We start from the raw sequence: 144,179 nt of genomic DNA on the forward strand, positions 1-144,179 counted from the left end.
TCAATCTCTACGTGCACCTAATACTTTGTTCGCCCCTACATAATCGTATAAGCGCCTAAAATGTCCCACCGAATTTGCCAGTGACCCGAAAAGCAGTGAATTTTTCAGTAATTTGTCCCGCGAGGCTTATTTGCAACAATTATAAAACAACTAACTGGTAGTGTATTGAAAATAGCAACAACAAGTATTTATGCGTTCGGAGCACCCACACATATGCTCTCATACACACATACGCACACACACACACATGCAGAAAGAGAACTAATATGTGAAACGAATCTAAACGTGTGACTCGGTTGCGTGACGCGCAGAATTCCAACTCAACGGATGAGGTGGCGTATACGTAACATTGGCACACGGACTATATGTACAATGTAGGTGTGTGTGAATATGTATATTAGCACAAGTAGATATACATATGTATATTCACCGCAATGCGGATGGCGAATTTTGTGGCCTACAAACCGGCAACGGGTAAGATAGAAATCACTTAATTTAGTGGCAATTTTTGTGCAAATTTCGGAATTTCGTTGTTATGTGACGCTCCTCGCCGCTGGTGTTTATTTTGCCAATGGTTGTAGGTGATTTTGTTTGCCTACAAATTAATGGTTGATTAGATATTTGCGTATATGTATGCACGTAAAAGTGCTGAGGATACATGAACTATTCTATTCCACAACAAAGATATACGTACGGGGCACTCAAATGGAAATGTGGTTGAATGAAATCCGGAAATATGTTGTGGCGATTTGCCATAGCAACGCAGCCACACATGCTTAGGCACTTACATAAAGTGACAAACTTCTACATATTCACAGTGAACTCACGAAAGCGTGAAAGAGCCGCTAATGTGAACTATAAAAAAATTTACTATTGACTGGTGTAGAATTTTTATAGCAACTCATAGGTGACTAATAGGTGGGTGTAGCTCTGAAACTGAAACGCAGTTTATGATAATGCAATTTTTTCATAAGTAGAGACGAAATAGTCTTTTTTGTTTTAATAAAAAAGCGTAAACATTTATGAAGTTTTTTTTTTGAATAAGTGAACAATTTTTAGATTTATCCATTTAGGAACATACATAGATTTTTTTTGCTGGTGATCTTGCGCATTTTGGAGCATTCGTTGTATAAAAGAAAATACATATCACCGTTAGAAAAATCATTGCGTATTTTGGACCACTCTGAAATGGCACAATCTTATTTCTAAATCAATGAACCACAAAGCTGCATGCACAGAATTTTTCTAAAAAATTTGAATTTTTTATGACAATTTTCTAAATTTTTTATAATTTGCACAAAGTTTTAAACTTCAAATTATATGGGTTTTATTGTAGTATAAACTATATTTTTGTACAAAACTAAATAAATAGAACAAAAGTGCGTGTAGTGTAGTTCACATAACAGAAGTGAAACTTTCAAAGGCACCCCAAGAAAGAGGGAGAGATCCGAGAGAGAAAGAGAGAGAGAGAATGAGAGCGAAAGAGAGAGAGACCCAAGAGAGAATGAGAGAGAGAGACCCAAGAGAGAATGAGAAAGAGAGAGAGAGAAAGAATACATATTTAAAGAAATTCACAACATTTGCAGAGAATACAAATAGACAAAATTTACAAAAAAACGGAGAAGGACGGATCGACCGGTGTAGGTAAACGCCGGACACAAACCGTGGCAACAACGCACACTACTCCGAGCGTTTATCACCCGAACAAACGCAACGATTCCAGGAACGCAGCAACGGCACAAATTACCGCAAGACAATACCAATAAATCCGACGCCGGAATGGATATCACTTTATAGCACGCACAAGCACTAGTCAGGAAACGGAAATAAGCGCCAAAAAGTAGGCACCAAAAAAAAAAACAACGCCAAAAAAATTGTGTATCTAAGATATATATAAGGTATAGTTCTCTCTCTCTCTCCTTTTCCTCTACGTTATATCTCTTATATCTCTGGCGGAACAAAAATTTTATAAAATATTAATCGGCGACGATATAGAAGCTGGTTGAATAGAAGTCTCTATTTATATCTGCGCTGACAATGCAAGAACAACAAAAAAGTGTTATGTAAGGTGGCGCAAAATTAACCACCCTATCGGAAAAAGTATAGTTTTTGCAAATAGCGTCGTACGTCAATCATATTTGAAACTTGTGAACAACAAACAGACGAGCAAAGCAGGGCATAAAGGTCGAAATCTTTTTATTTATTTAATAAAGAGGTTATTCAAAAAAAAAGTTGCAGGATTAATTTCGTGCCATTTTGTATTATTGTTATTTATGAGAAGATTTAGCACAGCGACCTCAAATATCATGGATTCACATTATTTCTCAGAAACTTGAGGGTGTAAGGGTAGTCAGAGGCCCGAAAAAATGATGATTTTCAATCATTTTTTTGCCAGTCAATTGACTTATTATACAATACAAAAATAAAAACATAACATTTATAAATCATGTTTCGACTTGACTTTAGCAAAATTAAAAAAAAAATAATAATAATTGTAAAAGTTGTCGATGTTTGTGTGTAGCCTGTTTCTCAAGAAGTCCTTTACGGTGATCATCACAAGTCCTTGGAGATTCATCTAAAATCAATCGGACAAGAGAAATTAGTTTTATTAATAGATAATCTTGTGCCTGACATCATCGGCCTTAATAACCGCGCTGTTACTTCTGCCTTCTCCAAACTGGATAAAGAGGAAAAGCGAATGGGTCTGGTGGTGAACGAGGACAAAACAAAGTACCTCCTGCCTTCAAACAGACAGTCGGCGCACGTATCGGCACCCACGTCACTGCTAACAGTTATAATTTCGAGGTTGTAAAAGACTTCGTTTATTTAGGAACCAGCATTAACACCGATAAGAATGTCAGCCTTCAATGCAGAATCTCTCTTGCCAACAAGTGCTACTTTGGACTAAATAGGCAACTTAGCAGTAAAGTCCTCTCTCGACAAACAAAACTAACACTCTACAAGACTCTCATCATGCCCGTCCTAACGTATGGCGCAGAAGTGTGGACGATGACAATATCCGAACAGATTTCCCTTGGAGTGTTTGAGAGAAAGATTCTGGGCAGGATTTTTGGACCTTTGCACGTTGGCAGCGGCGAATATCGCAGGCGATGGAACGATGAGCTGTATGAGCTTTACGACGACATAGACATGGCGCAGCGACTAAAGATCCAGCGGCTACGCTTGCTGGGTCATATCGCCCGAATGGTTACAAACGCTCCGAAAGTATTCAATGCGATACCAGCTGGTGGCAGCAGAGGAAGGGAAAGACCATTGGACAGATCAGCTGGAGAAGGACTTAGTTTCACTTGGTGTGTCCAACTGTCACCGGTTAGCACGAGAAAGAAACTACTGAAGAAGAAGAATCTTATCCCTGATCGAAGCTGTTTTTTGTGAAAATTAACAATATGGCGGCCTAATGAAATATTTTTCAGATTTTCGAGAAAAATACCGAAAATTAATTCTTAAAAAAAATCGAAATTTTCGAAAAAAATCCTTCCATTAGGCACGAGTTTTTTATGTTTTTAAAAAGCAGTATACATTTTATTGAAATTTATCAAGCGTTTTCAAGTTACAGTGATCAAGAGTTCAAAAAACATAGTTTTCAGAAAAACGCATTTAAAAATTTCCTATAGATTACCGGAGCCCCCCGATATACCAGGAAGCTGTACGGCTGACCAACTTCCAAGAGAAGGTACCTGTATGTCAAACATAAATAATTTTAAGGAGATACCTCTCGCAACTTGTAAGCTTCTCATTAAGAACGCACTAATCAGTTCTGTAAATCAAAGATGGATTAGCGTCAATACCTATAAAATTGCTAGGCAAATATGGCCAAGGATAAATCTGCGTCTGTACAAGAGTATTATAAAATTGAGTAGGCGCACATGACATTGTCTCATAGGAAGTCATGCAACGAGATTAGGCGTTTACACGCATGATTTCTATCATAGCTCTAGGAATGGGGAGGAGGCAATTCAACACCATTTTTGCACATCCCGGCGCTATCCAGAACCAATTTCTAAAATCCTACTTCTTAACGAATGTAGATAATCTATACACTTTAGGTAGCAACAACCTTTTACGCTTTGTCAAAAGCTCAGTATGGTTCAATGTGGAAAGGGTTATGTAGCCCAGTCCCCGCGGCTCACAACGGACCAATTTCGTGGTCTATGTGGCATCGTTGTCTGTATGTGCGATGCGGCTGCCAAACCTAACCTAACCTACCGGAGGGCCCAAGCGCTCTTTGTTAATTGTTGTATAACTCGAAAAGTGTTTGTCGGATTCACTTCAAATTTTCACACAATATATTTAAGAGCGTATACTTTAAGAAAATGTAAAAAAAATCCAATTTTTTGAAAATTATGACCGCCGCTAACTCCTTAAACAATTTTGTGTCCAAATAGTTCAAGTTATTTGGCGCTCGCTGTATTGGTGATAACACAAATTTTACACTGCAATTACTTTTGCAATTATTATTTTCGACGAACACTTTGCATGCGATACAACAACAACAACTGCGAGCTAGAGACCGCAGCTGTTTGTTTATAAAATATTCATTTCTTTGTGCAATTTTGCAGTTGGCCACATATTTAACCAATGTATTGGCCACAAAAACACAAAAACAAAATGCATATCCACTTCATCTGCCTATCTATTTAACTATCTAACTATTTATGTGTATGTGTGTGTGAGTTTAATCTATTTTGTTTCCATACTTTTAAATATGCACACAAATTTGTTGTTGTGCAAAGTTTTGATGTTTTTCTGTGGTTGTACTCGGAAAATTTTGCTGGGCTTAAAAACACACAGAGGCAGTGGAAGTGGAAGTGGCGGCAGGCATCACAAAGCAGTTGCAATACATGCAGATGCGCGTGTGTGTGTACGTTTAAATAATTTTAGATTTACTATTGTTTACCTTTAATTTTGCCTACTGCCGCTTTTTACATAATATTTTGCAGATAATACAATTTTTGTATTAATATCAATTTAAATGAAATCAACGTCAATTTGAACCTTGTGAATAATTATTTACAGGAAATTTGATGAATCCAGCGGAATGTGAAAATGTGAAATGCGAAAGTGCGCAATGAAAAAATTTCGCATATCGCCATTTGTGAAATATGTAAATATGTGGCTGCATTTATTTAAGCGGATAGTAGCAAAATTTTTTGGTATTATTTATTTGCGCTGAATTGATTAGCATCGGCTAACAAATGCAAACAAATGTTTTTGCCCGATTCATTGATACATTTTTTGTTGCTCCAAATTTCTTGTTAATTAGGAATGCCAAAGGCTGTGCAAGCCGTGATTGCGTTTGAAATTTATGAGTTTGCGATAAATGAAATGTTAACTGAAAAAAAAAAAAACATATTAATAAATGCACAAATACACAGGATGTTTTCTTGTGAACTACAGAAATCTATCAAATAAATTTTTTTGTTTTTTTTCCTAAATAATGCTCGTTACCTTAACCAAAATCATATCAAACAAATTATTAGCCCTACCACAAAATTCAGAAAAATTCAATAAATCTTCATACAAATTTTAAATTCTTAAATCTGGATTTATATAGAGTGGTTAAATTTTAAAGGCCGATGTTTAATGTAAACCACACCTAAACGTCAAGCTTTCTTCTGCATTTCATTTAACAATTTTCAATTTCAAACCAATTCAATTTGAAGTATGGAAAGATACATAATCCAACAACGCGTTAAAGTTATTCAGGCTTATTATGAAAACGGGTGTTCGAATTTCGAAGAAAATCATCTTCAGTGCTGAGACACATTTTCACCTCAGTGGATTCGTCAATAAGCAGAATTGCCTCATTTGGGCGAATGATAATCCAAGAGTGATTGCCGAAAAACCAATACACCCACATAGATTGACTGTTTGGTGCGATTTATGGGCCGGCGGCATCATTGGGCCGTATTTTTTCCAAAATGAGGCCGGTCAGGCAGTTACTGTGAATAGTGTTCGTTATCGTGAGATGATAACGAACTTTTTATGACCCGAATTGGAAGATATGAATGTGGACAATATGTGGTTTCAACAGGACGGTGCCATTTGCCACACAGCTAACGAAACAATGGCTCGTTGGCGCGAAAAATTTGGTGGCCGAATAAGTTCACGTCGCGGCGATGTCAATTGGCCGCCAAGATCATGTGATTTGACACCGTTGGACTTCTTTCTTTGAGGTTAATTAAAAGAAAAGGCATACGTCGATAAGCCAGCAACAATTCAAGACCTACGGGAGAAGATAATTCGGCACATCAACGGGATAGAACCTCAATTATGGCTCAGCGTTATCGAAAATTTGGACCATCGGATGGAGGTGTGCCGCCGAGGCCATTTGGCCAATATTTGGTTCTATGCGTAATTGAGCCATACCAATGTTATCATAATAAAGAGAAATGACAATAATTAAAAAAAAATGTATTTTATTCAAAATCAACACCGGCCCTTGAAACTTAACAACCCTTTACAGATCAACCAGCACTGCCTCATTCATTTCCAGCCTGAGGCAGGGAGCGTCTAGGCTAAATAGAACCTGATGAGTATTAAGGCGTGAGGGGTAGTCAGAGGCTCCAAAGGATGATGATTTGCAATAATTTTTTTTGTTCGTCAATTGTTTTATTTTACAAAAATAAAAAAAACATAGCGTTAATACATCATGTTTCGACTTGACTGTAGCAACAAAAAAAAAAAAAAAAATAATAATTTTAAAAGTTATCGCTGTTTGTGTAGAGCCCGTTTCTCCAGAAGTATCTTGCGGTGATCATCATAAGTCCTTGGAGATTCATCTTAAATCCATCGGACAAGAGAAATTAGTTTCACTAATAGATAATCTTCTGTCTGATCGAATCTTTTTTTTCAAAATTAACAATATGGAAAAAATTAACTCAGGAACTATTTTTCAGATTTTCGAGAAAAAACCGACAAATCGAAATTTTTGAAAAAAAAATTCTTCGTTCAGGCACAAGCTTTTTATGCTTTTGAAAAGCAATATAAATATTATTGAAATCTGCCAAGCGGTATTTAAGTTACAGTGATCATCAGTTCAAAAAACATATATTAGTTTTGAGGAGAACGCATTTAAGGTCTTGCGAACGCTCCGGAGCGCCCGAGCACCCTGTGTTAATTACCGAATAACTTGAAAAGTATTTATCGGATTCACTTCAAATTTTTACACATTATTTGTAAGGTAAAATACTTTGAGAAAATGCAAAAAAATAAATCCAGTTTTTTGAAAATTCTGACTACCCCTAACCACTCAACTATTTCTGAAAGTTGTAGTAGGACATAAAAGACCTTTTCGGTCGAAGTGTCGGCCAATGGGCACACTACAGTTACTAAAATTATTATTATAATCGCCATACATCTCGTGGATGCTCTAAAAATTGTCCAGTACAAATTATTCGCCTATGGTTGTGAATAACTTCTGGTGCCTCATTAAAAATGGTTGCTATGTTGACAAGCGCAGTTGTCAACAAATATTCGCAATTGGCTTTTCCTGCAAGCTGAAGTGTGCCGCTGGCGTGTAACTGCGCCGCAATCACCCTTTTTTATTTAATCGCTGTAGTGTAACACAGAATTTCAGAATGTAGAAAAAGCCTTTTTGATATTGCGAACTTTTACAAAGAAAAATAGCGAATGCAGATATTCACCATGGAATATTTGCAAATGTGTCAAATTACACATTTATACATACTTACATATACACTTACTTGTGTCCATAAGTATGTATATTCGTTTGTATAAAATACAGTTTAAACTACAGGTGCGAACCCTTCACAATTGCCGTTTGCATTGAATCGATGACGTCAACTGCCAATCGAGAGAAAATCTGTTGAAGTCGGTAACATGATTGATGACATATGTCAAACTTGTCAAACAGCAAACACAATCGATGTGTACTCGAACTATGTGCACTGCAAGTGCAAGCATATGCCTACAGATGTATGCTCGTCTGTATGTATGTGTATATGTATGTATATATGTATGTATGTATGTATGTGTGTATGTATGTATATATGTATGCATTTATGTATGTATGTATGTATATACTCGGATGTGTCTCCTCGTGCAAATAAAATCGATTAGCGTCGTTCGAGAAGTGCTAACAGGTCAAATAGCTACAACAAATGTAAAAATACTCGGACAGGCGGGCAGGCATACATTTTTACTTAACCCATTAAAAGTCAATGAAATTCCGTAAGTTTATTGGCGTATCGGGTTTAACTGACAAACTAGAAGTAGCGAGATATGGTTCCTTATTTCTGCCTTGCCAACAAAATGTTTGATTTGTTGTTTATATCAAAGGGAGATTCAGATGAGAAATTTTATGCATTTTTGTGCCTTTTTGAAACATAAGTAAGTTTCATAGTATGAAAAGTTCAAATTGGAAGTGGCCTTAAATTCTCGTTGATTTTTGATAATTTTTTCCGCTGAAGATGTTGCGCATTTTCTTTATAAAACAAATGAGATATGTACCTATGTGAACTATTTTCTTTGAAAGCGCTGAAAGTGCATTTTGATTTACAGGGAGATATTTAAGATTTGCATTTGAATAATGTGAATATTTGCCAATACTTGTGCATTAGTTTAGTATTTTTTCCACATTAAATTCATTTGAATTTATAATTATAATAATATAATATAGTAATAATTCTTTTAACGTGATTAACAAAAATTTATAAAGGGGTTTTCAATTGGCGCGGGTCGATTTAGGCGCCCTGTGGCAGCCATTTTGTTTTGGTAACATCTGTCAAATCTTTTGTTTATTATTCAGTTGCTTATGCCAAATCAACATGGCAAGTTACACAATTGAACAGCACGTTCAAATGATAAAACTTTATTTTCAAAATGAGTGTTCATTAACGCAAACGTTGCGCGCATTGCGCCCATTTTTCGGTAGACGTGGTGGCCCTTCCAATTTCTTATGGCCCATATTGAACCATATGGACCTAGACGACATGTGGTTCCAGCAGGACGGCGCTACGTGCCACACAGCTGACGCCATTTTATTCCATTTCAACATCTACCCGCCCTTATTGAAAAACCCTTTACTTTTCACATACATACATACACATGCAAAATTGGTGCGTACAGCTTTTTTCGGGTGTTTGGCCGAGCTTTCCTTATGTGTGGCGTGCGTCTTGATGTTGTGCCAGAAAATGGAGGGACCTACAGTTTCAAGTCGGCTCCGAACGGCAGATATTTTTATGAGCAGTTTTTTTATGACAAAAATATCCTCGGAGGTTTGCCATTGCCTGCCGATGAGCGACCGCTATTAATATAGAAAAATGTTTTTCTTAATTTTGGTGTTTCACCGAGATTCGAACCGATGTTCGGCGGCCGCCAATTTATACTTTTCCACGATTTCAAAAAACTTACACAACTTTCAAGGTCAGGAAAAAGTAAAATTCTTACATTTACAGAATATTAACTACGGCATCTTAATTGAAACAAGCCAATAACAAAATTAAAGTCCATTTTGTCTAAACTCTGCTTAGATAACATTCCGCTCAGAAAGAAAAAGCCCTATGAATTGCCCTGGTATTCTAAGTCTCTGAAAAAGCTTAAAAATCTTAAAAATAATTATTTCAAGAAGTTTAAATCTACGAAGAATCATTTGTACTTCGTTAAATATAAGCAAGCGTTAAAGGATTTCAACGATTTAAATAAATCTCTCTATAACAGCTATATTACCAATATAGAGTTAAACATTAAAGCGAATCCCAAAATCTTCTGGAAATACATAAATTCTAGAAGGAGTAGTGCCAGTGTTCCGACTGGTATGTTTTTCGATAATAGCCAAGCGCGAACCCCAACTGAAACGGCAAACTTGTTTGCTGAATTTTTTAAATCTAATTTTGCTGACGACGAACTTGATCGCCCATCCGACTTTTCTTCTGACTTAGATTATGCCCTGAACTTTGGAGGTCTTTGCCTCTCTTCTGAGGATATTAGTAATGCTTTAACTAAATTGAAATCAACCTCTCAAACTGATGCTGATGGACTTTCAGCAGTTTTGATAAAAAACTGTCCGGCCTTCGTCTATCCCCTGAAAATTATTTTCAACAAATCTTTATCGTCGGGGTGTTTCATTGACGCATGGAAACTCTCTTTCATTACGCCCTTCTTTAAGAGTGGCAATAAAAATGACGTTAGAAATTATAGACCTATCTCTAAGCCGTCGACTATCTCCAAAATTTTTGAGCATGCGGTCTATGCAAAGCTGAGTTTTGCCGTTAAATCTTTAATTTGCCCTAATCAGCATGGGTTTATTGCTAACAGACCTACAGTATCTAATATGACCGTTTTTAGTGAATACTGCATTGATTCTTTCTCCGCTGGCTTCCAGGTCGACTGTATTTACACCGACTTTTCGAAAGCCTTCGACAAAGTTTCTCATAGAATCTTAGTTAAAAAATTAGCTAGTCTTGGCTTTCATTCTACATTTCTGCAATGGATAAACTCTTATTTGAGCAATAGACGCTGTGTTGTAACAATCGATGGTATTTCATCTACCTCCTTTGCTGCCATCTCAGGTGTTCCGCAAGGAAGTATCTTGGGACCGCTTTTATTTGTGTTATTTATTAATGACATCAAAAGTTGTTTCACATTTGCTAAATTTTTGCTTTATGCTGATGACCTTAAGATCTGCTCAGCGATCAAGACGCAAGAGGATGCCATTAAACTTCAAGCCGATATGAATAGGCTTTACTTCTGGTGCCAGAATTCACGACTTTCGCTGAACTTATCTAAGTGCTTCCAAATATCTTACTCTAAAACATCTAATATTTTGTGCACTAAGTACAGGATCTCGGCATGTGTCCTGCAGTGTGCTAGTGAGTTTAAGGACCTTGGCGTCATCTTCGATAACAAATTCTCTTTTAATAACCATATAAATTATATTACTTCTAAATCTTTTTCGATGTTGGGCTTCGTCAGACGGAACGCCACTAAGTTCTCTGATCCCTATACCATTAAGTTACTGTATACATCTTATGTTAGATCTCATTTAGAATATGCTGCTTTTATTTGGAGACCTTGTAGTCAGCAAGCTATTAATAGAATCGAACGTGTGCAAAAAATATTTCTCAAATATGCCCTTCGGTCCCTGAATTTTATTGATCCCATGCCATCATATTCTGCTCGTCTCATGCTTATAAGTCTCAAGTCCTTAGAGATTCGTAGGACTATACTGTGTCTGTCTTTTACTCATAATATTATTACTGGAGTAATTGATTGTCCCTACTTGTTGGAAAGGATTCGATTTAATGTTCCCTAGCGATCTCTTAGGAACTTCTACCCTTATTATGGGGGAAACTTTAAAACTACGTATGCCAGCAATGCTCCCATTACTCGTGCTTTACGGGAATTAAATGCCGTTCATAATGATGTTCTTCTTGATTTCTCGCTTGCAAGAACAGCACTTTTAAATCTTTTGAATTCTATATTATAGTTAGTTAGTAGCTAGTACAGTTTTTAAATACATATAGTATATTTGTAGCTTAATCTAAGCAACTTTTGTATCATAGTCTGTAAGGATTGTAATTCATAGACTTAAATAAATAAATAAAAATAAAAATACTTCAACAATAAGAAATAAAAAAAATGAAATTAAAATAAAAAATAAATAAATACAATTTTTTACATTCTTTTTCACACGTGAGTTTTTCTTCTGCTTTTTTTTTTCATAAAAAAATTAATGTTTTTTGTTTTTAAATTTTCGGTGATATTTTTGTTTTTTTTTTTGTCACGTCAGATTTTGTTGGTTTCTGTTTTTTATTATTAACAGCTGAGGCTATAGAAAGTTTTGTGGAAAAAAAAATTATTTTTTATTTTATAAATTTTTTTTGTCAAGCCATATTTTTCCTGTTATTTTAGTTGTTGAAAAAAAAAAATTTTTTTTATTTTAAGTTTTTTGTTTTTTTGAAAATTTTTGTGAACTGTTTTTTTGTTTTTTTTTGCCACACCAGATTTTTTCGAGGTCCTTTGTTTTTATTAATAGCTGAGGCTCAGTTTATGGTAAATAATGCTTTTATTTCAAAAGTTTTGTGGAACAGTTTTTTAGTCATTCTAGATTTTATCATGTATTTATTAATAGCTGAGGCTATTTTCAGTTTGTGGGGAAAAAAATTGTTTGTTTTTAAAATTATTGGTACATTTTTTTTTCAAACCATATTTTTGCTTGGGTTTTTTCATTAATAGCTGAGGCTAAGCTCAGTTTTTGGAAACAAAAATTAAATTTTATTTTATATTATGAGAAATTAAAGGAAAATCTTGAACATTAAATTAATCTCAGAATTATAAATTTTTTTTGAAAACTTTTTCAGTTTACTACTTATTACCAATTAATATACTCAATTTTTAACTATTAATTAAATTTATGCCCACAAAAATAAAAAAAAAATAAAAAGGTTAAAAAAAAGTAAAAAAAAAAATTTATGAAAATTTTCAAAATTAAATTTATCACAAAATTACACCTTTTTTTCCAAATTTTTTAAGCTTACAACTTTTTATACTCAAGCGCACAAGTAAGCAATTTTTAGAATAATTTACGACGCTGACCAAGAAACAAAGATCACTTGACATTACAATTGTGAATACATATAAACATATACGAGTGTGTACATAAATATTTATTTTGTTGTTTCTTTAAATTTTTGATTATCTCATTCAATTACTCCTCATTTTGATTGCTTTTATTTTACTACTTAGTTTTTTGAGTGCATTGGTTTTGTATTATTTACTCTTTGCCTCCAGCAAGCCGTAGAGTTCAATCAATGCCTCCAGGGAGTGCCATTAATCATGATCTAAGTTCATCAAGCGATTAAATGTCAAGAATGTAAATTCAAGGGAGACCAGAAGAATAAAATTTTAACGATAGACGGGGATTTGGTGGCTGTAGGGCAGTTGGGGTGTGTGGAAAACTTTAAGGTATATGCACACATATTGACAATGTTTTTCCTTTTGAAGAGTAAAAAAAAACAAAACTATTCAATACTCACTTCCAGCTTGGCCAGCAAATGGGTGCTACTCCGAGGCCAAAATATTCATTTAATTTAACGCAAATTCACGTCAAATAAATGATGTTTTACTGTTCTCTTGGTGACACAAACTTGACAAGGAGATATATTTCATTTTCGCTTTTCTTCCATCTCAATAAACTAAACATTTAATATCAAATAGTCTCCTTCGAAAATACTTGTAGCCATTTCAAGCCGTAAAAACTTGACAGCATAGCTGCTTACGCTGCTCTGCTACTGCTGCAAATTCTTGCCGCATCAATAAAAATGCTATGTTTTTAATACACACATACACATTTACTTGTATATGTATAGGTATATGGAAAAGTTACACCACTTAGTTTTAGTTTCACTTTGTACTCACCTATCGACCGCAATGGCGACTAAATGCAATATGGAAGCTGTACAGCAGAGCACATCGCACGAGGTCCAAATGTCGCAGAGCTCCGGCCCAAGTATCCAGCCTTGCCTTATCTTTTGCGATAGGAAGTGTGTGGCACGTTCGTAAAAGTTTTGAGTTTTTTTATTAATTTTTTTTTTTTTTTTGATTTTCATGTATGCGTGCGTTAGTTGCCCGTGTGCGTATTTCCACAAAAGTTTTTTGTATTGTTCAGCATTTTTGGTGTGAAGTTGGTTTGTGGCAATTCGATGTCATAATAGGGAATATGTAAAGAGAAAGAGGAAAAGAAAGCGAAAGAAAATAAAATTGGTAGCGTTTAAAAGCGGTGATCATCTGTGGAATACAAATGGCATATAACAGTACATATATATATATATTTGAATGTGTGATAATCTTCCAAACCCTGTATGTGTGGATGCGATGTAATCCAGTGAAAGCTTTCTTGGGATGATAGATGAATCTTGAACATAGCGCGCGGCTAATAGTCGTCATAGTGCAGCCTATTTGTTCATTACTATTCATCGATACGACCCGGGTTCGATGCTCAATAGCAGTATGAAATATCAAAGCATTTGTGCCTGCTAGCCAGTTATTATTTCAGTTAAATGAGTACATGGACGGTGGCCACGTGAGTCGCATGGGTTGGTACGTGGCTACCATTCGGAAGTGCACAGGAAGTCCCTTGGTGGTCAGCAGTCAGTGGCAAACAACCAGGAGTATTTTTGTCATGAAAAAACTCTTCATAAAAACCATTTGCCGTGCGAACTCGGCTCGGTGCAGCTGATTACCATTCGGCTAGGAGTCCAGACCCGCGGTAGGTATTAAAAACCCAAGTGATAAAGAAGGTTTGTGTTAAGCGCTCACTCGGTGGTCTGTCATCAAAAAGCTCTTCATTAAAAAAAGACCTGCTGTGGAGCTCGGTATAACACCCAATGATGTACAAAGTATATATCCACTTAACTTCTTTATATACCGAAAAGCCATCCGAAGAACCGTCACATGGTTATGCTCAGGAGGTTCTCCAAGGCAGACATACCAGATTTTTGGCAAAAGTGTAGTGGTAAGAATCGAGTCAGACGCGGCCTTGCCTGATAAAAATGTGTTTGAGATATTAATAAAGTTCCAGCCAACGCGTACAAAATCCTTTGCAATGGCTTAACTAACAAAATAGATAGCGGGCATGAGAATATGATCCATAATGCGGTGTTAGATTATTACAGACTGCATCTCGCCATTTGTTCGCCAGACAGACCTGTAACATAAAGAAGGGCAAACAGATTTTGATGACCATGGTCAAGGAGCAACATGGGCCAGTGTGGCAAGTACCTTGGGCACATCCCAAATTTGGAAATTTGTTGGCTTCTTATTCACACAGTAAAAAGATAGGTTGCTGAATTTAAACAGAGTCGTACAAGCCTTGAAAACGATCGCCGTCAAAGACGATCAAAAACAGCAACAACACCAGAAATCGAAGAACATTTTCAAGATTTCGCATTGGAAAATCGTCGAGTGACTGAAAGTGATTTAGTAGAAGCTCTCATCAACTTATTTGGCAGCGTAAGCAATATTATGACTGAAGTATTGGGTTTCAGAAAAAAAACCAAAACCCAACCCCAAAAACCTTATCCTTCCCATCCTTACTTCCGCACAAAAGTCAACGCATTACTTGCATTGTGGCTGCTAAAACAAGCAAAGAACAATGACAAGACACAGTTGCACATTGCATCAGTGGCGCCAGCAAGCGGAAGCGGGCAATCGCGATAATAGCGCAGACACACCAAATTTAGCGAAGTCTGTGTGATCCTTCTGGCAGAAAAATGCGAAACACAGATGGCGCTCTAAACAGTCAGAAGGCGTTGTTCCTAAGCCACGACAAGTGGGTATTCCCACTATTTAGGACTGGTAGCGGCTGGCTAATCACCTACCCTGTCAGAAATCAAATAGATTAATGAAACTAACGCAAGACTGAGTCTTGTCGTGGCTCTATGCTTCCGAGTGGAGTGAAAAAGGGGGTAAAATTGGGATTCAGAAAGCTGTGTGCTACCTCATTCCCTGAAAATGGAACAAGAACACATTCGAATGTGACCTTTTCAGCACCAGTTTGAGCGTTTTCGAAAGAATAAAGTGGATTTTGTGCACCGATTCACCAGTATGGATGAAACTTGGGTCCATCACCTTAGTTCTATATCAAAACAAGAGGCCAAAGAGTGGTGTGACCCTGATTCTTCCTCTCCTAAACGAGTTCGACTTCAGAAATCAACCAAAAAGGTGTTAGCATCAGTTTTTTGGGATGCCAATGGAATTTTGTTTGTGGATTACTAAAAAACTGGTAAAATAGTAAATTCTGATTATTATTGTAACCTTTTAGGCCAGCTGAAGGAAAAAATTCGTGAAAAAAGACCCATCTTGCAAAAGAACAAAAATGGTTTTTAATCACCGTTTGAGAAGAGTTCGAATTGTTGGATCATCCACTGCATTCATGAGATTTGAACCCTTTTGAATTCCATCTGTTTGTAGACCATAAAGAAATTCATGCGTGAACATCATTTTTTATCAAATGATGAGCTCATAACAGCTCTGGAAGCGTATTTGCAGTCCTTCGAGATTCTCATTTCAGGGACGGAATTCATAAATTGGAATCTCGTTTGAAGAATTAATGTTCAGGGAGATTACTGAATACTAAGGTGTATAAAATTGTTGTTTTTTCGCAAAACTGGTTGAACCGCAAAACATATTGAACAGATTGAAGATTTTTTAAATATCTATTACATTAATATATCTATGTATGCTCTTTTAAGGTGATACAACGTGGCGCAAAATTAATCACCCCTGTGGGAAGATTTATAAAGTTTTTAAGTGACAGTTCCAGTACACAAACAGGCGCAGCTTGAAATAAAAAGTTCTAACACTCAAAATAATTTTTTTTATTTATATTATTCAGAAACAAATTTGGATGATTAATTTTGCGCCACCTTGTATAAGGAAATTTTAAAAATGTAAATATTTAGGTATTCAGGTGTAGTTGAATTCATAAAATTCGAACTTAATATTTTCAGCGTTTTTACTAAGTACTGAGTAGATTTGTAGGCGAACACTTGGCGAAATTAGCAATTCACTTAAGAGGCATTTTTTAAATTTTCTAAAGTGGCCCCTCAAGTGCCAAAGTGGGCGAACATAATAAGTGCTTGTGAAATATTGTGTGTAATAATTTAGTGTAAAACAAAGTAGGTATGGGCAGTTCAAGGGTAGCATCAGAATTATAAATTTATATATTAAATTCAAGGAATTTACCACAAATAAGAGAAATTCATTTAAACTCTGGCAGTAATTTATAAACTCTGGAAAGAAGCTTAAAGAGTCTCGCCAGCGGCCTAAAGAAAACTTTCTTCATGAAATGAATACATCAGTGTACATTTCTTCTATACATATTTCACCTTCATTCAATCCGCATAATTTCATTTGATTCTTCTTTAGTCTTTCATTCCATTCGCTTACCTCGTAGACGGCGCCCAGCGGCATCACCAGACAGGCAACGAACAGATCAGCAACAGCCAATGATGCAACCAAATAATTGGCAACATTCTGCAAGTTACGTTCCAGAATGATGGCAGCAATTACAAAAACGTTTCCTATTGATGAGCAGCAGTGAGCAGAGCAGAGCAGCGCACAAAAGGCACGGGTGAAAGAGCACATCGATGAAGACGCAATCAATCATTGATATTCATTGTTGCCCAAATGGCATTGGCGAGGATGATGAAGTTGAACACATAAAATCACATACAGGCGGTAATTCAATGCGTTAGTTGAAATGGATGAAGTGTGCGTCCATAAGAAATTCATATTGGTTATCATTTGTTGTAATCCATGTTATTGTGGTTACACATTGTTGTTGCGCAGTTGAACATTTGTGGATGGTGCATGTAGATGAATCGCCATGAAAAGAAAAGAAAGACAAGACGTAAATATATAAAGAAATTTTTTTTTCCTGTGAATTGTGTGCTTATTACTTCGTTTATTCACTGTACATGGCTGCAATTCTCAACTGATATTTATAAAATAAGTCATTACTGTCAAATAATTAATTACTGTAAAAAATGGTTGTTTATTATAATCAGATGCTCACTGTAGCACACACGATCTATGAAGTTCATTTCGTTCAAACCTTTTACTAAGCGCAAGCCCACTTAAGCCAAGCTTTCAAGCGACTGTATATACATTTTTGATAGCATAAATTGCAGTTAGTGGTACCTAGCAGTTGTTTTTTTCCTTGTTCACTCCTCTCGGGAGCATAGGGCCTCGACAAGACTCAGTCTTGCGTTGGTTTCGTTAATCTATTTGATTTCTGAAAGGGTAGGCGATTAGCCTGCCGCTACCAGTCCTAAGTAGGAGGAGTGCCCACCTGTCGAACAACTCCTTCTTACTGCTTGGAGCGCCATCTGTGTGCCAAATTTTTCTTGCAGAAGGATCACACAGATGGTTGTGGACTTTGTTGAGTTTGGTGTGTCTGTGCTATTATCGCGATTACCCGCTTCCTCTTGCTGGCGCCACTGATGCATTGTTTAACTATGTATTTTTTTTGTTTTTATTTATTTTGCCTGTTTTAGCAGCCACAATGCAAATAACGCGCAGACTTTTGTGCGAGAGTAAGGTTTGGAAAGATAAGTTTTTTGGAGGTTGAGAAATGAGATTTTTTGTTTTTTTGTTTTTAGAAAGAGGGGAAGTAGGTATATTTGGAAAAGTGCGAGGGCCGTACTTCACCGTGAGACTCGACCCCACAATCTCTAGGATGGCACGCGAGTGCACTTACGCTAGACTACCCAGGTCGCAACCATTGTAACCTTGCATTACCACTTTATTAGCCTGCCCTAAGCTGCACAGCCTTCATCAGCTATATGAAACGAATACGTTTTTGACTTGTACTTACTTACAAACAGAGAATGACGGAAACCAGATTGTGCCTAACAGAGAGTGCGTAACGTCACGCTAGTCAAGTTGTGCAGCGTTGCCAACCTTTGCTCTTCGCAATAAATTTAGTGCATTTTTATACCCAAAATGCGAAAAATTTATAGTTTGGTGTTTGCTTCCTTTTTCAATTTGAAGCCACCTAAACTCTAATTTAAAAAAAAAAAAAATTGTATAGCCAAAAAAAAAAGGCTACAAAAAGTTAGTCTTGTATTTAATGTGTATGCTGAGAAGATTCCAGTGCTATTAAAAATTTATTGTTTCGTATAAAATTTGATGTTTTGCGAGTTCAAATCTCATTTTTTTCTTCTTTTGAGGTAATAAAAGAATATTGGATCTAGTTTTCTCAACCCTTTCCATGAATTTTGAAAAAAACCCTTGGAATTTTCTAAATACGAACTAACCGTTTGAGTCCAGGGAAGCAGTATCGCGCTTCTCTTGTTTCGTATCGAGAATACGAAGACGCTGCTGCTGGTAGTATACTTTACGCAAATATTTAGAGCAGTTGTGGTAATATCAGTGAAATCCACGGTGCCAGTGACTACTACAAAAATGAAAGCATTTGTTGCGGTTCTGTTTGAAATGGGCATTACATTGGAGTAAAGGTTCGAGAAACATCCCACGGTTTGGCAAAATATTTGCTAGTGATAGGTTTCAGTTGATTTTGAAGTTCTTCCACCTGGTCGACAACAACAATTTAGCGCCATCAGGACATCCAAATTACAATTCGTGTGGTTAATTCAACTGCGTAGTGAACTACGCGAATAAAATTTGCCGAGAACAATATTCGCCACACTGTCAGATGAGTATAGACGCAGCTTTAGTTGGTACTCATTGCCACTCTATTATAAAACAGTATCTTCCGAACAAAAAACCCAACAAATAGGGAATCAAGTTTTGTATGATGTGTGATTCAAATTATTGTTTGGGATTTTTTTGTGGTGCAAAGGTGCAAAGGTGCAAAGTCAAACGATGATAAACAGGAAATAAAAAAGAATGGTCTCGGTTATGTAGTGGCGAAAAATCTTCGTAGCTAGTTCCTCCCCGTGGACGCCGACTGGGCAATGGACACCACTGGCTGCATTGCATGAGGTTAGGTTTAACCAGGTCTACCTGATTGCAATGTGGATAGGTGCTGTCTAGCCAAGATCGATGTATGACCTCTCCTTCCTCTCCGTGGTGACTAACTCTATATGTTATCCCAAGGGGTGGTTGGAGGGCTAATACAAAGATCATTGCTAATGAGATTCCTGGCGGCTAGGAATGAAACGCTGTGGGTTTCAGATCCCTGAAATAAAGACTCATATGGCGGTAAACGAAGAAAACACACGGGTTAGGATAGTAACCCAAACGTCGGTGGGAGAAGAGGCTGCTACCACCGGCGGGCACAGTGAAGACGGAAACTGTGTCGCCAGCGGCCACACCTCTACTATAACTATAACGGGAGCAGGTTATATTTAGAAAGAGGGTCTCCAAATACCCAATAATTGTTTTTGTGTGAAATGTCACCTTGACAATGAAAATAAACTTAAAACTTTTGTATCGAGACTTTTCGAGGTATCGATTACTACAGGCATCTACTGAGAAAATAATAGATAGACTTCTTTTTCCTCAAACTATATATTTTTATATGTAAGTAGGTATATAAAAGTATATGTCTATATGTAGCATACATTGAAAATAAAATTGCCGCAAGCGTCGAAAACGAAGATGTGCGCCACGTATCCACTTACATTATCGCAGCTTATCCATTTGAATCTGCATTAGCAACTTGAGTGCTGCAATACCAAACACCAATACCCAATTGTCGTTATCGTTAATGCCAGCCGTTTCATCAATACCGTCGCCCCACTGCCTCGTCACCGCACAGCTCATTACCACTTTGGCAGATTGACAATTGGATGTCATCGTAGTCATTTGTGTTAATTTCTCTAGGCAAACACACTTACGATACACATCTCATTATGTTGCTTTCAGAGATGACTGAGCATATCCTAAGCTATTAATAAAAAACAGTAACAAAAAAATTTTATAGCGAGGGTATACAAAAATGACAAAAATAAAACTTTTTATAAAAATTTTGAAAAAAAAACAAAAATAATTTTTTCCAAAAACAAAAAAAAAAATTTTTTTCAAAAAAAAAATTATTTTCTCAAAACAAAAAAAGAAAAAAAGTATTTTCTCAAAACAAAACTAAAATTTTACCAAAAAAAAATTTTCCAAAAAAACAAAATATTTTTTTTTTCAAAGCGATAGGATCAAACTCGCTTAAATATTAAATAAAAATAATAAAAATGTTCAATAGAACCGAAGAACTGGTTTTTAAAAAACCATAAAACATACCAAATTCTGATTAAAAGGTTTGCAATTTTAATGAATTTTTCTCCAAAAAAACATTTTTTTCCAAAACAAAAAATGTTTTTCACTTTGAGAGTTTGATCCTAAAAATTTAAATAAAAATAATAAAAATGTTCAATAGAACCGAAGAACTGATTTTTAAAAAACGATAAAACATACCAAATTCTAATTAAAAAGTTTGCAATTTTGATGAATTTTTCTAAAAAAAAAATTACTTTCCCAAAAAAAAATGTTTTTTTCAAAGTGAGTTTGATTCTAAAAATTTAAATAAAAGTAATAAAAATGTTCAATAGAACCACAGAACTAGTTTAAAAAAAAAATATAAAATATACCAAATTCCGTTAAAAAGTTCGAAATTATGATAATATAACATTTTGATGATTTTTTCTGAATTGCACAAAAAATTTGGAGCTTTGACTCATTAACTTTCAACAAAAAATGAATAGTATTTTTATTGAAAATTAATTAATATTGAGAATTAAATTAAAACAACGAAATGTCAAAATTTATAACCAGAAGAGGTGCGCAGTTTTGGTGCGACTTTAGAAATGACCGAAAATTATTTCTACTTCTTATCTAATTATTTTAATTTAATTATCTATTTAATTTATTACTTAATTCTTAACTAATTAATTTATAATTAACAACACGAGAAGCCTAATCTTTCTCCACTTTGTGCTTCCTATATGAAAATCTTAATTTCGCGTCTGTGTGGTAAAAAAAAAAATCCTTAAAGTTTTGCGAAATCGCTCTAAGGCTTTCTTTTTTATTACCGGACTTACAGCGACGGTCGTCTACTGCGTAGTTTGGTGTGGCCACTAAAACGATTTCACCTCTCCTTTTGGGGAGACACCCTTCCCAGAACTGCTTTCTATATTACTACGGGAGGGCCCAACTAAAAACGTGAGTTCAGCGTCATCGCTTCGCAGTATAAGCACTTGGAATCGGTTACCTTGCCCATGCGGTATAGGTACCTCCGGAAGTAGCCGCGGCCCGAGAGGAACTGAGTTAAGAAGTAGTTCACTTCCCCGAAGTTCCATTGGACCCATTTGTAAATTGATGGAATAAGTTTCCCCGTCCATCTGCCACTCGGTTCAGTGTCCCATCGGCTTTGCCGCCGCAGCATGGTTTGGCATCTCCGTTCTGAGAAGCTAGTGATGACGTGTTTCTTCTTGGAGTTCCACGCATCCATTCGTTCCCGGACCATGAGGTCGACGGGTATCTGACCGCTGATCACGAAAATTGCAGCGCCTGAGACAGTGCGGTAAGCTGAGGGAACTCTGAGCGCCGCTGTTCGCCTCCAGTGCTTTGCGCTTGGCTTTGCAGTTTAGCACAAGCCCCCATAATTCGCTACCGTACAGGAGAATTGAGTTTGTGGCCGCCACAATTAGCTTTCTTTTTTTTTATGTTGGCCCACCGATGTTTGACATTAATCTACTTAGCATACCCGTGACCTTTGCTGCTTTGGTAGCCGCATGCCGTATCTGGACCCAGAAAGTAAGCCTGCAGTCAAGTTCAATACCTAAGTATTTCACTACTTTTTGGGTCACCCGCTGTCTACACTTATACCAACAAAAAAATGTTAAGACCCTTAATATAACAAATTGTCGTTTGTCTAATTTCGAAATCGGATATCGCATGGCTTATAGATTGCCTATAGTTATGTGGACGCTCCTGTCTTTTAGTTTCATCCTCCGAGCCGTACTCGTTCATCAACATTCTCATCTCCTTTGCTTTTATTTATAATTTAGAGGAACTCCATACAAGTATCGCGGCAAGTACGAATGAGGATATCAGTACGTTCAGTTGCTGGCTGATTCCGTTTTGCAGGTCGAATGATCTTCTTCAATATCAGATTAAGGAAACCACAAAGTCAACCTCTTGTCAGCACCTTTTACTGTCAAACGGCTCAAAGAAGTACTTCACCATTTAGGCGAAACCTCAACTACAAACTTTAGCTTGAGCAGTAGTAGAAACTTTGCGGTGATACCAAATTAGGCCTTCGCCCTGGCATATTCTTATGCGTAAATGGATATGTCGAAGATTTAAACCATTTCATATTTCATTTTATAGATCTCCTTTTAGCTATCTTATCAACTCCTTATCGCCGTATTTCGAGAGCTCAGCCTGCTGCTCGCAGTCTCCCTATTCTGCAGCTGCTTACAGATATTTCTACTTCGTCAGCCACTGAGTCGTCGATTTAAGATTTCTGTTATCTTTACCACTTACCACGAAAGCAAAAAATCCTCCATAGTAAAATCTTAAACAAGAAATCGACGTTGAACTTCAGCTTCATGATTTATTCTCATAGAAAGTCGTCCATCATCGATCTCTAGTCGAATATGTGGAGATTACGACTACGGGAGTTTGAGCAAAAGTTGAGGAAAGCGAAGTAAATAGCGAAGTGAATCTTACAACACACCAAAGATGCAGTGGTAAGCAATCTAAACGTCACTCAGAAGCTTTAATTCAGCTTGAATTGAAATACTGTGAAATGTTGCTACTTGGCTATGTTGGAATGTCTGGTATTCTTAACCCGTATACGCTGAGTATGCATTCTGAGGCCGTCCAAAAATTGCGTTCTTTTTCTTTGTCTAGCTGCTGGATGAAAGATGGTTTTTAGGAGAAGCTTTTTTCTGGCATAAATGGACTCGAAAACCTGTCATTGTCTGTCAAGAAATGAATCAAAAAACGTCTTTCATCAATGGATCTTTCATGTTCACAAACTCAATGCACATTGAGTGGGCATCCCGTCAAGCCACCCGACTTCTGAGCCAACCATTTCTCCATAATTAAGGTAGGAATTTTTTTTCCTCTATTCACTCGCCTCGACAAGACTCAGTCTTGCCTTTATTTCGTTAATCTATTTTGCTTTCTGGCAGGGTGGGTGATTAGTCTGCCGCTACCAGTCCTAAATAGTGGGAATGACCACCTGTCGTTGCTCAAGAACTACTCGTTCTTACTACTTGGAGCGCCATCTGTGTTTCACATTTTTCTGGAAAAAGGGTCGCATAGATGGTTGAGGATTTCGCTAAGTTTCTGGTGTGTTTGCGCTATTATCGCGATTGCCCGATTCCTCTTGCTGGCGCTACTGATGCAATGTGTAAATGTGTCTCTTTTTATGTTCTTTGCTTGTTTCAGCAGGCACGATGCAAGTTATACGCTGACTTTTGTGCGGGAGTAAGGATTGCAAGGATAAGGCTTATTGGGGCTGAGGAATGCATTTTTTAAATTTTTTTTTTATAGAAAGTAGGGAATTAGGTAAGTTTGGAAAAGTGCGAGGACCGTGCTTTACGTGGGATTCGAGCCCACAACCTTTGGGATGACAGGCTAGTGCACTTACGCTAGACTACCGAGGCCGCAAGGTAGGTAAACTGCAATTAAATTACAGACAAAGAAAGTCACTTGTGACAGAAACAGAAGGAACTCTGTTAATATGCGAATAGTTCTATTTTTCTTCTGCCAATACTTTCGAGCTGGTGTTTTAGTCAATTTACCTTGGAGTCACGCTCCTTTAGAACATATCCAACAACTTTTGTAAAATTATTTTTCGCATACTTCAAGTTAAATGTTTTTTTTTTCTCTTTGAACTTTCCGGGGCTTATAATACCATCATATCATAAATTAAGTTTGCTGCGCATTTTTACTGCAATTAGCAGAACTTTAACCCCTTAATGAACGGAACTTAAAAGCGAACTTAGCTTGCGAACTGTTAAATGGTTTTTTCGGAGTTCTTAGCTGCTGAGCGCATTTCACAAATTGACTTCGCAAAGTTTTACGTTTATATCTACATATTAAAGTGCAGTGAGGACATTAAAGTAGCCCAACTACAACGGCAACAAGAAGCGAAAACCTTGAAAAAATGTTGGCGAAAAGAGTAAGTAATCATAATGACGTTGATGATTAAAAACTTTACGCGCATTGCATGCAACAAAATACGCAACATAAAGAAAGATAATGAAAAAAAGAAAAAAACAAAACGGTTCTTCAACATTATAGTTGCGCACTAAGACAACGTGGCAATAAAAATGTGCCATGTAATGATTTTCAAGTGCGCAGTAAGCAGCCGGCAGAGTGAGGAAATTTAACGCTGCAAGAGCTAAGTACCCGGCATCGCATCGCGAGGAGTGTCGAGCCAAGACAGATATGGTGGCAAGAGTATTAAATAACCCTAAACAGTCATGACTTGCGTCATAAAATTCCAAAGAAGTGGAGGGAAATGAGGTGTGAGATGTGAGATGTATAAAAGAAGGTGTAAGGAAGGGGCCGGGAGTCAAAAAGAACTGACGCAAGTACGAGGTTTGTGCAAAAAGTGAGGGAAATTCTCAAAATTCGGGGGCTACGTACGAGGGGTGCCTTTTATTTGGCAGGATTTGGCAACCCTGGTGTTGCAATCTGGCAACTGACAGCTGTATCGCAAAGTTTGACATTTTTTGGCTTTTACGTACTCAGAACGTTTTGAAATACCAGCGCTATTTGTGTTGTTTACAGTAACTTAAAGGATTCATCTCGGTCAAAAAATGGAATTAAATCGTGAACATTTTCGTGCGATTATTTTTTACAACTTTCGACGTAGATTAACTCAGCAACATTGCAAGGATGAACTTAATTCATTTTTTTGCGATGAAGCTCCATCAAGGACCAGTGTTTATCGATGGTATGGTGAATTCAATCGTGGTCGTAGTTCACTCCAAGACGAATTTCGTGAAGGTCGTCCAAAATCAGTTGTTGTTCCGAAAACCATTGATGCTGTGCACGAACTGATATTGCAAGATCGTCATGTGACCTATCGTGAGATTGAGACAATCTTAGGCATTAGCGGCGCCAGCATACATTCAATATTGCATAAATATTTGACTGTCAAAAAAATTTTTTCGCGTTGGATCCCAAACAATTTGTCAATCGCTCAAAAAAAGGCTCGTGTCGATTGGTCGAAGGAAATGCTCAAAAAATACGATCGCGGGGCTTCGAAACACGTCTATGGCATCGTGACAGATGATGAATCATGGATTTACGTGTAGGAGCCCGAAAGTAAACAGCAGTAGACTGTATGGGTGTTTCAAGATGAACCAAATCCAACAAAAGTTGTTCGCGCACGAAGCACTTCCAAGCAAATGGTCGCCTGTTTTTTCGGAAAAACTGAACATGTCGCCATCATACCACTAGAACAACGCAGAACAGTAAATTCTGAGTGGTACACAACCATTTGTTTGCCAGTTGTCTTCCAAGAAATTAGGAATACCAATCGCCAAAGACGGATCACTCTTCACCAGGACAATGCGAGCTCTCACACATCGGCTCTAACAACTGCATTTTTGAGCACCCAAAACATCGAATTAATGCGTTATCCGCCGTATAGTCCTGACTTGGCACCGAATGACTTCTTTTTATTCCCGTACGTAAAAAACAAACTGAGGGGTCAACCTTTTTCGTCACCTGAAGAAGCGGTTGCGGCATTCAGAATGCATGTTTTGGAGGTACCTCATTCAGAGTGGCAAAAGTGCTTCGACAATTGGTTCAAACGCATGCAAAAGTGTATAGATCTTCATGGAGAATATTTTGAAAAACAATAAAGTGGTTTTCGATGATTAAAATTTGTTTTTGTTCTCTAATCTCGAAATATAAAAGGCACCCCTCGTACAATCGACTTTCGGTTATTATTTTGTTTTTGTTTTTGTATGTTGGTACACTCGCCTCGAAGATATTTTCGCGGTTTTCGCAAAACAGCAGGTTTAGTTTGCTTGCGAGAGGCATAAATGAGACAAATGTTTTGCGTGTTCGGCGATTTGCTGCTATCGCAAAAAATGGATCAAGGAAGTTGCATCAAATTTTGTGTAAAAAATGGATCGTTTTGTAGAGCTGAAAGAGTTCTATCGTATTAATACTTACCCTTTGCCGAACAGCAAACAAATCGTTGTGAAATAAAAGAAAATATAAATTTTGTGCACTCGCTAAACAGTCCAAATTTAGACTCAGACAAATTAACCCATTGAAGTCCATAATCTTTTATAGCATCAACCGTATCCTGTAGATCGGCACCGCAGTTTTTCCAATATAATCCAATTCTATACCCACTGAATATTATTAAAAAAAAAGAAATATTTCTACAGCCCATTCACTGCCTTACTGCAGTCATTTTCAATGGCGAATTCTTCACCAATCTACCGAAATTAATTCCCACTTGCTACCTTTTTCTAACCTGCTTTCAAGACATTCTGCTCGGCATGCAAGTAAAAGATCTGTCACAAGTGACCTTCAGATGTCAGTGGTGAATAATTTCTAGACGGTACCTTTTCTATCTCATTTTTGGCTTTTGTCAAGTACCCAGGTACACAATTTGGGGCGACAGAACAACGCCATAAAATTAATAAAATTAAAATTATGAAAATATTCGATGCTTAAAAACAACATGTCAATTTTCTTGGGTGAGAGCCGGTAGCATTTCTCTGGTCTGGCTTCCAGAACATTGGTCTCAGAAATCACCTACGCGGTCATCGACATCTCCTGACTGTTGTTAATCGGGAATTGCACAACTTATTGCTCAGGAAAGCGCCGAAAAGATGGAGCTCCATTTCTTCTTGTGCTATTTCGAAAACCCTTTGTCCCCAGTACAATAGACGAACGACTCAGAAGTCCTGGAGACTCCGCACCATTCAATTTGCGACACACACGGGGAAAACTAGATTAACTATTTAATCTCCATTGCAAAAGCTGAGAAGACCTTTCAGAGAAGGAAACTGATGAGCACTTTCTTAGTAAATGTCCGGGCTTGGCAGCTAGACGATTAAGGTCACTTTCCTCGACAGCCAGAATCCCATCAATGTTCAATTGCATTAACAGCTCTGGTTGTTTGTAGATATCTGCCTGTCTCTAATTGGTAGGAAAATGGTGCTTTAGTGCTACCTGCGAAGTGCCAGACGAGTGCTTCAACCATTTCACCTGCCTACCTACAAGGCGAAGTCCAAATAAAACAAGACTGAGCTATAATAGTAACGAAAGGAGCTTTGCTCTGATAACTTCGGGCTTATTTGTTCAAAATAGTCTCCTCTGGCCTCGATAGACTGGCTTAAGCGATCTAAAAACTTTTCGAGAGAGTCGTTCAGGTCATTGACCGGAATGTCCTTCAAGAAGTCCGTACAAGCCTTTTATATGCCCTTTACGGACGCAAAACGCTTTCTTTTCATGGTGAAATGTAATTTTCCGAATAGGTAAAAATCACAAAGCTTAATATCAAGCGAATACGCTGCGTTATTAATGCTTAAAACGCGATTTCTAGTCCAAAAATCAGTCACAAGAGTGGATTGATGAGATGGTGGATTATCATGCAATAAGCGCCAGCTTCCTCCTTCGCGGTATTCAGGGCGATTCGACGAATGCGATGCAACAAACGCTTCTAAAATCAAGATAGAAAATTGCATTGACGGTTTGGCCCATTTGCACGAGCTCCTTGTGTACAATTCTCTTGGAATCGTTAAAACAAATGAGTATCAACTTGATTTTTGACATCTCCAAACGCGATTTTTTGGATGGTGGCTCATCTGAGACCTTCCATTCGGAACTTTGTCGCTTAGTTGAGGTTCATGTTGGAAGCACCACATTTCGTCACCAGTTACAATGTTGTAAAGGAAGCTCTCGTCTTTTCTCGCCCCTCTAATGAGGTCGTTCGAATGTTGAATTCTGAGCAATTTTTGGTCCTCAGTTAACTTGTGCGGAATAAAACGTGCACATACCTTTCTTGAGCCCAAATTATCAGTTAAAATACCATCAATCGATGTTTTGAAGGTATTCAACTCCGATTCTATGAATTTCAACGATGATTTCGGTTCATTTCTGATACAATTACGAACAATTTCGATGGAGTTTTCGGTGATTACTGATTTTGGGCGGCCTGTAGTTAATTGTCATTTACTCATAAACTCTGGCACGAGATAGACAATCATCGCCATCAATTTTGTCATCAATTCAAATGTTTCAGTGAACGTTTTACCGATTTTAAAACATAATTTGTTATTAGCTTTTTGTTCGAAACTCATCTTTGTACCGATGACCCAAACATACTGATACTTCTGATACAATAACTTTGCTTCCACAGCACCGAATGTCACCAAGCTTTCACTGAAAGTCAGCTAGGGATGTGACTTCCAATGCAGTAACTCATTACAAAGATGACGCCATAAAAAACATTTTTATGACGCCAGTTTTATTTATTTTGGACTTCACCTTGTATTATTTTGGCCATGAGTGTAGAGAATATTGCATGTGTTGTATTTGTTGCATATTCAATTCTTACATATATACACACTCCAATACATACATACATTCTATACAAGTGCATGAGTGCGCTAGAAGTCTTAAAATGAAATTGAAATAGAACGGAATTGTTGCTCTCCCCCACCCTAAATGGATAGGTAAATGATACTTGTGCTGTGTTATCATAAAAAATGTTGCAAATAAAATCAAATCATACATACGCATACACATATACATATGCTTTTATTTTGAATCTAGCTTGGCAAATAAACCAGTGAAAATTCGTCATAGAAATAAAGATAACTGCAAGCTATAAATCCTGCATGAACTACTGAAAAAATACGATTACGGCCACTTGAAAGCAGTGCGTAGATAAGCAAATTTGTTGCAGGGCTGTAGTTGCGATCATGCCACACGTCAGAGTGCATATACAGTGGGCGACATAACTAATACCCCTTGAAGAAATATTTTGCTATGGAAATAAGTCCTCGAATTGTGAGCTAGCAAACTAGCGCCGTTAAAAATGTGCCGTTATTTTTTCACATGGCAGAACAATTTTCACTAATTGCGTCTCAGTTGCTTTTCGAATTCGACAAAAGTGGGCATACCACTAAAATAACCGCGTGTGTTGTTCTTCGTTTTAAATATTTCCCAAATTCGTAGTGAAAAGGTAATGGAAACAATCTTTTGGTGTTTATTTTACCTTGTATTTTACAACAAATATACTTTTAGCACATTGTAATGCCTAAGTCGAACCAAATAAGCATTGATTTAAGAAAACTAATTGTTCAGGACCACAAAATACGCATAAAAATATAATAGATGCAAGTAAAAAATTTAGAGAGTTATAAAAAGTTTCAGAAAAATGGCGGCTTTGCGTGCGCTCCAAGAATAGGTCGGCCAAGGGTAACCAATTTTTGCGATGACACGCAAATAGTAAGGAAAATTAAGAAAGCCCCGACAACTTCGGCAAGGTTTATTAAAGAAAGTCTTCAAATTAATGTAAGCGAGCGAACAATTCAGCGGAGAGTTCGTGAAGAGGGGTTATCTAGTCATTAGAAGACCAGGAATCGTTTCATCAGCAATAAAAACATGAAAGCGCGACTAGGATTTGCCAAAAAGTACTTCAATATGCCATTGAGTTTCTGGGAGCGGGTTATATGGAGCGATGAGAGTAAGTTTGAGTTTAAAAATACAAAAAGAAGAGAAAAAGTATGGCGAAAAAGTAATGAGAGACTCCAATCAAAGCGCGTGCAAAGCATAATTAAGTTTGGCGGGGGAGGTGCGCTTATCTGGGGCTGTTTTTCCTATAGCGGTATACCAGATCTGGTACATATTGAAGGAAAAATGACTGGGGAGTCCTCCGTCAATATGCTAAGCACTTTCCTAGAGCCCTCGACACGAAGAATGGGTCTTGGACACAATTTCATCTATCACCAAAACAACGACTCCAAACATACCAGTCGCGTAGCAAAGGAATACTTTAGACAAAACTCAATAGAGCTTTTAGAATGATCCGCTCAAAGCCCCGACTTAAGCCCTATCGAGCACTTATGGCAATATTTAGACGAAAAAATCGATCGATCAAGTTACCGCTCAAAGGAAGCAGAATTTTTTCAGAAACTGCAAGAGATCTGGAATAAAATACCTGAAGAGCTTCTTAAGAGATTATTTCACAGTATGCCACGCCGCCTTTTGGCTGTAATTAACGCAAAAGGCGGCAACATTACGTATTGAGTCATTTGCATAACGTTATTACTTTTACTATTACTAGTAAGGTGCAAGGGTACGCAAATTTTGTCGCTACAAGTTTCTGGGCTTTTATAAAAAAAATATATGAAAATAATATTTTGTTTTTGCAATTGAAATATTTTGATTTGTGTTTTTATAATGTTACTATATTATAAATAAATTAATAAGTTAATCGAAATTTGAATGATATAATAGAAAAAAATATTTGTGTTTGAATTTTCTCTTAGGTAGGGTATGCATAGCTATGTCGGCCACTGTAAAGCTTCTTTCGAAAGACGCGCCTAGATGTTGTTGTGAAATAATGAATGTAAAAATTTTGATTCTTTTAATAATAATAATAATTGGCGCGTACACTTTTGCTAGGTGTTTGGCCGAGCTCCTCCTCCTATTTGTGGTGTGCGTCTTGATGTTGTTCCACAAATGGAGGGACCTACAGTTTCAAGCCGACTCCGAACGGCAGATATTTTTATGAGGAGCTTTTTCATGGCAGAAATACACTCGGAGGTTTGCCATTGCCTGTCGAGGGGCGACCGCTATTAGAAAAATGTTTTTATTAATTTTGCTTTCACCGAGATTCGAACCAAAGACCTCTCTGGGAATTCCGAATGGTAATCACGCACCAACCCATTCGGCTACGGCGGCCGCCAGATTTGATTCTTTTAGGTTTCACTATTTTTATTCAAAACTGGGCTCTAATAATTATAAGTGAAAAATGATTTCATTTAAATATCCCCCATGCCACGTCTACAGGCAAAATTCGCCTAACAGTGCATTCGTGAAGGCCCAATAGTAGAGAACGTCGAATTGTCGATGTTGAAGGTTGTTCGGCAATACTTTGATCCATAGCCGGAGTATTCTCCATAGAATGGCAAGTTGTTGGTTCGCCAGTAGATTTTCTATTATCAACACTAGCGAAAACCCGCCCGTTCCGCTGGTCGTCTTTAAAAAATCTAGATTAATTAATTAAATTAAGCCGAAAAAAAAAGTGTGTTTTTTATAAAAACTCTCGCGCATGAAAAATAATGAAAGAAGTTTTGAATAGTAGTAGCAATTAAAAAACGTTTGATGTGATTTACTTTATTACTTTTTTTATTGTAATGCTCTATGGTATACAATATTCTTCGTTTTTCCATGCGTTGTTGAATAAATGAACAATACAGATGGCTTACCAACTCTTGAGCATGAAACATAAAGTTGGCCATGAGAAAAACATGGGTATTCTAAATCAATACCACAAATTGATAAAGTTTGGCCTTGTGACTTATGAATAGTAATCGCGAATGCAAGGCGAAGTTGAAGACGTTTGAATTCAAACGGCATATCCGATGGTACCATTGGTATTCGCGGTATTAAAACGTCTTCACCAGAGTATTTTCCATTCAAAATTGTTGCTTCAACGACGTTATTCATCAATCTCTTAACTGTTAATCGAGTGCCATTACATAGTCGTGGTTGATTTATGTTTCGCAACATAATAATCGGTGCTCCTATTTTCAAGTTTAGCATGTGCATAGATGCGCTCCCCTTTACACATAAACAACAACATCAATCGGATGATACATACACTTCGTCGTGTACGAAAAAGCGGAGAAGGAGAAGATAACTGTGCTATTCCCCCCGCTTTAACCCAGCTATGTGTTCAGGTGCAAATGACTTTTTTGCGTGAAGTCTGATATAAAATAAGTTCTATTTACTCTTCTTAAATTTATATAAACTTTTCCAGGCGAAGTAAAAAAACTGACATATATTTGCTTCAACCGTATATTTGTGAGTACACATGTAATACGTAAATGTATGAATGATATAGGTAATATCTCATATTAGCATAACCTTTCTGCAAAAAATTAAGGAAACGATCACCAATCACGCCGGCAATGATAGAATGATATTTCACTATAACTGACTTCAGATTAACGTTTATATAATAAGCGTATATGTAACATTTTAAAATTTTCTAGAATTTTTTTTAAATTTTTAATTATAAGTGATCTTCCTATTCCTCTTTCTCTTCCCCTTCCCCTTCCTCTTCCTCTTACTCGTCCTCTTCCTCTTACTCTTACTCTTACTCTTACTCTTCCTCTTCCTCTTCCTCTTCCTCTTCCTCTTCCTCTTCCTCTTCCTCTTCCTCTTCCTCTTCCTCTTCCTCTTCCTCTTCCTCTTCCTCTTCCTCTTCCTCTTCCTCTTCCTCTTCCTCTTCCTCTTCCTGTAGCTATTCCTTTTCCTCTTCCATCTCTAGCTCCATCTCCTTTCTTTATCCCGGAAACGGGCAGTAAAAATTACTTCACTTAAAAGCTTTCATCAACAGCTTCCATCTGATACCCATATTGTACAAACACATCCTTGGTCCACCTTTTCGACTATATCTCGAGACCCTGGTCACTCAGAGATCTAAAAAATACTGTGTATTAAAGCACTCATCAGTAGCTTTGATTTGATACCCACAATGTAAAAACACATCCTAGGGCTACCCGGGTCCTCGTTTTGGCCTTCGGCAGCGCCACCTGGTGGCGAGTGGAATCAATAAGCATATTATACTAACCTTCACCGTGGAAAAATATATACATATACCAAATTTCATAATAATCGGCTCAGACACACACGACCAAAATGTATTCAATCTAATGAATGCTATGTGCGGTACAAAAAATACGTGCGGCAAATAGCAAAAACACCCTCACTTAACCGACGCCCCGCACACACACGCGTTATCGAATTTCAACCAAACTTCACAGAAACCTTTGCCAAAGCAACACCAACAATGTGTAAAACTTTCATTGTTTTCCTTATACGCGTTGCTGAGATTACCCCGGAGAAATGCACACTTTTTTTCGGCTTAATTTTTATATATATAGATTACCAGTTTGCTAAAATTGTTTTCACCAACCTTTGATTTGTCGACTGATTCACACGATTATGCCCGTCGAAAAAATCACGAATTTTGCGACATGTTGTTCTTAAAAATCGAATATTTTCATAAACATTAACCTTAGTAGGATTCATTTCTGTGAGTTCATAGGTTGAGAAAGATTCTGACCAACGTACCTTCGATAAATTAAAGTCCCACCTAAAACACATAAATGTTTATCTCCTGTCATAAGCAAACGCATATGCAGTGCAGCTGAAATTTGTTCCTTTTGCAGTCAACGCTGTATTCAGTTGAAAATTCTTTGAAATGGAAAAATTTGCATGAAGAAGTTCATTTTCATGGCACACTGAACGCTTCAAGTGCACAGATAAGGTGAGATGTAAAAAATATGTGAGTAAAAGATAATATTATTACAGGAATTAAATATAGCCTAATGAAAAAATGAAGTATTACGAATTTCTTACAGAAAATGGTAACTTTATTTAATAAACATTTATTTACATGTGATATCAAAATTCGATATTAATATCAAGCCACAATTTAAATATTTTCATATGTGACTTCAGTAATAGTTATATTCGATGTTACCTCTGCCGGTATTACTGTGACGATTGGTCGATGATAACTAAAATTCGGATGAAATATTATCAAGATATCTCACAAATACAGCATCTATTGTTGTTCCATATTTGGTAGTAGATTCTCTTGGATTGTTGTTGATTTGTAATTGAAATTCTTTTTGAAGTGTGCTTTGAGTGCTGAAATTTTTTGAATTTTCAGGTGGCGCAAAATTAATCATCCAGTTTTGTATTTGAAAATTATTAAATAAAATTAAAAAAATTAATTAAAAAAATGACTTTGAGTGATGAAATTTTTTGAGTTTACAGGGGGCGCAAAATTAATCATCCAAATTTGTATTTGAAAATTATTAAATAAAATTAAAAAAATAATAAATAAAGAAATTATATTGAGTGATGACTTTTGACCTTTACGCCCGCCATTGTTTGTCTGTTTTTATACAGCAGCTCTAAAAAATATAAATAATCCGATAGCATGATTAATTTTGTGGCCCTTTGTATGATAATCAAAATGTGTCTTTAAAATATGCCTTCCTCCATAGGCTTAAACTTTTTATTCAATTTCAACTTTTGCTCATTACGAGCTGGCATATCTCGAATTTGCTATTAAAAAAGTTTGCACTTTTCATTTCGAATTAATAAAGCAATAAATTTGGCATTGTAAAATAGTTCCACTTGGTTTAAATAATTGAGTAATGAAACTTCTTTCTGCTGTGGCTCTGCTTTCTGTGATCTTTTGATATTTTTCAACTCAAACAGTGACCTTCGTCATTTCTTCGTACAGAGAGCGCGCCTCAAAGGTGCCCACTCTAGCCAGCCTTCCAGTTTCCTATGAATTCTCTGTAATCGAGTTCCTATTATCTACATAGCAAATTACCGAACACATTCAAAAACACATAACGCACCAACATTTACCAAGCACTCACGAGCATCCAACTTGCCGCTCTTTAGCAACTCTACATTTGTCTCTCTAACATGGCACACATACTAACACACTTTAACCCACATCATTTGTGAGTTGTTCCTTTGAAATTGGCTTAGCGCTTCTCATACTACTACACATAAAATATATATATATATACCTTAGTATAGCGTGGCGACCCGTCGCCACGGCAAGCGTCGCCACGCCAACGATTCGGTTTACAAGTGAGCCTATAGATGTTTCACATCAAAAATACTTACAATATTTTAGTGACATACAAATAAGCTTCAACATTTATGCAACCTACGCATTTACTTCACTACCCTCAGTTAAACATATTTATTTCCAAATATATGCAACCAATCATGAAAGTGCGCCACATAGCAGCTATAAATATTTTTTGGTTTTTCAAGTGAACGAAATATTTACACACGTAAATTGACTGGGCCAACTGGCATGCCATGGCGCAGCTGCAACATTTGGGGGTCACAGGTGTCGTACGAGTGAAATAAATCCTATTTATATACATCAAACATCTTACCGTTTGATGTATTGCATCTTTTCGCAACTCTACAAGTTTCATATGGCGAAGCGACTAACGATGCATTTTTCACTTTCATCATCAAAGGTAAGCATTTAATGCCCTTAGGTGCTTGGGTGCACTGACACTCAGATATTTGGAGGCAGGTAAAACATGCATGTATGTTTGCATGCATAGAGAAACACATATAAGTATGTATGATACAAGTAAATGCGTATATTTTCACATGCAAATGCGGCGCACTGAATTCGGTGTGCATTTAGTGTTCATACAACTTGTCTTCCTTTTTGTTTTCTTCCCTTTGAAGTGCCACTTATATGCATGCATGAACCTGTGAAACAAAAAACAAAAAAAAAAAGAACTAAGTAAAAGTGTCAAAAAGTCTTTCATTCTCTTCTTTGCACTGATTTACCGAAAACTCAACTACGGCCACAACTTATGGCAAGCAATTTTCTAAGCACTATTTCCTTTTTTGTTTCCGTTTTGAATGGTTTTTCTGCGGCGGCTGTGCCCACACAGCGTCTGCGATGCCATTTCAGGCGGTCTGGCTGGCAGTGGCGAAGAAGCACATCCACCTGTATGGGATCAGTGTATGCACATACATGCATACATTTATAGCTCGGGTGGGCTCTATATTTCTGACATGTCAGTGAGTATGTAAAAGTGGCAAGTGCTTTTTGCTGACTAGGCAATGGCGCAGTGCCACGTTTACCTTGGCATTTATGGCTGCAAAGATTCCGATAAAAGACGTTTATCTATTTGGCGGTAGCTGCATACTTATACACACACATACACATGTGGTTGCATATGATGATCTATTCTTTTTTTTTTTTGGACGTGGACGCGAATGTCTGTAGTAGGTGAAAATTACCAGGGAAGTCTACACGATTATTACAGATGGATTTGTGGGTATAAGCCACCTTAAACAAAAAGTTCTCAGAATATTAGCACAAAATTTGAAATTCAAGTTTATTCTTTAAAAGCGATATTATTGCCTTCAAAAAATGATGTTATCGCCTCCCCATCAACTGCAAGCACTTACTCCTATTACCAGCCTTTGATGTAGCTCTCGAAACATTTCTGAAACTCTATTTTCGGTATAGCCACCAGAGCCGTTTTCGATGTTTTCATCACAATGAAAGCGTTAGACAATAGTAAATGCATCGGCCTCTTGCTGTATGTTTGTATGAAAGCAGTTTGGCAGACCAGAGTCGTAACAGACTACAGCTCCCACCATAATTATACTGACGGCTTAAAGATGCACAATGGCACTGGGTCAGGAGTATATTCGTAATAATTATCCTTAAATGTTCTGTTAGACTCTCAGACTGGTGTAACATTTTCGAAGCTGAGTTCGAAGCTATAGGCAAAGCAGCAAAAACGATAAGTCTAAGAGGCTTACCTCCAGCAAACATTACCATTTTTGTTCACGAGCAGCGATCAAGGCACTCACTTCAGCGCGCATCAATTCAAGTTGTCTTCAAGAATGTAGGAGGCCGCTCTGGCTTATCCAATAACACAACATCACACTTTGTTGGATCCTTGACCGCGAGTGGAGGGAAATGAAAGAGCGGATGAGTGTGCAAGGAAAGGCCTTGAGTTTGTCTTTAAGTGGGTGAAAAAGAACATAAGCATTCCTCGAAACGAACTGTATACTGCGCTTGACTTGAGCGGAAACCAATAGCAGGTGTTATTTGACTACTAACTGCAGGGCCTCCCAAGCGTTCTGGCCAAAACTGAATATTAAAAGGCAAAGTGTTTGACTGGACTCAACAGATCAACCACCAGCGTCCTTACAGGCGTTATCTCGGGTAACTGCGTTATTGGCTCCTTAGCCAGTAGGATTACTTCTGCAGAAGTTGTAGAGATGATGAAGATATTGAGTCGGTACAACACCTCCTCTGTGAATGCCCTGCACTTCAAAGAAGCCGTGCCAAATATTGTGGCGATTATTTCTTTTAAGACCTGGGAAACTTGCAAAATGTCTCGCTGGCAGGACTAGTTTTCATCTAGATCTACATAAGTGGTTTAAGCAACTTCGTTAGGGGATGGAAACCCAATGCAGATATCTCAATAGGCCTAGGGTCTCGTAGTGTCGTGTCGTAGACAAGCAGTCTGGCTAACATAACTTAGCTTAATCTGGCTGTATGTTCTGAGAAAATTTAAAAAAATTCAGGAAAAAGTGAGAAAAGTCAGAATTACGACTCTCACAATCGAAAATGCCAATAAATTTTACAGAAAACTATTTCTTTTAGAAAGCCAACTGAATTTTTAAGTCACCTGCAGATATAGAAATTCACACAGGCTAAGATGGTGCAGCCAAATCTTGCTGTGAATTCTCTCGCCTATTATCGAAAATTATTAAGAATTGCAGATGGCAAGCAGATGCGCTCTATTAACAAAATTTTACAGGTGACAAATATCCAACACTTGCAGCTACTCGAGGGCAGCGAATATGACTGAAACTCAGTCTCACAAAAGCAAGGCAGTTGAGGAGTAGCGGGTTCAATGGCTCAACCTCATCCGTTGCTCATTCATCTGCCGTAGAATAGATTTAAAGTTTAGTTTCACCACAAGAACTCTGACCGGATAATCTCGGTCAAAATAAAAATATAAAAAAAATTGCAAAAACAATTTTTAGTAAATTTTTTTAACAAAAAAAAGTTACCTTACAATTTTTTAATGCAAGTTTTATTAGAAAAAAGTACTATTTAATTTTATATTATTAATTTTAATTTATTTATTTTCCTAACAATTTTTTTTAAGTAAGTTTTGTAGTAAAAAATATATATATTTTTTTAATATTAAAGAGAATCGAAGATACCTAACTTTCTAACTCTACCCGAAATTTTTGACATTGAATAATTCTCAAAATTTTTCAAATTCATTACAAATCTGATTAATTTTATTATAATCAAATCACAGAACACACGCCATTCATTGACAACCTGCAAATTTGACAATTTGTGCGTGAAGTAATTTATATGTATTAGTAGATAGTTTGATTCCATTAACCCTTAGAAAGCAAATGGGGTAGATGTACATTTTTTAAAATATAATTTTATTTAAAAAATATAATTCTATTTTAAATTTATAATAAAAAAGTCGTTTAATATAAAACTTGATTGTATAGTTTTTTTTACGGTATTTATAGTAATCTTTTGTCTAATCTAATAAGGGTCGCCCAGCGGCAGGCAATGGCAAACCTCCGAGAGTATTGCTGCCAAGAAAAAGCTCCTCGTAAAATTAAAAAAAAAAAAAAATATCTGCCGTTCGGAGTCGGCTTAAAACTGTAGCTCCATTCGCTCAACAACATCAAGACTCACGCCACAAATAGGAGGAGCTCGGCCAAATATCCAAAAAGGGTATACGCGCCACAGGTAATAGTTTAGGCAACTGTAACCGCAGATGGGCACTCTCCAATCATTTTCATAGAGCCTGGAGTCAAGGCAAATACGAAATATTATAGGGAAAGTATTCTGGAGGTTGCTTTGAAGCCGCAGGCAGACAAACAGATAGTCGGTGCCAGATCATGGACGTTTCAACAGTACTCAATATCGTCTCACAAAGTTCGAGTGAATCAAGAATGGATTAAAACAACGTTTCGAACTTCATAACGTCCACATAATCGCTCTTAATGGCTCTCCAATTCAGCAGACGCGAATCCGATGAATTATTCTCTTTGAGCCAATTTGGAAAGCAAAGTCCGAACTAAAAGATTCACCAGTGTCGAGACACTGAAAAAAGCCATTGTCCGCGAGTGGGCCAAAATACCTGCAAGTCACATTCGCGCAGCTTACGCTTCGTTTCTGGACCGTCTCAAGGCCTATCGAGCAAAAGTAAATTGGTTCTTAATTTTATATTATTTCCACACATTTTTTACTTTGAATTGAATAAAAATAATTTTCGAAACTTAATTTTTGGCCTTTTTAATTGATTACACTTCGAGTGCCGGACCCTGTACACACAATATTTCTCTAATTTGATTCGGATTAAAAGTAATGACTGTAAATAAAAGTTTTTAACCAATACATTCAAACGAATTGTCAAATTTCTTGTTTTGACTACTTGGCGCACTGTACACACTGTGACTCAAACCATATTATATCCAGAACAACGTGCAAATGCTTGCATCACTTGACATGGACTATCGCAAATATACTTTATAGGTAATTTTAAATAAGTAGACTAATCGAAGCCGCCGAAAGAAAATATGTTGCCTATAGAGCCACGCTGCGATCGGGCGCAACGCGAGCCATGGAGCTGACAGAAGAAACAAGAGGCCGAAATACGTGAATGCGAGGAGCTTGAGATGCTGGCCAATAGGAACAACGCCCGAATATTCTATATTACCAGAAAACTCGGCGGCTTACAGAAGGTTTTAAGACCGAGGCGTTTTCCTGTAAGAACAAAGACGGCGATCTGGTGACTGACATCCAGGGCATTCTTAAATTATGGAGGGAACACTTCTCGAACCTATTAAATAGTGACAGCTGCGCATGCCACAGAAAATGTGAAGATCCCGATACCCCAGGTGAGAATAGCAATATCACGGCTAAAGAACAACAAAGTCGCGGGCGCCGACGGACTGCTGGCTGAGCTATTCAAACATGGCGACGAGGAGCTGGTAAGGTGCATGCTCTTATGCATCAGCTACTATGCAAAATATGGTCGGATGAAAACATGCCTGCCGATTCGAATTGCTCTGCCCAATCCTTGCAAAACTGATACGGCTATGCAAGATGACTTTGCTCAAAACCAGCAGCGCCATCAGATGTGGAAGCATCTCTCCAAGCCGTTTGATGCCAAACGAGGTTTCAGACAGGGTGATTCACTGGTACTAATTGGTACGTACAATTCTATTGGGTGTTTGACCGATATCTTCCTCCTATCGGTACCGCGCTTCTTGATGCTGTTCCACAAATGGAAGGACCTACGGTTTTAAGCCGATTCCGGCAGACGGTTTTTTATGAGGAGCTTTTTCATGGTAGTACTGTGCTTTGCTAAGCCCCCTCTGGATATTTCACCCATCCATGGGAAGGTGGGCTAATTGAAAACAAGTTCCGTCAATCCCAACTTTTTTATTATGAGGTCTGAAATGTTATCGATCGCGTCGGGAGTATCCTATTATTCTCCCTGTCGTAACTCTTAGGGAAATGCTAGTTTTTTGTAAAACATGAATTCCTCCTAAATCATCACATCATGAGAAATAAAGATTTGTAAATTCTCCACTCATTGATCGCGGATTGCGTCAATTATTCTATCATACCCTGACTTAAGCGATATCGATTTCATGTCATACTACCGTAGTCCTGAACATACCGATGAAAACTCTTTAGCGAGTTGTTGCTCGTAAGCAAACCATTTAGAAAATGAAATGTTTTTCTACAAATTTTACTTTTCCTTCACTTGTACTCAAAATTTCTAGAGATACTGGGTTACTAGTCTTGCTAAGGCAGCCGATTTGTCAATAGAGTACGAGAAAGCTGCTTACTGAGCAAACCTTTTATCATTGGATTATGATACCTGCAAGCTCAAAAATTCTCTGAATTTATATACATATATTTTTTTTGTTCAATAAATTCAGAATTCAGCAAATTTCAGTTATTTCTTTATTTGTTCACAAGTTACTGCAGAACAAACATATGGACATATGCGAGTATTACATAGTTTCTATGTAATCACATATGGTCAAGAATACTGGGAAGTGCACTATTTTCACAGAGTCACATTTATGTATTTGAAATGAGTTTGTTGATTTTTCTTTTCTGAAATTTTATTTATGCCATAGCCACTCGACCAGCTGTCGTTGACGTTGAAATTGAAGGGAGAAAAATCGAAAAAACCCACATCCAAAAATCGAAGGCACAGAATATTTACTCAAGACAGCGAGAGAGAGATGAGTGTTGTGACAGAAATATGCATTTTGGAAATATAATTTTATGCAGTTTCCTAAAATAGAAGCGTTTTTGTTTGTTTTTGTGTTGGTGCACAGTTTGCCGCTTTTGTTGTTTGTGTACCTAACATCTGTGTGGAGCTGCATCACGTGGAAAGTGAATGTGAATATCAAATGGGTGCCACTCAATGGCAGGTGCAAATTGCAGGCGAGAGTGATTCTGATACGCGAACAATGAAAGAAAAATAGAGTTTTTGACATCCAACATCCATCTTACATATAATACATACATACACACATACATATGCATATTTGTATGTCGGTATGAATATGCTTACTCCTTTGCTCCTCTATTTGTCCCAGCTCATGTGTCACTCAAGCTCAATTTCATGTTCAACTGTCAATGTGATTATCCTGGTGTATAGTTACTCGTATCTATTTGGTACTTCCTCTTTCAGCGCGTTTCTTCTTCATGCTACGTTCACATGCTATTTGCATTAAGGGAAATTCGTAACTGACTTGTATGTATGTATGTGCACTCTAACGCTTTATGCTATGTACTATATTTTTTGGAAATTTACGCCAAATGATAGAATGTAATAGAATATCGAGTTTTTCACACAAATTATTGTAAGCTAATACCCGGCAGGCGTTGTTATGTCTCAATAAATAAAATAAAAATAACCAAACAGAAAAATATTTCACAAAATTATGTGTATCAATTCTTTATATCAACCCAGCGGGTAAACAACATGATTGGCCTTCCCATTTAGGGCATAGTGGGAGAACTTTTTCGCAGTACCAAGTTAAGAGTGACTAGCTATAAATAGTAAATTTTATAAAGGTGCAAGGTGGCACAAAATTAATCATCCAATTCCGTTTTCAAATAACTATTTTACTAAATACAAAAAAAGATAATTTTGAGTTATAGAAATGTCTATTTTGACCTTTACGCGCTCCATTGTCTGTTTGTATACTGCAGCTGTCTGATCCACAAATGTAAAATATGATTGACGTACGGCCCCATTCGCAAAAATTTGAAATCTTTCTATAGGGTGATACATTTTGCGCCACCTTGGATAAGAAAAACATAGCAACATTTTATTTCACGCATATATGTATATATTTATATATATTTTTTTTTTGTTTGATTGTTTTTGTAATGCATTACTGCAGAGAATATGACAACGTAATAATTACTCTACATGAAGACACAGTGAGCAGGTAGTAGCAGTAGAACAAAAACAACAAAAGCAATGCATTTCGTTTTTGCTTTGTGTCCTATAAAATCAATAAACAAAGATTGACCCTTAAGAGTAATATAAATATGCAAAATTTGTTAAATAAGTGACCAAATATTTAGTAAAAATTAAATTGCAGCTCTGCTACTGCTATCTGTTTGCTCCATGCACATTATTTTAAAGTCCTTTTTTTATACAAAACACATGGACAACTTTGGGTAGGTCTGGATGCTTCCGAATAGTTTTCAGATGCATGTACATTTTTCTGAATTTACAAAAGGTGGCAACCCTGTTCAAAAATATATTCAAAATTTAAATTTTTCAAAACACTTTCGCTTTGTATACTTGCATTAGTACTATAGTTAACGTATTTATTTATTTGATTGAACAATCTTTTTAAACAGGTGGCAAGGATGTACAAAATTATTTTCTGAAATAAGCATTCTTAATTTTCTTTTATTTAGATAATACCCATATTAAGTCGTTTTAAATATTTCAATAATTTTATTTAATGAATTTGATTTTTAAACAGGTGGCAACCCAGTTTAAAAATTTATTCAAAATTTAAATTTTTCAAATCCCTTTCGCTTTGTATACTTGCATAAGTACTATAGTTAACGTATTTATTAATTTGAATGAACAACTTTTTTAAACAGGTGGCAACTATTTCTAGAATTTTTTTCTAAAACAAGCTTTCTTAAATTTCTCTATTTAATACCAATATTAAGTCATTTTAATTATTTCAATTATTTAATTTATTGAATTTGATTTTTAAACAGGTGGCAACCCTGTTCAAAAATATATTCAAAATTTAAATTTCTCAAATCTCTTTCACTTTGTACACTTGCGTATGCACTACAATTAACGTACACATGTTTGTTATGAATTTGAATGAACAACTTTTTCAAACAGGTGGCAGCGACTTCTACATATAGGTATATTATCTAAATTTAGATTTCTTAAATTTCTTTCATTTACAACTTATGCTATTTCTTTTTTATTTTTTTAATATATTTAATTTATTGAATTTAATTATTAGGCAGGTGGCAACCACATTCAAAAATATGTGGGAAATTAAGATTTTTGATATATCTCTCCTTTGAGACCCATATTGCTATATTTAATTTATTTTATAATTTTTACTCGAATTTAATTTTTCAAACAGGTTACATCCTTCTCCTGAATTTTTTTAAATAGTAAACTGTATTGCAATTTTTGATAGAACATATTAATTTAATCTACTTAAATTTTTTAACTAAGCAGCCACTCTCTTAAAAGAGCAGCCTCTTTTTGAATCCAGGTCATAAACTGTCCATGTGGAAAATTCTATGTAAGTCCGTTCAGTCGTTTTCGCGTGATTGAGTCACAAACCTCCAAACTCACAAATCTACACACAGACCATACAAACTTTCACATTTATAATATTAGCAGGATAGGATTTATTGAATTTTTTTTCCTTGGAAACTAATTATAGTTTAATGCATGAAATACTGCAAACTAAAATATTTTCTTATGTAAGGTACCCACGCTCCAACAATTTGCCCAACATAAGCAAGGCGAATGTCTAATTAGAATATTTGTATCAGAGTTGTGAAATAGACATTAAATCATTTTGATTTTTGGTGGACGCAGTTAGCAATTTGGCAAGTTGGACAGCTGCATTTGTTTCGATTTTTATCACTCGCCATTTCTACTTTCCACGAATATTTGTAACGAAATTTCTGTCATAATGTTCGCTTTGAAGTAGCGAGGATTGGCGAAATTTTATTAAAACTTTTGAAATTTGTAGAAATTGTGGAGTGAACAGTGTGAAAAGTAGAAAAACAAAATGAAAAAATGAATTAGACAAAAAAAAAAAAAACCAGAAGACGAAGTTTTATTGAAAATATATAAAAAGAATAACGCGGATGCAAAAGTAGAGAAATTAAAAAGGGAAGAGAAAACTACAGGAGGTAATTAATGAAGAAAGACACAGCCGAGAGCAAGAAAAGGAAATTTATGGGTAGTTTTTTAATCGGTGGCGACGGATATTTCAAGTTTTTGCAAAACTTTTTGTAACCACTTTTTGCTTTCACTTTTTGCACTACACTCTCTTTTTTTTAAATTGCCTTTACCTTTTTTTGTTCTTCTTCTTCATCACATAAAATTATCAACTATTGTTAAGAAAATAAATTCACCTAATTTTTACATTTCCAACAATTGAAAAATATGAAATTAGTCATTGGGTTATAAAAACGCGTCGGGCGGTTTGTATGTATGTCAAACATTTTGTACAAACTTATGTGCCTTTTACTTACTTTAAATCTAATTCAAAAAACAGACGAATTCTCTTCATTTTTTTTTCATGTAATGAGCGAACCTTGCCATTCAGCACGGAGCTCAACTATTTTCGAATGTCTGCCACGGGTGTCTCTATTTTAGTCTATTCAGTTCTATCCATGTTTTACGCAGAGGAAATTATGACTTAACAAAGGCCACGATCGACTGAAACCCCCAAGGTAGCCGCAGACGTGGAGGACCAGCGGATGACTACTGAATTCAGAAACCGGTGCTAAACAGCTTAGCTGGACTGAAGGTAAGATATTGGCGAAAAAACAGACATGAATGGAGGAAATTCGTTATGGTCCTACGGTCCCCACTGGAAGTCTGGGAATTAATAATGATTCTGTTAACTAAAGTTCAGTAGATTTTTGCTTGCCTCACCAATGGCAGTTTTCATTTCGTCCCTTTAAAAATTATACCATAGAGTTAAATACCAGCGGAATAGGGCAATGAACAAATGGAAGATTTTTGATATTCGGTTTTATCTTTCAACCTTTTTCCAGCGAATAGCGAAACATTTTTTTATAAATCTCTTACCCTAATAAATTTCTTTTTCAACTATATGTATACATATATACATATATATATATATAATTGGCGCATACACCTGTTTTGGGCTCCTCCTCCTATTTGTGGTGTGCGTCTTGATGTTGTTCCACAAATGGAGGGACCTACAGATTCAAGCCGACTCCGAAAGGCAGATCTTGTTATGAGGAGCTTTTTATGGCAGAAATACACTCGGAGGTTTGCCGAGGGGCGACCGCTATTAGAAAAACTTTTTCTTCATTTTCTTCTTTCACCGAGAAACTTGTATGCTTTGAAAATTTGGTGAGCCTTACTCCTAATGATAAAGACATTTTTTATGAGTAGGCTTGGGGAATAGGTTCATAACGTTTTTATAAATATTTTCTTTTATTTTGCCTTTATTTGTTTGCTGTTTGGCAAAGGGTAGGTATTCATTCAATAGAACTCTTTCTTTTCTACAAAACTTTGTAATTGTATTTTTGAACTCTTAAATATAATTTTTTATTAGTTTTGAGGCTTAGAAATGGAATACCCAGGAGACAAAAATTAACATTTCTTCTCTCCTTTCCATTTAGGTCAAAAGGCTGCCGGAGTAGCCCGGGATATATGCGACGTGTCATAGGCGAGTCTACAGCACGGAGATGGTTTGCGTTTGTGATGTCGACGACACGTCTCTCAGCGGAAGGCTGAATTCGTTGAGGAACGTTAAAATCACTTCTGCAGAAACGGAGGACCGGTCGCCAAACCGTCGTGAATTGGCGGCAAAAATGAACTGCAATCTTAAAACGATTCTCAGTCACCTTCATTCAATGGGCTTTATAGAAAAATTGGGAGCCTGGGTGGCTCACGAGCTCAACGAAAAAAAAAGAAGAAAGTAAATCGCCTTAAAATTACTTTTCAGCGTCTCGCCCGCCATCGAGCAACACGCGGTCATAAACAGCGCTTTTTGTACCGAATCGTCACGGAAGCTGACAAGTGGTGCCTATACATCAATGTGAAGCAAAGAAAGGAGTAGGTGGCACCAGGACACACGCTACAGCCGACAGTTAAGCCGGATCTACATCCAAAGAAGATAATAATATGTGTTTAGAGGGACTGGGAGGTCATGGTGCATTGGGATATGCGCGGTAAGAATGACACGGTCTACAAGGAGCTCTACATTGTCCATCTACACCGCGTTAATGAAGCTATTCGACGGAAAATACCTGATCGACATGTTCAAACCAAACTCCTTCAGAACAAATCTAGATGCAATGTTGCACAAGTTGTCAAAGCCGCACTGCGAGAGCTCGAATGGAAGGTCCTTCAGCATCCGGCGTATTCTCCGGATCTTGCACCGATCGGTTACCTTCTTGTCTGCTCTCTCTCAAACTATATAACGATAACAAAGAGGTCCACACGATTAAAAACTGGCTCAACAAGTTTTTTCGCACCAGATCAGGCGATTTTTGGCGGAGCGGCATCAACAAATTGATAGAGAGGTGAGAAGAGGTTATAAACAGCCACGGTGAATATTTAATTGATTAACTTAATGAGTCTGTCTTCGATAAAAACGCTACGAACCTATTCCCTGCCCCAATAATTATCAAAATGTTGTGTATTTTATTTTTATTTGCAACAAATTCTAGTGATAGTATCACTGCTAAAATTTAATGGCTTACTCGTAAAACTGCCTACCCACATTTTTATTTTTTTCATTTCTGTAATTTTGATGAAAATTTGTCGAATTTCGACACATTTCGTTCAGAGCTTGAAGCTTTGATATTTATTGTAAATGAGTGAATGAGTTACAGTTTTAAAAAAAATGAACGAAAATAAGAAAAACAAAACCAAATTCAAAACTGTTAGAAATTTTATGTTACTACAATTTTTTGTTTTTTGGCTGCTGTATCAACAGAGTTTGATCCCAGCTGTCATCAGTCACGTGTCTACATTTTCTTCTTTATTCGAACAAAGGCAACTTAAATTAATTAGTATTTTTCCACAGAAATTAAATGGAGATTTTCTTCTTCCGTTTGGTTTTTATCCTCTTCTTCTACAATAGCTCTGCTTGATTTTTTTGTTTTTGTTTTTTTTTTGTTTCTGTTTTTTGTATTTTTTTCCTTTTTTTTGTGTTTTCTTGATGCCACAAATTCCTTCAACACCTTCATTGAAAAATGGACCGACATCATTGCGCTCATTGTTGCTTAATGTGCCTTTGTTGTTGGTGCAACTATTATCAATACTGTTGCCTTTTTCAATTTTCCATTTCTTCTTTATCACTTAGAATCTGTACTACATTTTGTGTCCGTTTTCAATGCCTCTAATTTTCCTCTTTTTTCCGCCCAGTTTTTTTCCAACTTGTCCATACGAATATTGGCTGTAACGAAGAAATGTTTAAGAGAACAAAAAAAGGTAACTATTGCGACTTTTCCAGCAACCATTTCCCGGCTGCTGTGTTTTTCTTTTTGTCTTTTCTCTGCTGAACAATCTTCTCGTTGTTGTCCTTTTCGATTGGATTTATTTTTTTTTTTACTTTTCGTTTGTTGTGTCTAGTTTACCGTTTTTGCTTTCATGTTGCGGGACTTTGTACTACTTTTTTTTAGTTCATTTTTGTGTTGCGTTTTTTTGTTTTTTTCTTTTCTCTTTTATCTTTCTTGTTTTGTAGTAAAACATGCCTAGTTGCGCGCTTCTTGTGTTTTTTTACTTCTTCTTGAGTGGCTTCTGCCATTTGTTGCATTCTTTGCTCATCATTTATTGTTGTTGTTACTTGTTACTCGCCATTGAGCTACCACAAAGCTACTTGTTTTCTCTCTCTCTACCCACATTCTTCCACGCGAACGCTGCTAGCTACATTTTTGTGCGATAGTTAATTCCTGTTCGGTATAAAAAATTTATAAAAAGTATTCTGTGTTTTGAATTAAAGTGAAGGTGTGATTGAAATTGTATTTTAAAACGATAAATCTGTCTAAGAACAAATCGCTGATTAACTCAAATTGTGTTACATGTGATTTATTAAGAAATATAAAAGTAGTTGCCCCAATTACTGTTAATTCGTACCCCTAAAATTTCCTCCAAATACACTTGATTGCAAAATTATATATGCATCAAAATTTTTTTCTATAAAAATACATTTCATATTACAATAAAATCCATATAAGGCAAAGTTTCAAACTTTTTACAAAAGATCTCACAATTTCATAAGGACTTTTGGCTTCTTAACGAGAAATTTTAGATTTTTTTTTCAATTTTCCTCGGCAGCAATTTTATAGCCCATTGAATTTTAGCAAAATATCGTTGATTTTGATTTTTTTTTCGCTGGAGTGTCACGTCATTTCTTCCATACAAAGTAAGTATTTCTTCGAATTTTTTTACTTGGAAAAATCCTATCACTGTCAACTAAAACAGAACAAAAGAATTTGAAGACAACAAACATAAAAAAATTTGCCATATTTAGTTTCAAGAAGCTTGCGATAAATGCTTGCTACCGTAGCTGACAGGAGACACGAAACCCCAACAACGCTAACCGCTCGAAAGTGAATTAGTTATCTCTATGAAAAAGCTGCTCGCAAAAGTCTTCTTCTATGCAGAGCCCCTGTACGTCTCTTCAGCGAGCGAATATTGCAATCAGCCGCATCCGCTTTTAGTTTCCCATAGAATATTTAAGAATAAAACCCTCTGCCGTGAAAAATGAAAAATGAAAAATTTTCACTCATTGCACCCTGTGAATTGACAGGTAAACAAACAAACTTTAGCTTAACTATTTATTTCTTTAGCGTTAATTTGGAATTATATTCTTTGTTGCGAATAAAACTAATTTTACTGAGAGCGCAGTAATAATATTTTTGAATGAAGGAAGACAGTAAAATCTAAGAGTACCTCAAATGTGTCGACAACATTGGGAGACATCTTTAATTCCTTGGGAAGGTGTGACATCCAGGAATGGCGGAGAATTCTCGGTTGAAAAAATATATACCAGGATTGCATTTTTTATTTTGCGCCTTTGCAAGACTACGTCTGATGAGCTATTTTTCAATATTTTGATTGAGTATTTTGGTTTTTTTTGGCATACATTTCATATAATTGGCGCGCACGCCCTTTTATGGGTGTTTAGACGAGCTCCTAGTCCTTTTTGTAGTTATCGTATTGATGTTGTTCCACAAATAGAGGGACCCACAGTTTTTAGCCGACTCCGAAAGGCAGATATTTTTATGAGGAGTTTTTTCATGGCAGAAATAGACTCGGAGGTTTGTCTACCAAGGGTCGACCGCTATTAGAAAAAACTTTTTCTTATTTTGATCATTCACTGGTATTCAAACCTTCGTTCTCTATGAACCAACCCAATTGGCTACGGTAGCCACGACGTTTTCACTTACGAGCTTTATTTTTTCCGTTTCCAGTGAGTTGAAAAATTCAGCTCGCCCAAAAGATGGCATTAACTCGTGAACAGTTTTGTGCGATGATTTATTATGAGCTTCGATGTGGATTATAGAGTGTATGAGTGCATTGAACGACCTACTACGACTTTTGTAGTTGAAAAACCAGACTTAGTCACTGTGAGACGCTGGTAACCCGAATTCGAATGTAGTCGTCGCTCCTTGTAGGATGAATTTCGTGCAGGCCCTCCGCAAGCGGTCGTTGTGCCAGAAAAAATCGATGCTGTGCGTCAATTGATGGTCTTCACTGGATGGCGTGGGGAAGACCATGCCTTCGATGGAAGAACCAAGTTGAGGGAACTCTATCACCGATTGATGTAACAAAATGGAGAAGGCGCGCGCAAAGCAGAGACGCCTGGCGAGACATGTTACAGTCGTCCATAATCCGGTAACGGGTTGTGATCCTTGATCAGGCCGTATGAATAAGTAAGTAAATGCATCAGTTGATAACGCAAGATCATGTAACAAGTAGCTAGTCAGAGGCATTTTTGGACACTTGTGGGATCAACAAACATTCAATATTGCATAATCATTTGGTCATCAAGAACATTTGTTCTCCATCCGCATAATTTAACGATTGCCCAAAAAAGGACTCTTTTCGAGTAGTGTAAAGAAATGTTGAAGAAATTTGGCTGCGTTGGTTGGAAAGCACGTCTTTGATATCGTAATAAGTAATGAATCTTGGATCCGGAAACAAAGCAGCAATCGACAGTATGGATGTTCCAAGTTGAGTCAAATTCAACAAAAGTTCTTCACGGAAGAAGCACTTCAAAGCAATTGATCACCTGTTTTTTTGTATCGTGTGATATATCATATCGTGCAAAAACATATTAAACAAAGCTTTAATGATTTATAGAACAACAACATGGTAAACATTTTTCTAAAAATTTTGTGTAAAAAGTAAATTTTGATGAATTTTTACAAATCACAAAAAAACTTTGTTTTATATGGCTACTGTTGTAGTTTGAACCATGTTTTTGTACAAAAATAATTAAAATTACAAAATAATTCAACAAATCGTCAAAACTTATGTGGTGGACATTTTAATTTGACGCTGAAGGTATGTACGGCTTACTATATCACAATCACACTATGATCTCAAAATGAGCCCAACAGCCCAGATAACTCGTTAAAACTTAAGTGTCTTGCAATGCCTCACCAAATCATTGCTGCAAATGAACTGCCTCATTTAAAGAGCAGAATGCATTACAGTCGCTCAGCTAAATTACGCCAATTTCCGCACACAAATACACACACTTACGATATCTGAACGTCAGTTTTTCGCCGTTGTAGTTCGTCTTTAGAAATGACTTGACGTCAAGACACAAAATATTCAAAACCTTTTGCATTTCGTATCAGCTCCGAAATAAGTAACGTTTGATGTTCATATGGACAGGCAGCTGACATGGAAAGGGCACATTGAGGTCAAAAGTAGACAGATGAGTCTAAAAACAAAAGATCTTCATTGGCTAATCAATTCCCGTTCCGAGCTTAGCCTGGATCACAGAAATCTTCTCTACAATAGAATCATCAAGCCAATCTAGACGTATGCTGGGGTAATGCAAGTGCGAAGACAATCTAAAATATTAAGAATGGTTACTGGAGCGCCGTGGTACATAACTAATGAAAATATCCATCGAGACCTAAATGTTCCATTAGGGGCAGCAGAAAAAGCAGTAATCCAGCAACACTATTACCAGAGGCTGAGACACCACCCAAATCCATTGGTGCGTCAATTTGTCACGTCTCAGAAGAATTTACCTGCCAACCCTGTGACGTATATTTGAGCGTCCTATAAGAACCTTAACCTTCTTCAAGAAGCTGTAGGTACTATAATTTAGGTTAAGAGTCGAAAACTTATTGTTAGTATTAAGATTAATAAATAGATTCAATAAATGATAATAATGATATTGAATACTTTAAAACTCTATTTATTGCCTTTTTTATTCTGCCTACTATTTTATATTTTCTACTGTACTTTATACTAAACTCTCAACTTTGAACTTGCCGAACTCGTATCTGCTTAGAATTGTTCCAAATAAATATTTTTTTTAAATCCATTTTTTTTAGATATTTCGAAAGTATAGGCTTGTAAGAATATACTGTCAAATTTTTGGAAAGATATTCCCAGTATTTTCGATTCTACAGTCGTTTTAGTAGCCGTATCTCACAAATAACTTTTTTCGACCTGGTGTTGTCAAACAAAAAACAAAAAAAACCGAAAACACTCTAAGTCAAATTCAAACCGCGCCATTTTATCAAAATTTTTTGGTTTTTTTATTTAGTAAGGGACATAGCTACAGTCATACTTTTTACAGTCAATTTTTGTTTGGGTTTTGTGTTTCATGAAAAATAGAAGAGCCAAAATGGTCAACTCCGTCCAGGTCCAATTGTTCGGGAGTGTCAACTTCAGCGCCATTCTTTAAATTATTAAGATTAAATCTCTTTTCATTTTTATATGTAAAAGAAGTTCAATAAAAAGCCTAAAAAATTTAAATATCGTTTTTCATTTTTTTATTTAAAAAAAATTCTGAAAATACCCAAAATTTTCGAGCTCTATACCACCGGGACCCCTAGATTTAAAGCCTTAGAGTATCGCCGCCACCAGTCGTTGCTGCTGTTGTTGCCCATTGCGTTTTGTGCTATATCAAAGTATTGGCAGAAACTGATAGCTGCTGATCGCTGTAAGCATTGCTATGAGTGAATGTTATGCAGGCGATACTAACGAGGCGATTTACTGGCTGGTATTTTGAGCTAACTTATATTGTATAAAATTGGGAATGGCCGCCTACAAGTAATAAATAATAATGCCTTACAAAGTCAGCTGCTACTCCATGACCACAAAAGTTGGCATGCAGCCGTTGTCAACGACAGCAACAGGCAGCTTTTATGACTTCATTGCTAGCAAAACAGAAACGAGTAAAGAGACATTTGTAATCGAAAAAAGAAAATAAATATAAATAACAACGAAACGCAACAATTCTCGTTTAGAAAATTGATAGAAGTTTTTCTCTGCGATGGTGGCTTATTAAATTGTACGACATACATACATACATACAAACAAAGCTCTGAATTAAATTGAGTAATAGTAAAAATGTTTGATTTTCTTCACTTTGAATGCTAATATAAAGCAAAAATTGCTCATTCAAAACAAAAAGTGATTTTATTTTACTACAAAAATTTAAATTTTTTTATTCACCAGTATTTATTACGGTCCCTTCGAAATAATTTCCCTGAAATATAACAGCTTGCGCCAAAAGGCAACTTTTTTGGTTATGCAGGGAAAATGTTTTATGTACATAGAGTTTTTATAGGAAAGCAGCTTCACCTTCTATTTTCCATGTTAAAGTTTTCGTACCAAATATTTAACGGTTTTCTGCAGGGAATCCCTAATGTATGAGTTAAATTTTTAAGGCTTTTATTTCTGAGAATGGTAGGAAACTGAATTGCTTAAACCTTCGGGAAACCTTGCTGCCCCGTAGGAACCCTAAAAGAACTGACTGGTCTCTTTTCCATAGGGTTTTCTGCAAGAAGCTGAACAAGAGTGAAGACGCGGACCGACTTGAAAGAGAAGGTTAGGAGAGTCTTCAATAAATGTTATCAAATAAGGAACTTTCAAGATTACCGAGTAATTTGGAAAGAGTATAAGAAAGCCATCAGAGATGCGAAGCGCAACTCTTGGAAAGAGTTCTGCGAATCCAGTGAATTCGTAAAACACTCGGCCAGACTCAGCAAGGTCCTATCCAAGGACCACACTTGTAAAACTCTTGTCAAAAGAGAGAATGGGGAGTGGACTGAATCTGCAGCCAAATCTTTAAAAATCCTTATTGATGCCCATTTCCCGGAAAATTCTATTGCTCCAGTCAGTAACACAGGCGCGAATCGGCAGGAGATCATCAACAGAATAAACTGGGCAATCGAGAGCTTTTCCCCTTTCAAATCTACAGGTATCGATGGTATCATGCCAGTAATGCTTCAGAAGACTAAATCCTTGGTGGTTCCCGTTCTTCAAAAGATCTTTTTGGCGTGTATGTCGCTAAACCACGTTCTTGCTAGCTGGAAGAAAACCAAGGTGGTCTTCATTCCTAAGGCAGGAAAGAGGGGTCACGTCCTGGCCAAGCACTTCAGACCTATAAGTCTTACCTCCTTTATTCTCAAGGTGTTTAAAAGAGTGATCGACTATCACATCCGAGAGCACTTGGAAAACAGACTTTCTCTAGCCCAACACGCTTACCTGAAAGGGAAATCTACGGAGTCAGCCTTACATGAGGTAGTAGGGACCGTAGAGAAATCTCTGGAGGGAAAACAATTCACGGCGGCGTCCTCTCGCCTCTCCTTTGGCTAGTAGCTGTGGATGAAACTTTAACTCGCTTCAACAGGTGTGTGTTAAAGTTGGTAGCAGATGCCGATGACTTGGTCCTAATGTTCTCAGGTCCCTTCCCGTCAGTAATGGCTGAAATTTTGGAAGGTGCACTGGCTACACTCAGTAGATGGACTGCCAGATGCGGTCTCAGAGTCAACTCTGACAAAACTGAGTTGATGCTATTCACCAGAAAATACAAGCCTCCACCTTTTAAGCTTCCAAGACTAAACAAACAGTGTCTTACACTCACATCGAAAGTCAAGTATCTTGACCCCAAGCTCCACTGGAAGCTGCACAAAGAAAATCGTGTTAAGTAGGCCAGTATATCCTTCTACGCCTGCAAGTTAGTGTTCGGCAAAAAATGTGGTCTCAAGCCACGTGTCGTACTTTAGATGTACAACTTAGTGGTTCTGCCAATTTTGACATACGGTTGCCTAGTTTGGTGGGTAGCTCTTCAGAAGGGCTACAACACCACTAAACTAGAAAGGGTGGAGAGAACTGCATGTCTGGGCATCACTGGTGCTTGTAGAACTTGTCCCACTGCTGTGCTCAACGTTATTCTGCACTTACTTCCTATGGATCAGCAGGTTAAATCCATTGCTGCTCAGAGTGCTATTAGGTTTGAAGAGATTGGCCTCTGGAGACAATTTCCTGTAGGACATAGTAACATCTTGAAGCAGATCTCCCCTTCCTTCTCTGTTCTTCGCACTGATCTCTCTATCCGCACACTGGGAGTTGAAGCTTGTGCTAGGGCTATCTTTCCGGACACGCAAGACTGGAAGGAGGGGAGAGTCAGCACAGACATAGGCACCTCTGTTTTCACTGACGGATCCAAAATTGAATCTGGAGTGGGAGTGGGGGTTTTCTCTAAATCAGCCAGCATTTCGGTCTCCTTTAAACTGCCGCAAACGAGCAGCGTTTTTCAAGCAGAGGCCTTCGCGATCCTGCAGGCATGCAAAATGCTTCGGCATCGACAGATGGAGGTCTGTCTCTTCACGTGCTATTTTGAAAACATTATAGCCTCAATACGATAGATACAGAACGCTTAAGGTGTTGGGAATCCCCCGCTATTCAATTTCCAAACTCATTGCGGTGTTCACTGGTCACTGGGTGATCGGTACTCATGCAAAGAAGCTTGGCATTCCGTACAACCCCTATTGCAGAAGCTGTGGGGATCCTGCAGAGAAAGGAACTGTGGAACACTTTCTCTGCAAATGTCCGGCACTCGCGACTAGGCGCTTGAGATTCCTTAGCGTGCCCTTTGGGGATGACTTGAAGAAATTCTCCAGCCTAGATGCCTTTTCTTTCCTCCACTACATCAACAGCACTGGATGGCTGTAGATGGTTTTCTCTTCGCAAAACTTTTCTTTGCACAGGTAGTGGTCCACATTATGGTATCAAAACGGCACGTAAGTGCTACTTGAAGTGTGCCTGTGACACTCTTGCCATTTTACATACCTACTTACCTATAGTTCTCATGCATCTAAAAAAACACTCGGGACTTTTGGGAATGCTCCAAAATTTTTTGAATAATGTCTGTCGGGGTTTATTTGGTTTCTGATAGAAATTCTAATTTAAGCTCTGATTCAGATCTTTTTTGTATTGAATTTGCTATGAATTTTAGTGTTATTTGCTAAAAATTTATTCTCGCATTTAACTTTTAAAGGCGCGTTTTATCTTCTATGTTAAAAGCAATATATTTGTTGATTAATCACATATTTAGTGCACTATGAATAATAAAAAAAGGGCGTGTAGCATAGCACACATAACAGAAGTGATACTTTCAAGGCAGACAAAGAAAGAGGGAGAGATCCGAGAGAGAATGAGAGAGAGAGAGAGAGAGAGAGAGAGAGAGAGAGAGAATATGTATCTAAATAAATCCACAACATTTGCAGAGAATACAAATAGACAAAATTTACAGAAAACGAAGGGTCGGCCGGTATAGGTAAACGCCGGACACAAACCGTGGCTAGAACGCGCACTATTTTACTTTATCACCCGCACAAACGCAGCGAGGCAGTGTTATTTCTGACTAGAAATTTGCAACCACAAGAAAAAACTCAGGAAGAATAGCCTAAAGTGTACTTAAGATACATATATGGTATAGCTCCCTCTCCTCTTTTTCTCTACGTTATATCTTTTTTCTCTCTCGCGGAACGAAAATGCCCAAAACGTTGCAAGGCCATTCTCGCTCGTCCATCGACGACTAAGAACTTTCACTTAGAAAATTATTACACCATTTCTAGAGTATCAGCAGAAAAATGTTGAGTAGCATTGAAAAATAGTATTCAAATATTTCAAAATGTAAATTTATCTTTAAAATCATCGGCATATTATTAAATTATAACTGTTTTTCAATAAAAACAATTTATTTTTATTGTTCATGAATTTATCTGCATACTCCACTTTTATTACCCCATATGAAATTTGAGGTTATGAATTACTTAAGTTTTCCTTGATTTTATTTCCCTTTGCGAAAGCAACAACGGAAGAAAAAATTAAAATTATAATACAAATCAGACTAAATAAAGGAAAACTAAACTGAGTGGTTATAAGAGGGAGACTTCAGTTCGTTGCATATAAACAACAACGTGCATTTATGGGTTAAATTATTTAACTTTTTACCATTTAGATATTTAAAATAAGTCTTCATTGAAGAGCCCTATAATTTATTTTATTTTTTCACCCTAACTTTTTATACCAAAGTTACACTGTGCGGCGTTGAAGGCGACCACAAAGCAAAGAAACGTAAAGTAAAGTTGAATTGCGATATGGCTGATGAATCAATAGAAAAGCGTAGAATCAATATTTCCTAAACAAACATGAAAATACTTGGAGCAAGTGCTTTGGAGAGAAAAGGAGCTAGTGGAAACGCAAGTGGGGTATTGGCCAAGGTCATTAAAGATGGAGGACTGAGTGCCACGCGTTTTATCCAAACAAATAGGCTACGCAGAACTCGAAATTGAGTGCTGCGAGTTTTTATGACAGGGAAGTAATTTGCTGATGGAATTGAATATATGGAAAGCCGGCAAAAAGGGGAAATGGAGGTAATTGCTTCAGAAGAGCAAAACAAGATGGAGAAAAATATATAAATAATTTTACTTGTTTTACGTAGAGGTAAAAATATATGGTACGAGTATATTAAGAAGTTATTTTTCCATGAAGAAAAATGTCTTTTAATATACTCCAATTTCGTTGAGTCTAGGCATATCTGCCGGATTAAAAAAATACTGAAAACTCAGCTCGCATTTTAGTATATTTTTTTTTATTTGTATATGTGACGAAACTAATATTGAAATTAAAAGAAAACTAAGTATACGAGGTGTGTTCAAAAAATAAGGTGAATTTTTAAAATTTCGCGGTCTTTGTACATTCGACTTTCGACTTTTTTATGTTGGTAAACTCGTCTCGAAGATATGTCCGTGGTTTTAACAATATATCCTATTTGGCTTGTTTGGGAACGGCATAAAAAAGCGAAGTATTCTGCGTGTTCAACGATTTTCTGCTATCGAAAAAAATGGATTAAAGAAGTTGCATCAAATTTTGTGTAAAAAGAGAGTATTCTGAGTCAAAAAAAAAAAATGTTTACAAGCGGTATAAGCTTTTCACGGAAGGTCGAGACGATGTGAATGACGACACTCGCTCTGGACGCTCCAGCACATCAATAACCGATGAAAATGTTGAGAAAGTGAAGAAAATTGTTATGGAGAATCGTCCAGTCTCAATTGGAAAAGTTGCTGAGGATGTTGGCATATAGGCTGGCTCATGCCATGCAATCTTTTCGGAAATTCAAGCATGAAGCGTGTGCAGCGAAGTTCGTTCCAAGATTGCTGAATTTTTACCAAAAACAACGTCGCATGAGCATCGCTCAGGAATTGTTGAATGACGTTTACGATGATCCAGATTTGCTTAAAAGGGTCATAACCGGCGACGAATCACGAGTATATGGTTATGACAGCGAAACCAAAGCCCAATCGTGGATGGAAGGGTCCGGCAAAGTCAAGACAAAAAAAAAAAAAATACCAGTCTAACGGTTAGACGCGATAGAAGTGAAATCTTCCGTAAGACAAACTGAGAGAGAATAAGACGAAAGCAGCATTAGGAGCGGGATAATTATAGGTTCATTATAATATTGCTCTAAAGTTCATATTTTATTTTCTTCATTTTATTATTATTCATCCTCAATGTTTTCAATTTCAACAAATGATACGAGTGGCTTATGATAGATAAAATATGATACAAATGCTTTGGTTTCGATGTTGTCAAAAAAAATGCCCAAACGGACCGAAGAAACAGACTTACATTTTTGTTCCATTTTCGTCTACTTGTATTCATATAAAAATGTATGTCCCTTCCCACCAAAGCTAAATGTATTAGTATATTTCTTCTTGTATTTATTCAATAATTTGGGCCGAAATCCCGGCGGTATTGCAATACCGGGCCAACCCGTGGCAGAGGTGGAGCAAGCCCTTAAAACACTCCGCCCATTTCCAAAAATCAGTTTAACATTTGTTGTCCTCCGACGGAGGATCTATCAGATGTTAAGCTGATAAGAACAGATACCACACTACCTAGTCAATAGATTTTCTAATAAACCTTTTGAGAATTACACGCTCACAAAAATTATTTATATCAACATATAATATAACGCTTCGTAACTAAATAACTTTTAGGCCAGCGCTGACAGCATGGCGCGCTAGCCGAGAGACTAGCAATGTGAGCTTCCGATCCAAAATCCTTGGTTCGAATCACAAGAAAAAATAAAATTTATTTTTAGTTCGTCGCTACGTTTATATCAACATATAATATAACGCTTCGTAGCCAAGAGGGTCGCTTTTTCGTTTCACTTTTTCTCAAATCACTCCCAACGATTCTAAAGAAGTTTTCACTTCAAAAAAAAGCACGCCAAGTTTGATCAAATGTCAAGCTTTTGCTCACTGTTTGCTTCGACTACCATAGCGTAGTGTCTTGGTGTCTTCTCATCACAAGGTCGTATGGTAAGTAAGGAGTATTACCTTGACGTTATGCATCGGTTGCGTGAAGAAATGCAAAAAAACGTTCGAAATTGTGGAAAAATGTACATGGTTTTTGCATAATGATAATACACGTACTCACTCATCTTTGCTTGTGAGAGCCAAAGCAACACCGTTATCATACCTCAGCCACTGTATTCACCAGATTTGGCCCCCTGCAACTTTTTTCCGTTCCCAAGATTGAAGAAACCCACGAAAGGACGGCGCTTTGCGACGATTGAGGAGACAAAAGCGAATCGCTGAGGAGCTCAAAGACATACTAAAAAGGGCACATCAGAACTGCTTCGAGAATTGGAAAAAAGCTGGCACAAGTGTATTATATTTGAGGGTGACTACTTTAAAGAAGATAAAATAGAAATTGATTTTTGTTCTTTTTTATTAATGGTAATGGTAAGCTTTTTTCACTACAATAGTCACGAAGAATTGTGGATGTTTGTACTTTCACTGTGAACTGTGTGCAATTCTTGGAGTTAGGACTTGGTGTACTTGCTCGTGAATGGCTGTAAGTTGGACGAAAGAGTTGGCGAAGGAGTATTCTTCGAAGAGCTCAAAATTGGACTCAAACTAAGGTAGATCACTGTAGTCTGTTCCAAGCAGAGGTAGCCGTAATCAAAGAAGCAGCCGATTGGCTACTCCGCTACCGACTTCACCAGATTTGGCCCCCTGAGAAATTTCCACTTTATGTTTTTCGAATATTCGCAATATTTTTTAAACCACATTTTTTTCGACTATTTTTTATAATTTTTTTTTCTTTTTTCTTAATTTTAATTTTATATATTATAATAAAAAAACCTTATAAATCAACGTTACGAACTTTGACCCAAACTTACGAAAATTTAATTTAACAGATTTAGCATCAATATTTTACATTTTTTTGTAAGAATTTTTGGAAAATTTCTGAGTATGTAGTTTTAGTGTTCATTCTTCTTCTTCCTTAAGATGACAGTCCTGTATGGACGCTGATTCCATAACTACCTTCCTCCAGATTTCTCGATCCGCTACTAAGCGCCACCAGTTTTGCACTCTCCTTAAGCTGGTCGGTAACTGCATCTACCCTTATTTTCTTTGGTCTGTCCCAAGTTCGTTTGCGATATGATTGTTTCTTGAAGGCTCGTTCTGGTGCTCTTTGTTCTGGCATTCTTCCTGCGTGTTCAAGTCAGCGTATTCGTTGGTATTTTGTGCATTCTATGATGTTTTGCTCTTAAATGAAGTATTTTCCTTTCGAATGTTGCTATTTAGTTGACGTCTTTTATCTTCATTGTTCAAACTTCACAGCCGGGTGTCATGATTGGGAGTCACAGAGCATTTTTATTTTATTTTTTGGTTTTTTGACAGGAGTTTGGACTTGAAGAGTTTCATATGCCCGGAGTGTGTTTTATTTCCTGCTTGCAGTCTGTCTTTTATGGCAATTGTTGTGTCGTAGTGAGCACTAAGCACCACTCCAAGCTATTAAACTTTTTCTACAGCTTCGAAACGTGCACTGCCAATAACAAGATGGGTTGCTTTTTGATTTGGTCCGTAGCATATACTTGGTTTTGTCGTGGTTGATTTGTAGTCCATCTTGCAAGGCCTTATTTTTTAGACCATTGAATGCCCCTTTTAGTGTTGTAACATCTCTTGTAATTGTGACTACGACATCTGCGTTCGCACATATCCTGCTGTTGGAGACGTCTTTCTGGGGATCCAAATGATAAATTACTTCATTCAGCATTAAGTTGAAAACCAAGGATGACGGCGCGTTGCCTCGTTTAACTGCCGAGATTACTTAAAATGGGCCTTGGTTAACTTCTCCGTGATGCCACTCCTTATAAGTGTCGGTTTAATTTTGGTTCACTAAAAGGCAGTGAAATTATAGTTCACTCAATTTTAATATAAAGACTTACACTGCAGTTTCAAGTCGCTCAAAATCGCATTGATATTTGAAAGTTTTTTTTTTTTGCATTCGATGTTGAGCATTTTTTTCATCAACTTTAAAATTCTGGCACTAGAACTGGAACCATGAAGCGCTTTAATTCTTGGACACAATTCCATAAATCTCCAATTCTCTATGCCCTTTCGTTGCGCAGTCATCTGCTGGTCATATGCCGGAACAACATTTCTGCCGGGCACCAATAAACTCCGTTCAAAAATACAGACAATTTATGTAATTTGTTCTTTTTAAATCTTTTATTTGTTATTTGCTAAGGTCAAACTAGTCATGGTTGTAAAATTTGCCAAAGCAACGTTTTGCTTACACTAAAAATAATGAATAAAATAAAGCATTTCTCTTAATGGCTTTTGGAAGTTTGAACAGTAATTTCAATCAGTTTTACACCTTTGTTTCTCCGAAATTCTTTTCAGATTGGCTCACATATTATATGCATATATTTATATGTATTAGGGTGAGCCAATTTGTATGCCTGTCAGTTGACTCCTGTCAAAATTTGAACGTGCTGCGTCAGTTAGTTTGTGTTCTACAGCTACGTTTATCAGACTACCCAGTAATAGTCGGCCACAAACGCAATCGTGTAACAACTTCACATAAAGGTTTGGCGTTGTTTAATCGAAATATGGAGGAGTTTTTGCGCCGTTTTGTAACCGAGGACGAAACATGGATCCATCACCACACACCAGAGACCAAACAACAGTCGAAACAGTGGGTTTCTAAAAAAACACAAACTAACTGACGCAGCACGTTCAAATTTTGACAGGAGTCAACTGACAGATGCCTGTTGACAGGAGCAGTATTTCTTTTTCAGCAAAGAGGTCAGAAATACAAAAAGTCACGGACTTATTGACCCGCCCTCGTACATCAGTAACTTTTCCTATTTTGTTATTAAACAATTATTATTATTATTTTTTGTTTTTGTTTTTGTTTTTTTTGTATTTCCATTATAAATTACGATCTGTTAATATTAACAATAAGTAATTGGTGTTAGGGCTTGGAATTAAAATGTCCCTTCCCTTTGAAAGAGAACATTATTGTCTTTGGTGGTATTTAGTTACAATTTTACTAATACTTAGTTTTCTATAATTTTATATTATTATATTTTATTTTATATTACAGTACGAGCAAGATCTGTGGGTGTTTTGCGCTTTAGTCTTCTTGGTTTAAGTTCCATTTCCGGTATCAGTCTCATCTCATGGTTTCTGTGCTCTAATAGCCGCAAGATGTGCTTACTGCTGCTTCTTTTTACTGCTTCAGTGACAGCGTCTATGCCAAGGTCGCGGTGAATGTCGCCATTTTTTATGTACCAATTTGCGTTTGTCCTTAGCAACTTAGATTGACTTCTCTGAATGATTTGTAGGTTTGATTTACTGGCAGTCCCCCAAATTTCTAGTCCGTAGGTCCATGTCGGTCTGATTTTTGATTTGTATATCATTTGTTTATTAAGTAAGCTTAGGGTTGATTGATTTCCTAGTAGTCAGTAGAGTTGTCGGAATTTGTTTTTCATCTCGTTTCTCTTGTTCAGTATGTGTTTTTTCCATGTGAGTTTTGAGTCAATCATTATGCCTAAGCATTTTCCACTTAAGTGTATTTTTATGTCTTCCCCGTTAATTTGGATTGGATATCTTGCAGATTTTCTCTTCGCGTATATTACATGTTGTGTTTTGTCTTTATTGACCTCAATGCCCCATTTTTCAAACCATTGTGTTGTAGCTGATAGCGTACCTTGCAGTGTTTTTGTTGCTGCTTCTTCATTGCGGTTAGCTGACATTAAAACTGTGTCGTCTGCAAATGTAGCTATCATTGATCCTCGAGTAGTTGGCGTTGGTATATCTGCTGTGTATACTAAGTATAGTATGGGGCCCAGTACGCTTCCTTGTGGTACTCCAGCAGACGCCGTCAAGATAACAGAGCACTCATCGTCATATTTTGTGAAGAAGTGTCTATCAGTCATGTAGCTTTTAAGGATATTAAATATGTTAAGTGGTAAAATGGTTTTTAGTTTATATAGAAGTCCTTTGTGACATACTCTGTCAAAAGCTTTCGCGATGTCCAAATATACGGCAATGCAATATTTCTTCTTATCGAAGTCGTCTGCAATTTTTTGACTACTCTGTGAATCTGTTGCACAGTTGAATGTTGTTTTCGGAAACCGAACTGGTGTGAGGGGATAGCGTAGTTTTGTTTTAGAATCGGGGCAATTCTGTCAAGCAGTATTTTCTTAAACAATTTAGAGAGGATGGGCAGCAAGCTAATTGGTCTGTACGACCTAGCAACAGTGGCGTTCTTGTTTGGCTTGGGGATCGCTATAACTTGTGCAACTTTCCATGCTTTTGGGAAGTATTGTAACCTAATTATTCCGTTGAAGAGGTCTTGTATGTATTTTATTAAGTATCGGGTAGCTCCTTTAGTATTTTTCCATTTATTTGGTCATATCCCGGTGTCTTTTTGTCTTTAAGTTTCTTTATATAATATTTGATTTCTTCTTTTGTCGTGTTAATAATCAATTATGATTAAATTAATAATAGGAATAATTAAAATGCTTATATGTAATATTGTTGGGACAAAACATAACAAAAAAAGAGTTGTTAAAAGCAATAAATTCGGCGAAGAATAAAAAATCCGAAGGACCGTATGAAATTCCAGCTGAATCATATAAACTTGTAGATGAAGAAAATATAGAAATTATGGTTTAAATATTTAACAAAATCTACAAATATGGTGTGTATCCAAAGGAGTGTCTTCGTGCCGTTGCATAAAAAAATTTTTTGCTTCTTTGCTTCTTCACTTGCTGATCACTACCCCTATGTATTACTTAAAAATGCGGAAGAATATTTAAGGTTTTCTTATGTCCTAGAATGGCATAAACTATATAACACTTGACAAAAAGTAAAAAAAGAAAAAAAATTCCAGCTTAAATAAGAAACACCCTAATATGAGGTACAGATATGAGTATATCTGTGCATTTGATGGCACAATATTTCTGTCAACATTCATTTGCATTATTGAGTTTGGTAAAGTAAATGAAAGTAAATTATACTGCGGAAACTTTTCATTTATGAGCTTTTTACTACAAGAAATATGATATATGTCCATGTGCATGTATGTATGTCTGCATGTGCGTATGTAAGTATGTATGTATGTATTTATGTAAAGTTCAAAACAGATAGGAAGTCTTTCATTTCAAAAGTCAGATAAATTGTTTGTTGAAAAATGAAAAGTGTAAAAGAATACACAAATTTCGTGTAAACAAGAAAGGGAAGTTACATTCAAACATACACTTTCATATACGAATGACATGAAACAACTGTAAACATATGTATGTATAATAATCATAAATATATATGCGAGTATGACATAAATGCTGGTATACAAATATCATGGCCACGTCGAGTTCCTGTAGGGCTGTTAAGGAGTAAACAGAAAATACAGTAACTCTCTCGCAAAATGGGACACGGCATACATTTTGGATTTAAATTTGAATGGTAGCGCCCAGGTGAGTTATGTTACGGGCTTACTAAATCCGTTATTTTCTCGGTAGATGGCTGTAGTGATCGATATCTCGTAAAGTATCGACCAAACAATTTAAAGCTGATGCTTGTTTTCAAGGAGACAGTTCACACTAAATAAAACTCATTTGTCGTTTCTTGGTTTTTCCATTCAGTTGTGAGTAACAAGATGTTGGGGAGTTAGCAATGGAAGTCAACAAAGAGAAAATTTGGTATATTTTTTAGTTTTTCTTTGTTAGCGGCGGAAAGGAAAATGCGAGTCAGGCCGCTGAATGAGTGGATTTTGTATGAAGTTTATGGTGCCGATGCTGTAATAGCTAATAGCGTGCAGTTTTGGTTTCGTCGATTCAGTGCAGGCATTTTTGGTGCTAAAGTTGCACCTCACACAGGCAGACCCGTAGTCGAAAATGTCGACCAAATCACAGAAAAAATCGAAATTGACCGGCATGTTTGTAGTACTCGCATTGTTCAGGAGCTAAAGATCGACCATAAAACAAATTTAAGTCATAAATAATGGATTTCTTTTTCGTCAAATAAATATTTCACTTTTTTGAAGTTACACTATTTCGCTGATGCGTGGAAAAAGCGAAAGCAGTTTCCTTTCGCAAGCCGGGTAATCCAGCAAACATACCAGCATATACCTATGAAATGAGACTTCCAGCTAGATGTCGCTAGGAGTATGTTTAAACCTTCTTAAATGTCTTGTTTTTTTCGTCTGTCATCTGTCAACAATATTCAGTTCATTGTTTGTTACGTTTCATACAACAGTGCAATTTTGTCGCTCTTAAAAATGTCGAATTTCGTGCCTTCTAACCACGATTTGCGGACATCGTTGATTTTCTGTTATCAATTGAAGAAAAACGCTTCTCAAGCTCATCAAATGCTTATAGAAGCTTATGGTGGACATGCTCTAAGTAGAGCAGAGTGCTTCAGGTGGTTTGAAAAATTTCGAAGTGGTGATTTTAGCGTGGAGAACGAGGACCGTGGCCGGCCACCGAAATAGTTTGAGGACGCCGAATTGCCAGCATTGTTGGATGAAGATGATGGTCAAATGCAAGAAATGATGACAGAGCAGTTGGGAGTGACCCAAAAAACCATTTCCAAGCATTTGAAAGACATGGGCATGATTTTAAAGGTCGGAAGAGGGGTGCCGTATGAACTGACTTTATGACCATGTACCGCCACATCGATCAAGAGCGACCCGGGAATTGGTGGAGCCGTACGATTGGGAACCGCTGGTGCATGCGGCTTACTCACCAGACTTAGCGCCTTCCGATTATCATTTGGCACTTTCACGAGCAGCGCTTCAATTCTCGCGAAGAAGTCAAAAAATGGCTCGATGGTTGGTTTGCGGCCAAAGGTGGCCATCTTTTTTGGCGCGGCCTCCACAAATTGCCTGAGAGATGGGAAAAATGTGTCGCTAGTGATGGCTATTATTTTGAAGATTAAATTTGTAACCATTTTTTGTTAATATACGGTTGAAATTGAAAGAAACTGTCATTTAATAGCTAATAACTACGGCCCTATTAATTTTTTAAGCGGCTTAAGCAAGACTTTTGGAAAAATTTAAAAAATAAAAAATCTTTCTTCTTAGACACCCCAAGGTTATACCAAACGAGCAATTCGGTTCGATTTAGGTAACACCACAGCACGACGCATCAAATTAAACGAATCTATAATCACGTTAAGTCCAATTTCGATCATAAGAAATCAACCGGTTTAATGCTTTTTGACATTGAACAAGTTTTTGAGTCGATATGGGATGATGGATTTATCTACAAATTAGTAAATCTAAAACTTGCGTTACCTCTGGTAAAAATCGTAAATTGCGTTTTAAAATCTCGCTACTTTTGCACATCTCTGAATGGGGAATACCCTGAATTGATCGAACAAACAGTTAGAATTCCTCAGCGATCGGTTCTTGGTGCTTAACTCTGCATTATTTATTGTTCTGATTTTCCCAAATTAGTGAATTGTTCATCGCGCCAATCAAGCAGAAAAATCAGCCAATTGTTCATATGCAAGGGTTTGGTAATGAAATCGTAACCAAACTTCAGGATAAACTACAAGACGTGTCAGACTATTTGAGTACCTACTTGAAAAATAAAATTAAGCATTGGTTATACGCAAGTAACTTTTTCACTAGAAAAAGTAGTCATTGCTTCATACCAACAACTGGCTGGAAATTATGTATTTATGATATCCCAGGGGCCAATACCGTACGATGCCTTGGGGTGATTTCTGATAAAAAAGTATACTTTTCAAATCACGTAAAGTACACACTAGAGGAGGTAAATTTGGCAATTAAAATGTTACATTCCTCAATAAATAGACGCTCAGGCTCAAGTGAGGAAAATAGACTAATAATTTACAAGTCTAGTTATATAATTTAGTCAATAATATTGGTACTGGGCAGGTATAGTCTGGAGTAATATTGCAAAGTGGTTAAAGTGACAAAGGTTAAAAAGGTCCGCCAAAATACGGTACTGAGAACGATGCTACGACTGTGATGGGACTACTCCACCAGAAAACTTCATGGGGAGGTAAAAACTAAGATTTTGTTAGACCAAATACAACATTTTACTGAAAGATTTACAATTCGTTCCAGTTTTTGACAGACGATCTGCTAGTAGCTGAACTTTCGTAGTGTGCAACTAGGCAGTGGTACTTAAATGCATGCAGACGTAAAGCGGAGGACTTTCTTAGCAATTTTTTCCTTCGAAAAAAAAATTTTTTTTAAAAAGCGAAACCTATGATAAATATATGGTTAGGGGAATAAGTTCATAGTGTTTTTATACTTTTTTCTGTTTTGTAACGATTTGTTCGCTGTGTGAGAAAGGGTAAATAAGAATCCATTCGATAGAACTCTTTCTGCTCTATAAAACTATGTTAATTGTGTTTTTGAGTTATTTAATTTTTTATTACTTTTGAGGCTTAGAAATGGAAAACCCAGTAGGCAGAAATCAACATTTTAGACACCTGGTCTTCTTTGCTTTTCATCGAGTTCAAAAAACTGCCAAAGCAGCCCAGGACATTTGCGATGTGTATGGAGAAGTTGTCCTAGGAGAGTCTGCAGCACGGAAATGGTTTGCAAGGTTTAAAAATGGTGACTTTGACGTCAATGACACGACCCGCACCGGAGGGCCTTTTGCATTTGATGAAGATCGTCTCAAATCATTTTGGAATGGGCGGAAGAACGGTTGCCAAACCGCGGCAGAAATGAACTGCGATCATAAAACGATACTCAGTCATCTTCATTTAATGGGATTTACCTAAAAATTATGCTGACTATGCTGACGACATATGTCTGCTGTCGCATAAATATTCGTACATATCAGCAAAACTTCATGCGGTGAGCCAGGCCGCAACACAAACTGGACTAAAAATCAATATCGCGAAGACTAAAGTTATGCGCATCAACTCCAGCTAATCGCATGTTCTTCAGATTGCCGGCACACCCCTGGAAGATGTAAATGAATTCTGCTACCTGGGGAGCATTATCTCCAAAACCGGCTGATCAGCAGCTGACATACGTAGCCGTATATCCAAAGGATGCGCTGCATTTAGCATGCTGGATTAGGTGTGGAGAGCGTCTCACATCCCCAGTCATACGAAACACAAGATTTTCAATGCCAACGTGAAATCCGTAGTGTTGTATGGGTATTAAACTTGGAACATATCAGCATGTGTACTACATTCGCTACAAGCCTTTCCTAATCGTTGCCAGCGCTGTTTATACCGAATCGTCCCGGGAGATGAGAAATGGTGCCTATACATCAATGTGAAACAAGGAAAGGAGTGGGTGGCACCAGGAGATACGCCAAAGTTGAGAGTCAAGCCGGATATTCATCCAAAGAAGATTGTGATTTGTGTTTGGTGAGACTGGGAGGGCATGGTGTACTGGGAAATGCTCAAAAAGAATGTCACGGTCAACAAGCAGCTGTCATTGCGCAGCTACACACAGGATTAGATCTCGATCAATTAATATTGAGCTGACAGTCATGGGAATTGATGCAATCTTGAATGAAATTGGATGTCAAGAACTCAGCAAATAAATTAACTGGCCTACTTGTGCTCAATTATATTTTAATAAACAATTTATGCAAACACAAAGTACCACTCCGAGTGAGCATTGCGGTATAAATACCCAAATTGATGAAGGCATACGTACACTCATCCGAATGTATGCATGTGTGTGTGAACAGAGTATGTGGTTGACACATTGAGTTATTTCCGTTACACATTCATATTAAGAACGGAATTATTTTCAATAATCCACAATGAATCCTCTTTCCTTGCATTGTAAATTTACTTAAATTTCACGTAATTCGGAGTCTCGCTTTACTACGATTGCGTGTGTGTTTGTGTTTGTGTTGGTATTGATATCAATATCCTTCAATTGCAGCTTGCCTTTTTATTGATACTGATCTGTTGATACAGCGCCAAGTGTAATGACGAATAATGAGTTTATTCGAATTTTTGTTGTTGTACTTTAATAAAGCGTGCATTACAAAGTATGGTTGAAAAGATAAAGGCACCTGTTAGCGGGGCGGCAGTTAATTGGCACAGCGCTCAAAGGATGATTGAAAATGAGATGGAAAAATAAGATAAAATTAGAGATAAAATAATAGTCATTTCGTAGAGAATTAAGAAGTAAATTAAGTCGATAAATAAATTTGCAATTTTCACAGCTAAAATGCTGTTATATTCGTAGCATTCCATTTAAAATTTAAATTAAAAATTAGCCGTCATCACATCTACAATACTCTGCTGTATGCAGCTCCAGTATGGGGAACTCTTTGGAGGTAAAAGTATATAGAAGACCACTTGAGGCATTTTAAAGACTTTGCGTGCTAAGGGCAACGTTTATCACACGCCTAACATACATCGATATTTTGGCGGAGGAACGAGTGTGAGGCGAAATGAGCAGTGCAACACTAACGTAGCAGATCTTACATATACTAAAAGCGGCCGCCGTAGCCGAATGGGTTGGTGCATGACTACCATTTGGCATTCGGTGAACTTAGGTAGGTAGGTAGGTGGGGTGGTTGTCATAAAGACACACTTAGACCTTTCGCATGTCCATTGTGATACCACTGGAGCTTATCCTTACTCTACGTGTTCCTTTTCAAACCATCCGGTAGCTTTAATAAACGAGCAGAGCTTCGTTAGTTTTAGATGCGCTATGTCCGCTACATCGGTTAAAAATGCCGTATCAAGAATGCGCAGCCTCCTCATAGCTAAGCTTTCACACTCACATAAAAGGTGTCTGACTGTTTCCTCTTCTCCTGTATTAATACAGCTTCTACAGAAATCGAAGTACGGGAGTCCTAACCTTCTAGCGTGGCTGCCTATTAAGCAATTACCAATTAATACCCCTATCATTTTTCTTACAGCTTCTCTGTTAAATCTTAACAAGATTTTCGATCGACCGCTGTTCCATTTCGGCCACATCTGTCTGCTTAGTTCGCATGTTGTGAGGTTTTGCCAACTAGTGTTTACCTGTTTGATGGTTTCCGTATCTATAAGTAATTTACAAGTGGCTATAGGCATGGGTATCAGCGACCTAAAGACTAAAAAATAATTCGATTGCAGCTTAGATAGAAATAGAAATTTAGAAAGGGTGACATCAAGAGCGAGGATATGAAAATTTTTTTTAATTTCATTAAGACACCTAGTCATGGGTGCATAATTTAGATAGTTTTACATACAAATTTAAGCACACAACGCTTTAGAAGAAACACTATACCTTTTGGGGAAGACTGAAGCTTCTTTGCTCCCATATATATAGGATAAGTAATGAAACTTAAACGTCTTTCGGAAATTGATTTCAAATTTGTTAACGTACGACGAATCCCATACGATGGATGTGGGTCGCTAAAAAGAAGAGCTTGAAAGGCAAACCGAACAAAGTTGCGTTGAAAACGTTCGGCAATTTGAGAGTAAAGAGTATAAATGAATTCCAAATTACTGGAGCATACCACCTTGATCAAAAATTTCGCGAAAATTCAAAATACAAATTTATTCCTCAAAAGTGATATTATTGCCTCCCCATCAACTGAAACACTCTTGAACCGATGTTTGATCCCGTTCGAATGATTTCTGGAACTCTATTTTAAGTGTAGTCATCAGTTTGACCCATCCTTCGAATCATTTCTGGAACTCTATTTTAAGTAAAGCCATCAGTTTGACCCCACCTTCGAATAATTTCTGGAACTCTATTTTAAGTGTAGTCATCAGTTTGACCCATCCTTCGAATCATTTCTGGAACTCTATTTTAAGTAAAGCCATCAGTTTGACCCCACCTTCGAATGATTTCTGGAAGTATGGGCATCAGAGCTGTCTTCGATTTTTCTATTAAAAAACGTTCCTCGTAGTAGTTTTTTGGCTCGATCAAACAAAAAGAAATAGCAGGGAGCTATATCAGTTGAATTCTGTGGCTGCTAGATGGTATTTGTTTCGTTCTTGGTCAAAATTTCACCGATAATGAACGCAATGTGCAACGGTGTGTTATCATGGAGCCAAGTCCACGAGTTGTTTTCTCAAATACTTAACATAAGCGTACGCGCCAATTATTATTATTAAAAACGTCTCATAACGCCCAGATAATAATTCTTATTAACTGTCTGACCTTCTGGCAAAAGTTCATGGTGTTCAATACCGTATCAGTCTATAAAAACCCTTAAAACCGCTTTCATTTTTGATTGAAAATGACTAGATTTTTATGGTGTTGGTTCATTCAGAGCTCTCCACTTACTCGTGTGATCTCTGGATTGCGTGTCGTGCTAATAAATCTACGTCTCGTCCAGTTATTAAGCGTTCGATGAATGTTGGGTTGGTTGGATTCAGCCTTTGGATTTGGATTCAGCAATTACATCTTTGGCGATATCAAGTCAGTTCCTTCTTTGGATGAAATTCAGGCAATCCCTAATCATGACCTACAATCTCCTAAACGGATCCATAAACAATGTACAAGTCTTCTGCCAGTTCCCTGACGGTTAATTTACGGTTATTAATCAACTTTTCTTTCACTTCATTGATCTTTTCAGCAGTTTTTGACTGTCTGCCACAACGTTCGTCATCCTCAATGCACTCACGACCACTTCTGAAGCGTTCGTGCCACTGCTGAAAATTTTCAAATCCTCTGCATAGAGCAGAAATTTAGCGTGGCTAAACCGACACAAATGTCATTAATAAAAGGCACAAATAATAACAGACCAAGACTGTTACTCGGAGGCATACCAGAGGTGGCAACAAAGGGGTGTGATTTAATATTATCAATTTCGATATAGAAGGTTTGGTTAAATAGGTAGGCAGGTGAAATAGTTGAAATACCAGTTTGGTACTCCGCAAGTAGCACAAAAGTGCCGGAGTCGGGAGTAGGACCTTAGCCCAAGAAGAAAATTTGAATGGGAACCTAATTTCTCAAGCTTCAACAACAACAAATGCACTATACGAAAAGGTATCGAAAGTTTTAGAAAAATCTGTGTAGACATCGTCTACTTGATGAGCAGGTTTAAATGATTAAATTACATTTGGCCACCTCGACTGGTCACCAAGATCACGCCAATAAATTTAGTTAGGCCTTTTATTGTGGCAGCTTTGTTGAATCACAGATCTGTGGTAATAATTCGCAGCTATAAAAGACCAATGTCAGCTGCTCCTACACCTGTTCTTTAATCTGCTCCAACTGAGCATTACACGCCACATACATAAAGTAGTTAGAATCTAAAATAAAAACAAGTTGCAGACATCGCAAAAAAAACCCTTTTTTATTTTACTTGGAAATTCATGCGCGACTATTGGAAACCTTTTTCATAATATCTATTGATATAGAAAATATTAAAATGGTGGCAGTGCCACATAAACCCCACATATCTCCATAAATGGCCTAATTTATGTGAAATATCACATACTTCAATTGACACGAAAGTAACGCGGCAAAGCAAGAAAGCAGCAGAGCAGCCCTAATTGCTTGCAATGAGGGGTTCCGAGATACGCTAGCAAAGGGATGCGCCAAACGTCTGCATCGATGAAGTGTCTAAGGGTATATTTCTTGCACAAAACATATGCAAATAAATATATTTACACTCAATTGAATTTTGAAATTTACGCAAGCACACGAAGTCTACGAACCAAGAAAATTTTACATGCCATTCAATTTACTTGCCATCCATATTAAAAACAAACAAAAAATAAAGAAGATGTAAGCTGTGCGCGTTTTATCTTGAAGCGTAATCAAATTTCACAATTCATCGAGCAACTCAGTAAGTAAAAAAATGAAGTGCAGGATGTGGTCCATTCTATAAGTGCAGTCAAAAGCGACAAGAACGAAACGAAAGAAAAATCAATAAAGGGCAGTAAGGGTATATTTACACGCAGCAGTGCCGTGTAGATACAGTATCAGTGTGTGTGTTTAAAATAAAATAAATCGTTGCCTCCGTCAGTCTCAGAAAAGGGCACATAGTGTCGTTTGTTCCTATCAGTGCAGCGTCGGTGTTGGTTTCGTGGTTTTTAAATGCATCGGCTATGATAGTTTTGTGTATTTCACTGACGAACCGACTTTAGCCTATCAGGAGTTAACTGAGCGCGTAGCACAAAAGTACTACAGATGAGTCTAAATGGGTGTGTATCACTGATCGATGCTAATTAACACTGATGTTGAACTGACACTGGCACTGGTATGGCACTGATGTGTGTAAATCGACCCTACTGCGCAAGTTACTATTCGAATTAGCGCAACATAAAATACTTGTACAGCGTCCGATGTTTTTAACGGGAATATCGACCGACGACGGTCCGACACCGCGGTGCTCAAGAGCACAATGAATCAAATCAGTGTATTAATCAGAGCCCCAAAGATGCAAAAAGCATTTGACGGTACCAATTGGCAGTGCGTAATGGACACATTAACTATAATTATTAACATTAACAGTTGGTGGTGTTCGAGGCCTACCTCTGTACCTTCTATGGATCCCGGCACCTGGTTGCAATGCAGCTCTACATCGAGCCAAAAACGCTCTACTCGCATTTGGGTGTTAAAACACAACCACTACGATACTTGTGGACCTACCCCGAAGGACCTACCTCAAACACAGGTCGAAGCAAGCTCTGAGGGCCTCTGTTCCCCGTGGTACCAGAATTAAGTCTCCGGTCAAACTTCGTAGCCAAGACTACTACCAGTTGAGCATCCATATAGCTCTGGACTGATGGCCATACCCCAAATCCCACAACAGTACACACAAACTAAAACTAATCAATTCGACGCCTAAAATTTCTTCGCCGTCTAAAAACCTCACGCCCATATTGACCTAACAGTTCGACATTCCGACGGCTGGCAATCACACCACTCACATTATACTGCTCACATCATCACTTCAAGTAATCCCCACACCCACAAGATCTCTTATGTCTGAGTACATCGGACATTCACAGAGGACGTGCACCCAGTCCTCTCTTGTCGGCCCACGCGCACATTCCTCACTTACAGACATCCGCTTCTCCTCATGCAAAAACGCACAAAAGATAGAAAAATAAAAAATCATGCGAGTGCTGAAGCTTTTAAACCTTTTGATTTAATATACAAAAATTATATCACAGCACAGCCAATGCCAGCTGTATTTTTTGTATTGTTGCAATGACCGATTTTTTTATTTCTCTATACATCTGCAGTTTTTTTATTTCAAGCTAAAAGTCGTGGGAGTGATTTGTTATTAGCGTAAGTAAACAAATGCTTTGCTCCATAGGCTAAATGCGCAAAATATTTACTTTAGTAATGCCTTATTATTTTTTGTTCTACTTTCATTTCCAATTGATGAAATTTCTATTCCATTGTTTGCTTATAATTATGCATTAGTACAACTTTTAAAATTTCAGTTGACTTTCGCAGAAAAATATTCGCATCCAAATGCAGTTTTGCAGCACTATCTAAACTGGCGCTGTTATCAACAAACGACTCTACTACATTCAAATTAAAAACAAAAATCAAGGACAGGGTTAGTGCTAAGTGAGTGCCCCAGCTTAATAGTATCCATCTTTATTCAAATTTTATATAACAGTCAATAAACCACGCTTTATGTCTATTAGACGAAGCAACGAAATTACTGCCTTTATGCGGACCTGCACTCTGACGGAACCTGCTAAATGGTTTAGGAGTACCACACGGCGTATACTGCACATTCGCCCCACTAACAGTTCCACACTTTACTCTTTTACTTTCTTAGTCATAATTACCATTTGCTTCTACTACAAAAATCGTAGTTAATATAAAAACGCATTGAATTATTTATTTCCTGAACTATGAAGGAAATTTTCTGCGGGGCATAATTATAAACTTGTCAAATTTTTTTACTCCCAAGGCATGAAGAGGTGGGGGCATAGGCTGAAAAGCCCCGGGTCTAACAAAGAAAATACATTTTTTCAATGAATCCAGCGCCGCTCTAACTTTTCAATATCACTTTTGTAAAACGATTTATCTTTAGCCTCAAAATAGGTCTCAGTTTCAGCGGTAACCTCTTCATTTGCGGGAAAGTTATTACTGCCGAGCCTCTTTTCAGGAATGCGAACAGCTAGAAGTCACTAGAAGCCAAATATGGTGAATACGGTGGATCTGGAAGCAATTTGAAGTTCAATTCATGTAGTTTCGCCATTGTTTTGATTGACTTGCGACACGGTGCGTTGACTTGAAAGAGAGCGAACGTGGCACCCACTTTGAAAAGAGACAAGTATCAAATACCCATGAAAAATAAAGCCAATACGTCCTTTTGATATCTTTACGATGTCAGCTAACTCACACGACTTCATCTTTTCATCATTCAAAATGATTTTGTGGATTTTTTTGATGTTTTCTGGTGTTACCGCCGCATTTGGACGTCCAGTGCATTGTGAATCATCGGTGTCTCTACGACCGCGTTTTAAGCCAGCAAACCATCCTTTTTTTGTTGTTTCTGATGGAGCGGAGTTCCCATAATACTTTTCGAGCCATTACTTTTCTTGAACAGTATTTTGCGTCATCAAGAAGCAGCGTTAAATTAAAACAGGAAATTCCTTTTGATTCATTATTTTGAAAATAGCAAAAGTAGCGTCACTCTTAGCACAATAACTCACGAACTAATAACTATAATATCATGAAATTTTAACAGCTATCCTTTTAAGGTTAGCACTAACTGAAAACGAGGTGAGCGCAATAAAACTAGCGCCATCTATGTATTTGTTGCGCCCGGTACTTTTCAGCCCATGTGTTATGTATTGCACTTGTAAATATATCGTCAGGGTATAGTATACTTCTGGTCAAATATGAACGAGACTTTATCAATAAAACGCTCCGCGGATGGTAGGACTGTTATAAGCTTACATGGGAAATTTCAGCGTGATATGTCACATAGTTTGTTTTCTGTGCTACTGTAAACAAGTCAAGCTCGAGTGTGTTTTTCGAATTTAACGATGGAAATTCAAGTTGAACAAAGAATTTGTTTGAAATTTTGTCGCTAAGGAAATGCTCGCCATGACTGATACGGACATCCGGCACATCATAACTGGTGACGAGACTTGGGTTTATGAGTATGACGTCGAAACAGCCCAACAATAATCGGAATGGCGCTCCCCGGAGGAGCCGAGACCCAAAAAACCACGCCAAAGTAGCTCAAAAATTAAGGTTATGCTGACTGTTTTTTTCGATTACGAAGGTGTGGTGCGCTCGGAGTTCCTTTCGCAAGGCCGATCGGTTAACGCTGAATATTATTTAGACATTTTAAAGCGTTTGCGCGAGAACATTCGTCTTAAAAGGAAGGAATTATGGGACAACAAGTCATGGTTCTTGCATCACGATAATGCACCAGCTCACACATCACGTCTTATTCGCAATTATTTGAACAAAAATAATGTTAATATTGTTCCGCAAGCACCGTATTCGCCTGATATGGCTCCATGTGACTTTTTCCTGTTTCCCAAAAGAGAATTCGAAGAAGGAACTGAAATCCATACCGAAATCGGCCTTCCAGAAATGCTATCATAATTGGAAAAAACGTTGGCATATGTGTATCGCCTCCAATGGTGATTACTTTGAAGGAGATAAAATAAAAATTGAACAATAATTAACAGTTTGTGTTTTATTAAATCAGCCTCGTTCATATTTGAGCAGAAGTAAACTGTTAATATTTAAAAAAATAATCGTCAACCTTAAAAATGTATGTACTAGGAACCAAATGGTGCACGCAACTTTTTGGGGTACATACTTTTTTTTTTAATTTGTATTTATTTAAATTACGATATGTGAAAATATTACCCGTTAACATGCCACATCCCTGCTTACCAGCAGTAAAAGTAGATCAATTTTCAAATTAAAACTTTGGTCCAGTTGGCAAAACCTTCAGTTGTCCTTTAAATCTATTATTTAAAGCTCATCACAAAGTGCCACCCCTGCAATGCTATTTTCTCCGAACAATTGCCTCTCACTATTTGCCCACCCTCTCACTTTCAGTTAACGGTTGCATAAAATTTTCATATTTCCACTACTTCCTCTGCAGCTTTTGATGCAGTTCCATGGTATTTTTTCGCGAAAAATTCCACGCAATAATCCAAAGTTCAAAGGTGAAGTGCTGCCCCTGACGTGGCTTCTGTCAACTTTTAATTTATGCACAACAACAAGAATTGCGAAAACAAAACTGAAAGGCGCCACTTTGACAACTGTCACTAGCAACAACTTTACCCATTCGATGCAAATGCCGCGCTGACAGTCGATTGTTTGGAGCGCTAACTGCAGCAGATATTAAAATTTGCGTTCTCAGTTTCTAATTCAGTTTTAATTTACTTCTGTCTACGTCGAAGATGCAATGACTTAATCAAAAGTGGAAAAGCAATTAATTAAATTTCACTTCAAAAGCGAATATGCGGCGACAACAAATCGCCATACTGCTACATAGTTGGGAATCGCAGCGTGTGAAATAATTTCTAATTTCTAATTTCTAACAGTTCGGCGGTACTCACCAATTATTGTGATGAGTATCAAGAGACCCAGCATCACCGAAGTGGTTGCTATACGCAGAAATTCACCAAAGTCCTCATCACTTGCGGTCGCATTGCCGTTGGTAATATTTCCACTGCTACCATTCAGCATAAGGTCACTTCCATTGCCGTCGTCGAAGAGCAAACTCGTGCCATACCCATTGGTGTCCGCTTCCAGCAGAAGTGTGTCGTTGATTAGCATCGCGCCAAGGCCAACTGCGACTCCACTATAAAGATTTTGCGCTGCTGTTGTCGCTGTCGTTGTGGCAGCCGCCTTGGCAGCGGTCAGCACTGTGGTGGCAGTAGTGGTGAGGGCGGTATTAAGCGTCGGCGCAGCGAACGAAGTGACGAAGGTATGCTGGTGATGGAGGTGATGTCGTTCCAATGGCGATTGCTGCAGTTGATGGCTGTTACTGTCTATTCTATTGCTCTCCAACGCCGTATGCGTTGTTGGTGCGACAAGACTGCAGCTGCTGTTGAGGCTGTTGAGTCCCATTGTGGCGGCTGTTGTAGTCGCCGCGGCTGTGGCTATGGTGGCAGTGGTGGTGGCGTTATGTGCCTTCGAAACAACCATTCTGTGTTGGATGTTCTTTTGATCTTGGTGCTCCAACTGATGTGGTTGGAGGCTAGTGGAGAGCTTCGTGTGCGGTGGCTTTGGCCTCTTTGTAGGCGCCGCGCCAAAAGGTGAGCGCCTGTAATTGCGGCTATTGCTATTATTGTTGCTGATACTGCTTCTAAGTTGCTTGGCGTTAATGGGTGAGGAGATGACATACGAGTTGCTGCCGCTGCTGCTGCTGCTGCTGCCGCCTTCCGCAATGAAAATGTAGTCGTGCGCATCTGCAAATAATGAGAATTGAATAGACTTAGTCTGTTGAAATTTTTGCTCGCTCTGTTTGCCGGGCGAACGATGCACATGGATCTGCTCTAAAACTCGAAGTAAAGGACTTCTGGGTAGAGATATACAGATAGAGGAGATATATTAGGGTGGCTCAATTTGTATAAGTGCTTAGCAGATTCGGCTTCTATGTACAATATAATATATGAAAAGCTAAGAAAAAAGGTGATTATAGTAGAGGAGCTCTTAAGTAAATTTAGAGCCACTCAAATTTTAAGAGAAGCTGCACTTCCGTTCACACAACCAAAGTCACTTAATCTTTTCATTGGAGTTTGGAAAAGAGTCGCAAGCGATGCAGATTTATGGAAATTCCACATGCTTTGCCAAGCTCACAAAGAGCTTTTGTACCAAAAGGTGATGATGAGTCTTTTCACAATATTCGCAATATTTTTCGTGATACCTTTTTTCGTTCATTTTTAATACAAATAAAGCTCATTTTTTATTAGTTATATAACAAAAGCCCTTATGGATTTTCAAATTGTTTCCAAATGAATTGTTGAACTAAATTCTTAGTAAAGTGAAAGTGGTTAAATTTCAAGGGCCGCTGTTGAGTGTAAACAACACGTAAAGGTCAAGCTTTTCTCTGCATTTCATTTAACATTTTTCAATTTCCGACTAACTCAATTTGAATCATTGAAAGACACACAATCGAGCAACGCGTTAAAGTTATTTAGGCTTATTATGAAAACGGGCGTTCAATATCGCATATCGCGCACTTCGTGAGGGAAATCATCTTCAGTGATGAGGCACATTTTCATCTCAGTGGATTCGTCAATAAGCAGAATTGTCGCATTTGGGCGAATGGTAATCCAAGAGTGATTGCTGAAAAACCAATGCACCCACAAAGGGAGACTGTTTGGTGCGGTTTATGGGTCGGCGGCATCATTGGGCTGTATTTTTTCCAAAATGAGGCCGGTCAGGCAGTTACTGTGAATAGCGTTCGCTATCGTGAGATGATAACGAACTTTTTATGGCTCGAATTGGAAGATATGGATGTGGACGATATGTAATTTCATCAGGACGGTGCCACTTGTCACACAGCTAACGAAACAATGGCTCATTTACGCGTAAAATCTAATGGCCGAATAATCTCACGTCGCGGCGATGTCAATTGGCCGCCAAGATCATGTGATTTGACACCGTTGGACTTCTTTCTTAGGGGTTATTTGAAAGAAAAGGTGTACATCGATAAGCCAGCAACAATTCAAGAGCTAAAGGATGAGATAATTCGGCACATTAACGGCATAGAACCTCAATTATGCCTCAGCGTCATCGAAAATTTGGACCATCGGATGGAGGTGTGTCGCCGAGACCGCGGCAGCCATTTGGCCGATATTTTGTTCTTTACAGAATTGAGCCATACCAGTATTATCATAATTAAGAGAAATGACAATAATTTTCTAAAAAAATTGTATTTTATTCAAAATCAACACCGGCCCTTGAAACTTGACTACCTAAATACCGATGAAACTAGTAGATTATAGGGACAGAATAAACCAAGAGGTCGAAGTGACTCATAAAGTATCTAAATTCTAAGTTTGATTTATTTTCGATTGAACTATTAATCTGATTTTCATAAGCTGCATGAAATTTTGACTACTATTTTAGACTATGAAATGAATAAATAAATAAATAAACCAAAGTTTACAAATTTTTAAAAAATTCACCAATTTTTAACAAATTTCACAAAATTACCATCGACAGTTTTAATCAGAATTTTGAGAAAACATCTGGGTATGCAGTTTTATAGCTCATTCAATTTTGGTATAGTAAACATAAGTTTAAAATCGCACTAAAATTTTATTAATTAAAAAAAAATATTTTTTCTCATATTACGATATTGAGATTCTTTTCCTGTTTTCACCAGACTTGCTCTGGTGGACTTTATTGTAAGAATTTCATGGTAAAATCTGCTAGGAACGCTGTCAAAAAAAAAAAAAAAAAATATTACCCACCCTAGTATACATATACACACAACAAATACTTATTTAGTGGAAGGCTGCGGCTTTTTCTTTTGTTTTTGTGGCTGTGCTTGCGGCTTATTTGTCTGTGTCACAGACAACCCATAAAACTACGGCAATGGTGAGTAGAAGATTTTTATGAGACTATCTGGCATAATTTACATTACTTTGTTTTTGTTGTCAGCTGTGTGCACCAGGGGGGGAAAAGGGAAGATAAAAAACCTAATTTATTTCTTTTGGACTTTTTTGCGAAATTTCTCAAGGTAATATCCATTTTATTTAAATTTTTTGCAATATTTGCTCGTTTTAAATCGCCCTTAGCCTTTTATATATTTTGGCATTTTCTGGGCTCTTTCGTTTCCTATTTCATACTACGAGGTACCACCTACTGTTCGTGCTTACTATTATAATGGGTAATTTTTTGTGTATATATGATTTTTGATTTTGATATCTGTCATGTACATATTTTTTAGAAATCTCTTTTTTATAAAAAAAAAACTTACAAAACTTTCGCATATTTTTCAGCTCGCTTTTAGTATGGGCAACATGCTTATGAATTTGCTGTAATAACCAGCTCAACGATGCCTCCAGAATTGTCGAGATACCAATACAATCCCGTAAAGTTATTTTGTGTTCTGGTTTATTTATTTCTTGGTAAGAAAGTGCAGAGAATTCAGGATAAAATCGATGACTTATTATTGGTCACGGCCTCGGTAGTCTAGCGTAAGTGCCCTAGCCTGCCATCCCAAAGGTTGTGGGTTCGAGTCCCACGGTAAAGCACGGTCCTCGCACTTTTCCAAATTTACCTACTTTCCTTTCTAAAAAGCAAAAATCTTGTTCCTCAAACCCAAAACCTTATCTATTCTATCCTTACTCCCGCACAATAGTCAGCGCATTATTTGCATTGTGGCTGCTAAAACGAACAGTTACACATTGCATCAGTGGCGCCAGCAAGAGGAAGAAGGCAACCCCGGTAATAGCGCAGACACACTAAATTTAGCGAAGTCCTCAACCATCTGTGCGATCCTTCTGCAGAAAAATTTGAAGCACAGATGGCGCTCCAAGCAGTAAAGAAGGCGTTGTTCCTAAGCAAGGACAGGTAGGCATTTTCCCCACTTAGGACTGGTAAGCGACAGGCTAATAATTTGCTATACCAGATATCAAATATGTAGATTAACAAAACCAACGCAAAACTGAGTCTTGTCGAGGCCCTAAGCTTCCGAGAGGAAAAACAATATTGTTCACGAAAAAACGGAAATAGGATGGTCTCAGCCTTACAGCATCGAAAGGTGTGACACTCAGCCTTGCTGACAAAATTAAATATTTAAAAGTAATCTTGGATAAAAACCTGACTTGGAATACACATATTTCGCAGAAGGTGGATCAAAAGATTTCTCAACAATGCTGTAGAGCCTAAGGCAAAACCAGAGGTCTGAAACCTGCTGTGGTCCTATGGATATACACAGCACTTATCAGACCAATGACCACTTCTGCTTCGGTGGTTTGATGACGGACCATGGTTATTTTCTTTACCATTGGGTCTAAGAATGATATAGAACCGGGTGGTATTTAAACTATAGTGATAAGTATGGGAGAAGGTGGAACCGTTTTCTAAATGGAAATTCGAATGGAGAATTGAGAGAAGATGTAGCGGAGAGCCGATTAGAGTCTTTAGTGTCAGTTAGGCTGCACTGAAGGCTCTGTAGAACGCAAACCAAACTTCAAAGATTGTTCAAGAATGTAAGAAGAAGGCGATGGTCCAGTTTAGAACGCTGCAGAACTAAAAAATGTTATGTGAAAAGCGCGAACAGAAAACTGTGGAGCTTTCTTCTAAAACTTGGAAGAATGACTTGGAAGGTTGATGGTCGGTATTATTACAGAACACAATCCATGAAGTCCACCACCCGATTTGCCTGCCTTGCTTAGAGGTGGCGGATATCACTGATCATTTTCTCCGTGAGTGTTCGATGTCAAGAGAATAAATAAAATTCGTATTTCTAAAATTTGAGGCTATTTTTAGATTTGCCATAGAATCTACAAAATTCTCACGGGACTAGCTATGTCTCTGTCTCTGTCTCTATCTCTGTCTCTGACTCTGTCTCTGTCTCTGTCTCTGTCTCTGTCTCTGTCTCTGTCTCTGTCTCTGTCTCTGTCTCTGTTTCTGTTTCTGTTTCTGTTTCTGTCTCTGTCTCTGTCTCTGTCTCTGTCTCTGTCTCTGTCTCTGTCTCTGTCTCTGTCTCTGTCTCTGTCTCTGTCTCTGTCTCTGTCTCTGTCTCTGTCTCTGTCTCTGTCTCTGTCTCTGTCTCTGTCTCTGTCTCTGTCTCTGTCTCTGTCTCTGTCTCTGTCTCTGTCTCTGTCTCTGTCTCTGTCTCTGTCTCTGTCTCTGTCTCTATCTCTGTCTCTGTCTCTGTCTCTGTCCCTGTCTCTGTCTCTGTCTCTGTCTCTGTCTCTGTCTCTGTCTCTGTCTCTGCCTCTGTCTCTGTCTCTATTCTATCAGCATAACATCCTTTTCTCCCTCCTTTATCACTTCTCTCCTTTCCTCCTTGATTATCTACCTTTTTACTTAACAGAGCTTTGAATACAAAGGGTTGCTTAGCCTGAGTGTTTTAGGAGTTACCAATCTCTGGGTGCTTGTTGACTCGCTTTTTTCAAATTAATATTCAATGTTCGGGTGTATTTCATTATGGGCTTAAATCTGGGGCCAAAGTTATATTAGGTGGTTTCCGCTCTCCATAAAGGTGTAATGGTACCCACTTCTCTACGCGGAGGTCCCTTATTACACCATTAGTTTGAGCTCAAGTTCGACCACTCATTCCGAATGAGAAGGAGTCACTTCGTCTCTCTAATAAACTATGAAATGCTGTGCATTGTTGCCAAGTGTAAGTCTGCCAGCAGTCCAAATAAATACGAGTTTAGACAGCGATGTGGCAGAGCGAAACAGTGGCAGATAAAGTATTTAACGTTCTCCTTCGCCTCTTCGTTCAAGCGTTTTCCATGTGTTCACATTGGAAAGTGACCGGGAATGATATGAGGAGGGATGAAGAACTTGTGTTTCTGTTGTCTAGTTACCCGGCCACAAGTGGGCTCTGTGATCTATCTACTGTTGACTTGCGCGATGTAGACCTACTTGATCCAGAGATTACTTAACGACATTTCAAGGAGTGTCTCTGTGTTCAGAAACCTTGACAACGTTTGTGGGGCACTGCTGAGGTCTACATTAAATTACTACTTCCGAAAAAGTGTTATTGTACTGCAGAGATTTTATGGCAGTGTGATCATCAGAGTAGATAGTGATCAGCTGAGCTGCGACGGACGAGTCACTGACCTATGACTGATCCTCTTTTGTAGCTTTTGACTCAGCTAGAAAGACATTGCAGTAATTAGGCAGTCGTAGACTTTAGCAAAACCGAGCCTAAGTTAACGTCAGTTGTGTGCGTCATTTCCAAGTGGATCGCCACGTAAATGCCAATCATTTGAGTGCTGAATGATTCCTAAAGTTTTTGAAACCATCAAAACGCATTGCAACGAAATGAATGATGGAAGTATTGCAACAAATGATCTGCCCGGCTCTTTTGGCTATTTTTAATCACTGCACGACAAGGTATATTATTAATCTATGCACATAAATCAGTTGGGAATAACGACTTAAAGGCCCATAGTCGTAAGCCTCTTCCCGCGGTAAGACTGCTTCTGATAGCAAAAAAAACGCCATATTTATGCCAGCTGCAAGACCTTCGTGGCATAAAATGTGCAATAACATAAAAATATTAATGGTTTATTATTGGTTTTTTGTAGTATTTGCATAAAACTGCTATACCTCTTAAGAATACCCGTTACATTTCCACTTTTTTGCCCTCTTTCATTTTCCACTTCTTTTGATTATTTTGTACTACAAATTTCCATTATTATTTTTTAATAATATTTCTATTTATATTTTGGGTTTTGTGTTTTGTGTCTTTTTTTTCTTTTTTTGCTTCTTCGACACAACATATTTTTGGGCTCGACCGGAAATCGGGGACAATGACAAATAAAAAATTATTTCATTAAAGCGTAAATTTTGGGAATTGTCGGCGGCCAATAATGAAAATTCGTTGTTTAAGGACTGCCAATGTATGTGTGTGCGAATGTGAATGTGTGGGTACCATTGCGGTTATGAACTTATAAGAAAGCTGAAATATTGTACACACACACACGCGCATATTTCGGATTCAGCAAAGCAATACGGCCGCATGATATCTTTTGCTGTCAGACAATAACATTTCATCTCTGCCTTCAGGGAGTTTGACGGAAATGCGAATACGAAATTCGTAGAATGTGCACAAACTAAACAATTGTGGAATTTTCGGGCATACAAAATGAAATTGCGTTCAAAATACCAAATATGGGAAAGGTTGTCTGCAGTTTTGTATTTTATGGGAGTCAGAATGTAATGAGCAAAGAAGCTTGCCTAAGGAAGCCTCGCAGGCTAACTAAGTTAATAATTTGCAATTCTCTTTGCAGACGAAAAGAAAACTGAAGATGTGGAAGAAGAGTTTCTTAGAAAGCTGACATTCACAAACATGAGGTATGAAATAATAAATTAAAGTCTCGCACGCGTTAATTGAAATTTGATTTTTCTAAGAAAAATGTTGATAGATGAAAATTTTATGATTAAAGCTAGTAACTGAAACAGTATTGGAAGAGCGTGCGTGGCCCAACTACTATTGATTGGTACCATTACGATTTCTTCTCAGAAACACACTGCTATTTTGCTACAAAAATATAATTCATGCAACAACAAAAACCATATAATGGAAAGTTTCAAACTTTGTGCAAAATTTTTGAAAATTTCACGAGAACTTTTAAATTCTTCACCAAAAATTTTTGAATTTTACATCCAATTTTAGTATTAGCAAGTGCCAACTGGAAGTGGGGAAAGATTTTCTTTGAATTTTTACATTTTTGTCCTTGACGCTACTCTGCGTTTTCTTTACACAAGCAAAAAAAAACACAAACAAAAATCTGTGCACCCGTTATATGAAGAAAATCATAATAGCGAAAATAACAAAAAAAGTAACGGTATGTTTTAGCAACCTTAAACTTCAACTTTATTCATTTTTTTTCTCTTAACAAAGTTTATATATGGAGGTTGAATTAGTTTTAAAGGTGACACACAGATGGCGCTATTTATCACTTTATCGCGTTGGCAATACTGAATATATATTCATGACAAAGCCTCATCCATAGGTTTTGTTTATCAGTATCTGTCATTTCGCTGAAGTATAAACAACGCAGTGTTTTCGTGCTCCGAGTATGTCAACTTTCGTGCCGTCGAAACGCAATTTGCGGGAAGCTTTGCTTTTCTGCTTCAATTTAAAAAAAAATACAGCCCAAGCCCGTGAATTGCTGCAGGAGGCCTACCCAGACCATACTCCGTCGATTTCAACATGTGAGTACTGGTTTCGACGATTCAAAAGTGGTGATTTTCACACCGAAGACAAGGAGCGTCTTGGCCAGCCCAAAAAGTTCGAGGACGCGGAATTGGGGGAATTGGTAAACGAGGACTCGTGCCAAACCCAAGAAGAGCTTGCTGAATCATTGGGCGTTGATAAATCAACCGTTTGCAAGCGTCTAAAAGCGATGGGAATGATCCAAAAGCAAGGACATTGGGTCCCGTACGAGTTGAAGCTGCGCGACGTCGAACGGCGATTTTTTACGTGCGAATTGCTGATCGAGCGACAAAATCGGAAGGGTTTTTTGCATCGGGTGGTGACTGGCGACGAAAAATGGATCCACTACGATAACCCAAAACGCAAAAAATCATGGGGTTTGCCCGGCCACGCATTAACGTCGACGGCCAAGCAGAATATTCACGGCAAGAAAATCATGCTCTGCATTTGGTGGGATCAGGTCGGCGTCGTATATTTTGAGCTGCTCCAACCGGGCGAAACAATCACGGGGGATCGTTACCGACTGCAATTGATGCGTTTAAGCCGGGCATTGAAAGAAAAACGGCCGGAAACGGTAAAAAGGCACGACAAGGTTATTTTGCAACATGACAACGCTCGGCCGCATGTTGCTCAACCTGTCAAAAAATACCTTGGAACGCTTGGCTGGGAAGTGTTACCCCACCCGCCGTATAGTCCAGACATAGCTCCCTCCGATTATCATTTGTTCCGGCATATGAGTCTCGATTTGGCGGACCAGCGGTTCTCCTCGTACGAGGCTACCAAAATATGGGTTGAGTCATGGATAGCCAAGCAGCGGCCAGAATTTTGGAGAAACGGCATCCGGAAATTGCCCGAAAGATGGGCGAAAGTTGAAGCTAGCGATGGCCAATGCTTCGAATAAAATATTTTGTACCGTTTTTTCACAATAAAGCCCCAAATCTTCGAAAAAAACCTTTAAAACTAATTCAACCTCCAATAATAAAAAACAAATTATCATACAAACTAGAAAAACGCCGGACTAACTACGAAGTCTTTCGGCTACTAAAATTTAATAGGCTACAAACTGCATACCAAAAACCTTTCCAAAAATTGTATATTATTAACTATCCAAGCTGAAGTGTGCCGTCTTTATTTGGAAGCCATTCATTGCCACATCAATAGATTTCAAGGTATTCAAAAGAAATTTCTTCGTTTTGCACTCGGATCTTCAAACTTCACCTATCCAATTGCTTCATACAAGGCAAGGTGCGCATTACTAAATTTGAAATCGTTACAAAGTAGAAGAAGTATTCCTTCAGTCTGCTTTGTTTTCGATATTATAAATGGGTCATTTCACTCGCCTTCATTCTTAGAGCACATGCTTTTCACATACCTCGAACGAATTTTCCGAGTTATGATTTATTCTTTCTAGAAGGGGTTAGAACTGTTTATCCCTCGAAAGCACCTTTGATTAAAATGAACTCAAACAGATTTCAAGTTCTTTATCTTGTAATTAATCCAGTGGCGGGGTAACCTAGTCAGGGGCCCAGAGCGGCATAATTGAATGAGGCCCTTCTTAGAACAAAAATATTTGGATTAAATGTCTGCCTAAGTATTTTTACATAATTATGTTTATTTGATGCAGATCTTAATAAGTGACGTTCTAGTTTAAATTAGACTTTAATAAACAGATTGAATAATAAAATAAGTAAGTATAGTTTTTGAAGAAACAGTTAATAGAATTAAGGAATAATATATTTATTTACATATATTTTATGATATGCAAGTATGTAAGAATGTAAGAATGAAGGCGTACGACATACATATGTATATACAGGGTGAACGATATGCAAACACCATAACTTTTTTGTGTGAAATTAGTTTTTATTGATTTCAAAGACAAAATTGTTCAAAAATGAATACAATTTCAACATATATTCACTTTAGCTCGACATGACCACCTTTTGCTTTGACTATAGCCTTCAAGCGGTCAAAAAATGAGTTGGATGCTGCCGATTTGTAATCTTGAGGTATTTTGGCCCATTCTCGTATAATCGCTTTTTTCAGCGCATCCATACTGGCACATTTTTTAGTCCTCACCTTGCTCTCCAAAATGGACCAGATGGAATAGATTGCGTCTGGCGAATTCGAAAGCCATTGTGTGGACGAAATGAAGTGTGGCACATGATTTTTCAACCATTCTTGGTTCACACGAGCTTTATGAGACGGTGCCGAGTCCTGTTGGAACGTCCATGATCTACGACTGAAATGTTTGCGTGCCCACGGCTCCAAAGCAGCTTCTAAGACATTTCCCCGATAATAAGCCGCATTCACTTTGACACCAGACTCGATAAAAACGATTGGAGAGCGTTCATCAGAGGTCACTGCGGCTCAAACCATTACTTGCGATGGGAAATTGCTTCGAGTAGCCATACACAGGCTCAAATTCTCGTATGAGCGTTCGGTTAAGTAAACACGATCGTTTTGAGTGTTTATGAACTGCTCAATTGGGAAATTTTTTTCATCAGAAAACACAATGTTAGGAAATTCGCCACTTTCGTGCAAGCGCAACAACCCCTTTGCTCTTTCGCACCGAACTGTTTTTTGCTGGTGTGAAAGATCGTGTGCTTTTTGCAACTTGTAAGCCTTGACTTTGAGCTCATTTTTCAATATGCGTCGAATGCTGTCTTGCGATATTTTCAGTTCTTTGGCCATTTTTCTTCCACTTCGACGTGAATTTCGTTCAAGTCTAGCCTTCACTTTCCGAACCATTTCTGGCGTTGTTGTGGTTTTTTTTTTTTAGTCCACCTCCATAGCGTTTTGCAATGCTACCAATATCATTGTAACGTTTTATAGTGCGATACACAAACATTTTATTCACTTTGAGGTGACTTAGCGCACGAACAATGGCTGGCTGTGATTTTCCAGCCAAATATAACGCAATCACACTATTACGTTTGAATTCCATCACAGAAAAAAAAAATTCACAAAACTGAGACGCAAATGCTTTTGATGACTTATAAACAATATATTGAACTGTCATTAGAACAATTTTGACGTTGATGTCATTAGCTGTTTTACAGATACAAGCAGTGTGAAGTTGGTAACACGTCATATCGTTCACCCTGTATAGTGTTGTGTAGGTAACACAAACCTTATATATTACTTATATTAAATTTTATGTTTTCGTATCTTCATTTTACTCAACTCTTCAATAATTGCAGTGAAATCAATTACTTTTGAAACTTTTCTTTCAATCGAAAGCACAGAAAGATTGACGAGTCACTCCTGATTCATTGTAGATCGAAGGTAATTTTTAATTAGTTTCAATTTAGAAAAATGTCGCTCGCATGATATATTTGAAATGCAAATGGTTAAGAAATACTGAAGTATAAGCGATATGCAGAGCAAGGATTCAGTAAAGTGTCATGCTATTATGAGTTGTAGGACTTCTTGGGCTGTCCATCTATACGCAACGTCCGCATTCGTATCGGTAGCACGGATGTGCCTGCGGTATCTTTTTATATCTTGTAAATCCTGCTCTTTGTCAAATTCATTGTAAATTTCTACCAAATTATCCAGTGCTACAGCCAGCGAGTCATCTGAAGCTTCCATCATGAACTTTGTTTAAATTATTTGCAAAATATTGTCTATTTGTTTGATAACCTTGTACAGTTGCAACAATTCCTGTATAAATCGCTTTATGCATTCAAACATTGACTGCCGTATTTCATCTTCAATCGATAATTCAGTATCACGAGCTAGTTCACCTGCCATAGTTTTTTTCACCTTCCTTCTTCCTCGTCTCTCGATGTTAATATTCATATCATTGCATTTTTTAGTGCCAAAAACTGCAGCATTTTCTACAATTGCGCTTCGTTTGGTCACTAAATATTCATTCTGGGTTTTTATTATGATACGTGCTATATCCAGAGTTATTTTTGGGGACTGTACATATTTTTGCACCAAATTAACTTCCTCCAGTATAGAGAGCCAAAATTGTACATAGGTCAAAAAGGTAAAATCGCAAATAGCCGGAAGTAGCAAGCTTGCTCCTGATCTTGTATCTAAATTTGCTTGGGAAGGATCTTATAAATTTTCGAGAACATTGACTGTTGCCTCTATGTTTTCTTTGACTACTTTTACTGACTCGTAATGTACGTTTTAATTTTTTTTCTGTTTTCTCATTAAGCAACTTCCATCTCTTCGTAGATGCCAAAACACGTGACACTAGAAGGAACGCATGAAAATGCGTCGTCTCCGCAAAGATTCAAAGAATCAAAAAATGATTCGAACAAGCAATGAAAAGCTGTTCTGTCCTTTTCTAGCTGTTCCTGAATAAGTTTCGACATATCATCAGCAGTTTTTCCAGACATCCAAATGAAACCCAAGAAAGACTCTCGTACCTCCACGATGTCATTCTCTATATAAACGTATGTAATGATTTGGCTCATTTGGTCTGTTTTATTTTCATCAGGGGTGCTGTCAAAAGGATTCCGTAATACTTGGCCTTTTTTATATCTGCAATAATTGTTCACCTCGCATGTTCACCCACACATTGAATAAATTCATTTTGTATACCTTTTAGCTTCAAGTTTAAGGCAATGCTCCTGCAACTATAGATCATATTTTGTTAGCAATCGTACCAATTCTAGAAAATTTCCCCTGTTTTCAGAACACATCTCTTCACGATGGTCTCGAAAAGCAAGATCTTGTTCGGATAAAAATAATATTACACCTAAAAGTCGAAGTAAAATGTCTGAGTTTCTCTGTTAGTTATTTTCAAGTTATCTTTATGAATGGTTTTATTAAGTTTCAAACTCATACTTAATGATTTCCATTTTTCCAAATTTGATAAACCTTTTGATTTAATTTCCACCATTGATAAAAACCAGAGACAAATTTACTAACACTTTTGTCTCCCTCAGATGCAAATAAGCGACAGCAATAACAGTATCATTTCTTTGGTGATGGTGAATATAGCATCAATTTCCTTAAATATTTAGTTTCGTTTAAACATTAGTGAAACCAAGACGAAGTTAAATATGGTGTATGGTATACGAGTATGACCGTGGCGGGAGTCCCGTCAAAAACGTTCATGTAGAAATAGCTTTAATTACGATTTAATCAAGGGAACTTGCAGCCATTTGGAGGCCCCCCAAGACCAGAGGCTTGGGGCGTACCGCCCTCTCTGCCCCTCCTTAGACCGCCACTGAAATTACCGCTAACTAAATGTAAGTTCAAGTTATCTGTCAATGAATTTTCTGTAGTCTGTAAGAAACCTGAAATTTCTGATTATTAATCGGGTGGCGCAAAATTAACTATTAAACTTTTTACTAAAAAAAAATTATTTTGAATGACGGAAATCTTTATTTTGTCCCTTACGTGCTTCATTGCTTGTCTGTTTGTATGCTGCAGCTGTCTAGCTCACAAGTGTCAAATATGATTGCCGTAGGACGATATTTGCAAATATTATAAATCTTTCCATAATTGATTAATTTTGCGCCACCTGTTATATAACTATATATATATATATATATAATTAGTATAATAATTCATAGTAAGTAAATAAAATTATCGCGAATTCAGCTCACCTTTAAGTTTTGTCATATTTGTGTGACTATCTATGGCCGCCGATGTGGTTGCGACGACTACTTTTCCGCTTGCTAATCGTGCACTTTTTCCGCCTTTTTCACTTTCCCGCACAATTCTGTATTTTCACCTTCTTGATTTTTAACCTCTACGTTTTTAAATGATTTATGATCTTAATCAGAAACATTAAAGTTTTCGGCATGACCTGAACGGGAGAACGAACATTTGAATGGCCACTTCACACAATTTGTTACGTATACGCAATGTCTAGCCGCAGCAGAGCAAATACCCAAACCCCAAATACCCAAATATTTTCTTTCTGTTTTCATTTTGCAATTTAGTGTCGGCGCGAAATTAACAAAAACAACAATGCGAGCGATAACAATATAGCGATGACAATAATAACCAACGAGCGATCCAATTGACAATTGCACAACAATAACAACAGCTCCCAATGGGCGCAGAAGATAAAAGATTTCAACCTGCTGCGTGAATATTCCATTGAGTGAGTTGGGCACATTTTCAAAGTGGCCGCCAATCATTGCATTGAGTGCGACGAGTGTGCTGAATTGCACGCACTCATGTAACACTGACACCGATAGCACAGCCAGACGTAGTTGCGTTAGTATGCGTGGGCATATGGGCGAGTTGTGCATGCCAGCGTTTGTGGCTTTTGCTTTACCTCGCAGGCAATTTGCGAAAATTGTCAGCAAATGCATCACTTAGTGGTCGAGTGACAACAGGCAGCTGTAGGTGTACAAGCATGCACTCGCACTCATGCACTCATGCACACATACACACATAAAAACATACATACATAAGCGCAAATCAACTGCTCCAAACAGTTTTACATTTTCCGGTATTTCTTTCGTCACTTAAATTTCTGCTGAGTGTCTGTGTTGAGCCTCTGTGTGTGCATGTCGAAAATAGGCACCTTCACCCACTTTTTTTGCTTAACTTTTGTTATTTCCATTTCTTCTTTATGCTTTTGCTTTGTTGTTAGTTATTTGGCTTGGTTTATTGTTACCCTACTCGCTGCGCTGAGTGTTTTGATGGAGCTGTTTGGCGCTTGTTAACCTTTGTTCTGTTGCCGCGGGTGCATTTGACTTGACTGCTGTTTTCGCTTTTGCTCCTTTTTTCGACTTCAAGTTTATTATTTTTTGGGGAAAAATGTATTTATGTTCTTTTTGGGCATATTAAATGTAAATGCTTGTTTGCTCGAGATGGAGAGTGCGGGGGATAACTGGGGTAGCAGTGTAAAATTGGGGTGTGGACATAAATGTGAATGCAACGCGAGTACTTTTGTGCCACAAATATTTTCATAATTGATGGCAGATTTTGTAAGACAACATTAAACAACTGCGTTTTCAGAGTAACTGCGTGAAATTCTTCGGCTCATAGAGAATATATATCTATATATGGAAGTTATATTTGACGCATTAGTACTTGAAAGAGAGTACAGAAATATTGGGATGGGCTGTGGGATCGCTACAAAGAGCTAAGAAAGGAAGATAGATATATTATCCGAAAGAAGAAATGAGAGGCCGAAATACGTGAGTGCGAGGAGCTTGAGAATCTATTAAATAATGGCAGATAATGTGAAGATCCCGATGCCTCAATCGTTGCCGACGGAATTGTCGTTCCGCTATCCGACCATGACGAAGTCAGAATAGCGATAACGCGGCTAAAGAACAACAAAGCCACGGGCGCAGACGGACTGTAGGCTGAGCTATTCAAATATGGCGGCGAAAAGCTGGTAAGATGCATGCGTCAGCTCCTATGCAAAATATGGTCGGATGAAAGCATGCCTGCCGATTGGAATTTAAGTGTGCTCTGCCCAATCCATTAGAAGGGCAATCCTGCAATTTGTGCCAATTACCGCGGGATTAGTCTTCTAAATATCGCCTATAAGGTTCTAGTTAGAGTATTGTGTGAAAGGCTGAAGCCCACCGCCAACCAACTGATTGGACTTTATCAGTGTGGCTTTAGACCTGAACAGTCTACCATCGACCAAATATTCACAATACGCTAAATCTTAGAAAAGACCCATGAAAGGAGAATCGACACACACCATCTTTTCGTCGACTTTAAAGCTGCATTCGACAGTACGAAAAGGAGTATCCTGTATGCCGCGATGTATGAATTTGGTATCCCCTCAAAACAAATACGGCTATGCAAGATGACGTAGCTCAACACTAGCAGCGCCGTCAGAATTGGGAAGGACCTCTCCGAGGCGTTTGATACCAAACGAGGTTTCAGACAGGGTAACTCGCTGTCGTGTGACTTCTTTAACCTGATGTTGGAGAGCATCGTACGAGCCGCAGAACTTAATCGCGCAGGCACAATTTTTTATAAGAATGTACAATCGTTGGTGTATGCCGATTATATTAACATCATCGGCCTTAACAACCGCGCCATTAGTTCTGCCCTCCTCAAACTGGATTAAGAGGCAAAGCGAATGGGTCTGGTGGTGAACGAGGACAAAACGAAGTACCTCCTGTCATCAAACAAATAGTCGGCGCACTCACGGTTGTAAAGAACTTCGTATACTTAGGAATCAGCATTAACACCGATAACAATGTCAGCCTTGAAATCCAACGTAGAATATTTCTTGCCAACAAGTGCTACTTTGGACTAAGTAGGCAACTGAGCAGTAAAGTCCTCACTCGACGAACAAAACTAACACTCTACAAGACTCTCATCATGCCCGTCCTAACGTATGGCGCAGAAGCGTGGACGATGCCAACATCCGATGAAGCGACGCTTGGAGTGTTCGAGAGAAAGATTCTGCGTAAGATTTTTGGACCTTTGCACGTTGGCAATGGCGAATATCGCAGACGATGCAACGATGAGCTGTATGAGCTTTACGACGACATAGACATAGCGCAGCGAATAAAGATCCAGCGGCTTCGTTGGCTGGGTCATGTCGTCCGAATGGATAAAAACGCTCCGCCTCTGAAAGTATTCGATGTGGTACTAGCTGGCGGTAGCAGAGGAATAGTAAGGCCCCCTTTGTGTTGGAAAGATCAGGTGGAGACGGTGACTTCACTTGGTGTATCCAACGGGCGCCGGTTAGGAGGAGAAAGAAACGACTGACGCGCTTTATTAAACTCGACCGAAATCGCGTAAGCGGTTATCGCGTATATCAAAAATAAGAAGAAAGAGAAGTCTGCGATTCTTTCTCAATATTTTATGCCACAATAGTTTTTGGAAGTCACAGGGCAGCCACTATTTCGCGGGTTATCGAGCAAACTTGTTGCGTCAATGTCTGGTTGGGCCTCGGGCATGACTTGTTTGTCACCGAATTTGTTGCCCTCAAAAACGTATCTTATCATCACTTGTTGCAGTAGGAAAATAACGAATATTGTAAGATGAACAGAATTTATGTCGAGCTGTTGCACTCGAATCGTTGGCCCTGAAATACGCTTCGTTTGAGAACGCACGTTGTAACATCGTGACGAAATAACCCGCATGATTGCTAAAATAAAAATAATGCTGCGAACTTGCAATACGAAAACAAGCAATTTAGGTCATAACTGCCTAGGAAGGACTTCGAAAGAAGGGTTGGAGTACTGACGGGACATTGTCTCATCCCAGCTGCGTGGTAGCTAAAATGGGATTGGTCTAGAACGACTCGTGTAATTCTTGCGAAGAAGAAAGCGGTATGTTAGAACACCTCCTTTGCCACTGTCTTGCTCTAAGCAGATCTTATTTCAACTGCCTGGGATCGGTATACCTTTCATCACTGAGGGATATTGCTAACCAAAGCTTAAACTGTTTGTTAAAACTAGCCAAAACACGTATCGCGAACTTTGTTTAAAACGACTCCAGTAACACTGGTAGCACTACGGACTCTTGTGATCTATGTGAGATCTAGTCAGATCAGCCAGACTAACCTAACTTAACTTTCACGAACAACGAAGCTAATGCATTCCTCTTACCGCTCATATGCTCATCAGTTAAGGAGAAGCTTTAAATTGACGAGTAAGACCCAATTCTTCCACCGGACACCCTGTACCTATGTATGCAGTGGGTATGTATGTATGCACTTTGTGTACTCAAGTAAGCCTGAAAGCAAAAATATTTCCATTCTTCATATTTTGGAAATTTTTCCCGTGCTGGTTGCTTTTGAAATGTTTCGCATCTTTGTATTTTTGTTGGGTTTTTGCCATTATTTTCGTGCGCATTGTTTAGTCTCGTATTGTTATTATTACACCTGCTACGTTGTTGTTGCTACAAGTTGTGATTGTCAACATTGTTTTCTATTCAATGCGTTCATAATTTTGTCTAATTGTGATTGTTTTCATTATGTGCCTTTTCGAATTTTTCTTTGTGCACCATTTTTTTCTGATTTTTTTTTACTTTTTTTTTTTTTTTTGGTATTTTTTATATTAAACAAGGTTAATGTATGACCTTTGTTGTTGCATACTAGTAAATGGCATTATAATGACGGGAGGGTATTGTGCTGCTCTTCACGATTGTATGATAGTCGATTCTATTGCAGACAGCACTGTGGGGCTACGTGCCCCGCATACGTCCACTGCGTCATTCGTTCTAGCAACTGCAAAAAAGAGAAAGAAAATGAAAATTAAATAAGGCTTCCAACAAATCAATTTGATTTAATTTGGGTATACAACATATTTCTATTATGCTGGTTCAGCATTCATGAAAGAAAGGCTGGCAAACCTTTACACCCACATAAACAAAGCAATTCAACCTAATGAAAGTTTCCATGAATTGGGTCGTACAATTTGCGAATACTGCGAATTCTATTAACTCTTTATTGGGTTTGCTAATAAAATCTAACACCTGATAGGTCAGGGGTCGCTACATTTTCAAGGTATGTTTGGAATTGGCGCAAATCAGGTGTTTAGTCGACCTTTTCTCTCAATTCTTTGTGCACGACTTGATGTTGTGCTACCAATGCGAGTACAGGTCCCTACATTGACGCCACCTTATTGCAGTTGATTTTAATGGAATTTTTCATTCGCAGTAAAGCTCGCAGGGTGTTTGCATTGCTTGCCGAAGGGTGGCCGCTTTAGGAATGAAGCGTTTTTCGGTCTGGGTATCGAGCTTGTGAACAACCAAATGGCGGATGATGCACAAATCCCTGCGGTTACTGCAGCTGTAGAAACAAAGCGAAAGTATTTAAGAGAGTTTTTTGTTTTTGTATTTCGAGCAATTCGCTGTAAAGGGTGATCAATTTAGAGGTAAGTTCAAGTTTTTCCAGTTTCAGAAGGCAAATATATTTTTTGGTAGCGTTGCAACTATCTAAACTATAGAAATTGATTAAATATAAATAAATATAAATAAACGAGAACTCAAATTTTTATTTTATTTTATTTATTTACTTCAGCCTACAGAAAATAAATAATTCACTATCTTAAATATGGAAAACCGATCAAGCAATAATTACAATAATTGTTACACAATCCCGCAGATCGCACAAGAGGTTCATTAAATGCATTATTAGTGGTATTATTAGAAATGTGGCTTTAAAATTGGCTTAATAACTCCTTACAATCGATACTACCATTAAAAATATTATTTTTTTTTCCCGTTCCGGGAAGCCAGTGATGACGTGCTTCTTCTTGGAGTCCCACGCATCCATTCATTCCCGGACCATGAGGTCGATGGGTATCTGACCGCTGATCACGAAAATTGCAGCCCCTGAGACAGTGCGGAAGGCTGAGGCAACTCTGAGTGCCGCTCTTCGTTGCACAGCCTCCAGTGCTTTGCGCTTGGCTTTGCAGTTTAGCACAAGCCCCCATAATTCGCTACAGTACAGGAGAATTGAGTTTGTGGCCGCCAAAATTAGCTTGTTTTTACTCTGTGTAGGCCCAGCGATGTTTGCCATTAATCTACTTAGCATACCCGTGACCTTTGCTGCTTTGGTAGCCGCATGCCTTATCTGCCTAAGTATTTTACTACTTTTTGGGTCACTAAGGACATGTCGCCTATTTGCATGCTGACCTCGAGTGGAATGTGACCTCGTGTTATACCTTCTACTCAAATATGAACGAGACGTTATCAATAAAACGGTCGGCGGATGACATATGGCAAAAATAAATTTTTTGTTTTTTGGTAGGACTGTTATAAGCTTACATGGCAAATTTCAGCGTGACCTAGCGCTGGGCTTAAGTTTAGAAATCGCCAGAAGCACATCATCGTTACTAATCTCAAAGGAGCTGATAGTTTGCAAAGGTGAAGCTGGTGGGGTAGGAAATAACGTGGTGTTATATCTATCATACATTTTCTGAAAAAAATTGAGCAAATAAGTCACATGAACTTTGGGTATTATCAGAAATCTTTCCATCATATTCTAAACTAGCAGGACCACCCGTAGTTTTTCTTTTGGTTTTAATGTAATGCCAGAAACTCGATAAATTGGATTTTAGTCTCGATTGATTGATTGGGAAATCTTTATTATTTTTTTCTTTTTTTTGTTTGTAAAAGAACCATTCATGGCATTTGTTCTTTAAACATAATTCCTTTCAAATATTGGCCGCAACTGCGCCGTAATTCGGTCATCCGTAAAACACAATTCTGAATAACTCGCTGGGGGACTTCGGTCGGTATCTCGTGCATAACTTTCGTAATGTTGTAGCATAATGCCTCAATCAAAGCTGGTTTATCCACAAAGGTGTGATATCACACAAGATTGGTGGTTAACCAACCGAGGAGAGATAAATTGCTCACCGAAAAGGTGACGCAGTAAATCTATTGTTTCACGGGCTGTATGGCAAGTAGCGCCGTCTCGTTGGAAACAAATATTGTGGAGATTACGAGCTTCAATTTTTGGCATCCGGCAGCGTCGTTTATCATGGCACGTTAGCTTTTGTCATTTACTGTTACATTGGCGCCGGCCTCGTCTTTGAAGAAATATGGGTCGATGATTCCTCCAGCCCATAGGTCGCACCAAGTGGTTGCTTTCGATGGATGCAAAGACTGTTCTTGAACGACTTTGAGTTGCTCTTCAGCCCATATATGGCAATTTTGCTTTTTAACTTAGCCATTAACCCAAAAGTGCATATGCGCACGATGAGCACTTTTCACAGAGCGCCGAGTTTCGTAATACAATTTTACGATTTGCATCGGTTGTTGAGTCGTAAGTCTGTCGGTGATGAAATATCAATGAATATTAAAAAGTAGTCACGCGTGATCTGTCAAAAAATCCCTATTGGAGAAAGTACCTCAAATCTGATCACCCTTTATTTGTGTGCTTATATTGGCATATTTATGTAAGTGTGAATGGAATATAATTTTCGTTATGAAAATAAAATTATGACTGTAAAAACAAGAGTCCAAGGTCGATGGTTGAAATGTAAATAATTGTTCCAAGTATTTCCCAGGATTTGAAAATTTCAGTGGACTTTATTAAACTAATTTTCATTTTGACTATTTATTTACTATGAATTGTTTTTTTTGTTGTTTTTTTTAATATTGTACATATTTGTAGGAATTCTTAGTTATTTTGTTTTTACCTAATATTAAAAGCACTGAATTAATAATTACTTTCGCTTTGAAAATTTTAATTACTTTTGCAATTTTTATTTCCCTGAAATCCATTTATCATATTTTACCAATATTTTGAATTTGAATGGAAATGTATGTAAATAATTTGATAGGCTTTAAGCTTTACGGCCAACTTTTTCGAAACGCATCTCGGTCGTTAAGCGAGATATGGGTGAATAATATTTAGAAAATAAAACAAAGAACATCCAAATTGCATGAAATCTCATTTTCATTTACTCCTCTTTGTTGAACCTGAAACTATATACTGTGGGCAACAAGTAAGGTGAATTTATTTGTCAAATTTCGAGGGATTAAAATTTCGCTCTAGTTATTTTTTTCATGAGCTGGCAGCACTGTTAATAACATCTGGGCCAACTTTCATGTGAATGTCATTATCAGTAATATATTTACGCTTGTGTTTACCAAACGACCAAACGACCAAGAGTGCATTTTTCGATTTTTACAATGTCTGATTTGATTGAGCAGAGAAGTGCCATCAAATTTTGTTTGCGGAATGAAATTTCGGCTGCGGAAACGTTTAGCATATTGCAGACGGCATTTGGTGATTTGACCTTGTCGCAGAAAAATGTTTATAAGTGGTACAAAGACTTCAAAGAGGGTCGAGAACGTGTTGATGACTTGGAGCGCTCCGGACGACCATCGACGCCAACAGATAACCAACACGTCAATAAAGTGAAGGAGTTTGTGCTCAAAAATCGTCGATTGACTGTTAAAGGCCTTACTGATTTGATCGGAATATCGGAAGGATCTGCGAAAATCATTTTAAAATACCATTTGGGCCTACGAAAAGTCAAATGTCGTCCTAAATTTCTTGGAAAAAAGTCGTCGCGTTGATGTGTGTGAAACAATGCTTTCAGACTATCAGGACAAGCTCAAATGCATCATTACGGGAGATGAGACTTGGATTTATGCGTACGACCCTGAAGCAACCGACCAATCAAACAAATATCGTGCTAAAGGCGAGGCCAGACCGAAAAGAGCACGTCAAAGTCGTTCAAAAATAAAGGACAGTTTTTTTCGATTTCGCACTATGAATTCCTTCCACCTGGCCAAACTGTTAATAAGGAATATTATTTGAGCGTTATGCGTCGTTTACGTGAAGCAATTCGTCTAAAAAGACCAGAATTATGGGCCAACAACTCTTGGTTTTTGCATCACGATAATGCACCGTCTCACACTGCACTCGTTCTTCGTGACCATTTCGCCAAAAATTCCACGCATATTGTTCCGCAACCACCGTATTCGCCTGATTTGGCTCCGTGTGACTTCTGGCTATTCCCAAAACTCAAGAGGCCACTCCGGGGAACGCGTTTCGAGTCGATTGAGGAGATAAAAGCTGAATCGAAGAAGGTGCTGATGGCTATACCGGAAATGGACTATTTGGCATGCTGCGGGGATTGGAAAAATCGTTGGCATAAGTGTATTCCATCGAGAGGGGATTATTTTGAAGGGGATGAAATTGATTTACAAGAATAAATAAAGATTTTTCATTGTACAACCAAATTCACCTTACTTTTTGCCCACAGTATATGCTATAGAGCAGTATTTGGCACTGATTTTTCACTGGTTTGTACCAGTCAGTGCGTCTGGTCTGTATATTTTTGAATATAGCTCAGGAAGTTCAAGGAGTTCCACTATACATCTTTCAGAGGTTACTGAAATTAATCTCAGTTATTAATGATAACCAGATACAAATCTGATGTGTGTTACTTTTCTAGTTCTCAAAAATTTTGGGGGAAAAAATTAAATTTTTTCGAAAAAAAAAAATTCTAAAAAGTGTAGTTGATCCTTAAATATTAAAAAAACCAAGATATTTCACCTTAATTTAAGCCTTGTTGTTGTTGAGTATTTTTTATGAAATAATCCCAATTAGCGACCAGCACCGTTTTACTACCACTGTTCTCGTGTGATGATGTTCTCAGTTTGTTTTGTTTTTTTTCTAAGTCAGACTCATTTTGTGAGATTTAAGCCTTAGTTAGCAAAATTTACAGGACAGAAAAAATCTTAAAATTATTACAATAATATGTTTTGAAATTTGTTTTAGTTTACTTGTTTTTATACCCAAGCTTACAAACAAAAAAATTTTCAGAAAAACTTACGATAATGTTCAAAATACTTGGCTAACGTGAATTGGATATACCTTAAAATATGAGAGAAAGCTTATGCCAATGCTTTATAAACATTTTCGCCATGTGACTCAGTTGGATCCACCCCTGAAAGTAATATACGGTAACCGCTAGTGGACCACAAGAAGATGAAGTTCTCTAGAGAAGGCCTTTTTTTGCCGGGACAGGCTAGGAAGTACAGCATTCAGACACAATGAAATCCATTGTACTGCATTGGGATTCCCTTTTTAAATTTCAACGCGAACGTGCAATATTTGTATGGGCAAAGGAAAAGTGCTGTTTTAGGGGTTCCCGGGAAATTATTCGAATATTTCTCGCCGTAGAAACCATCCCTGGACTTCAAGGAACATTTAAAAAAAATAATTGTTAAGATTGGTCCATGCGTTGTCGAGTTATGCGCTTATCAATACATTTTGCGATTCATTTTTATATTATAGTCTGGTGTCAGATACCACTAGAAAGCAGAAATTACGGGCAAACTTTGCTGAATTTCACCAAAAACGCTTAGAATCGCGTATTATTAATATTTCTTTAAAAGCCCAGCAGACAGTCAGCATTGATGCCTACAATTTAATCTACTTTTATTGATCAACGGAAATAATGTATGAGGTGCGAGGCTGAGTGTGCAAATAAGTAGCGAAGCAAAAGTATGATTTTGTGAAATTATTTACTTGTGTGTGGAAATAAATTTTGTAAAGTAGCGTGAAATTACATGAATAAATCATTGTGATCATTATTTTGTATTGACTACAAGTACCGTTTTATGTACTCGTATGTGTCTATTCACATATCCATATGCGAGTATTTCTGTTCGCAACTCCGTGGCTAAGCGAATTGCAGAGCAAAAGCAATTTTGATTTTATAAACTTGGCTGAAATATTGAATGAGAAATTATGCAGTTTAATGAGCCAAATGAATTGAAGCTTTTATATTTCAATTTACGCTCCAGTGGTTAGCAAATAAATGGAAACTGCATGTAGGTATGTGCGTTTATATTAATTGCAACGCGGAAAATGAATTAGTTTAGAAAAAAAGAAGCAATTTTTGATTGCATGTTGGATTAATTCTTTAAATAATTCACGCTGTGATAGCGTAATTTAATTTGATTTCATGGAATTTTTGTAAATCCATTGCAACAAATGCATTAGCGTATTTCTAATTTGTGCGCTTAAGAATTATTTGCGAGAGTTCTGAGAGACGGGGCAGGATGCTTAGAATTATTGCGTCATTTTTGGCTTTTCATAAAACGAGCAGGTCTATGTTTAAATTCAATGAAACAAACTGTGTGTGGGGTATCAATTAAATTATCGCTTTACTTCAAAAAGCTACACTGCGTTAAATAAGTATAGCACTAACACTTATTGACAAGCTTTGACAACTTTTGGAAGTCGAAATTTGAAAAAGGCTAACCCAAAAGCACCGCGGGAATGGTAACTATCAAAAAACTTAGACTAAATAGTCTTTTGTATTCAAAGCTCTGGAAGTGAAAGGATTGGTAGTCAAAGAGGAAAGGAGAGAAGTGACAGAGAAAAAGATATAGGCAAGAATAGAGACAGAGATAGAGATGGCTAGTTCCTATAGACTCTTTGGCAAATCTGAAAATATTCTCCAGTTTGAGAGAGCGAATATTACTCATTCTCATGACCTAGGAACCAAAAATTCATACCCTTGCTCCAGCAAATGTAGGACACTCACAGCGATAAAAAACTCAGTAGTATCCGCCTCCACTCAGCAAGGCAGGCAAATCGTGTCCTCAATGATTCCAAAGGTGGTCATATGCGGACCCCATGGATTATGTCCTATAATAATAGCGACCATCTACCGACCATTTTTTCAACCAAGTTTTAGAAGAAATTCCGACAATTTTCTGTTCGGGCTTGCCAAAAAATAATTTGCAGTTCTGCAGCGTTCAACACTGGATCGTTTCTTTATATGTAAAGTGCCGCGATGTACTGGAACCCATACAAGTACAAGCTTATTCCGTCTTCCAACTGAATCAAGTTTCTTCTTACATTATTGCACAATCTTTGAGGTTTGCTTTGCATTCTGCAGAGTCTTCAGTGCAGCCTGACTGTCACTAAATACTCCAATTTGTTTCCCGCTCCATTCCCTCTCTATTGTCCATTCTGCTACCTTGAGAATGGCAAAGATTTCCGCTTGAAAAACAGTTGCACCTCCTCCCATACGTATTACTATCGTTCAAGTACCGCCCGGCTCCAGAACCTTTTTCACTCGTGGACCCATCGGTAAAGAAAATATCTGTCAAACCTTTTTGCATGCACTCTAGATTACTTTCCCATCCAATTTCCTTCCAAATGAAACTGTGGGCATAAGATCGTCCCTAGGTGCCAAAAACACTGGATACTGCTCAGATAGCATCTTAAAGATTTATCTGTGTGCCGACCTTCCGTCTTCGTGCCAGAAAACATATTTATGGAGTCTATGCATTGCTGTTTTGCTTCCGGCTGTATTTTAAGATCCAAGATGAGCAAATCAAGCATAGCACTTTGGGCATAGCCGGAGGTTGTCCTCATGGCACCTCTAATGTGTAAACATATACTTCTTTGCAGTCTGTGTAGCTGATGTGTGGACTTGATCATAGTTCCGTCACCACCAAACCACAGAGGCATAAGTGGTAATTGGTCTGATAAGTGTTGTTTATATCCACAGGGATATTTCTTTCGCATTTGGTTTTAATACTTCTTTTAGGAACATCCAGTTCATTCCACTAAAAAAGCCAAATTTTAAACTTTATGCAAGTTTAAGGAAAAAATCACACAATTTTTGTAGTTGTTTTGTCGTGGACCTCGTCATTGTAGTGTAAGACATGCAACCTGGGGGTGGCTCAGGCTCCATCAAATGCCTGCAGGCGTGATACTCTCGGTAGCACCTATGTAGAAATTCCTTGCTGAGCATTTTGCTGTGCTCCTTAACAGAGAACATGGAAGCCTCGTTGTGAAGGTGTTTTAGGGTGGAAATCAGGAATCATTCCTTGCTGTGCTGATTGCAGTATATGGACAGGTATATAGCTTGGCGATCACCGTAGCCGAATGGGTTGGTGCATGAATACCATTCGGAATTCACAGAGAGAACCTAGGTTCGAATCTCGGTGAAACACCAAAATGAAAAGAAAGTTTTTTGTAATAGCGGTTGCCCCTCGGCAGGCAATGGCAAGCCTCCGAGCGTATTTCTGCCATGAGAAAGCTCCTCATAAAAATATCTGCCGTTCGGAGTCGGCTTGAAACTGTTGATCTCTCCTTTTGTGAAACAAGATCAATGCGCACACCACAAATAGGAGGAGGAGCTCGGCCAAATACCCGGAAAGGGTGTATGTATATATGTATATATATAGCTTTGCGCACTGCGTATCACTGGTGCCAGACGGGCACAGCATAATTCAGAACTGGCTGGCCATTTGTTTTAAACGTCGCCAGCAACATTTACAATACTTGCCTTTCCCCCATATTCTACCGGCTAGCGATTTGAGAAACTTGTTATTGTACAATTTTGGATTTTAGTACCAATTGCGGTTTTTTTGGCCTTGTTACCGGTTGTTATTGCGGTGTCGCCAAATTTTACGTTTGGCTGTAGTTTAACCTCTTTCGTCCCGATGGGAAAGAGGTTCGCCGTGGACTTACTTGGTACGAGAAAGTTGGCGATTCCTCGCGGGGTAACAGTAAGAAAAGCTGGCGAGATAAAGGTTCACTTTGGAACACAATTCATTCAAGTCAATATCAAATAAGGGTCATTAATTTCTGTAAGTAGACCTGGCTACCATAGGAATGGTGATTGGTTCGTGGTCGCTGTCGACGCCATCCTCTCTTTGATTACTTACTTCGAGCACCGATCTGCTCTATCTCCGGCTGTAGCATATTTGGAGGCTCTATGCTCCCAAGAGGTGTGAAACAATGAAGTTTGGAGAAATCCCTAAAAGGCCCCCCACAGTGCATGGTTATTAGGTTTCATAGGTACATATCAGGTTTCCCCTGAGGGTATCTTTTGATTAATTTCGACTATATTTATTTCAATTTGTGTTGGATTTTTTACAATTATCCATGCATTCATGAACGTATGCACCTCCATATTTTCAATCCTTGACCTTCTTATCTCAATAAATTTCAATTTATATTTTGAACTGTTCGTTTAAAATATTTCGAAAATTTATCTGTGCCTTAAGTAATGTAACGGGAATATTCAATTGCATATTTTTTCACTTTTGGCTCGGTAATGCATTTAGGGAAAACTGTTCGTTAGCGTGGAAAAAAATTTATTGTTTTAATTTTCACAATGGCGAAAAATGCGAAAAGGGCGAAGTGAAATGGGAATAAAATGCAGGTCGCTGTGGTGCAGATATGGATAAACTATTTAACTGCATATATACATACAAATAAATATGTTTATTAACATATACATACACCAGAGCAGCCCCCATTTGCGTTATTACATGGTAGAAACGCGCCGTTGTCGAAAGCAATGAGTCGAACAATCGGAGGACCATCACTGGACTAGTCCATTGTGGCATAGTTAGCAGAAACGGTAAATTCGTATCTTATATTATCCAACAGAGCAGCAAAATAAGTAAAATACAAAAAGTGCACGTCGCGATTTCGCATTGCCTGTGTCACTTATATGCATATTGTTTTTGAGTTTTGTGCTTGGAAAAAATAATTTGGTGATGACAACAAATTTGAAACATTATATATTTCACTCGGTTGCCCTGAAATAATTAAATTTTACCTATAAGTATTTTATTGAACTAAAGAAGTAAAAGGGACCGGGCTAAGCATTGTGTGGATAAGGAAACCAGATTAAGGGGTTACATACATCCAGCAGCGCCAAAAACGCGCTAAACTGAAAATTGCTTTTAGAAGGGAGAACAATAGAAATAAATATAAAAAATTTTATGCATTGTTTACTAATTTTAAACATTTTAAAAAAATTATTTTTATTATATAATAAATCAATGAATGAAAAATAACAGTGAAAAAAGAGTTGCTCAACGTTCTGCATCATTTTTATTTGAAATGTGGATGGATCTGTAAAAAGTAAAAAAAAATTCTTGTAAAGTAAAGTTGTATTATAGTCTGTTGACCCGGAGTTTTAAATTTAGAAAAATTTAGCAATTTACGGCATTTAAGAAAAAGTATGCGTTTTACGTCATAAATGTCACTCTTTAATTATGTTTATAAAATCTTTTAATAAAAATATCTCAAATAAAACCTATAGAGAAAACATTTTCGAGTATTTAAAAAAAAACAGCTTCAAAAACTATTTAAAACATACCGTGCATACCGTGCCGGAAAAAGTTGTTTCGAGAAAAACGAGTTTAAATTTTCAAGAGCATTTCACTCGAGGTCGGCAGATTCTTGAAGTTCTTCTTCAGCAGCACAGATGCTTTAGCAACGCTTGCTGAAACTTCTTCAATATTTTTTGTAATTCAACCAAATGCAGTGTTTACGAAGGGCGATGAAAAAATACTCTAGATATTAGTGCCACACGCCATACAAAAAACATTTAATTTGAAACCAAGTTCACGCGGAACCACAGACCACCCACTCCGAAATAGCTATAAAAACCGCATAGAAAAGTTAAATACAGTATGAGTACGTTGAGTGGAATGAAACCTCATGTAATTGTCCTGATAATTTTTTTGTAGCTGAACTAGCCAATTTAGTTTCACTCTCCATCTAATATGACCTCTGAGGAGTCTTCTTCTTTCTAAGACGTGGACATCGTTCACTCTTACTGCCTTCACGACCTATCCAACGACGTTTGAGCTTTTTCGAAAATCATAAATAAGACACACAACTGTTCGCTTCGAATGATCAAAAACATCTAACCTTTAGTTTCAGAAACCTTAACATATTGGCCCTACTCTCATACTGATTTATGGATGTCCCTATACCTACCTTAGAATAACAAAAGAACCGACAGGCTGAAAGGCTCCGCAAGTAACGGCCACCTGCTCCAAACGAAGGGCAGCTAACTGTGCGCATCAAACTATCGTCGGGCAAAGAAATTTTTTACCATAACTTTGTATATGGGGAATTTTTACAATCGACTTCTAAAGAGATACGTCTAAAACTATTATATAAAAAAAAATTATCTGTAAAAAATCGATTTTTTGAAAGCTCTGGACGTATGTAACCCCTTAATGAAAAAATTAAGAAAACAAAGAGAAGCCATTGATATTTTGAAAAAAAAAAATTGAAAAATTGGAAATATTAAAAAATCAACGAAACGTTGAAATCAGACCGCCAGCTTTGGAGCTGCGAAATGACTTCACTTGACTATTTTTATTAGGGGACCGATAAGGATTAATGTTGGCTGAATCAGCGAGAGGCGATTCGAGACTTGGAAAAACTAATTTTTTTTGTGATTTATTTTTAATACCTGGTGTTATTTACTAAATCGTTTATAATTGAACTTTAATTTAACAGTAAGTTTTTAACACTTTGCACTCCAGGCCGTTTTAGATTGCGCGCACCAGCAACTCGAGACGATTTTGGTGAAATTGGGTAAACATTTTTCAGGGGCCTTAAAAACATTTATAAACAAAGAAACGTTTACAAATAATAAAACTGAGCTGACTGCCTCTATGGCCTTGAGTCTCGTCGGGAGCTGCAGTAGCAGCGCTGTTCGAATTCATACTTAAAATCGGCCGGGCGCAGTATCGGCATCGCTTGAGTTGGCACTTCAAGCCACTCGGGCGCTGTATCGGTAACGCTCGAGTGCAAAGCGCTATTTCTGAGTCTAATTTAACTGCTTATGACCCCGTTGACTTGGCTTGTTTGTTTTACGTTGCTCCATCTAACGCAGGGCGATCTCTGAGTCCAGATGGGTCTGTAATTTTTTAAGATATTTTTAGCCGCTATTTTCGATTACGTTATCCACCATGAAGATCTCTGCGTACGTTCGAATTTTTCACGTACCAGGCGCTGCTGTTACTGCTCTATGAATCTTGGATTGCACCGAAGTTGAAATATAAAATAAAAAAATGCCAATGTTGAGCTAAAATTCGTAAAATTGTGAAAGTGCATAGAAAAATTAGAAATTGGGTAGAGAAAGTCAGCCGTGGAAGTAATTTTAAAATCGCTTTACACGAATACAAAAAATCGTTCAATGATATTTATGCGTAATTTATTTACAACGTAGTCCTACAAACTTCGAATGTCTCTATAAGTTATTGCAAATGACGTGGATGATTTTTCGCATCGATCTGAAACCAGTTAAAGCTCTCGGGACGAATAAAATGTTGACCGTAAGTAAGAATAACTACATCTGCATGCCACACACTCATGTCTATAAACCGCCAAACAGTCGCATGTGCCATATGTGCGTACTAGGGATAATAAGTTTTACAATTTTTTTTATACCGGGATCTCATATTGCGATGCCGCGATTTCGGGACTAGTCCGGGGAATTAGATATTCTTTATTTTGTAACAATTTAACGAAAAAAATTTGCATAAGTTTTGTTTGTTTCTTTATTGATGCATATAATAAATATTAAATAAATAGGTTTACAATATTGGGTGGGTTAATTGTAATATTGAAATGGAATATCCAGAAGTAAAAATTAACGTTTTTGACACCTCCTCTTCTTTCCTTTTCATCGAGGTCAAAAAGCTTCCGAAGTAGCCGAAGCCGCCTGGGACATTTGTGACATGTATGGAGAAGTCTACAGCAAGAAAATGGTTTGAAAAGTTCAAAAATGACTTTGTCGTCGATGACACGCCCCGCAGCGGACGCCCTTCTGAATTCGATGAAGATAATTTGAAATCATTTTTTAAGGAAACAGTCGCCAAACCAGTCGTGATTGGCGGAAAAAATGAACTGCGATCATAAAACGATTCCGAATCATCTTCATTCAATGAGATTAACCGATAAATTGGGAGCCTGGGTGTCTCACGAGCTCAACGAAAAAAACAAAGTCGCTTTCGAATTGCCCGCCATCGAGCAACACATAGTCATAAGTATTAGAAAATTAGAAATGGTGCCTATACATCAATACGAAGTAAAGAAAGCAGTGGGTGACTCCAGGAGATACGCCAAAGGCGAAAGTCAAGCCGGATATTCATCCAAAGAAGATCATGAAATGTGTTTGGTGGGACTGGGAGGGCCACGGTCAACAAGGTGCTCTAAATTGCCCAGCAACAACGCGTGAATGAGGCTATTTGACTGAAAAGATCTGATCGACAAGGTTAAACCATACTCCTTCACGAGAACGCCAGCCTCCATGTTGCACAAGTCGTCAAACCGGCACTCCAAGAACTCGAGGCCGTGGTCTTTCGGCAATTGCCGTATTCTCCTCACCTAGCAGTGGGCTTTGACTCTTCTGTGATATCCTACCTTACAACCGGTTTTGTATTTATTGTAATAATGTATGACCTCGGGCTTCTTTTGAGAAATGATGAGTGTACTTCACTTACTTCGATTGAAATTCTTCTGGAGTGCAAGCCTTATTCTTGTATGAGGTTTGTGCATATGCCAAGTTGTTGCATGAGATGAGCGGAAGTGATGTAAAAAATTATTACCCTCAACCGTTGGACTCGTATTGTAAACTTGGGAACTGAACGTGTCACAACATTATCTCCTACATTTCTCTGTTGCTGAGCTCGTTTGGGGGTTTGTCAGTGTAACGTTTTCTTTGGAGCGGAAATTTTGTAATCCAAACTTAGACCCAAAATACTCTACTCGTAATTCCTTACTGTGCCGGTTTACTTGAAATGCACTGTGTGAACCGTTTGTGGTTTTCAGCTATAGTCACCACATCTTGGGCTTTATGAAGTCGACGAAAATTAAAGTGGAGCATTTTGAAGATGTCACTAATCATAGCAGCTCAAAGGAAATCAGAAGTCCAAACAAAGTATACAAATATTTCATTGATTGTAACAATAGTCCACTTCCGCGGAAGATTTAGAGATTTCTATTCAAGAAGCGCGTTCTGGAGGTTTCGATGGACCTCCTTCTTGACGAACGATATTTTGTGTTCGTTTTTTGTTTGATGCTGGAAATTCAATGGCTTTCTCTTCATCATACTCCACGTCTGCATCTGCGTCATGCTCGATAGGAATTTCTGCTTCTGCATCTGAAGCTTCCTCCTCATTTGGGAGGCAATCTGTACTTTGATCTGAATCTGTCTGAAGTGGTTTCCCTGAATCAGTGGACTCGATACTCTCACTGTCGTGTCACTGTCGTGATGCGATGTATATAGGGCTAACCTATCCAACCATCATTGCTGTTTTCGTTCACTCATTCATAAGTTATTTTTATTGTCAAGTTATCTGGCCAGCCTTTGCTGATAATTGATTTTGGAAAATAATCTTTAGTAAAATAATCTTCAGTAAAATACAAAAGAAAGCATTGAAAACAAAGGAAAAAAGGTGATGCAAACAACCGTTCATACATTTTCCATACCGATTTGATTGTGGTACGATTGTGCAAAGGAAAATGGCTCGTTTTAAAAAGCTGTACCAAGGATGTCCCAGAAAGGGTAATATACTTATTTACTTAGTTAGGGTAGAATGAAATCTCAATCAAATCAATCAATCAATAAATGGCTGCCCTTGCGAGGGGCTCACTTAGACAAAAATTTAAAATTTGTCCGTTGTGATACCACACAGCGGGAGGGGAGGGGAAAAGGAGAAGCGGGAAGAGCCAGAAAGGTAGAAAGAAGGCCCTTGACAACCGCTTCAAACTACTGATGAACTTCATCTGATGTGTAATACTTAAACCCACAATATCAGCCGGTGTAGCGAAAAATTGAGAGCCCAGATGTTTAAACCTTTGTCCGACGAGAGCAGGGCAGCTAAGAAGAAGGTGCTGAGATGATTAAACCTCGTCCTCTAAACAGTTTCTGCAGAAAGGACTTCAAGCAATCTCAAGTCTCACAGCGTGGACATCTAACGGACAATGTCCGGTAAGGATACCCACCAAATTCGACAGCTGCGGCCTTGTTAGACTTGGAAGTTCTCTCCAGCCCCTCCGATCTACTCGTGGCGAAAATGATCTCACGACTTTGCACATCTGCATATTTGCGCACTATCCCAGTGCTCGCTGAGTTGACGCGAGGCCCATCTTTCCAGTAGCACACCGCAGGTTCTCAAGGGAACTACAATACTCTCATATTTCGAAGAAGACGTCTCAATGGTCCTTTGTCTAGCCAGCTCATCGGTTCTTTTTGGCAGTTTCTCTCTATGCCGCTGTGACCAGGAACTCAAATTAGCGTTATATCCAAGTATTCCAATGTAATTGAGACGGAAGTCAGGCGTGCCCTGATTCATTTCGAACGCACAAACAGCGAGCGTAAGATCCTAATTGCCGCTTGGCTGTCAGAGTAGATATTTACCTCCTTTACAAGAATTACAGAAGCGAGCAACCAATCCAATGCTTCTTTAATTGCGGCCACTTCCGCTTGGATAGCACCACAGTGGTCCGGAAGTTTAAATTTGAGCTTGATTGCGAGCTCCTCGCAGAATACTCCGCCACCAACTCTTCCGCCCAACTTCAAGCGATCTGTAAAAATGTTTGCCATTCACAGCCTCCAAATCTTATACCCCACCCGCTCTTTCCTTGAAGGAATATGAATGGAAATCATTCCGCTCGGACCTAGCGAGGGTATACAATTATCCAGCACCATGGGGATGAACTCAAAGTTTTTCAGAATACTGGAGTGTCCGTAGCTCAAGTCTAGCTTATGGCCCGAACACCTCAATCTGATTGCGGCGCGTTTACTAGCAGCTTTTCCTGCAATGTCCACGGGTGCCACAGCCACCCGAAGCCCGAAGCGCCCCACTGATTCCAATGAGGAATCGTTCCCAAGACAGTTCTACGTAACCTAAACGACCCGTCTTTATATCTTGCCAATGACTGTTACTTCAGCAACATTTCCCATATAAGTATGGGAAGGTTTATACTGCTAAAACAACAACAACAACAACATCAACAACAGAACGACCTCAGTTCAAGTAAGCCAGTTCATCTTATTGCCTTTTATGTTAAGGAGAAAACAAAAACAAAAAGAGAAACTTTCAGTCCTAGCCATTTTTGCCAAAAAGTTCGGGTCAATGTTGCTTTTTTGCCATCAAAAAGGATTAGCCTATTTGAATTTCATAAGAAATTACAAATCGCGTTAGTCCCGAAATTCTTAGCAAATCAGCCCGAAACTTTCAGCACTTAAAAAATACATACATCCCTAGTACATTCATGCATAAATTCAGCAACTTTCGTTTTTCACTTTCCATTTTCCTCTTCATTTTTATGGCGTGTCTTGCCCTTTCCTTCGGGTTGTTGCCTCTGTTGGTGCGTTTCAATAATTTAACGCAATTTTTGCAATTACACGCAATCACATCCACCATAAATAAACCGCCTGAGCGCACTTACGTGCCATCTTCTTTTTAAATTCTCCAAGTTTTTTTATTGCCTTTCTTTCCTCATACTCTCCGTTTGTTGTTGCTGCTCTTTCCGCTTCCTTTTATTGCAATTCCTCTTTGTTATAATACACCAGTGCCTCGCTGTTTCAGCGTTCCAACGATGTCATTGTTGTCATTTTTTCGGTGGCCCATAAAATGTCGTTGTAGTTATTTGTTTTGCTGCGCTGCTGGCGACTCCAATGAACGGCAAAAGGAAAATAAAAAAAGTGCATCGCATATTGCGTTTCTATGTCGAAAGCAACAAAAACAAAAATACATAAGTGCGAAAGGCAGCAACTTGAGCCACTGCCAAGAGTCTCATGTGTGAACGACTTTGGAGAGGAATGGAGAGGAGCTACGCGGCATGGCGTGGCAGCTGAAAAACACACAACAGAGACACTTGAGACTTTGTCAAAGGAAAGTACAGCGCAAAAAAAAGAAAAAAAAAAAACAAAAAACAACACGAAATTGTGAAAACAAAAAGTCAGCAAAGTAATAAGACAAGATTGAGGAAGAAGGAGAAAGTAAAACATTACTAAGAAGCGTGCCACAATAAAGGGGGAGTTGGGGAGTCAGCGTTTCTGAATGTAACTAACAAAGCGTGCGGCAAAAACAAAGGAACTGCTGGTGGCACTGGGGCCTGCGCGCCCAGTTTCTTTTTACTTTCATCTCTTCCGACAAAACATCTTCAGCGGCGTAACTATTAAAGTTGGCATCAACGTCTTGCTGCAAGTGCGCATTTGTGGCACAAGTAGCAACTACTTAGGGCAGCAAAGCTGTTTGTATTGTTAGCTGCGCGGTGGGCTGGTTGAATGCTGCTTTGCTGTATATTATGCTTCTACTGCTTGGCAGTTTGGCTGCTAAGGCGACGTTTTCCATTTTCGCCAGCAGCTACTTCGCTTGCAACCCCAGGCGGCCTTATTGTTTTTCACTTCCGGCATCACGCTCTTCGCTCATTTCCGCTTCCTATACTGCAGGGCATATGTGTATTGCTGCACGAGTGTGTGTGTACGTGTATGTATGTAAAGGTAGCGTATGAGAGTGAAAGAAAATTAATGCAAGTTTCTTCCTTCCTACAAAGTTGGTTGCTATATGCGCGAAATTGCGGTACTTCTTTATTGAAGCGTGTGCATTTAATATGTGGAGACTCGTGTACATATACTTATATATATATATACAACAACAACAACAACAACAAAAAGTAGTAGAAAACAAAGATATGGTATTATTTTATTTACGCCTGAATTTTGTTTTCGAGGGGGTTTTACTCTCTTGCATGTTTCTATAGTAAATCGGCATAGCAAATTATGTGATCCTTACATTTTAGATATGTGATGTGTTCAGAGAATCTATACATAAAATAAAGAGAAACATTTTTGTAGAACATTTCAACTTTCAAACTACTCAATAGATGGGCCTTTTATCGCACTTTTCTGAAAAAGACCCAAAAGCACTCACTACAGAGGGACACATAGGCTTCAAATCTACTCAATTTTTTAAAAATATTTGCCGTAAAATTCTACTATAAGTATCCTAATACACCAAAGCTGATAGTTTAACTTAAGGGGGGAGCCTGCTTTAGAGGCTTCAAAACATCGATTTTTTTCTGACAACTTCAAAACGAGAAGATAGAAAATTGCATTGACGGTTTGGCCCATTGGCACGAACTCCTTGTGGACAATTCCCTTGGAATCGTAAAAAAAATGAGCATCGACTTGATTTTTGACTTCTCCAAACGCGAATTTTTAGGTGGTGGCTCATCTGAAGTCTTCCATTCGGCACTTTGACGCTGAGTTTCAGGTTCATGTTGGAAACACCACGTTTCAGAACCAGTTACAATATTGTAAAGGAAGTTCTCGTCTTTTCTCGCCTCTTTAATGAGGTTCCTCTATTTTCGAATTCTGAGCAATTTTTGGTCCTCAGTTAACTTGTGCGGGATGAAACGTGCACAGACTTTTCGTAAGCCCAAATGATCAGTTAAAATGCGACAAACCGATGTTTTGAAGATATTCAACTCCGATTCCATGAATTCCAACGTGATTTCGGTTATTTTTTGATAAATTTACGAACAATTTCGATGTAGTTTTTGGTGATTAGTTATTTTGGACAGCACTCATGAAGTCTGGCACGAGATACACAATCATCGCCATAAACTATTTTCATCAGTTCAAATGTTTCGGTAAACGTTTTACCGATTTTAGAACAAAATTTGCTATTAGCTCTTTGTTCGAAACTAATTTTTGTACCGATGAGACAAAAATAGTGACACTTTAGACGCAATAACTTCGCTTCTACTGAACAGAAGGGCACCAAGCTCTCAGTGGAAGTCAGTGAGTGATATAGCTTCCAACGCAGTAACTCATTAAAAAGATGTGCTATCAAAAACATTTTTATGACGCGAGTCTTGTTTATTTTGAACTTCACCCTATGTAATTGGCGCATACACCAGGCTTAGGTGTTTGGCCGAGCTCTTCCACCTGCTTGTGGTGTGCGTCTCGACATTGTTCCACAAATGGAGGGACTTACAGCTTCAAGCCGGCTCCGGACGGCAGATATTCTTTTTATGAGAAACTTTTTCGTGGTAGGAAGGCCTTAGTTAAACGAGTCGTATGGATTGGAGCGTTGTCTTGCTAGAAAACCCAGTCGTCTCCGTATATGTTTCCCGCAAATTCAATGAGAACATCCTCTAGTATTTCAACATAGAATTCTGAGTTGGTTCTTGTCGGATTAAAATAATTTTGAGACTTTCCACCATGCACGAAAGCGGCCCCAATCATCAAAGACCCGCCACCGTGGGTCCGCTTATGGCGCGTTTGCCGTGGTTGTCTAAAGCCCCGCCAATATTTCTGGCAACCATCTGGCCTATCTAAGTTGAAGTTTTTTTCGTCCTTAAATAGAACGCTTCGGAATTCGTTAGTTCAAAATTTATATTTTCAAGCAAATGCTAAACGAGCCTTAATGTGACGTGCTAGTCTTGGGACCGGCTCCCGAAACCAATATTTAAGTGTTCCGCCCTCTATCAAAATTTGATGTATTCATCTATAGGTGACCTTAAGACTTAAATGATGTTTGATTTCCTTGCAAGACATTTCTTTTTGAGCATCTCTCGTTTGCATCTGCTGGCGATGTTAGTTGACCTGCGGCTTTGTTTGAGTTGACCAAATGTTTCTGGATATTTAGAAAGTTGCTGATGGTACTCCTATGCCGATTTACTCTAGAAATTGGATGTATTCATCTATAGGTGACCTTAAGACTTAAATGGTGTTTGATTTCCTTGCAAGACATTTCTTTTTGAGCATCTCTCGTTTGCATCTGCTGGCGATGTTAGTTGACCTGCGGCTTTGTTTGAGTTGACCAAATGTTTCTGGATATTTAGAAAGTTGCTGATGGTACTCCTATGCCGATTTACTCTAGCAGAAATTGGATGAATACTTTTGCCACAACAAATAAAAATCAAAAAAAAAAAAAAAACAAGTAACACTGTGTTCTATTAAACATATTTCGAACGCATACACAATTCGCAAACATGAACAGTTTTCATTTTAATTCACCTTTTCCCTAGTGCACTGTATACATTTCGGTATTCCGATAGAGCTGATGCTTGTTTTTTCTATTGCCTTTTGTTTTTGCTACTTTTTCAGATCTCGATGATATTTTTCCTTTATAAAAATAACAAGAATTTTGAAGTGATCACATAAACTATTATTTTTTTTCCTCCTGTGATCTTCTTTCTTTGGCGGCTAAGAAACCTTCGCTCACTTTATGATGGCATTGGCTTTGTTACTTAGCCTGTTTACGAGGCCAACATGATGGATCAAGTCACTGTTGCCTGTATATGCCCCTAGCACACTTCCTGAAAGGTCGCTGACGCTAGTGGAAGGCCTTCTTTTGTCACTTACTTTCAGAGCTATTTCTTATCTTTAATCAGAATTTACTCCATTTTCTTGCGTTTATCAAATGTACGAGCTCGAAGCTAAGCTAATGCACAGTTGTAAGTATATAAGAGTATCCCTTTCCAGAGAAACACTGCCTTTAAAATATGCTACCGATATATTCATATAAATTCCAATGTGCTGATGGTTGCATAGTCAAGAAATTCCACTTAAATCACCTGGAATAAAAAATGGTTGAGACGTAACTGAGTTGTAAATATGCTTTGAGTGTGTGTGGGCTGCGTAAATAAAAAAGAAATATTATAATATGCTTACATATGAGTGCTTTATGCATGTGCATGTGTGTGTGTATGTAACCGTTATCGTGCGGAAGCGTAAAAATGACGTGGTATGCCTGAATTTATTTAAAAGCAGAGAGAGTGCAAAGTGAACGCTCGCAATCCCAGCAGAGTGAGCGGCTAAATGGAAGGTTGCATACTTTTGAGCGTGATTGCACAAATATATTGATATGCACTTATACACAAACACATATGTGTGACACACACGCTTGCACGCAACCGGCACGTATAGCTGGGTTGACGTTGCTGCCACCAACGCTGATTTAAAGTGTTGGCAGAAGACGATTTACGGCTCCTCTGACGCTGTTTGCATACAACTTGGTAGCGCAAAAATATCGCATGACCAGTAGTGAGTTGTCAGTGAAAACTGTTTGAACTTAGAATAAACAAAAAAAAAGAAAATAAAAAAAAAACAAAAAAGAAAAACAAATTCAAAAAAAGTTTAAACCAAAAAACGTAAGCAAATCGTTAGTGGGGCAAAGTGTGATGTAATCTAGCGCTGCCTTTGATCTGCCCCTCGCTACCAGCGAGCTGTTGTTGACACTGGAGTACCAATTTGAAACCAAAATAAGTGAAAAAGAAATCCGAGATAAGCAAAGAAACGAAGCCGAGCTAAAATAAGCGAGCAGAAAACTGCGCTAAAGTGCCGAAAAGTATCTCTCTGTGATTTAACAGCTGCTTCAGCGTTTCAGCGCGTTTCAGTGACTATTTATGCATGAAAATGCAGTGAAAGTGTATAAATATGTTGTGGGAGTATAAGCTACTTACCAAGCTACTGACACACTCACACATACACACACACACACGAATTTGTATGACTATGTATATTTGTCTGGTAGTACCTGACCAGCGAGGCGTATGCGCAACCACAATGCTTTGTAGCCGTTGGCCTTGTGGTGTACGCCTGAGTACGCTCGAGCGCTAATTGTGCGACAAAGCGCCTTACAATGACTTGGAAAATTTTAAAAATAAATTTCACAGCGTGCTGTAAGCCACAATGTGGCTAAGTCGTAAAAACTGGCGTTTTTTTTTTGTTTTTTTTTTTTTTTTTGACAGCCGCAAGCTGTAATATACTTTTTCTATTGTAGCACAAAGGGATAATCTCTGTAGGTTTTAATATTATCGGGCGAAAAGCACCGGCCAGTGTTGAAAATTTATTTTTCAATTTTCAATAATTTAAAATGCTACTTAAAAATATTTATCGAGGTAACTAATTTGAAAAAGTAATAGAACAAGTTTTAGCTGCTAAATTTAATTGATTGATTTCGCCGGAAACCATTTTCGGTGTGCATACACGGCTCTTTGTGGTTATAAAAAGTCAAATGGCTTTTTTTATTAATTTGTTTATTCACGCAAATTTAGTACACGAAAATTTTAGTTTCCTACAGACTATACGCAAATGAAAAGTTTTTTACTAAAAGCACTAAAAATTAATTACATAAACTGAGGAAAGAAAGAGATTAAAAATAAGAGTACAAAACATTAGCCTGGTGGGTGGTTGTGCGCTGGACTGGACCGATGGCTACATGAATGAAAAAAACGCATTCCAAAAATCTCTCCTATACCTAAAGCTTATATTGAGAGGATTTCGGCACAGTAAAAAAAAAAATTTTTAATCCTTCTAAAAACCGCCGAAGTGATTTTTTAATTAAATATATATATAAAGGGTGGTTAAATTTTAAGGGCTGCTGTGGAATGTAGACCGCACCTAAACGTCAAGCTTTTTTCTGCATTTCAAAATTAATGTGCCTATCGAAGGAAAATTTCATATCGAATAAAATTCCAAGATCCTCAAACTCTGTAACCGTTTGTATTAGGATGAGAAATAAGTTCGTAGCGTTTTTACCGAAGACTTTTATTGAACATGAATGAAAAATAATTTCGTTCAAATGACCGCCACGACTGGCTTTACGGTAGGCCATTCGACCAATCCAATTTTTAAACACATTTTCGATTGTTTGGGCTCCAATTTCAGGAATGGCAACTTCGATTTCGTGTTTTAAAGCATCAATCGTCTCTGGATGGTTCGCATAGCATTTGTCTTTAACGGCTCCCCACAAAAAATAGTCCAACGGGCTTAAGTCACAGCTCCGAGGCGGCCAATTGATATCGGACTTTCGGCTGATTATTCGGTTTTCAAAAACGGTAGCCAAAAGTTCGAGTGTAACTTTGGCAGTGTGACAAGTTGCACTGTTTGTAACCAAATGTCGTCCATGTCATCCTCTTCAATTTTCTGAAACAACTCATTGAGCATGTCACGGTAACGCTCGCCATTTACTGTAACCACGGGTCCTCGCTCATTTTCGGAAAAAAAAATGGCCCGATGATGCCGCCAGACCAAAAACCACACCAAACAGTGACTCGTTGTGGATGCATTTGCTTCTCTACAGTAACGTGTGGATTTTCTGAGCCCCAAATCCGACAATTTTGCTTATTGACGTAGCCACTGATGTGAAAATCAGAAAAGAAGAAGAAGACTCATCACTTTGGATATAGGTTTTCAATTTTTTCTAATTTTGTTCAAGCGTATAGCGTCCCATTTCGTACATGTCAAACCTTTAAGTAAATTATGAACACATTTGACATGTCATTTGTGTTCTCTTCTTCTTAATTGGCGCGATAACCGCTTACGCGATTTTGGCCGAGATTAACAAAGCGCGCCAGTCGTTTCTTTCTCGTGCTAACCGGCGCCAATTGGACACTCCAAGTGAGGCCAAGTCCCTCTCCACCTGATCTTTCCAACGCAGAGGAGGCCGCCCTCTTCCTCTGCTACCACCAGCTGGTACCGCATCGAATACTTTCAAAGCCGGAGCGTTTGTATCCATTCGGACGACATGACCCAGCCAACGAAGCCGCTGGATCTTTATTCGCTGCGCTATGTCTATGTCGTCGTAAAGCTCATACAGCTCATCGTTCCATCGTCTACGATATTCGCCGTTGCCAACGTGCAAAGGTCCAAAAATCTTACGCAGAATCTTTCTCTCGAACACTCCAAGCGTCGCTTCATCGGATGTTGTCATCGTCCAAGCTTCTGCGCCATACGTTAGGACGGGCATGATGAGAGTCTTGTATAGTGTTAGTTTTGTTCGACAAGAGAGGACTTTACTGCTCAATTGCCTACTTAGTCCAAAGTAGCACTTGTTGGCAAGAGAGATTCTACGTTGGAGTTCAAGGCAGACGTTGTTATCGGTGTTAATGCTGGTTCCTAAATACACGAAGTCTTTTACAACCTCAAAATTATAACTGTCAACAGTGACGTGGGTGCCGATACGCGAGTGCGCCGACTATTTGTTTGAAGACAGGAGGTACTTCGTTTTGTCCTCGTTCACCACCAGACCCATTCGCTTTGCCTCTTTATCCAGTTTGGAGAAGGCAGAACTAACAGCGCGGTTGTTAAGGCCGATGATGTCAATATCATCGGCGTACGCCAGCAATTGTACGCTCTTATAAAAAATTGTGCCTGAGCGATTAAGTTCTGCGGCTCGTACGATGCTCTCCAACATCAGGTTAAAGAAGTCACACGACAGCGAGTCACCCTGTCTGAAACCTCGTTTGGTATCAAACGGCTCGGAGAGGTCCTTCCCAATTCTGACGGCGCTGCTGGTGTTGAGCAACGTCATCTTACATAGCCGTATTAGTTTTGCGGGGATACCAAATTCAGACATCGCGGCATACAGGTAACTCCTTTCCGTACTGTCGAATGCAGCTTTGAAGTCGACGAAAAGATGGTGTGTGTCGATTCTCCTTTCATGGGTCTTTTCCAAGATTTGGCGTATTGAGAATATTTGGTCGATGGTAGACTTTCCAGGTCTGAAGCCACACTGATAAGGTCCAATCAGTTGGTTGACGGTGGGCTTCAGCCTTTCACACAATACGCTCGCTAGAACCTTATAGGCGATATTTAGAAGACTAGTCCCGCGGTAATTGGCACAAATTGCAGGATCGCCCTTCTTAAGAATTGGGCAGAGCACACTTAAATTCCAATCGGCAGGCATGCTTTAACCCGACCATATTCTGCATAGGAGCTGATGCATGCACCTTACCAGCTCCTCGCCGCCATGTTTGAATAGCTCAGCCGGCAGTCCGTCGGCGCCCGCGGCTTTGTTGTTCTTTAGCCGTGATATTGCTATTCTCACCTCGTCATGGTCGGGTAACGGAACGACAATTTCGTCGTCAACGATTGGGGTATCGGGATCTTCACATTCTCTATGACATGCGCAGCTGTCACCGTTTAACAGGTTCGAGAAGTGTTCCCTCCATAATTTAAGATTGCTCTGTACGTCAGTCACCAGATCACCGTCTTTGTTCTTACAGGACAACGCCCCGGTCTTAAAACCTTCTGTAAGCCGCCGAACTTTCTGGTAAAATTTTCGGGCGTTGTTCCTATTGGCCAGCATCTTTAGCTCCTCGCACTCACGTATTTCGGCCTCTCGTTTCTTCTGTCGGATAATACGTCTCTCTTCCTTTTTCAGCTCTCTGTAGCGATCCCACATGGCTCGCGTTGCGCCCGATCGCAGCGTGGCTCTATAGGCGGCATCCTTTCTTTCTGCGGCAGCATGACATTCCTCGTCGTACCAATTGTTTTTTCGGGCTCGCCGGAATCCGATTTCTTCTTCGGCGGCGGTACGTAGGGAACGAGAAATGTTGCTCCATTGCTCGCGCATGCCGGTTTGTTGGGCAGTGCTCTCCGAGAGCAGGAGTGAGAGTCGAGTGGCGAATCTTCTGGCTGTCTGTTGTGATTGCAGCTTTTCGATGTCGAACATTCTTTGCGCAGGTAGATGTACGTTTTTTGCTGCACAGAGGCGGGTGCGCAGCTTGGCTGCAACAAGGTAATGATCCGAGTCGATGTTGGGTCCTCGGATCGTGCGTACATCTAATACACTAGAAGCGTGTCTTCCATCTATCACAACATGATCGATCTGGTTTCGCGTTTTCCGATCAGGAGACAGCCAGGTAGCTTGGTGTATCTTTTTATGCTGGAATCTGGTGCTGCAGACTACCATGTTTCGGGCCCCGGCGAAGTCGATCAGCCTCTGTCCGTTACCGGATGTTTCGTTGTGCAGGCTGAATTTTCCGACTGTGGGACCAAAAATTCGCTCCTTGCCCACCCTGGCGTTGAAGTCGCCAAGCACGATTTTTATGTCGTGGCGGGGGCAGCGCTTATAGGAACGTTCCAAGCGCTCATAGAAGGAATCTTTGGTCGCATCGTCCTTCTCTTCCGTCGGGGCGTGGGCGCAAATTAGCGATATGTTGAAAAATCTGGCTTTGATGCGGATTGTTGCGAGACGCTCGTCCACCGGAGTGAACGACAGTACTTGGCGACGAAGTCTCTCAACAAATCCGACACCGAATTTGCGCTCCTTTACATGGCAGCTGTAGTAGACGTCGCAAGGTCCTATGGTTTTCTTACCTTGCCCCGTCCATCGCATCTCTTGGATGGCAGTGATGTCAGCCTTTACTCTCACGAGGACATCAACCAGCCGGGCAGAGGCACCTTCCCCATTAAGGGACCGGACATTCCAGGTGCATGCCCTCAAATCATATTCCTTATTTCGTTTGCAGGGGTCGTCATCAGTAAAGGCAGTTCTCATCCGAGGCTTTGTAATTCTTTTCATTGGGGGGGATTTTTAAGTGGCGGGTCCCAAACCCAGCGCACAACCAGCTATCCTGGAATGCTTCGCCTTCTCACGTTAGCTCACTCCCGAACGGGTGTTCGGAAGCTACCCAGAGGATACGTGGGCTAATCCCGGCCGTTGTGAGCTGCTTGAACCATATGTAGAAGAATCGTCCTGGCCACTCCCAAGTGAATGGCGATCAGTAACTTTCCCCACTTGCGTGGACTTCTACACATGGAACCATCCTCCTTTGTGTTACCATTCTCAAAAAAATAGGTGGTTCAAAAAGCAAACGCTATATGGCCCACCCTGTATATTCGCCGTTGCTATTTTCAATCTTTTCCCACCTCTCGACCGATTTATTTATGCCGTTCCACCAAAAAGCGCCTGGTCTGGTCGATGCAAGGTCCACAGAATACGGCGGATGCTGAAGAACCTCCCATTCGAGCTTTTGGAGTGCGGCTTTGACGACTTGTGCAACATGGGGCCTGGCCTGTCGTGAAGTAGTATGGCTCGATCATGTCGATCAGGCCGATTAGTCGAAAAGCCTTCTTCATGCGTTCTAGCTGGACAATGTAGTGCTCCTTGTTGACCGTGGCATTTTTTTCGAGTATTTCGCAGTGCACCAAGCCGTCCCAGTCCCACCAAAGACATATCATGACCTTCTTTGGATGAAGATCCGGCTTGACTCTCGGCTTTGGCGTATCACCTGGAGCCATTCACTTCTTTCTTTACTTCATATTGCTGTATAGTCACCATTTCTCATCACCCGTGACGATTTGGTACAAAAACCGCTGTTTGTAGCCGCGTGTTGCTCGATGGCGGGCGAGACGCTGAGAAGCAAGATAGGGTAGTTTAGGTTATGGTGGTAGTCGGTTCGTATGACTAACTCACTTAGCCCTTACAGGTCCGTCGTGATGCCACTGTGCGTCACGGGAACCTCATTTACCTTCCTTCGTGGAACTATTTTGTGGCTCTTATGAAACGTAGTATTGATGCTAACCCCACGCCAGACAGCTCTGTTAGAGAATTAAAAAGGTATTTACCTAGACAACCTGCTCTGATTTTAGCTAAGGCTGGACAGTTGCAAAGGAAGTGCTCAACTGTTTCTTCCTCTTCCTCATCTATACAACTTCCGCAATATTCATGGGAGAAAACTTCTAGTCTTGAAGAATGTCTGCCAAATAGCCAGTGGCCGGTGACACAAGCCACGACCTTCGAGATATTTTCTCTTGAGAGACTAAGCAATTCCTTCGTCCTTTTCTTGTTTATTTGCGGCCATAGTAGCCTGGCTGTTACGCATGTATCCTCATCTTCCCATAAGCTATTGGCCTCTTGGGTAAAGTTGGGTTTTATTATTAACTTACTCGTGGCCAAAGGTATTCCAATGGTACTTTTTCATGGAACAGTTGAAGGGCAGTACCTTTTCTGGCTAGCTCATCAGCTCTACAGTTTCCCTCAATATCTCTGTGTCCCGGAACTCAAATAAGGCTGACCTTGAATACGACGCTTATATCATTTAGAGCTGCTCGTCATTCCTGTGCAACCTTTGACCTTAGTATAGCCGCATTCATTGATTTAATGGCCGCTTGGCTATCCGAGAATATATTTATAGTCGTTTTTGTTACGTCATGCATATTTAGGTATGTAGCCACTTCTTTTGTAGCTAACTGGGACTTCTGCCTGATAAACGCTGCAGTAGTCCGGTAGTCCAACATATAGTTCCAGTTCTAATTCCTTCGAAAATTAAACATAGCCAACTTTATCTTCTAGCTTGGAGCCATCTGTATAAAAATTTAATTCCGCACTTCTCCATGGCTTTGTTGTCTGCCACTCCCTTCTTGACGGTATACTTGTCTTGAAGAGCTTGTCGAAGGTAAGTCTAGGAGTAGAATAGTCTATTTCTTGTTTGTGACTGTTCAGAGTGTGCAAAATACAGGCGTGGGCAAACCGCCGTTCTTTCCATAGTGCCATACCTTTGAGTCTAAGCGCGAAGGCTGCGGCCACGTTTTTCCCTACGAGATTTAGTGCAGCTAAATTGATTAGCACTTCAAGCGCTTTGTTTGGGGTAGTTCTGAAAGCACCAGAGATGCATAAAGAGCTGTTTTTTGGACCTTACTCATGATTTCAGCGTAACTCGCCTTTATAGCAGATGACCACCATACAAGTATTCCATATATTAAGATTGGTCTAACTACCGAAGTATATAGCCAATGAGTAACGCGAGGTGTTAACCCCCATTTAATACCCACCACTCTTTTACAAGTATAAAATGCAACGTTGGCCTTTTTTACTCGTTCCTCAATATTAGGTTTCCATGTGAGTTTCCTATCTAATATAAGTCCTAAGTACTTGGCATTCTCTCTCAAAAGAATCTCCACACCCTGAAAAACCAGGAGTGAGGTTATAGGAAGCCTATGTTTTCTTGTGAAGAGAATTATTTCCGTTTTTGTGGGCCTTATACCGGGTCCCCTACTCTCAGTCTAGCTCCCAAGCGTGGCCAGAGAAGCAATTTGAAGGCGACTTTCTTTGTGTTTTTCATTGAGCTCGTGAGGCACCCAGGTTCACAATTTTTCGGTAAATCTCATTTAGTGAAGGTGATTGAGAATCGTTTTATGATTGCAGTTCATGTTTTCCGCCAATTCAGGACTGGTTTGGAACCGTTCCGCTGCTCCTTCAAAAGTAATTTTAGACGTTCTTCATCGAATTCAAAAGGCCTTCCGCTGCGGGACGTGTCGACGTGAAAGTCGCCATTTTCGAACTTTGCAAACCCTTTCCGCGCTGCAAACTAGCGTATGACATCTTCTCCATACACATCGTAAATATCACGGGCTGCTTCGGCAGCTTTTTGACCTCGAAGAGCAGGTGTAGAAAATGTTGAGTTTAACCTCCTGAGTATTCCAATTCTAAGCCTCAAACTAGTAAAAAATTAAATAGCTCAAAAATACAATTAACTTAGTTTTGTAGAGTATGAGTCCTTACCCTGTGCCAATAAAAGAAGATGTAAAAAGGATATAAACTTATTCCCCAACTCAAGATTTTAGTTTATTTAAAACTTTTTCTTAAATTTTTATATTTTGATTTGGTGTTCTGGTGTTAGTATTTACAACTTGTTTAAATTCCAAACTTTAACCGATAGTTTCATAGTTGAATAAAAATAATAGTCGCTGCACCGAGTCTATACTTACAGATCGTATGACCTCATAATTCATAGTACTACACAAGTTTGCCGGCGGCCTTTTACATGTGAGTTTTACACACAAATGTGCTTGTTAAGCGAATACATTTCGCTTGCCAAAGGCTGGCATTAAAGGCCGCAAGTACATTTTATCCAGTTCTAAACGTTTAACCGGAAGCTTTGACAACCTGCCAAACAGCCTGCTCATCTACTGGCCTCATTTAGCTCACTGATGAAAATCGCAAAACGTGTGCGAATATGTAAATATGATACTGTTGCATAATTGTGCACATACATACATACATATTTATTTTATGCATACGTGTATTTGCGTGCACATGCAGAGCCTCGAGTGCCATGGTGCACGTTTGACTAGAGTGGAATTGTTTAGCTGATTGTTTAGTTTTTTATCTTAGCCTTTGTAGATTTCACGCATCGGTTCCTGCTTCCCTTATTTGTTTTCCTCACAATTGCTCCATTACTGGAAGCGCAACGATAAGTCAGTTTGCCAAACAAACAAAACAAATCAGATTGTGGGGAGTTCTTTGTTGGCTTGAGTGCATTCAAGAAAAAGTTTTTAGTTAATTTGTTATTTTACGATATTTCTACCCCAGCTACTGAAATGCAGGCGAGCAAAGTGTTTCAGGATGCAGAGGATTTTAATTAATAAATTGAATTGTTAATTTTAGTAATAACAAACAACTTATTCCACTTATTATATTTCTCCCTATTTATCGGATTAAAGAGGGATGATGACCAAACGGTGACTAATTACGCTAACCACCTCAATCTGCTGATGAAATTCACCAGGTGAGTAATATCTTCAACTGCTATATCTGCAGGTGTAGCAAAAAAGTGAAAGCCCCGATATCTGAATCTTAACGTGACGAGAGTAAGGCAACAGAGGAGAAAGCGCTGAGATGATTCCACCTCATCCTCCAAACAGCTTCTGCAGAAAGGATTTAAGGCAATCCAAGCTTACCGCATTGACACATAATGGACAATACCAGGTAAAGACACCCATCAAATTTGAGAACTACGGGTTTGTTAGCCTCAGAAGTTTCCTCGAGCGCACCTGATCTACTCATGGAAAGATGCAACGACTTCTGCGCACTAACTCAGCGCTCACTGAGTTGAGGCGAGGCCCATCTTTGAAGGAGCAGGCCACAGGTTCTCAAGGGAATCCCAATCTTCTCATTGAACGACATAAAAATAATTTAAAATTTGTCTGATGAACATTAAACAAAGTCTTTTTTTTAATATTATATTTTAATAAAGGGTGGTTAAATTTCAAGGGCCGATGTTGAATGTGAACCACACCTAAACATCAACGACACCGTTGGACTTCTTTCTTTGGGGTTATTTGAAAGAAAAGGTGTACGTCGATAAGCCAGCAACAATTCAAGAGCTAAAGGATGAGATAATTCGGCACATTAACGGCATAGAAACTCAATTATGCCTCAGCGTCATCGAAAATTTGGACCATTGGATGGAGGTGGCCATTTGGCCAATATTATCATTATAAAGAGAAATAACAATAATTTCCTAAAAAAAATTGTATTTTATTCAAAATCAACATCGGCTCTTGAAACTTAACCACCCTTTATTTCGATGATTCAATTGTTTTTGTATTTAATCCATTGGGCGTGACGGAAGTCTAGTAATGAATGTTTCATGACAGAGACCAATGCTTTAAGATTGCTTTTCGAGAGCCATCCCTTACTTAGTCTCCATTATAAAAGTACAGTACGGCTCGAGCGTTTCTCGTACACATAAATTCCTATCCTATATATAGCGATTTTTTGCGCCCAATGTGCCAAAATGCGACACTGTCGGGTACTGCGTAAAAAGTGTTTTGTTTAAAAAATTTAATATAAACATAAAATATAAAAAAAATTAATATTTTGAAAATTTTCTATGAAAAAAATTCTTCAAATTAAACGTAAGTCCATTTAAAATTCTCCCAATATCTCAAATATCAGTTACCGTGTAATAATTTTTTCTTTGTAAAACATCTAATAAAACGTTTCCACAATTCTAAAATTTTGCTTTTAAAAGAAATTCCCCAAGTTAATAAAGAATTGCCCAAGTGTAAGCCCATTGAAAGTTCTTTCTTCTTTCTTGCACAGCAATCAATAAAATTTATTGTACTCCTACTGAGTACACAAATATATGTAAGAACATGCATTTGTAGCTATTTAAATGCATAACAAATATGTGCCAAGCAATGAGCCAGCACACACATCCATCTGCATATAGCAACTTACATGAATGAATAGATGCTTGTGTCCACACACACACACACAGCCGCTCGCACGAGAGAGTTTGTTACTGCTTGTTAAGTGCATTTCAAGTGCGTCAAGTAGTTTTTTATATCTACATATTTTCGTGTGCGTGTGTGTGTGTGCATGTTTAAGTAGCTCAGCGGCACTGCAATTGCTTCAAGCCCATGTCGGAGATTTCAAAAAGATATTTTCAGAAGCTCGTATGTCTGTGAGATAAATTGCGTGCCTTTATTATGTATGAATACAGTGTGTCAAGGAAGTAATGGGACAATTGCAATATTTTAGAAATCGCACATAACTTGGCATATGCAAAATTAGTTTATAAATGAGTTTATATGCTTTTTTAATCTAAGTGGTTGTACCTACATTGAATAGCATTGACTGGATTACTATGAAAAATGTATCACCTTATTAAAGTTGCCTGTAACTTGGTGACCTTTTTTCTCGACATAGTCACAGGGCGATGTTCACTATATTTTTAATTATTGCACGTATTGTTTTAAATGTTGAAGTTTAGATTAACTTAAAATCTATTTGGGCTGAAACAAAAAAAAAACAGAAGTAATGGAAAAAAATAATGCCTGTACAGGTAATGTCGGGCTACGCTGAATATCTTAGGTCAGAACAATCAGGTACATTTCCTAAGGGTTGAAATTACGGAGAGCAGAATGGCAAATAAATAAGTCAAGAAAGGACCGGCCTTACCATTTATAAGCGCAGAGTCATTTTGTAGTCTAGGAAAGGGTAACTTCTGCTCTCTTATTCAGGATGTAGATAGAAGATAAGGAAGATTATACTGGGGCAATCTACCCCGTTTACCGCTATCAAAATAAAATCTTAGCCGATTTAAAGTTGGCATGAAATTAAATAGGTAATGAAGAAAAATTTATAAAAATATTTTTAGAAAAATTCAGAAAAATATATTAAATTTAGAAAAATTTACAAAAAATTGATAAAAATAAAATTATAAACAATTTAAAAAAAAAATCCTATAAATAAATTTAGGAAAATTGATAAAAATAAATTTAAAAAAATCCAAAAAAATAAATTAAGAAAAAATTACAAAAAATTCCTAAAAATAAATTTAAAAAAATTATAAAAATACATTTAGAAAAATTCAAAAAGAAATAAATTCAGAAAAAAAAATTTGGAAATATTCAGAAAATAAATTTAGGAAAATCGATAAAAATAAATTTAGAGAAACCCAAAAAAATAAATTAAGAAAAAATATAGGAAAACAAATTTACAAAAAATTACAAAAAATTCCGAACAATAAATTTAAAAAAATTATAAAAATACATTTAGAAAAATTAAAAAAAAAATAAATAAATTCAAAGAAATAAATTCAGAAAAATAAATTTGGAAATATTCAGAAAATAAATTTAGAAAACTTTATAAAAATAAATTTAAAGAAATTCAAAAAAATAAATTGAGAAAAATTGATTAAAATAAATTTCGAAAAAATGAAAAAAAATAAATTCTGAAAAATAAATGTGGAAATATTCAGAAAATAAATTAGGAAAATTGATAAAAATAGATTTAGAAAAATTTACAAAAAATTCACAAAAATAAATTAAGAAAAATTCAAAGAAATTAATTCAGAAAAGTATATTTAGAAAAATGCATATAAATAAATTAAGGAAATTAAAAAAAAAAATCATAAAATAAATTCAAAAGAATTCAGAAAAATATATTTAGAAAAATTCAAGAAAAAAAATTTTGAAAAAATTAAAAAAAAATTTATTTAGAAAAATACCAAAAAATTTTTTAGCAAAATTCAGAAATAAAAATTTATGAAAACTAATAAAAATAAATCTAGAGAAATTCGGAAAAATAAAGTTTAGCGAAATAAATTTAGAAAAAATTAAATAAATAAATTTTAGGAAAATTAAAAAAAAAATGAATTTAGAAAAATGCAAAAAAAATTTTTACCAAAATTCAGAAATAAAAATTTATGAAAACTAAGAAATCAGAAAAATAAAATTTAGCGAAATAAATTTAGAAAAAATTTACAAAAATAAATTTAAAAGAATTCAGAAAGATAAATTTAGACAAATTTTCAAAAGTAAATTTAGAAAAAGCTTGAAAAATAAATTCAAAAAAATTCAGAATAAAATATTACAAAAATTCAGAAAACTAAGTTTAGAAAAATAAATTAGAAAAATGTAGGAAACAAATTTAGAAATATTTTTAAAAATAAATTTACAGAACTAAAGTTAGAAAAATTCAGAAACATTTATTTAGAAAAATTCAGAGAAATAATATTAAGAAAATTCAGAAAAATAAGAAAAATCAATTAAAAAAAATCAGAAAAATAAATTTAGAAAAATCCAGAGAAATGCATTCAGAAAAAATCAGGAAAAAGATTTAGAAAAATTGACAAAAAGTCAACTTAGAAAAATTAAAAAAAAAAAAAATTATAAGAACTCAAAAAAATAAGTTTAGAAAAATTCAACAAAAAAAAAAATTTAGCAATATTCAGAAAATTACATTTAAAAAATTCACAAAATATGTAAGCGGCGAACAAAAAGTTTTTATAAAATGTGAATTAAAAAATTAAAAAAAAACTGGTTTTATTTAATAACTTAAAAATCAAGCCAAAAACACAAGGAGATCCTCGATGTGACTTGATATTGGCTTATATACTGGAATCGAACCCAGACTGATGCCTAAGCGAGACAAACCCTTGAGTAAAATTATTTGACCAGAAGAGGAAATAAACTCCCGATGTAATAGGATAAATATTAAAATGTGGCAAGGAAGTTGTGTTCAGAAGAATACGCAAAATCTATGAAGGGGCACAAAAGAGCTTTCAGTTTTTAATTTTTTTGTATTCAAGATTAATTGCGTAATAGGTTGCTTACATTCAAATATATATTTTATATATTTTGCCAAATGCGATTTATTTTTGATGAGGTTAACTTCTTTTTAAGCACAATGGACCACATCAGAGGTCAGTTTGCAGTGTGGCCCAAGAAACTAGCTTTTTTTCATTTCGCACAAAATTTGGATGCATGCAAACTAAATTTGTATGCTTTAGCTTTTGTGAAACACTGTATGGCAGCACTTGGCTAAAACACTGTTGATGCAGTAAAGCACATTCTTAACTGTTTATCGGATTTTGGATGTGGTTCTTGCTGCCTTCTCCGTACTTTTAAGCTCTTTAAGCGATTTAGCTCAATAATGCAAGCGAGTCGAAGAAATTATTTACGTAAATATGTATTAGTATGCAGTTTAAGTACTTAAGTGGAATATACTCGTATGGACTTTGCTGAAAGTTTTCTATCTGATTGAAATATGAGTTTAGTTAATAAATTGGATCAAAAATTTATTCCAAGTTAACTGCTTATTTTTGTTAATAGGATGAACATTTACGATTTCAAAACAATTATTTTTGGACTAAAAACGGAATGATGTACTTAGGCACTTGGGCGATTTTTAACATTATAGTTACGGGCATTTTAGCCATCTCTCCCTACAATCCATTATTTGTATAGCGAATTCATTCAACCCCATTCACTTCTGCATTTGAAAATGTTCCTTTATAAATTAATAAAATTTTCACCATTAACGCCAACTACTCAAGCGCCAATCAACAATTTTCTTAATTAATTAAAAAGCCAAAGTGTAATACTTCACTTACTTCGCAACCTCACTGATGCACAGCCAGCCATATTGGCAAGCGTGAGTTAGAGACTGAAATGCTGCATTGCAGCAGAAATTAAATTTTATTTTCCCTCTTTGGAATAGACAATCACGAAATCACCTTTAGAAATGTTGGTAATGAATGGCGCTCGTGTGTTTGTTAGTGCTACCACATCGTCACATCGTCACTTCGCAGATATCGTGGGGTAAATTGTTAATGTGAAGGCACCAACAAAAGCAATATCAATTACACATTTAATTGCAAGCGTCGTCGCTTACGTCATTACATTGCTACCCGGTGCTTGTCTTGCGCCTGTCCTTTGAAGAACACAGAAGATGGCTCAAAGGGTTATGAAGTCGAATAAGTGAACTGACCTCGGTGAAGCAAACAATTGAATGCGCGTGGTAGCGAAAGATCGGAACGGGATATGAGATTGAGGTGGAAGCACTACTTGACGAGTGGGAAATACAATAAAAGAAATCCAATGTATAGTTTTGTTTAAGGTTCCAACAACAACCACCAACAACATCCTACTGTGCAACAATAATTTTATAATGCTTAGACTCTGTTCAAAAAGTATCCAGTATACAGCGCCTTCAGTATATCATTGGCATTGTCGTTAATGTAGCAGCTCAGTAGGCCCTGCCAGTGCGGCGGAGTCACCGACCGGCGTCGTCTTACTCATCTAACGGTGGACTCAGAAAACGGGCTGTTTCGACCGGTTGGGTCCAGCGAGAGAGGGGTGTTAGTGAACTGCTGAAACAACAACTACAACAAAATCACAACAAAAAATGTAATATTAACAACAACAACATCAGCAACAACAACAACAATCGGTTCGACCGGTTGGGTCCAGCGGGAGAGGGGTGTTAGTGAACTGCTGAAATAACAACTACAACAAAATTACAACAAAAACTATAACATCAACAACAACAACATCAGCAGCAACATCAGCAGCAGCGGCGGCAGCAACAACAAAACAACATCAACCACTACTACAACAAAATTACAACAAAAACTGTAATATTAACAACAACAACATCAGCAACAACATCATCAGCAGCGGAAGCAATAACAAAACAACACCAACTACTACTACTACTACAACAATTACAGCAAATTACAAAAACTATAATATTAACAACAACAACAATTAGCAGCAGCCACACCAATACAACACCAGTAACAACAACAACAATGATAACAACAACGACACCAATAGCAACTACTACAGCCAATACAACACCAATAACAACAACAACTCTTTGCCATTTACCTACACCAAATAATTTGTTGTTGTTGTTGTTGTAATGCCACTAACATACTCCCTCAATATTTTCGGAATGTTGCTGGAGTAACATATCTTGGGCGGATATAAATCTAAGTTTCACTTCTAGTGACTGTCGTGCACGGTGGAGAGTATTCAGACGGCTTAGAGAATTCAAACCGTGTACTGACACTCAGCGACTTCGAAGCTATCAGCTGATTTGTTGACATAACAGGGAATGTGACAGCGGCTAGTTTACGACAAAACTCAGATTGTGTTGGTGATATACGAAAAATGTCAACGCAGTCATCGCTGTTATGTTACTTCGTTACCGATTGTGCAAGGAATGATTGGAAGAGGGTAAAAACACATAGTATGTGTGAAATGCGCGGGCACAATCTGCTCCCGAATCTCGTATGATGTGGCAGTCAAAGTTACTCTCACAATTTTGCGTCGGATGTCCAAACTATGTAATCTATCAAATCAATCTCTCTTGACTGTCGTGGGTTCAAATACTGGTGGTACTGGTTGCCTCACTGAGCTATCTCTCTCTCTCTCTCTCTCACACTCATTTTCAATCGAATATCACTACAAAAATATGTACGCAAATTGAAAATTTATGCCGAACTTTATTTTGGGCGGGCTGCTTAAGAAACTAAGTTATCTTTTCCTTTTAGATATAAAATGTGCTTAACAGTTCCATGTAAAAAACTGCGCAAAAAATTTTTGTGGATTTATCAATCCTCTAACTGCGCAATAGAATCAATGAGTTCTCGATTCGCCTGTCCTTCTTAAAGGACGCGCATAGCCCTGAGCATTTTCTTTGTTTGTGTCCCGCCTTTGCTAGAGCAAGGCTACGAATTTTAGGTTCCGATGTCATAAGAATAAGAATCTGAAAACTTTTCATAAGACTAACTATACTTATATATAGGTATATATATATATACCCTTTTACTTTCTAGAGCTTTGAATACAATGGGCTTTTTAGCCTGAGTGTTTTAGAAGCTACCAATCCCTCGATGCCTCTTGGCTCACCCTTTTCAAGTAATAATAATAATCGTTAGCCTGAAGCTATTCCCTCTACCACTCGCTTGCCTATTTTTGCGGCAATTCCGAGTACTGCTAATATCTTCAACGTTTCCGTGTATTTTTATAATTTTTTCAGACAAATTCTTTTCTTATTCACTTTTTCATATAAAAATTTGCAGATTCCATCAAATTAAAGGTGGCGCTCAAATTAGAAAAATATACACTCGTATATATTTTGGCAATATCTCAAGCGAGGTAGGCCTAAACGTTGAACTCCGGGCACTTATTGAACAGAATATAAATATATCGAAGGAAGTCTGCTGCTATATGAAAACTACGTGCCACAGTAAAAGGTGAGATAACAAACAATGCGTTACCGATACAATGAATTTCAAAGAAAAGACAGCCAAGACAGCTGCAACAACAAACAACAGTAACATTAGTCGAAGTGTAAATGAGTAAAAAGCGAAGTCCGTAAGCACACTCAAGTGGCAGAGAGCGAAAAAGCAATCAAATAGGTCGAGTACAGACACTTATTAAAGAAAATGTCAACAAACATTTGCAAGTGTTACTTTTCTTATCTTATATTGTATAAAATGAATAATAAACACATAGCTACTCATAAATATAATATAAGTCAAAATGTGCAACGTGAGCTTTTAATAAGTGTTGTAGTTGTACATATTCAAGTTGTATGCTCCTCTTCTCTTCTGTGGATACTCGTAATAGACGAACTTCTCCACAAACTGAACAATCTAGGACACCACACCCAAGATTATGCTGATGACTTGGGAGTATACATAGTGGGCTGACATGAGGAGACCATTTCAAACCGCATGCAATAAACCCTCAACATAATAAGCAGATGGTGCACCGACAAAGGGCTCTCTACTAACCCATCTGAAACTGCGCTAGTGCCGTTTACTGGAAAAGGAACATAAACATTAAGTGCACTGCATTAAATGAGTCGACTCTTCAATTTTCCACAGAAGCGAACTACCTTGCTATCAACTTGGACAAGACGCTCACTTGGAACTCTCATCTTGAGAAAGTTGCTGGAAAAACCACAAGAGTTTTCTATGTCTGCACAAAGACGTGAGGACTCAGCCCCAGAATAACTTATTGGACACTCACTGCAGTTGTTAAACCTATAGTCACTTAAGCTTCCATAGCATGGTGGCCTAAAGCCAAGCAACGAAAAGCGGTTAATGAGCTTTGAAAGCCCTTCCACCAACTACAATCACCTCAAAAATGGTACACCTAGTACTGCCTGAATCTTCTTAATATGCAAGGGAACATCAACAAATTATTACTGGGTTGGGTTCCTGAATACGAAGGACACACAGGAAATGAAGTAGGGGGCCATCTAAGAAAAAATGAGCAAACATGCCTCTAATTGGTCCTGAACCTTTCTGTGGTCGTACGAAGGGCCACATCAACGAAATTCTCAGGAAGTGGCAAGTGAAGAAGTTCGTTGAACACTGGCGAAACTCTATCGGTAATCGACAAGCGAAATAATTCCCAACGCCGGGCAGAGGTTTTTCTGATAAGCTACTTTCAGTTAGCAGGGTAGACTTGAGGCTTTTAGTTGGTTACTTTAGACGCCACTGTAGCCTGACAACAAAACAAAATTGGTTTCTCTGAGACCAACATCTGCCGATTCTGTGAAATGGGCACTGGAAAATCAGAACACATTCATTGTAAATGTCCTGTATTAGGCAGATAACGGCTACAGCCACTTGGTGGTACTGTCGTGCCTCCATATAAACTATGGAACAATAAGCCCCATTTTTGAAAAGCCTTAAAATATAGGGTACCTCGGCAGGCTTTGCACAATAGATCCATTTTGGTCGCAAGTGAGTAGTAGCATTCATTTGTAAAACGCTTTTTTGCAAGAAAATATTTGCAACCGTGAAATTTAAGTGTAGTCGATGTAGCTGATGTGTCTCAGTTAGCGATCGAAATGTGTCTGATTAAAAGCTCATAGTTGCTAAGTTGCTTCGCTTTTTACGGACAACATTGCATTGCACTTATTACACTTTTTGCCTTTTGCTGAAATAAATGGACATTCTCACATAGTCTGCACGTACTTACAATCTAAACTGTATAATGACAATGTTGTTGTTTCCGTTTCTGGTTCACTGCTATTGCGTAAAGAACAGCAAGTGGGTTGCTGAGTGTAAAAGTTCACTTGTTTGCACGTGCGCACAAATCTGCTACCCTTCGCACTCGCACCGTAACTGACACAGATGCCAAGTATGTGGATAGGTGACGCAGCGTGTGACAGGTTGGCAGAGTGTGAGTTAGTTCTCCGGGCAATAGCTGCCAATGGCGCTACACATCTGCCAAGCCTGCCTTTCTCTATTGCACGCTCTTGCACCTGCAATAGGAATTCCATCTGATATAGTGCGCTTTCAACACCATTTTGACAACCTCAGCACGGCTACCAAGGCTGCCAACAGGTGTGACTATAGCGAACTGTCGATGCGTTTGCTGAAATCAGACCCAGTGGCTGTCAGACCCAGTGACTACGAGCATCCGAGCTCCTTGGCACAGTTGGTGTGCGACGCGGAAGTAGTGTTTGCCGGTTGAATACATTTACATATTTACACATTTACACCGCTGTTTGTATTGTATAAATCTTCCTTTAATACATGCGAATACTCAGCATACAGCAGCACACAAGCGAATGGTATATTTGCCAGCAAATTTATAAAATGAATTGCTTTAGATGCTTTTGCTGTTTTTCTCGCCCATTTGTTGTTATTGCCTTCACAGCTGAGCTGCCATTGATGCTCACTGCGAAAAGGTTGATAGGAAGGATATTGATACTGGCACAGCCATTACCGGCTCGCAACGAAGGTGGCGGAAAAGCAGGCAAAATGATGGCGTTAAGCAGTTTAGAACAGTGCAGCTGGCAACTGCCTGTCTGTTTTACGATGGTGATGACTCTGGAGCGGCGCCAGTGAGTCAGTCAGTCACTCAGTCAGTCTGCCAGTTAGGTAGTTGAGCTGTGGATGAGAATGAAAAATTAAGTGTGTGCGTCCCACAGCAGGAAGTAGTCAGAAGGCGCAGCAGCAGGGTGCTCGCTCAGGTGAAGTTGCTCAGCGCATAAGCTAAGTAAAAGTGGATGGAAGTGATTTTCTAATCAGTCTGTTGTAAGTAATTTTTCTCCCATTCACATTCCCGCACACGCCTGCAGTTGCGTCGTTGCCCCGTTTCGCGTTCAATGCTTTTTGTAATCGTATAATAAAATGCTCACTCACCTGGATGCGAAGGCGGTGTGAACACTTGCATACACAATTATACACAGATACATGAGCACACTTGCATACACACACTCACATATGTATATATAGATTTATGTAGGTGTATATCTTCTTGAAATTTAAGCGAGTGTGTGGCAGGAAGTGCGAAAGTGTGTGAAGGTCATTTATCCATTTTTATTAGCTAATAAATATTTATACACCAAACACATTTTGCTACATTGTGGAAGATTAAATTTACCATCACTGGCTTCATTTTGCGAATACCATAAGGAATCGACATTTATAGACTCCTTACATGAATATGTTTTGCAGCGATTTATTGTCTCGAAACACACAAACACATGTGGCATTGAATGTGACGTGTACTTATGCGGGCATTTAAAACAGTGCGTTAACAAAGCATTTAGTTAAAAAACGATAATATGATATAGTTCATTCTCTTACAAAAACTATGTAACTTAGAGCCTCAAACTTTGTATAAATAACAAAAAAGCACAATATTTCTACAAATTTTCAGCAAAGGTTCAAACTTGTTAATGGAATTTTTGAAAAAAATATCGAGTTTTCTGTGTATTTTTGCGTAACAGTTTGGCCCCGCGTTGGAGAGAATAATGAGGTGTGGACTATCGTAGCACCGTTGCTTTGCTCTCTGCGAGTTTGATAACAGCTGATTTTCGTGACGTCACAACAGTCCAATTGGCGATCAGTGTGAACAGATTAGCATATTCGTAACTTGATCTGAGACAAGGTCTTTCCGTTAATCCGAACAAAACAACCATAGTCTTGTTTACGAGAAAACGGAAATTGGATGGACTCAGTATTCCTACACTGAAAGGTGTGACACTTGGTTTTTCCGATGAAGTTAAATATCTAAGAGTAGTCTTGGATAAGAAGCTGACTTGGGAGACACACGTTTCACTGAAGGTGAATCGCGCATTAAGGACTTTTTAGCAATGCCGCAGAGCCTTTGGTAAAACCTGGGGTCTGAAACCTGCTGTGGTCCTATGGCTATACACAACACTTATAAGACCAATCATCACTTACGCATTTGTGGTCTGGTGGCGACGGAGCATGGTTAAGTCCACAATCCGGGAACTATACAGGCTGCAAAGAAGTGTATGCTTATGCATCACGGGTGCCATGAGTAAAAACTCCGGGGATGTCCTAAATGCCCTACTTGATTTGCTCTCCCTGGATTTTAAGATACAACAGGAAGCAATAAAATCAATGTGTAGACTTCATAAATATGGTTTCTGGCCCGAAGACGGAACTTCGGGACACAGAGAAATCTTTAAGTTGCTATCTGAGCAGTATTCACTGTTTTTGGCACCTAAAGACGACCTGACACTCACAGTTTCATTTGGAACGAAATTTGATGTCAGATTTCCATTGCGTGAACAATGGAGCAATCCAGAATGCATTCAGAGAGGTTTGACGGATATTTTCTTTAGCGAAGGGTCCAAGAATGAAATAGGGTCTGCAGCCGAATGATACTTAAACGATAGTAATAAGTATCACTATGCTATGGGGGAAATGGCAACTGTTTTCCAAACAGAAGTTTTTGCCATCCTGAAAGTAGCCGAATGGATTCGAGAAGAGATGGAGCCGGAAACAGATTGGAGTTTTCAGTCTGCACTGAAGGCCCTGGAGAACGCGAAGCAAACCTCAAAGATTGTTCAAGAATGTAAGAAGAAGCTCAATTTTGTCGCAAGACAAATCAGGCTTGTACTTATATGGGTTCATTGGTTCCAGGACAAGGGGCCAGGGCCAAGAATCGGAATCAGTTCCGCCGGAATCATGAATTCGATCAGCGATTATGTAGGCAATCCGGATAAAGAGCGATGGTCCGGTCTAGAATGCGGCAGAACTGCAAAGTGTTTTGTGACAAGTCCCTACAGAAAACTACCAAACTTTCTACTAAAACTTAGAAGGAAAGACATTCGGTTGGTGGTCGGTATCATTACAGGACACAACCCATGGGGTCAGCATATGACCACCATTGGAATCATTGCGGACCCAATGTGCCTGTCATGCTTGGAGCAGGCGGATAGCTCTGAGCACTTTCTCTGTGAGTATCCTGCCTTTGCTAGAGCGCGGCTACGAGTTTTGGGTTCCGATGTCATGAGAATGAGTAATATTCGTTCTCTAAAACTGAAGGACATATACAGATCTGCCAAAGAATCTGGAAAATTCGCACAGGACTAACTATCTCTATCTCTGTCTCTATTCTTTCCTATCTCTTTCCCTAATACTCTTCTCCTTCCCTCCTTGACTATCTACCCTCTTTCTAGAGCTTTAAACACAATGGGCTTTTTAGCCTGAGTGCTTTAGGAACCGCGAAATCTCCTGGTGCTCCTTGGGTTCACCTTTTCAAAATTCAATTTCAACTTAATCTGCCATTTTTTTGCTCTCTAACCTAGGATTTTTATTGATGTTATCCTGAAATTTTTCTAGCCTCTTATAATAAAAATGTGATGCCTATAATTATGCAAAATATAAACTTATTTGAAAATTAGTGCAATAATTCATTCAGTTCGGTTTACTTTTTTTATCATTTGTTCACACTGTCGCCGATTTCGCTGATTACATAGATACCGTCAACCTCGACGGCATATACGACTCATACTGCTCGCTAAAGGTACATCTCATTTGGGACCACGCACAGTCAGTAATAACTTACTAAACTGGACTAGCGAAACAGTACCCCTCTGTACCATATCCTTAACTCGGACTTCTGTAGCTTTAATTCTGCCCTGCGGTACCACCGTTTAATCATTGATTGGCATTGCCTAGCTGGCCAGTATAGTTATTCATATAAGCTTCTGTCTACTCTTCGTCACTTGCTTGCTCTTTTCTTTTCTGCCTTGCAATTCTTTATTACGCAACTACTGTAGCACATTCGCGGAAAATTCTTTCATCTTGACCCACATTAACTTCGACCGCAGCACATGATTTACAATGTTGCCTTTGGTTCCTCATCCTTTTATTATTTCTTCGATCAACGTTCTTTCAAATACACAACTCGAGCAGAAGAACATAATATGTTACGCACTCTCACTGCAACTGCCGCGGAACGAGCAGTCCGTTTCGTCATCGTGGCCGAATCTTTGAAGATATGTTCTGTAGCAGGCCCGTCAGGAATTGTGTTAAGTAGTAATAAGTTTATGTTTCCACCTTCCTTTTGTCGCTAAGTCGCAGCGATTTTGCCACTGATTCATTGCGCTCCGTCTTTCCTCCTTACACTCGTCCGTCGTTACTCGCCTGTTTAGGATTTTGGCTGTATCGTACACTGTACCCAGTTCGAAGGCCATTACATGTGGTGGCATGATACCCGATATGACACACACGGCTTCATACGACATTGTCTTGAAAGCATCATCATCATCATTTGGCACTACACCTTCTTGTGAGCTTTGGTCTGTTGAACAGTACACCTGCATGCTGCTCTGTCCGTTGCCATTTCCTTCGATTTCTTTAGGTTAAGCTTTTCCAATCTTCTTTCGCTTCATCTATCCACCACGCTCTTGGGCTTCCTTTTGCTTTATTTGTGTATGAGTTCAATTCGAGAATTTTCCTTTGGGCTCTTGAAATGTTCATTCTCATAACGTGGCTAGGCCGTATTCGTAGCGCTTTGATGTAACGCACAACACAATCGCCATTAATAAGTTCATCCAGTTCGTCATTCCATCGTATGCGCCATTCTACTTGTGCAGTACTGATTACACCACATATTTTTTTGAGAACTTTCCTTACAAATGTTTGCAGGTTTTTTTATATTTTTCATTCAACGTCCATCTTGAAAGCACAGACAATTCTACGGGCTCTTAGTCTAAAAACTATTTCCGTCTTCTTCTCCCTTGATGGAATATGGGTGGAGAAAATTCCGTTTGGACTAAGCGAGGGCACACACTGATCCGTCGACGGGGGGATAAACTCAAAGTTGCTGAGGATGTTTGAGTGCCCATATGTGAGATTGAGCTTATAGCCCAAGCCCCTCAGTCTGATTACGGTACGAGCAGCGGCAATTCTGCCTGCGATGTCTATAGGTACCACATTTAGCATAACAATAAGCGTTAGAGTAGGAGTAGTTGGAAGCGCCCCATGAAAGCGATGAATATTTCCTGTCAACCATTAAAAAAGGATTTACACCACCGGAAACATTCCTCTATCTTGATAAGAACGGTTTTATACAAAATAAGGACCATATACCGATAATTTATCACATTCATAGAAGAGCCAACGTTAAAACAGTCACGTCAAAAGCTCTTAACAGAGAAAACCAACGTTTTGATACATACATCTTCCCCAGAGACAAAATAGAAGCCCTTGATATTAATAAAAAATGCTGGTGGCTAAACAATACACAAACGTAAACACTATTTCATGCCGAATACCCGACATAACTTCCTTTTAAACCATTTTATCTTCTATTAAAAAAGCTAAGCATGCACTGTTTTTTACAGGTTTTTTTTCTCTGCAATATAATCATAAAATATTATAAAAGCTTCAAATTAAAGCAGACACACCTAAAATACCATCAATTAATAAAATGTTACTAAATATATCTATAAGAAGCTCGTCATGTACTTGAGAACTCGTCTAGAGTCCTTGTATAATCATATTATATACTTAAAACTATTGTTTATTTTAGTACATAACATTATTAATAACAAATAAATAAACAACTTAAAAAAAAAAGCGCCCCACTGATTCCAATGAGTGCACACCTTTGAACTCCCTCTAGCTTTTTAACCGATGTCTTCCTCTCCAGTGAGTTAGACCAGACAACGACTCCATATAACAAAATTGGCTTTATAGTGGTATTATAGAGCCAAAATACAACTCTAGGCGAGAGGCCCCATCTTTGGCCGATTGCGCCCTTGCATCCATACAAGGCGGTTGTCGCCTTCCTTACTCTCTCCTCAATGTTGGGCTGTCACGTTAGCTTACTGTCAAGGATTAGACCTAGGTACTTCACTTGTCAGAAAGCACCAACGGAGCGCCCCCCATCGAGTGAGTTGAGCTCTAGGTGTTTTTTATTTTCTTGTGAAAAGGACGAGCTCGGTCTTAAGTGGATTCACCGATAAGCCGCAATCCGCTGCTCATTGAACAACTACGTTCAAATATCCCTGCATTAAATCGTACAGGGTATCTACAAACTTTCCTCTAACAACTAATGCCACATCATCCGCGTAGGCAATCACTCTACAGCCCCTCCTCACCAGTTCCACCAGCAAGTCATTGATAACAATGATCCAGAGAAATGGTGAGAGAATACCGCCTTGCGGCGTGTACCTGCTCACCTGCCGGCGGAGTCAGACTAGTGTCAAACTAAATACATAATTTTTGACGTGATAACGTCTTATAATTCGATTTAGCCGGCTGCACGCACGAAAAAATGTGTCGTTACCTTGCTCAATCGTCGTTACTTGGAATGAACTGCAAGCGAGAGCGCGGAACGAATGACAAAGAGCACGATCGGCCCCCCCGTTCGGCAACGTTCGACATCTTGCTCTGTCCTACTTGAGTGAGCATATAACATATATGTATGTATATGCGCATGTGTATATAAATTCACATATTTGTATTTGCATATGCCTTCTTCCCGTGTGCATAGTAATGAACCATTTCTCTGTTGAGAATAGGAAGATGATAGAAAAAGTCGGAAATATGAAAGGGAGTGTTTCGAGTGTAATGTTTCTTGAAAAAGTCAAATCGACGATGGTGCCTCTTAGTGTTGTTGACTTATTAACGTCTGATGCACAATCGAAATTGAACATATCTTTCATGAATTTGATAAATGTTTCGTCATTTTTCACGTTTGTGTAAATGTAATTTGACCTATTCCATTGCAATTCCATTTACCTCCTCCTCTATATCCATACAAAATATCTATCAAACTAATAAAATTAAAATTTTGTTTTGAAAATTGCAACCATTGCATCAATATTTTCTTATGACGTTGTCACGTTAAACTATCGTCAGTAAACCGACTTTACAGACAACATCTTTTTTTTCAGAATTCATTGACATTTCATCATGGAAAGACTTACACCTCAACAACGTTTACACACCGCAAATTGTATTACGAAAATCGACACTCTGTGAAAAGTGCATCCATTGAGCGCAACCCTTTGGTGGGGCTTATGGGCTGGAGGAATCAGCGGCGCATATTTTTTCATCTAAAAAATTTCTGAGGAATTAAATTCTACCCTAGTAATAAATACAATTATACAAAAAAGAAAAACCCATTTAAGTATTTACTCCTGAATCGTGAATTATTGGGATTTTTAGTTGCACTACTGTGGACATGAAAAAATTCAATCCCTATTCAAATAAGCTAAACTGAAAATATGAAAGCTGCTCCAATTTACGTAAATAAATAAATTTACGCAGTTACTTATACAAGTATAATATTTTCTTATGTGTGCGTATTGACAGAAGCACTCGAACGGCAGGTGTGCATGCGTGTACGCGGCCGCAAAGCTCCCGCAATGAAGTGACCACAGGAATTTTTAATGTTTTTCGCGTTCACATTTTTCTGTTTTTGTCTTTTATTAACATACATCGGTGATGCTGAGAAATTAAATGGAATTTAATTGCAACAGCTGCCGAATGCTTTTCTTCATATTAAAACTGGATTTGCACAGACCTGATGGAAATGTTCGAAATATGCCGTGAGTTTTCAAAGAGAAAATATTTAACGAGTTCATTCAAAGAGGAATTTAAATTTAAAAATTTTGTGCTTTAAATAATATGCAAAGTCTTATGTAATAGTAATTTTCTCTCCTAGGGGAGTTATTTGTCAAATTAAACGCACAGCGAATGG

At 38.1% G+C, this 144,179-nt stretch overlaps 1 protein-coding gene and 1 non-coding gene across 2 annotated transcripts; both read right to left on the reverse strand.

The window, feature by feature from the left end:
• Nucleotides 1-495: 495 nt before the first annotated feature.
• LOC128867001 (5-hydroxytryptamine receptor 2A-like) lies at nt 496-96,294 on the reverse strand. Its single transcript, XM_054108092.1, has 6 exons — nt 96,169-96,294; nt 91,758-91,960; nt 77,882-78,736; nt 16,933-17,066; nt 13,402-13,511; nt 496-595 (listed from the first exon to the last, which is right to left on the reverse strand). The coding sequence occupies exons 2-6, from the start codon at nt 91,771-91,773 to the stop codon at nt 496-498; spliced, it is 1,215 nt and encodes a 404-aa protein (XP_053964067.1). The 5' UTR covers nt 91,774-91,960; nt 96,169-96,294.
• On the reverse strand, nt 58,830-59,023 carry LOC128868968 (U2 spliceosomal RNA). Its single transcript, XR_008455185.1, has one exon. It is a non-coding gene; the product is annotated as a U2 spliceosomal RNA (small nuclear RNA).
• Nucleotides 96,295-144,179: the final 47,885 nt, after the last annotated feature.

This window comes from Anastrepha ludens, chromosome 6 (assembly GCF_028408465.1).
Source record: "Anastrepha ludens isolate Willacy chromosome 6, idAnaLude1.1, whole genome shotgun sequence".
Classification (NCBI taxonomy): Eukaryota; Metazoa; Arthropoda; class Insecta; order Diptera; family Tephritidae; genus Anastrepha; species Anastrepha ludens.

Excerpts from the sequence above, each read along its gene's own strand:
- LOC128867001 (XM_054108092.1), bottom strand. Across the intron at positions 13,512-16,932 it reads CGCTGGGCGCCGTCTACGAG|ATAAGGCAAGGCTGGATACT; the intron begins GTAAGCGAATGG and ends CTATCGCAAAAG. Across the intron at positions 596-13,401 it reads GTCGCCATTGCGGTCGATAG|GCAAACAAAATCACCTACAA; the intron begins GTGAGTACAAAG and ends ATTAATTTGTAG.